This window comes from Globicephala melas, chromosome 9, assembly GCF_963455315.2.
Source record: "Globicephala melas chromosome 9, mGloMel1.2, whole genome shotgun sequence".
Lineage (NCBI taxonomy): Eukaryota > Metazoa > Chordata > Mammalia > Artiodactyla > Delphinidae > Globicephala > Globicephala melas.
This window is the reverse complement of record NC_083322.1, coordinates 104,933,606-105,077,784: the sequence shown is the minus strand read 5'-3', so window position 1 is coordinate 105,077,784 and position 144,179 is coordinate 104,933,606. Positions and strand designations below refer to the sequence as shown.

The following is a 144,179-nucleotide window of genomic DNA, read 5'->3' as shown; positions in this document are numbered from 1 at the left end:
TCTACTACTACTACTAGCCCAATGTATGGTAAATACTACTACTATTACTACCACTGCTGCTGCTGCTGTTACTAGTACTACTAGTAGTGCTACTACTCGTAGTCCAGTGCATTGCAAATACTACTATAATTACTACTTATACTGCTGCTACTACTGCTACTACTAGTGGTCCTATGCATTACAAATACTTCTATAATTATTACTACTGCTGCTGCTGCTACTACTGCTACTACTACTGGAGATACTAGTAGTATGGTGCATGGCAAATACTATGACAATTACTACCACTGCTGCCTCTGCTACTACTAGTATCAATACTACTATCCCAGTACATTGAAATCTACTACTATTCCTCCTATTGCCTCTACTGATACTACTACTACTGGCACACTGCAGGAAAAATGTGCTGCTACCACTACTGCTGATGCTGCCACTTCTACTCCTGCTGCTACCACTACTAGCCCTGTGCATGGCAAATACTACTACTATTACCTCTACTGATGCTACTACTACCGGGGCTAATGCTACTTCTACTGCTGCTGGTGCTGCTACAACTACTACTAGCCCATCACCTGGTAAATACTATTACAATTACTTCTACTCCTTCTGCTGCTACTACTGCTACTACTAGTAGTGCAGTTCATGGCAAATACTACTACTATTTCTACAACTGCTGCTGCTACTACTGCTACTACTATTATCAATACTACTAGCTCAGTGCAGGGCAAATCTACTACTACTACTCCTATTTCTGCTACCGCTATTACTACTACTACTGGCCAACTGCAATGTAAATCTGCTGCTACTATTTCTGTTGCTGCTGCCAGTTGTTTTGCTGTTGCTACCACTACTACTACTGCTACTACTAGTAGTCTAGTGCATGACAAATACTACTACTATTAGTACCACTGCTGCTACTATTGCTACTATTACTGCTACTGATAGTAGTGCAGTGCATTGCAAATATTAATACTATTACTACTACTGCTGATGCTGCTAATACTGCTACTACTAATATGAATACTACTAGCCCAGTGCATGGCAAATCTACTACTACTATTGCTGTTGCTGCTACTGCAACTACTACTACTTACCCAGTGCATGGCAGATACTACTACTATTACCACCACTCTGCTGCTGCTGCTACTACTACTGCTACTTATAGCCATAGTACTACTAGTATAATTGTTATTTCTGCTGCTCTTACTAGTGCTACTTCTAGTGGTCCATTGCATTGAATATACTACTATACTTACTACTACTGCTGCTGCTGCTACTACTGTAACTGCTAATAGTACTGTGCATAGCAAATACTACAACTATTACTACTACTGCTGCTGCTGCTACTACTGCTACTACTACTATCAATACTACTAGCCCAGTGCATGGCAAATCTACTAGTACTACACCTATTAGTGCTAATGCTAATACTACTACTTGCACACTGCAGGGCAAATCTGCTGCTACAACTACCGATGTTGCTGCCAATTCTACTGCTGCTGCTACCAATACAACTACTAGTACTACTACCCAGGTGCATTTCAAACACTACAAATATTACCAGTACATCTGCTACTACTACTACTGCTGCTAATACTACTAATGCTGCTACTACTACTGCTGCTGCTACTAGTACTACTACTAGCCCAGTCCATGCCAAATACTACTACTATTACCCCTACTGCTGCTACTACTATTACTGCTGCTATTACTACTACTGCTGCTACTACTAATGCTACTGCTTCTAATTCTACTGCTGCTGCTACTACTATTACTACTACTACTAGCCCGTGGCATGGCAAATAATGCTGCTGCTGCTACTAGTTCTACTGCTGCTGCTACTACTAGTAGTCCAGTGCATTGCAAATATTAATATTATTACTACTACTGCTGATGCTTCTCCTACTGCTACTACTAATATCAATACTACTAGCCCAGTGCATGGCAAATCTACTACCACTATTGCTATTTCTGCTACTGCTACTACTAATATCAATACTACTAGCCCAGTGCATGGCAAATCTACTATCACTATTGCTATTTCTGCTACTGCTACTACTACTACTAACCCAGTGCATGGCCAATACTACTACTTATTACCACTACTGCTGCTGCTGCTGCTACTACTGCTACTACTACTGTTACTAATAGTAGTCCAGTGCATGGCAAATATTACTAATGTTACTACTACTGCTGCTGATACTACTGCTACTACTATTATCAATACTACTAACCCAGTGCATGCATATCTACTAGTACTAATCCTATTAGTGCTAAGGCTAATAGTACTACTTGCACATTGCAGGGCAAATCTGCTGCTACTAGTACTGATGTTTCTGCCAATTCTACTGCAACTGTTACCAATGCAACTACTACTACTACTACCCCAATGTATTTCAAACACTACAAATATTACCACTACTGCTGCTACTACTACTACTGCTTCTACTAATACTGCTGCTGCTACTAGTACTACTACTAGCCCAGTCCATTCCAAGTGCTACTACTATTATCACTACTGCTGCTACTACTGCTACTGCTGCTATTACTACTATGGGTGCTACCACTACTACTGCTGCTATTACTACTGCTGCTACTACTTTTGCTGCTCTTGCTGCTACTAGTATTACTACTATCACAGTGCATTGCAAATACTACAACTATTCCTATTACTGCTGCTGCTGTTGCTACTATTGCTACTAGTACTGCTAAATCTAGTAGTCAAGTGCATGGCAATTACTACTACTATTACTACTGCTGCTTCTGCTGCTACTACTGCTACTACTAGTATCAATACTACTAACTCAATGAATAGTAAATCTACTACTACTACTCCTATTGCTCCTACTGCTACTATTACTACTGGCCCTCTGCCTGGCAAATCTGCTGCTACTACTCCTGCTTCTGCTGCCACTTTGACTTCTGCTGCTACCTCTACTACTTCTTCAACAACCAGCCCAGTGCATGGCAAATACTACTACAATTACTACTACTGCTGATTCTGTTCCTACTGATACTACTACTGCTTGTACTACTAGCCCAGTGCCTGGTAAATACTTCTACTATTACTACTACTCCTGCTGCTGCTACTACTGCTACTACAACTGCTGCTACTAATAGTGCAGTGCTTAGCAATACTACTAATATTACTACAACTCCTGCTGCTGCTACTACTGCCACTAATACTATCAATACTACTGGCTCAGTGCATGGTAAATCTACTACTACTACTGCTATTGCTGCTCATGCTACTACTACTACTGGCCCACTGCTGGGCAAATCTTCTGCCACTTCTACTGTGGCTGTTACCTCTACTACTACTACTACTACTACTAGCCCATTGCATGGGAAATACTACTTCTGTTATCACTAGTGCTGCTACTCCTTCTACTGCTGCTACTACTACTGTTGCTGCTACTTGTACTATTACTAGTGCAGTGCATGGAATATAGTACTACTATAACTACTCCTATGTCTGCTGTTTCTACTACTGCTACTACTACTGCTACTAATAGTAGTCCAGTGCATGACAAATACTACTACTATCACTACTACAACTGCTGCTGCTACTTCTGATACTACTACTGCTACTACAAGTAGTCCAGAGCATGGAAAATACTATTACTACTACTGCTGCTGCTGCTACCACTCCAACTATTACTTTCTACTCATAGTCCAGTTCATGGCAAATACAAATACTATTACTACTACTGCTGCTGCTTCTAATACTGCTAATACTACTATCAATACTAGTAGACTAGTGCATGGACAATCTACTACTACTACTGCTATTGTTGCTACTCCCACTACTACTACTGGTCCACTGCCAGGGAAATCTGCCACTTCTACTGTTGCTGTTACCACTACTAATACTAGCTCATTGCATGGCAAATACTACTATTACCACTACTGCTGCTACTCCTACTACTGTAGTGAATACTACTACTGCTGCTACTTGTACTATTACTAGCCCAGTGCATGGAATATACAACTACTATAACTACTCCTATGTCTGCTGTTTCTACTACTGTTCTACTACTGCTACTACTAGTAGTCCCGTGCATGGCGAATACTACTACTATTACTACTACTGCTGCTGCTGCTACAATTATAAATACTACAAGCCCAGTGCATGGCAAATCTACTTATAGTACTTCTATTGCTGCTATTTCTACTACTACTACTGGCCCACTACAGGGCAAATCTGGTGCTACTACTACTGCTGCTGCAGCCACTTCTACTGCTGCTACTACCAGTACTATGACTACTAGCACAGTGCATGGTAAATACTACTTCTATTACCACTATTGCTGCTACTTCTACTACTGCTTCTGCTACTACTTCTACTACTACTATCAATACTACTAGCCCAGTGAAAGGCTAATCTACTACTTCTACTGCTATTGCTGCTACTTCTACTACTACTATTGGCCCACTGAGGGGAATATCTGCTGCTACTACTACTGCTGCTCCTGCCACTTCTTTTGCTGCTGCTACCACCACTACTACTACAACTACTAGACCAGTGCATTTGCAATACTACTACTATTACTACTACTGCTGCTGCTTCTGCTACTACTGCTCCTATTACTGCTAATAGTAGTTCTGTATATTGCAAATACAACTACTATTATTACTACTACTGCTGCTGATTCTACTACTGCTAATTCTACTATATATGCTACTAGCCAGTGCATGGCAAATCTACTACTACTACTGCTATTGCTGCTACTTCCACTCCTACTACTGGCCCACTGCCAGGCAAATCTTCTACCACTTCTACTGCTGCTGTGACCACTAGTACTACTACAAATACTAGCCCATTGCATGGCAAATACTACTACTATTAACACTACTGCTGCTACTCCTACTACTGCTGCTACTACTACTACTACTGCTGCTACTTGCTCTCTTAGTAGCCCAGTGCATGGAAAATACTACATATATATAACTACTCCTATGTCTCCTGTTTTTATTACTGCTACTACTACTGCTACTACTAGTAGACCAGTGCATGGCAAATACTACTACTATTACTACTTCTGCTGCTGCTGATACTACTTCTACTACTTCTGCTAGCAATAATATTCCAGTGCATGGCAAATACTACTACTATTACTACTAGTGCTGCTACTGCTACTACTATCAATCCTACTCTCCCAGTGCATGGCAAATCTACTACTAGTTCTTCTATTGCTGCTACTGCTACTACTACTACTGTCCCACTGCAGGGCAACCCTGGTGCTACTACTACTGCTGCTGTGGCCACTTCTACTCCTGTTGCTCCCACTATTACTACTGCTACTAGTAGTCCAGTGCATGGCAAATACTACTACTATTACCACAACTGCTGCTACTACTACTGCTGCTGCTACTTCTACTACTACTGCTATTACTACTACTAGTCCAGTGCATGGCAAGCACTAGTACTATCACTACTACTGCTGCTGCTGCTGCTCCTACTTCTACTACTACTGCTACTACTAGCAGTCCAGTACATTGCAAATACTACTACTATTACTACTACTGCTGCTAGTACTGCTACTACTATTATCTATAGTACCAGCCCAGTGCATGACAAATCTACTACTACTACTTCTATTGCTGCTACTGCTACTACTACTACTAGACCAGTGCATGGCCAATACTACTACTATTACCACTATTGCTTCTACTACTAGTACAGCTGCTTCTACTACTGCTGCTGCTACCTCTACTGCTGCTGCTGCTGCTACTACTCATACTAGCCCTGTTCGTGGAAAATACTACTGCTATTACTACTACTGCTGATGCTGCTACTACTGCAACTACTAATATCAATACTACTAGACCAGTGCAAGGCAAATCTAGTACTACTATTGCTAATGCTGCTACTGCTACTACTACTAGTAGCCCAGTGAGCGGCAAATACTACTACTATTACCACCATTGCTGCTGCTATTACTACTGCAGCAACTAGTAGTGCTGCTGCTACTTCTGCTGTTGCTGCTGCTACTACTACTATCTCCGTGCATGGCAAATACTTCTACTATAACTACTACTGCTGCTGCTGCTGCTACTACTGCTACTGCTACTGATAGTAGTGTAGTGCATGGCATGTACTACTACTGTTACTGCTGCTGCTGCCACATTTATTGCTGCCACTACCACTACAACTACTGCTACTACTAGTACTCCAGTGTATGGCAAATACTTCTGTTACTACTACTGCTGCCATTGCTGCTACTGCTACTACTACTGCTACTACTTGTAGTCCAGTGAATTGCAAATATTACAACTATTACTGCTACTGCTGCTGCTGCTACTACTGATACTACTGCTACTGCTGCTACTTCTGCTGCTGCTACTACTACTACCACTACTAGTCCAGTGCAAGGCAAATAATATGACTATTACTACTACTGCTGCTGCTGCTACTAGTGCTACTAATACTGCTACTACTAGTAGTCCAGTTCATGTCAAATACAACAAATATTACTTCTACTGCTGTTACTTCTACTACTGCTAATAATACTATCAATACTACTAGCCAGTGCATGTTAAATATACTACTACTAATGCTATTGCTGTTACTTCCTCTACTACTACTGGCCCACTGCTGGGCAAATCTTCTGCTACTACTTCTGTTGCTGCTGTCACGTCTATTGCTGTTGCTACCACTACTACTACTGCTACTAGTAGTAGTCTAGTGCATGGCAAATACTAATACTACTAGTACTACTGCTGATGCAGCTGCTAGTATTGCTGCTACTACTGCTACTACTACTAGTCCAGTGTATTGCAAATATTAATACTATTACTACTACTGCTGATGCTGCTACTAGTGCTACTACTAATATCAATACTACTAGCACTGTGCATGGCAAATCTACTAATTCTATTGCTATTGCTGCTACTGCTACTACTACTACTAACCCAGTGCATGGCAGATATTACTAGTATTACTACTACTGCTGCTGCTGTGGCTACTACTGCTAGTAATAGTACTCCAATGCATGGTAAATATTACTAATATTACTGCTACTGCTGCTGCTACTACTGCTACTACTAGTATCAATACTACTAACCCAGTTCATTGCAAATCTAATAGTACTATGCCTATTAATGCGAATGTTATACTACTACTGGCACATTGCAGGGCAAATCTCCTGCTACTACTACTGATGTTTCTGCCACTTCTACTGCTGCAGCCAGCAATACAACTAGTACTACTACTACCCAAGTGCATGGCAAACACTACTAATATTACCACTACTGCTGCTAGTACTACTATTGCTGCTACTACTACTGCTGTTGGTACTAGTACTACTACTAGCCCAGTGCATGCCAAATACAAATGCTTTTACCACTACTGCTGCTGCTACTACTACTACTACTGCTACGTCTACTACTGTTGCTACATCTACTACTGCTGCTACTATTACTACTAGTAGCCCAGTGCATGCACTACTGCTATTACCACTACTGCTGCTTCCACTACTAATGCTGCTACTACTACTGCTGCTGCTACAATTACTGCTGTTGCTGCCACTAGTACTACTACTAGCACAGTGCATTGCAAATATGACTACTATTACTAGTACTGCTGCTGCTGCTACTGCTACTACTACTGCTACGAATAGTAGTCCAGTGCATGGCAAATATTACTATTATTACTACTACTGCTGCTGCTGCTGCTACTGCTACTGCTAGTATCAATACTACTAGCACAGTGTATGACAAATCTACTAGTACTACACCTATTACTGCTAATGGTAATATGACTACTGGCCCACTGCAGGACAAATTTACTGCTACTTCTACTCATGCTGCTGCCACTTCTCCTGCTGCTGCTACCACTACTATGAATAGTACTACTAGCCCAGTGCATGGCAAATAAACTACTAATGCTGCTATTGCTGCTACTCTTACTACTACTACTCGCCCACTGCAGGGCAAATCTGCTGCTACTATAACTGCTGCTGCTGCCACTTCTACTGCTGCTGCTACCATTATTACTACAACTTCTACTACTTGCCCAGTCCATTGCAAATACTACTACTATTACCACTACTGCTGCTGGTGCCACTTCTACTGCTGTTGCTACCACTACAACTACAAGTTCTACTAGTAGCCCAGTGCTTGGCAAATACTACTACTATTACCAGTACTGCTGCTACTACTACTACTGCTGATGCTACTTTTATTGCTGCTGATACTACTACTATTAGTTCAGTGTATGTCAAATACTGGTACTGTCACTATTACCACAGCTGCTGCTACTTCTGCTACTACAAGTACTGCTGTGCACAGCAAATACTATTAATACTACTGCTGATGCTGCTGCTACTACTGCTACTACTATTAGTACTGTTGCTGCTACTTCTACTTCTGCTGCTGCTACATCTACTGCTGCTGCTACTACTACTAATAGTGCATGGCAAATAATACTACTATTAATACTACTGCTTCCGCTGCTACTACTGCTGCTACTACTGCTACTATTAGTAGTCCAGTGTATATCAAATACTACTAGTATCACTACTACTGCTGCTACTACTTCTACTGCAGCTGCTACTCCTGCTGCTGGTATTACTACTGCTACTACTGGCCCAGTGCTTGGTAAATACTACTACTATTACTACCACTGCTGCTGCTGCAGCTACTAGTGCTACCACCACTGCTACTACTAGTAGCCCAGAACATTGCAAACACTACTATAATTACTACTGCTGCTGCTACTACTGCTACTACTAGTAGTGCATTGCATTGCAAATACTACTATAATTACTACTTCTGCTGCTACTACTGCTACTACTAGTAGTATCGTGCATGGGAAATACAACCACAATTACTACTACTGCTGCTGCTGCTACTACTGCTACTACTAGTATAAATACTACTAGCCCAGTGCATGGTAAATCTACTACTATTCCTCTTATTGCTTCTACTGGTACTACTCTTACTGGCCCACTGCAGGACAAATATGCTGCTACTACTATTACTGCTGCTGCCACTTCTACTCCTGCTGCTACCACTACGACTATCCCAGTGCATGGCAAATACTACTACTATTACCTCTACTGATACTACTGCTGCTGCAGGTTCTTCTACTGCTGCTGGTGCTATTACAACTACTTCTAGCTCAGTGCCTGGTAAATACTACTACTATTACTACTACTCCTGCTGCTTCTACTACTGCTACTACTATTGCTACTACTTGTAGTGCAGTTCATGGCAAATACTACTACTATTACTACAACTGCTGCTGCTGTTAATACTGCTACTACTACTATCAATACCACTAGCTCAGTGCATGGCAAATCTACTACTACTACTGCTATTTCTGCTACCACTAATACTACTACTACTGGCCAACTGCAGGGCAAATCTTCTGCTACTACTTCTGTTGCTGCCGTCACTACTATTGCTGTTACTACCACTAGTACTACTGCTACTACTTGTAGTCCAGTGTATGGCAAATACTACTACTATTAGTACTACTGCTGCTGCTGCTGCTACTATTGCTACCACTACTGCTACTGCTAGTAGACCAGTGAATTGCAAATATTAATACTATTACTACTACTGCTGATGCTCCTCCTACTGCTACTACTAATATCAATACTACTAGCCCAGTGCATGTTAAATCTACTACTACTATTGCTATTGCTGCTACTGCTACTAGTACTACTAACCCAGTGCATGGCAGATACTAATACTATTTCCACTACTGCTGCTGCTACTACTACTACTGCTATTACTACTGCTACTAATACTAGTCCATTGCATGGAAAATACTACTACTCTTACTACTACTACTGCTGCTGCTACTACTAGTATCAATACTACTAACCCAGTGCATGGCAAATCTACTAGTACTACACCTATTACTGCTAATTCTAATACTACTACTGGCACACTGCAGGGCAAATCTGCTGCCACTACTACTGATGTTTCTGCCACTTCTACTGCTGCTGCTACCAATATAACTACTACTGCTACTACCCCAGTGCATGGCAAACACTACTAATGTTACCACTACTGCTGTTACTACTACTGCTGCTGCTACTACTACTGCTGCTGCTAATAGTACTACTACTAGCCCAGTGCATGCCAAATGCAACTACTATTACCACTATTGCTGCTACTACTACTATGGCTGCTACTACTACTACTGCTGATACTTGTACTACTACTAACCCCGTACATGGCAAGTTCTACTGCTATTACCACTACTGCTCCTACCACTTCTACTGCTTCTACTACTATTGCTGTTGCTACTTTTACTGCTGTTGCTGCTAATAGTAGTACACTAGCACAGTGCATTGCAAATACTACTAGTATTACTACTACTGCTGCTGCTTCTGCTACTTCTACTACTACAGCTACTACTAGTAATCCAGTGCATGGCAAATACTATTAATACTACTACTACTGCTGCTGCTACTACTACTATCAATAATACTAGCCCAGTGCATGTCAAATATACTACTACTACTGCTATTGCTGCTGCTGCTACTGCTACTGCTACTACTTGCCCACTGCAGGGAAAATCTGCTGCTACTATAACTGCTGCTGCTGCCACTTCTACTGCTGCTGCTACCATTATTACTACAACTTCTACTACTTGCCCAGTCCATTGCAAATACTACTACTATTACCACTACTGCTGCTACTACTACCACCACTGCAGCTACTTCTATTGCTGCTGTTACTACTACTACTATTATTTCAGTGGATGGCAACTACTACTACAATTACTACTACCACTGCTGCTGCTACTTCTGCTGCTACTACTGCTACTACGAGTAGTGCAGTGAATGGCAAATACTATTACTAATACTGCTGCAGCTACTACTGCTACTACTAGTAGTACTGTTGCTGCTACTTCTACTACTGCTGCTGCTACATCTACTGCTGCTGCTACTAGTACTACTAGTCCAGTGCTTGGCAAATACTACTACTATTGCTACTACTGCTTCTGCTGCTACTACTACTGCTACTACTAGTAGTCAAGTGTATATCAAATACTACTAGTATCACTACTCCTGCTGCTACTACTTCTACTGCTGCTGCCACTTCTACTGCTCCTACTACTACTACTAGCCCAGTGCATGGTAAATACTACTAGTATTACTATCACTGCTGCTGCTGCTACTAATGCTACTACTACTGCTACTAGTAGTAGTCCAGTGCATTGCAAATACTACTATAATTACTACTTCTGCTGCTGTTATTACTGCTACTACTAGTAGTACAGTGCATGGCAAACACTACTATGATTACTACTACTGCTGCTGCTGCTGCTACTGCTACTACTAGTAGTATAGTGCATGGCAAATACTACTACTATTACTACAAGTGCTGCTGCTGCTACTACTGCTACTGCAAGTATCAATACTACTAGCCCAGTGCGCAGGAAAACTACTACTACTATTCCTATTGCTTCTACTGATACCAGTAGTACTGGCCCACTGCAGGACAAATCTGCTGCTACTACTATTGCTGCTGCCGCCACTTTTTCTCCTGTTGCTACCACTACTTCTAACCCAGTGCATGGCAAATACCACTACTATTACCTCTACTGATGCTACTACTACTGCTGCTTATGCTAGTTCTACATCTGCTCATGCTACAACAACTAGTACTAGCCATGTGCCTGGTAAATACTACTACTATTAGTACTCTTCCTGCTACTGCTAGTAAAGTTACGATTACTGCTACTACTGGTAGTGAAGTGCATGGCAATTACTACTACTCTTACAACTGCTGCTGCTGCTACTACTGCTACTACTACTGTCAATACTACTAACTCAGGGCATGCCAAATCTACTACTACTACTGCTATTTCTGTACCACTACTACTACTACTACCGGCCAACTGCAGAGCAAATCTGCTACTACTTCTTTTGCTGCTGCCACTTCTATTTCTGTTGCTACCACTACTACTGCTGCTACTACTAGTAGTCCAGTGTACGAAAAATACTACTGCTACTATTATTACTGCTGATGCTGCTACTACTGCTACTACTAATATAAATACTACTAGCCCAGTGCATGGCAAATCTACTACTAATATTGCTATTGCTGCTACTACTACTACTAACCCAGTGCATGGCAGATGCTACTACTATTACCACTACTGCTGCTGCTGCTACTGCTGCTACTACTACTGTTACTAACAGTCCAGTGCATGGCAAATGCTACTAATGTTACTCCTACTGCTGCTGCTGCTACTATTTCTACTACTAGTATCAATACTACTAACCAGTGCATGGCAACTCCACTAGTACTACACCTTTTACTGCTAATGCTAATAATTCTACTGGCACACTGCAGAGCAAATATGCTGCTACTTCTACTGATGTTGCTGCCACTTGTACTGCTGCTGCTACCAATACAACAACTACTACTACTACCCCAGTTCATGGCAAACACTACAAGTATTACCACTACTGCTGCTACTACTACTACTGTTGCTACTACTACTACTGCTGCTGCTAGTACTACTGCTGCTACTATTAATAGCTCAGTGCATGGCAAGTGCTAATGCTATTCCCCCTACTGTTGCTACCACTGGTACTGCTGCTACAACTACTTTTGCTGCTACTTTTACTTCTGTTGCTGCTACTAGTACTACTACTAGCACAGTGCATTGCAAATACTACTACTATTACTACTACTGCTGCTGCTGCTGCAACTAGTGCTACTACTACTGCTACGAGTAGTAGTCCAATGCATGGCAAATACTACTACTATTACTATTACTGCTGCTGTTTCTACTACTAGTATCAACACTATGAGCAGAGTGTATGGCAAATCTACTAGTACTACACCTATTACTGCTAATGCTAATAATACTACTGGCTCATTGCAGGTCAATTTTCTGCTACTACTACTGGGGCTGCTGCCACTTCTACAGCTGTTGGTACCACTACTACTACTACTATTAGCCCAGTGCATGGCAAATACTACTAGTATTACCACTACTGTTGCTACAACTACTACTGCTGCTACTACTGCTGCTGCTACTAGAACTACTACTAACACAGTGCATGGCAAACTCTACTACTATTACCAGTACTGCTGCTACAACTACTACTGCTGTTAATATTACTACTGCTGCTACTATTATTTCCACTCGCTCAGTGCATGGCAAATACTACTACTATAACTAGTACTGCTGCTGAAGCTGCTACTACTGCTACTACTTGTAGTCCTGTGCATGGCAAATACTACTCCTATTACTACTAATGCTGCTATTGCTGCTGCTGCTGCTGCTACTACTAATGCGGCTGATAGAATTACTTCAACTACTACTACTATCCCATTGCATGGCAAACTTCTACTACTATTACCAATACTGTTGCTACTATTACTGCTGCTGCTGCTAATTCTACTGCTGCTGCTACTATTCCTACCACTTCTAGCCCAGGGCATGGCAAATACTACTATTATTACTACTAGTGCTCCTGCTGCTGCTACTACTACTGCTAGTACTTGTAGTCCTATGCATGGCAAATACTACTACTATTACTACTACTGCTACTACTACTACTACTGCTGCTACTACTGCTACTGTTGCTGCTACTACTACTACTACTTCTAGTGCAGTGTATGGCAAATACTACCATTACTACTACTGCTTCTGCTGCTAAAACTGCTATTATTTCTACTAGTGGTAGTCCAGTGGATGACGAATACTACTACAATTACTACTTCTGCTGCTGCTGCTACTACTACTAATTCTACTACTCGTAGTCCAGTGCATGGCAAATACAACTACTATTACTACTACTGCTGCTGCTGCTACTACTTCTACTACTACTATCAATACTACTAGCCTAGTGAAAGGCAAATCTACTACTTCTACTGCTATTGCTGCTACTTCTACTACTACTATTGGCCCACTGCAGGGAAGATCTGCTTCTACTACTACTGCTGCTCCTGCCACTTCTTCTGCTGCTGCTACCACTACTACTACAACTCCTAGATCAGTGCATCAACAATACTACTACTATGACTACTACTGCTGATTCTGCTGCTACTCCTGCTACTACTACTGCTAGTACTAGTAGTCCAGTGACTTGCAAATATTACTACTCTTACTACAACTGCTGATGCTGCTACTACAGCTACTACTACTATCAATATTACTAGCCCGGTGCATGGAAAATCTACTACTGCTGCTATTGCTGCTTCTTGTACTACTACTACTGGCAACTGCAGGGAAAATCTGCTGCTACTACTACTGCTGCTGCTGCCACTTCTACTGATGCTGATACCACTACTACTACTACTACTACTTCTACTAGCCCAGTGCATGGCAAACACTACTACTATTACCACTACTGTTTCTACTACTACTACTGCAGCTGCTAGTTCTACTGCTACTGCTACTACTACCACTACTATTACTAGCTTCGTGCATAGTAAATACTACTACTATTACTATTACTGCTTCTGCAGCTACTACTACTGCTTGTATTGGTAGTCCCGTGCATTGCACATACTACTACTATTACTATTTCTGCTGCTTATGCTACTATTATTGCTCCTTCTACTGCTACTACTAGTAGTCCAGTGCATGGCAAATACTACTAGTATTCCTACTACTGCTGCTGCTACTGTTACTACTTCTACTAATACCGCTACTAGTAATCCAGTGCATTTCAAATACTATTAATACTACTACTGCTGTTGCTGCTACTACTACTATCAATAATACTAGCACAGTGCATGACAAATATACTACTACTACTGCTATTGCTGCTATTGCTACTACTACTACTGGCCCACTGCAGGGCAAATCTGGTGCTACTCTTACTGCTGCTGCTGCCACTTCTTCTCCTGCTGCTCTCACTACTACTACAACTTCTACTACTAGCGCAGTTCATGGCAAATACTACTATTATTACCACTACTGATGCTACTACTACTACTGCTGCTGCTACTTCTATTGCTGCTGCTACTACTACTATTAGTTCAGTGCATGGCAAATCTACTATTACTACTACCGCTGCTGCTGCTACTTCTGCTACTACTACTGGTACTACAAGTAATGCAGTGCATGGCAAATACTATTACTACATCTGTGGCTGCTACTACTGCTACTACTACTAGTACTGTTGCTGCTACTTCTACTGCTGCTGGTGCTACATCTACTGCTGCTGCTACTACTACTAGTCCAGTGCATGGCAAATACTACTACTATTATTAGTACTGCTTCTGCTGCTACTATTGCTACTACAACTACTACTACTAGAAGTCCAGTGTATATCAAATTCTACTAGTATCACTACTACTACTGCTACTACTACTGTTGCTGCTACTTCTACTGCTGCTGCTAATACTAGTACTACTACTAGCCCAGTTCATGGTAAATACAACTACTACTACCACTGCTGCTGCTGGTAGTAGTGGTACTACTACTGCTACTACTAGTAGTCCAGGACATTGCAACTACTACTATAATTACTACTTCTGCTGCTGCTACTACTGCCACTACTGTTAGCATAGTGCATGACAAATAATACTACAATTACTAGTACTGCTGCTGCTGCTGTTACTACTGCTACTACTACTGCTACTACTAGTAGTACAGTGCACGGTAAACACTATAACTATTACTACAACTGCTGTTGCTTCTACTACTGCTACTAATAGTATCAATTCTACTATCCCTGTGCATGGTAAATCTACTACTACTACTCCTTTTGCTTCTACTGATACCACTACTACTGGCCTACTGCTGGAAAAATCTGCTGCTACCACTATTGCTGCTGCTGCCACTTCTACTCCTGCTGCTACCACTACTACTAGCCCCGTGCATGGCAAATACTACTACTATTACCTCTACTGATGCTACTACTACTGCTGCTGCAGCTGTTTCTACTGCTGCTGGTGCTACTACAACTACTACTAGACCAGTGCCTGGTAAATACTGCTACTATTACTACTACTACTGATGCTGCTACTACTACTACTACTGCTACTACTAGTGCACTGCATGGCAAATATTACTACTATTACTACAACTGCTGCTGCTCCTGCTTCTGCTATTACTACTATCAATACTACTAGCTCAGTGCATGGCAAATCTACGACTACTACTGCTATTTCTGCTACCGCTACTACTACTACTACTGGCCAACTGCAGAGCAAATCTTCTGCTACTACTTCTGTTGCTGCTGCCACTTCTCTTGCTGTTGCTACCACTACGACATCTACTAGTTGTTCAGTGCATGGCAAATTCTACTACTATTTGTACTTCTGCTGCAGCTGCTGCTACTATTGCTACTACTACTGCTACTACTACTGCTACTACTAGTAGTCCAGTGCATTGCAAATATTAATGCTGTTACTACTTCTGCTGATGCTGCTATTGCTACTACTAATATCAATACTACTAGCCCAGTGCATGGCAAACCTACTACTACTATTGCTATTTCTGTTCTTCTACTACAACTACTAACCCAGTGCATGGCAGATACTACTACTATTACCACTACTGCTGCTGCTGCTACATCTGCTACTACTACTGATACTACTAGTATTCCAGTGCATGGCAAATACTACTACTATTACTACTGCTGCTGCTGCTGCTACTACTGCGACTACTACCAGTACTACTAGTAATCCAGTGCATGGAAAATGCTACTTTATTACTACTACTTCTGCTGCTGCTGCTACTACTGCTACTATTACTATCAATGTTAATAGCCCTGTGCATGGCAAATCTACTACTCCTACTGCTGTTGTTGCTAGTTTTACTATTACTACTCGTCCATTACAGGGCAAATCTTCTGCTAGTACTAATTCTGCTGCTGCCACTTCTACTACTGCTGCTACAACTACTACTACTACAAGCTCAGTGCATGGTAAATACTACTACTATTAGTACTAGTGCTGCTACTACTACTAGTGCTGCTTCTACTTCTACTGCTGCTGCTAGTACTACTACTACTAGTAGCCCAGTGCATGGCAAATACTACTGGTATTACTACTAATGCTGATGATTTTACTACTGCTACACTACTGCTACTAGTCCAGTGCATTGTGTATGCTACTAATACTACTACTATTTCTGATGCTGCTACTACTGCTACTATTACTATCAATACTACTAGCCCTGTGCATGGCAAATCTGCTAGTACTAGTGCTATGTCTGCTACAACTACTACTATTACTACTGACCCACTGCTGGGCAAATGTGCTGCTACTTCTACTGCTGCTGCTGCCACTTCTATTGCTGCTGCTACCACTACTACTACTACTAGTCCAGTGCATGACAAATACTACTACTATTACTACTGCTGCTGCTGCTGCTACTACTGCTATTACTAGTAGTTCAGTGTATGGCAAATAGTATAACTAATACTGCTGCTGCTGCTATTACTGCTCCTACTACTGGTCCTACTAGTAGTCCAGTGCCTGGCAAATACTATTACTACTACTTCTGCTGCTGCTGCTAATACTGCTACTACTACTGTTACTACTAGTAGTCCAGTTCATGGCAAACACTACTACTATAACTACTACTGCTGCTGCTGCTCTACTACTGCTACTACTACTGCTACTACTCTTAGTCCTCTGCATGGCAAATACTACTATTATTACTACTACTGTTGCTGCTACTACTATCAATACTACTAGCCCAGTGCATGGCAAATCTTCTACTAATTCTTGTATGCTGCTACTGCTACTACTACCACTGGCCCACTGCAGGGCAAATCAGGTGCTACTACTATGGCTGCTGTGGCCACTTCTACTGTTGCTACTACCACTACTACTGCTACTAGCCCAGTACATGGCAAATACTTCTGTTACCACTACTGCTGCTAGTTCTACTGCTGCTGCTAGTACTACAAATACTATTACTACTAGCCCAGTGCATGGAAAATACTACTACTATTACCACAACTGCTGATTCTATACTACTGCTGCAGCAACTTCTACTACTGCTGTTATTACTACTATTACTGCTAGCCCAGTGCATGGCAAATAGTAGTGCTATTACTACTATTGCTGCTGCTGCTGCTACTACTTCTACTACTACTGTTACTACTAATAGTCCAGTGCATGGCAAATACAACTAATATTACTACTACTGCTGCGGCTACTTCTATTGCTACTACTACTATCAATACGACTACCCCAGTGCAGGCAAATCTACTACTTGTACTGCTATTGCTGCTACTTCTACTACTACTACTGGCCAACTGATGGGCAAATCTGCTGCTACTACTACTGCTGCTCCTGCCACTTCTACTGCTTCTGCTACCACTACTACTACTACCACTACTAGACCAGTGCATTGACAATACTACTACTATTAGTAATACTGCTGCTGCTGCTTCTAGTACTGTTACTTCTACTGCTACTACTAGTAGTCCAGTGCATGGCAAATACAACTACTATTCCTCCTACTGCTGCTGCTGCTACAATTGCTAACACTACTGCTGCTGCTAGTAGTCCAGTGCATGGCAAATACTACCACAATTACTACTACTGCTGTGGCTGCTACCACTGCTTCTACTACTGCTGCTACTACTAGTACCACTGCTGCTACTTCTACTACTGCTACTGCTAATTCTACTGCTGCTGCTAGTACTACTACTACTAGTAGTCCAGTGCATGGCAAATACCACTACTGCTGTTGCTGCTGCATCTTCTACTGCTAATACTACTGTTACTTCTACTACTACGACTAGTATTCCAGTGCATAGCAAATACTACTACTATTACCACTGCTGCTGATGTTGCTAATACTGCTACTACTAATGCTACTACTAGTAGTCCAGTGCATGGCAAATACTACTACTATTATTACTACTGCTGCTGCTACTACTGTTACTTCTACTGCTACAACTAACAGTCCAGTGCATGGCAAATATTACTAATATTCCTACTACTGCTACTGCTGCTACTACTGCTACTACTACTGCTACTACTAGTAGTCCAGTGCATGGCAAACACTACCACACTTACTACTACTGCTGCTGCTACTACTACTGCTTCTACTACTATCAAAACTACTAGCCCATTGCATGGCAAATATACTTCTACTCCTGCTATTGCTTCTATTGGTACTACTACGACTGGCCCACTGCAGGGCAAATCTGCTGCTACTACTACTGATTCTGCTCCCACTTCTAATGCTTCTGCTACCACTACTAATACTACTACTAACCCAGTGCATGGGAAATACTACTACTATTATCACTACTGCAGCTACTATTACTACTGCTGCTGCTACTTCTACTGCTGCTGCTACTACTATTACTACTAGCTCATTGTATGGCAAAAACTACTACTATTGCTACTACACCTGCTGCTCTTACTACTGCTACTACTAGTAGTCCAGTGCAATGCAATACTACTACTATTACTACTACTTCGGATGGTGCTACTACTGCTTCTACTATTATCAATTCTACTAGCCCAGTGCCTTGCAAATCTATTACTACTACTCGTGCTGCTATTGCTACTACTACTACTAGCCTAGTGCATGGCCAATACTACTACTATTACTGTTACAGGTTCTACTACTACTACTGCTGCTGCTGCTACTACTGCTACTACTATTGCTACTACTATTAGTCCTGTGCATGGCAAATAATATTTCTACTATTGTTGCTGCTGCTGCTACTACTGCTACTAATGGTAGTCCAGTTCATGGCAAATATTAATATTACTACTCCTGATGCTGCTGCTACTAATGCTAATACTACTATCAGTACTACTAGCCCAGTGCATGGCAAATATACTACTACTACTGCTATTGCTGCTACTGCTACTACTACTACTGGCCCACTGCTGGGCATATCTGCTGCTACTACTACTGCTGCTGCCACTTCTACTGCTGCTGCTACCACTACTACTACTACTACTACTAGCCCAGTTCATGGCAAATACTAGTACTATTACCACTATTACTGCTACTACTGCTGCTGCTGTTGGTACTTCTACTGCTGCTGCTGCTACTACTACTACTACTAGCCCAGTGCATGGAAAATACTACTACTATCACTAATACTGCTGCTGTTGCTGCTACTACTGATACAACTACTTCTACTAGTAGTAGTCCAGTGCATGGTAAATACTACTTCTATTACTACTACTGCTGCTACTGCTACTAATGCTAGTACTACAATCAATACTTCTAGCCCACTCTTGACAAATCTACTAATACTACTGCTATTGCTGCTATTTGTACTACTACTACTGGCCCACTGCTGGGATAATATTTTGCCACTACTACTGCTGCTTCTGCTACTTCTACTGCCTCTGCTGTTACTACTAATACTACTACAAGCCCAGTGCATGGCAAATACTACTTGTAGTACCACTACTGCAGCTACTATTGCTACTGCTGCTGCTACTTCTACTGCTGCTGCTACTACTACTACTAGCCCAGTGCATGGCAAATACTACTATCATTACTACTACACCTGCTACTGCTACTACTAGTAGTCCAGCATATTTCAAATTCTACTATTACTACTACCGCTGCTGCTGTTGCTACTACTGCTACTACTACTATCAATTTTACTAGCCCAGTGCCTGGTAAATCTACTAGTACCACTGCTCTTGCTGCTACTGCTACTACTACTACAAGCCTAGTGCATGGCAAATACTACTACTATTACCAATATTGCTTCTACAACTACTACTGCTGTTATTACTACTGCTTCTGCTTCTTCTACTGCCGCTGGTGCTACTACTACTACTACCCCAGTGCATGGCAAATACTACTACCATTACTACTACACCTGCTTCTGCTACTACTGCTACTACTAGTAGTCCAGTGCATTGCAAATACTACTACTATTACAACTGCTGCTGCTGCTGCTACTACTGCTACTACTACTATGAATTGTAGTAGCCCTGTGCCTGGAAAATCTACTACTACTACTGCTCTTGCTGTTACTGCTACTATTACTACTAGCCTAGTGCATGGCAAATACTACTACTATTACCAATACTGCTTCTACTACTACTACTGCTGTTACTACTACTGCTGCTGCTACTTCTATTGCTCCTGGTGCTACTACTACTACTACTATCCCAGTGTATGGAAAATACGACTACTATTACCACTACTGCTGCTGCTGCTACTTCTGCTACTACTGCTGCTACTTCTGCTACTACTACTGCTATGACTAGTAGTCCAGTGCATGGCAAATATTACTATTATTACTACTACTGCTGATGCTGCTACTACTGCCACTACTAGTATCAATACAACTAGCCCAGTGTATGGCAACTTTACTAGTAGTACACCTATTACTGCTAATGCTTATGCTACTACTGGGCTGCTGCAGGTCAAATCTTCTGCTACTTCTACTGACACTGCTGCCACTTCTACTGCTGCTGCTACCACTACGACTACAACTACTACTAGCCCAGTGTATGGCAAGTACTACTAGTATTACCACAACTGCTGCTACTACTACTACTGCTGCTACTACTGCTGCTGCTTCTACTAGATTTACTACTAGTGCAGTACATGGCAAATACTACTACTTTTACTAGTACTGCTGCTACTACAACTACTGCTGCTAATATTAGTACTGCTGCTAGTAGTACTACTACTAGCCCAGTGCATGGCAAATACTACTACTATAACAAGTACTGCTGTTGAAGCTTCTACTACTGCTACTTCTTGTAGTCCAGTTCATGGCAAATACTACTACTATTACTACTAATGCTGCTACTGCTTCTGCTGCTACTGCCACTACTACTGCTGCTGATACCACTACTACAACTATAACTACTATCCCAGTGCATGGCAAACTGGTACAACTATTACCAATACTTTTGCTACTACTACTGCTTTTGCTGCTAATTCTATTGCTGCTGCTACTACTACTACTACTTCTAGCCCAGGGCATGACTAATACTACTACTGTTACTACTACTGCTTCTGCTGCTGCTACTACTACTACTGCTAGTACTAGTAGTGCTGTGCATGGCAAATATTACTACAATAACTACTACTACTGCTGCTGCTGCTAGTAGTGCTACTACTACTGCTATTACTACTAGTAGTGCTGCTGCTACTTCTACTTCTGCTGCTGCTACTTCTAATGCTGATGCTACTAATACTACTACTATGAGTCCTGTGCATGGCAAATACTACTAGTATTACTACTACTCCTGCTGCTGCTGCTATTGCTGTTACTTCTACTACTACAACTAGTAGTCCTGTGCATACCAAACACTACTACATTTACCATTGCTGCTGCTGCTGCTAATACTGCTACTACTGCTGCTGCTACTAGTAGTCTAGTGCATGGCAAATACTACTACTATTACTACTGCTGCTGCTACTACTGCTACTACTAGTAGCCCAGTGCATGGCAAATACTACCACAATTACTACTACTGCTGCTGTTGCTACTACTGCTTCTACTACTATCAAAACTACTAGCCCAGTGCATGGCAAATATTCTTCTACTACTGCTATTGCTGCTATTTCTACTACTACGAGTGGCCCACTGCAGGGCAAATCTGCTGCTAATACTAGTGATGCTGCTGTCACTTCTACTGCTTCTGCTACCACTACTAATACTACTACTAGCCCAGTGCATGGTAAATTTTATTACTATTACCACTACTGCAGCTACTATTACTACTGCTGATGCTACTTCTACTGCTGCTGCTACTACTACTACTACTAGCCCAGTGCATGGCAAATTCTACTACTATTACTACTACACCTGCTGCTGCTAGTACTGCTACTACTAGTAGTCAAGTGCATTGTAAACACTACGACTATTACTACTACTTCGGAAGCTGCCACTCCTGCTACAACTACTATCTATTGTACTAGCCCAGTGCCTGGCAAATCTACTAGTACTACTGCTCTTGCTGTTACTGCTACTACTACTACTAGCCTAGTGCATGGCAAATACTACTACTATTACCACTACTTCTGCTCCTCCTACTGCTGCTGCTCCTACTACTTCTGCTGCTTCTTCTACTGCTGCTGCGGCTATTACTACTACTACTAGACCAGTGTGTGGCAAATACTACTACTATTACTACTACTGCTGCTACTATTGCTACTACAACTGCTACTAGTACAAATGTTGCTGCTGCTACTTCTACTGCTGTTGCTGCTACTACTGCTACTACTACTATCAATACTAATAGCCCAGTGCATGGCAAATTTACTGATACTACTGATTTTGCTTTTACTGCTACTACTAATGCTACTACTAGTAGTCCAGTGCATGGCAAATACTGCTACTATAACTACTACTGCTGTTGCTGCTACTATTACTGATGCTACTACTGCTACTACTAGTAGTTCTGTGCATGGCAAATACTACTACTATTACTTCCATTGCTCCTGCTGCTGCTAATACTGCTACTACTACTGCTACTACTCATAGTCGTGCTACTACTATTACTACTAGTGCTGCTGCTGCTACTACTGCTACTACTACTGCTACTTCTAGTAGTCCAGTGCATGGCAAATACTACTACTATTACTACTACTACTGTTATTGCTGCTACTGCTACTACTACTTATGGCCCACTGCAGGACAAATCTGCTGCTACTACTTCTGCTGCTGCTGCCACTTCTACTGCTGCTTCTACCACTACTACTACAGCTTCTACTACTACCCCAGTGCATGGCAAAAACTTCTAATATTACCATTACTGCTGCTACTACTACTACTGCTGCTACTACTACTGCTGCCGCTACTAGTACTACTACTGGCCCACTGCATGCCAAATAAAACTACTATTACCACTACTGCTACTACTAATACTGCTGCTAATACTACTACTGATGCCACTACTACTACCCCTGCTACTAGTACTACTATTATCCCAGTGCATGGCAAGTACTACTGCTATTACTGCTACTGCTGCTACCACTACTACTGCTGCTGCTACTACTGCTACTACTACTATAGTTAAGGTGAGTGTCAGTGCCTACCTTGGTAGAAATATCATGGACTTAGTTAGGGACAGTATCATTGCTGAGTTAGGAATAGTGTCCGGGCCTTAGTTAGGCAGAGTGTCAGTGTGTGAGTTAGGCTTAGTGTCACGACTTTAGTTAGCTACAGTGTCCGTTCACAAGTTGGCAGTAGCATCCTGGTCTTATGTAGGGACAGTGTCAATGCCTGAGTTAGGAGTAGTGTCATGGCCGGAGTTGGGACTAGTGTAAGGGCCTTAGATACGGACAGTGTCAGTACCTGAGGTAGGAATAATATTATGGCCTGAGTTGGAGTAGTGTCACAGCCTGAGTTAGTAGTAGTGTCAGGGCCTTATTTAAGTATAGTGTCAGTCCCTGAATTTGGAGTAGTGCCATGGCCTTAAATAGGGACAGTGTCAGTGCCTGAGTTAGGAGTAGTGTTAACACCTGAGTTAGGAGTAGTGTGAGGGCCTTTCTTAGGGACAGTGTCTGTGCCTTATTAAGTAATAGTGTCAGGGCCTTAGTTAGGGCAAGTGTCATTTCCTGAGTTAGTAGTAGTGTTATGGCCTGAGTGAGGAGTAGTGTGAGGGCATTAGGGACAGTGTCAGTTCCTCAGTTAAGAGTATGTCAAGTCCTCAGTTAGGTAGAATGTCAGTGCCTGAGTTACTAGTATCAGGGCCTTTATTACGGAGAAACCAGTTCCTGAGTTAGGAGTAGTGTTCAGGCTTGAGTTAGAAGTAGGGTCATCACCTTATTTAAGGATATTGTCATTGCCTGAGTTAGGTGTGGTGTGAGGGCCTTAGGGACAAGTGTCAGTGCCTCAGTTAAGAGTACTGTCAAGGCCTTAGTGAGGCAGAGGGTGAGTGCCTGAGATAGTATTAGTGTCACGGATTTAGTTAGGGACAGTGTACATTCCCGGATTGTGAGTAGCATCCAGGTCTTAGCTAAGGATATTGTCTGTGCCTTAGTTTGTAGTAGTGTCAGGGCATTAGTTAGGGACAGATTCAGTGCCTGGGTTAGGAGTAGTTATATAGCCTGTGTTAGGAGTAGTGTGAGGGTCTTAAGTACAGTCTCAGTGCCTGAGTTAAAAGTACTGTCAAGACCTTAGTTAGGAAGCATGTGAATGCCTGAGATTGGAGTAATGTCAGGTCCTTAGTTAAGGACAGTGTCAATGCCAGAGTTGCGAGAAGTTTCAGGCCCTTATTTATAGACAGTGTCAATGCCTGAGTTAAATGTAGTGTCACGGCTTTAGTTAAGGAGAGTGTCCATGCCTGGGTTGGTAGTAGTATCACGGAGTTAGTTAGGGACCGTCTCAGTGCTGAGTTCGAAATACTGTCCGGGTCATAGGCAGAGTGTCAGGCCGTGAGTTAGGATTACCGTCATGGCTTTAGTTAGGGAGAGGGTCCATTAACGAGCTGAGAGTAGCATCCTGGACTTAGATAGGGACAGTGTAAGTGCCTGAGTTAGGAGTAGTGCTAAGACCTGAGTTAGGAGTAGTGTGAAGGCCTTTCTTAAGGACAGTGTCTGTGCCGTATTTACTTGTAGTGTCAGGGTCTTACTTAGGGAAAGTGTCAATAAATGAGTTAGAAGTAGTGTTATGGCCTGAGGTAGGTGTAGTGTGAAGGTCTTAGGGACAGTGTCAATGCCTGAGTTAACAGTAATGTCAGGGATTTAGTTACGGAGAGTGTCAGTGCCTAAGTTGGTAGTAGTATCACGGACTTAGTTAGGGACAGTTTCAGTGCTGAGTTAGGAATAGTGTCCGGACCTTAGTTAAGCAGAGTGTCAATGTGTGAGTTAGGATTAGTGTCACAGCTTTAGTTAGGTACAGTGTGCATTCATGAGCTGGGAGTAGCGTCCTGGTCTTATGAGGGACAGTGTCAGTGCCTGAGTTAGGAGTAGTGTCATGGCCTGAGTTAGAGACAGTGTCAGTAGCTGAGTTAGGAATAGTATTATGACCTGAGTTGGGGTAGTGTCACCACCTGAGTTAGTAGAAGTGTCAGGGCCTTATTTAGGGACAGTGTCAGTGCCTGAGTTAGGAGTAACATTAAGACTTGAGTTAGGAGTAGTGTGAGGGCCTTTCTTAAGGACAGTGTCTGTGCCTTATTTATTAATAGTGTCAGGGCCGTACTTAGTGCCAGTGTCAGTGCCTGAGTTAGGAGTAGTGTTGTGGCCTGAGTTAGGAGTAGTGTGAAGGCCTTAGTTAGGGAGAGTGTCAGTGCCTCAGTTAAGAGTATGTCAAGGCCTCAATTTGGTAGAGTGTCAGTGCACCAGTTAGGAGTAGTATCAGGGCCTTTGTTAGGGAGAAAGCATTTTCCTTATTTAGGAGTAGTGTTATAGCCTGAGTTAAGAGTAGTGTAAAGGCCTTAGTTAGAGACAGTGTCAGTGCCTCAATTAAGAGTATTTTCAAGGCCATAGTGACGCAGAGTGTGAGTGCCTGTGTTAGGATTAGTGGCACGGCTTTAGTTAGGCACAATGATATTTCCCGAGTTGTGAGTAGTGTCCTGGTCTTAGCTAGGGAGAGTGTCTGTGCCTCAGTTAGTAGTAGTGTCAGGGCCTTAAGTAGGGACAGTGACAGTGCTTGTGATAGGTGTAGTGTTATGGCCTGAGTTAAGAATAATGTTAGGGACTTAGGGACATTGCCAGTGCCTCAGTTAAGAGTATGTCAAGGCCTTAGTTAGGCAGAGTGTCAGTGCCTGATTTAGGAGTAGTATCAGGGCCTTTTTTAGAGAGAAAGTCAGTTCCTGAGATAGCAGTAGTGTTATGGCCTGAGTTTGGAGTAGTGTGAAGGCCTTAGTTAGGGACAGTGTCAGTGCCTCAGTTAAGAGTACTGTCAAGGCCTTAGTGAGGCAGAGGGTGAGTGCCTGAGATGGGAGTAATGTCAGGTCTTTAGTTAAGGACTGTGTCAGAGCAGAGTTGCAAGGAGTTTCAGGACCTAAGTTAGGGACAGTGTCATGCCTGAGTTAACAGTAGGGTCACAGATTTAGTTAAGGAGAGGTTCAGTGCCTGAGATGGTAGCAGTATCAGAGACTTAGTTAGGGACAGTTTCAGTGTTGAGTTAGGAATACTCTCTGGGCCTTAGTTAGGCAGAATGTCAGTGCGTGAGTTAGGATTAGTGTCATGGCTTTAGTTAGGTACAGTGTCCGTTCACGACTTGGGAGTAGCATCCTGGTCTTATGAGGACAGTGTCAGTGCCTGTGATAGGAGTAGTGTCATGGCCTTAGTTAGGGACAGTGTCAGTACCTGAATTAGGAATTGTGTTATGACATGCGTTGGGGTCGTGTCATGACCTGAGGTAGTACAAGTGTCAGGGCCTTATTTAGGGATAGTGTCAGTGCCTGTGTTAGGAAGAGTGCTATGGCCTTAGTTAGGGACAGTGTCAGTGTCTGAGTTAAGAGTAGTGTTATGGCCTGAGTTAGAAGTAGTTTAAAGGTCTTAGTTAGGAACAGTGTAAGTGCCTCTGTTAAGTGTATTGTCAAGGTCTTAGGCAGAGCATGAGTGCCTGAAGTAGGATTAATTTCACGGGGTTCGTTAGGCACAGTGTTGGTTACCGACTTGTGAATAACATCCTTGTTTTAGTGAGGGACAGACTGTGTGCCGTTGGTAAGAGTAGTGTCAGGGCCTTACTTAGGGACAGTTTCAGTGCCTGAGTTAGTAGTAGTGTAATGGCCTGAGTTAGGAGTAGTGTGAGTGCCTAAGGAACAGTGTCAGTGCCTCAGTTAAGAGTATGTCAGGGACTTAATTAGGTAGAGTGTCTGTGCCTGAGTTAGGAGTATATTTAGGGCCTTAGTCAGGGAAAATGTCAGTGCTTGCAATAGGTGTAGTGTTATGGCCTGTGTTAAGAGTAATGTGAGGGCCTTCGGGACATTCTCAGTGCCTTAGTTAAGAGTATGTCAAGGCCTTAGTTAGGTAGAGTGTCAGTGCCTGAGTTAGGAGTAGTACCAGGGCTTTTTTAGGGAGAAACTCAGTTCCTAAGGTAGGAGTAGTGTTATGGCCTGTGTTCGCAGTAGTGTGAAGGGTGTAGTTAGGGATAGTGTCAGTGCCTCAGTTAAGAGTATTGTCATAGCCTTAGATTGGCAGAGTGTGTGTGCCTGAGATGAGAGTAATTTCAGATCCTTAGTTAAGGACAGTGTCAGTGCCTGAGTTGTGAACAGTTTCAGGCCCTAATTTAGGGACACTGTCAATGCCTGAGTTAAGAGTAGTTTCACGGCTTTAGTTAAGGAGAGTGTCAGTGTTTGAGTTGGTAGTAGTATCACGGATTAGTTAGGGACAGTTTCAGTGCTGTGTTAGGAATAGTGTCCGGGGCTTAGTTAGGCATAATGTCAGTGTGAGAGTTTGGATTAGTGTCATGGCTTTAGTTAGGTTCAGTGTCTGTTCACGAGTTGGGAGTAGCGTACTGGGTCTTATGAGGGACAGTGTCAGTGCCTGAGTTAGGAGTAGTGTTATGGCCTGAGTTGGAGTAGTGTCACGGCCTGAATTATTAGTAGTGTCAAAGCCTTATTTAGGGATAGTGTCAGTCCCTGTGTTAGGAGTAGTGCCACGGCCTTAGTTGGGGACAGTGTCAGTGCCTGAGTTAGTAGTAGTTTTAAGACCTGAGTTAGGAGTAGTGTGAGGGCCTTTCTTAGGGACAGTATCTATGCCTCATTTAGTAATAGTGTCAGGGCCTTAGTTAGGGCCAGTGTCAGTGCCTGAGTTAGGAGTAGTGTTATGGTCTGAGTTAGGAGTAGTGTGAAGGCCTTAGTCAGGGAGAGTATCACTGCCTCACTTAAGAGTATGACAAGGCCTCAATTAGGTACAGTGTCAGTGCCTGAGTTAGGAGTACTATCAGGGCCTTTGTTAGGGAGAAAGTGTATTCCTTATTTAGGAGTTGTGTTATGTCCTGAGTTAAGCGTAGAGTGAAGACCTTAGTTAGGGACAGTGTCTGTGCCTCAGTTAAGAGTATTTTCAAGGCCGTAGTGAGGCAGAGTGTGAGTGCCTATGTTAGGATTAGTGTAACGGGTTTAGTTAGGGACAGTGTCTGTTCTCGAGTTGTGAGTAGTGTCCTGGTCTTAGTTAAGGACAGTGTCAGTGCCTCAGTTTTCAGTAGTCTCAGGGCCTTAGTTAGGGACAGTGTCAGTGCTTGAGTTAGGACGAGTGTTATGGCCTCAGTTAGGAATAGTGTAAAGGTCTTAGTTAGGAACAGTGTCAGTGACTCTTTTAAGAGTTTTGTCAAGGCCTTAGGGAAGCTGAGTTTGACTGCCTGAGTTAGGATAAGTGTCACGGCTTTAGTTAGGGATAGTGTCCATGCCCGAGTTGTAAGTAGCGTCCTGGTCTTAGTTAGGGACACTGTGTGTGCCTCAGTTAGTAGTAGTGTCAGGGCCTTAGTTAGGGACAGTGTCAGTGCCTGAGTGAGGAGTAGTATCAGGACCTTTTTAGGGAGAAAGTCAGTTCTGAGTTAGGAGTAGTGTTATGGCCAGGTTTAGGAGTAGTGTGAAGGCCTTAGTTAGGGACAGTGTCAGTGTCACAGTTCCGAGTATTGTCAAGGCCTTAGTGAGGCAGAGTGTGTGTGCCTCAGTGAGGATTAGTGTCACGGCTTTAGTTAGGGACACTCTCCTTTCCCGGGTTGTGAGTAGTGTCGCGGTCTTAGTTAGTGACACTGTCTGTGCCTTAGTTAGTAGTAGTGCCAGGGCAATAGTTAGGGAATATATCAGTGCTTGTGATAGATGGAGTGTTAAGCCCTGAGTTAGGAGTAATGTGAGGGCTTTAGGGACATTGTCAGTGCCTCAGTTAAGAGTATGTCAAGGCCTTAGTTAGGTAGAGTGTCAGTGCCTGAGTGAGGAGTAGTATCAGGACCTTTGTTAGGGAGAAAGTGTTTTCCTTATTTAGGAGTAGTGTTATGTCCTGAGTTAAGAGTAGTGTGAAGGGCTTAATTAGGGACAGTGTCAGTGCCTCAGTTAAGAGAATTTTCAACACCTTAGTGACGCAGAGTGTGACTGCCCATGTTAGGATTAGTGTAACGTGTTTAGTTAGGGACAGTGTCCGTTCCCGAATTGTGAGTAGCGTCCTGGTCTTATTTAGAGACAGTGTCTGTGCCTCAGTTTTTAGTAGTCTCAGGGCCTTAGTGAGGGACAGTGTCAGTGCCTGAGTTAGGAGTAGTGTTATGGCCTGAGTTAGCAGTAGTGTGAAGGCCTTAGTTAGGGAAAGTGTCAGTGTCTCAGTTAAGAGTATGTCAAGGTCTCAATTAGGTAGAGTGTCAGTGCCTGAGTTAGGAGTAGTATCAGCGCCTTGGTTAGGGAGAAAGTGTGTTCCTTATTTAGGAGTAGTGTTATGTCCTGAGTTAAGAGTAGTGTGAAGGCCTTAGTTAGGGACAGTGTCAGTGCCTCAGTTAAGAGTATTTTCAAGACCTTAGTGAGGCAGAGTGTGAGTGCCAGTGTTCGGATTTGTGTAACAGGTTTAGTTAGAGACAGTGTCTGTAATCGAGTTGTGAGTAGTGTCCTTGTCTTAGTTAGGGACATGGTCAGTTCCTGAGTTAGGAGTAGTGTTATGGCCTGTGTTAGGAGTAGTGTAAAGCTCTTAGTTAGGAGCAGTGTCAGTGCCTCCACTGAGAGTATTTTCAAGGCCCTAATCACGCAGAGGGTGAGTGCCTGTGTTAGGATTATTTCCATGGGTTTCGTTAGGGACAATGTTCATTCCCGAGTTGTGAATAGCGTTCTGGTCTTAGGGACAATCTCTGTGCCTTAGTTAATAGTAGTGTCAGGGCCTTAGCTAGGGAAATTGTCAGTACCTGAGTTAGGAGTAATGTTATGGCCTGAGTTAGGAGTAGTGTGAGTGCCTTACAAACAGTGTCAGTGCTTCAGTTAAGAGTATGTCAGTGTCTTAAGTAGGTAGAGTGTCTGTGCCTGAGTTAGAAGTAGTAACAGGGTCTTTTTAGGGAGAAAGTCAGTTACTGAATTAGGAGTAGTTTTATGGCCTGAGTTAGAAGTAGTGTGAGTGCCTCAGTTAGGGACAGTGTGAGTGCCTCAGTTAAGAGAATTGTCAAGGTCTTAGGGTCGCTGAGTGTGAGTGCCTGAGTTAGGATTAGTGCCACGGCCTCAGTTAGGGACAGTGTCCATTCCCGAGTTATGAGTAGCATCGCGGTCTTAATTAGGGACTCTGCCTGTGCCTTAATTATTAGTAGTGTCAGGGCCTTAGTTAGGGACAATGTCAGTGCTGGCAATAGGTGTAGTGTTATGGCCTGAGTTAAGAGTTTTGTGAGGGCCTTAGGGACATTGTCAGTGCCTTAGTTAAGAGTATGTCAAGGCCTTTGTTAGGTAGAGTGTCTATGCCTGCGTTAGGAGTAGTATATGGGCCTTTTTTAGGGAGAAAGTGAGTTCCTGATGTTGCATTAATTTTATGAACTGAGTTTGGAGTAGTGTCAAGGCCTTAGTTAAGGATAGTGTCAGTGCCTCAGTTAAGAGTATTGTCAAGGCCGTAGACTGGCAGAGTGTGAGTGCCTGAGATGGGAGTAATGTCAGGTCCTTAGATAAGGACTGTGTCAGTGCCTGAGTTGCAAGTAGTTTCAGACCCTAATTTAGGGACATTGTCAATTCCTGTGTTTACAGTAGTGTCATGGATTTAGTTAGGGAGAGTGTCAGTGCCTAAGTTGGTAGTAGTACTACGGACTTAATTAAGGACAGTTTCAGTGCTGAGTTAGGAATAGTGTCCGGACCTTAGTTAGGCAGAGTGTCAGTGCGTCAGTTAGGATTAGTGTCATGGCTTTAGTTAGGGACAGTGTCCGTTCATGAGCTGGGGGTAGCGTCCTGGTCTTATGAGGGACAGTGTCAGTGCCTGAGTTAGGAGTAGTGTCATGGCCTGAGTTAGGGACAGTGTCAGTACCTTAGTTAGGAATTGTGTTATGATGTGAGTTGGGATAGAATCACGACTTGAGTTAGCAGTAGTGTCACGGCCTTATTTAGGGATAGTGTCAGTGCCTGTGTTAGGAGTAGTGCCATGGCCTTAGTTTGGGACAGTGTCAGTGCCTGAGTTAGGCGTATCATTAAGACCTGAATTAGGAGTAGTGTGAGGGTCTTTATTAAGGACAGTCTGTGCCTTCTTTAGTAGTAGGGTCAAGGCCTTACTTAGTGCCAGTGTCAGTGCCTGAGATAGGAGTAGTGTTATGGCCTGAGTTAGGAGTAGTGTGAAGACCTTAGTCAGGGAGAGTGTCAGTGCCTCAGTTAAGAGTATGACAAGGCCTCAATTAGGTAGAGTGTCAGTGCCTGAGTTAGGCGTAGTATCAGGTCCTTTGTTAGGGAGAAAGTATATTCCTTATTTAGGAGTAGTGTTATGGCCTGAGTTAAGATTAGCATGAAGGCCTTAGTTAGGGAAAGTGTCAGTGCCTCAGTTAAGAGTATTTTCAAGGCCTTAGTGAGGCAGAGTGTGAGTGCCTGTGCTAGGATTAGTGTAACGGGTTTAGTTAGGGACAGTGTCTGTTCTCGAGTTGTGAGTAGCGTACTGGTCTTAGTTAGGGACATGGTCAGTGCCTGAGTTAGGAGTAGTGTTAAGGTCTGAGTTAGGAGTACTGTAAAGGTCTTAGTTAGGAGCAGTGTCAGTGCGTCCGTTAAGAATATTGCCAAGGCCTTAATTGTGCAGAAGTTGAGTGCCTGAGTTAGGATTAGTTTCACAGGTTTCGTTAGGGACAATGTTCGTTCCGGAGTTGTGAATAGCATCTTGTTCTTAGTTAGGGACAATCTCTGTGCCTTAGTTAATAGTAGTGTCAGGGCCTTAGCTAGGGACATTGTCAGTACCTGAGTCAGGAGTAGTGTTATGGCCTGAGTTCGGAGAAGTGTGAATGCCTTACGAACAGTGTCAGTGCCTCAGTTAATAGTAGTGTCAGGGCCTTAGTTAGGGACAGTGTTAGTGCCTGAATGAGGGGTAGTATCAGTTCCTTTTTAGGGAGAAAGTCAGTTCCGAGTTAGGTATAGTGTTATGGCCTGATTTAGGAGTAATATGAAGGCCTTAGTTAGGGATAGTTTCAGTGCCTCAGTTAAGAGTATTTTCAATGCTTTAGTGAGGCAGAGTGTGAGTGACTGTGTTAGGATTAGTGTAATGGGTTTAGTTAGGGACTGTGTCTGTTACCGAGTTGTGCATAGCATCCTAGTCTTAGTTAGGGAAAGTGTCTATGCCTCATTTTTTGGTAGTCTCTGGGACTTAGTTAGGGACAGTGTCAATACCTGAGTTAGGAGTAGTGTTATGTCCTGAGTTAGGAGTAGTGTAAAAGTCTTAGTTAGGAACAGTGTCAGTACCTGCTTGAAGAGTATTGTCAAGGCCTTAGGGAGGCTGAGTGTGAGTGCCTTAGTTAGGATTAGTGTCATGGCTTTAGTTTGGGACAGTGTCCCTACCTGAGTTGTTAGTAGCGTCCTGGTCTTAGTTAGGGACATTGTGAGTGCCTCAGTTAAGTGTATGTCAAGGCCTTAGTTGACATACACTTAACAGAGTGTCTGTACCTGAGTTAGGAGTAGTATCAGGGCCTCTTTTGGGAGAATGTTAGTTCCTGAGGTAGCAGTAGTGTTATGGCCTGAGTTTGGAGTAGTGTGAAGACCTTAGTTAGGGACAGTGTCAGTGCCTGAGATAGGAGTATTGTTATGGCCTGAGTTAGGAGTAGTGTAAAGGTCTTAGTTCGGAACAGTATCAGTGCCTCCATTAAGAATATTGTCAAGGCCTTAGTTACGCAGAGGTTGAGTGCCTGAGTTAGAATTATTTTCACTGGTTTTGTTAGGGAAAATGTTCGTTGTCGAGTTGTGAATAGCATCCTGTTCTTAGGGACTGTGTCTGTGCCTCAGTTAATAGTAGTGTCAGGGCTTTAGCTAGGGACATTGTCAGTGCCTGAGTTAAGAGTAGTGTTATGGCCTGAGTTAGGAGTAGTGTGAGTGCCTTAGGAACAGTGTTCTTGCCTCAGTTAGGAGTATGTCAGGGCCTTAATTAGGTAGAGTGTCTGTGCCTGAGTTATTAATACCAGAGCCTTTTTAGGGAGAAAGTCAATTCCTGAATTAGGAGTAGTTTTATGGCCTGAGTTAGTAGTAGTGTAATGGCCTGAGTTAGGAGTAGTGTGAGTGCCTTAGGAACAGTGTCAGTGCCTCAGTTAAGTGTATGTCAGGACCTTAATTAATTAGAGTGTCTGTTCCTAAGTTAGGAGTAGTATCAGGGCCTTCTTAGGGAGAAAGTCAGTTCCTGAGTTAGTAGTAGTGTTAAGACCGGACTTAGGAGTAGTGTTATGGCCTGAGTTAGGAGTAGTGTGAAGGCCTTTGTTAGGGACAGTGTCAGTGTCGCCGTTAAGAGTATTGTCAAGGCATTAGTGAGGCAGAGTGTGAGTGTGTGAGTTAGGATTAATGTCACGGCTGTACTTAGCGATAGTGTCCGTTCCTGAGTTGTGAGTAGCTTCCCGGTCATAGGGACACTGTCTGTGCCTTAGTTAGTAGTAGTGTCAGGCACTTAGTTAGGGACAATGTCAGTGCTTGCGATAGGTGTAGTGTTATGGCCTCCGTTTGGAGTTGTGTGAAGGCCTTAGTTAGGGGCAGTGTCATTGCCTCAGTTAAGATTATTGTCAAGGCCTTAGATTGGCAGAGTATGAGTGCCTGAGTTAGTAGTAGCATTAAGAACTGAGTTAGGAGTATTTTGAGGGTCTTTCTTAGGGACAATGTTTGTGCCTTAGTTAGTAGTAGTGTCAGGCCCTTAGTTAGAAACAGTGTGAGTGCTTGAGATAGATGTAGTGTTATGGCCTGAATTTAGAGTAGTGTGAGGCCTTTAGCGACAGTTTCAGTGCCTCAGTTAAGAGTATGTCAAGGCCTTAGTTAAGTATTGTACCAGTACCTGTGTTAAGAGTAGTATCAGATCCTTTGTTAGGGAGAATGTCAGTTCCTGCGTTAGGAGTAGTGTTATGGCCTGAATTAGGAGTACTGTGAAGGCCTTAGTTAGGGACAGTGTCAGTACCTCAGTTTAGAGTATTATCAAGGCTTTGGTTAGTCAGAGTATGAGGGCCTGAGATGAGATTAATGTCAGGTCCTTAGTTAAGGACAATGTTAGTGCCTGAGTTGTGAGTAGTTTCAGTCCCTTAGTTAGGGACAGTGTCAATACCTGAGTTAGGATTAGTGTCACGGGCTGAGTTCTGAGTATCATTGGTGCCTTCATAAGATATATTATCAGGGCCTGATTTAGGAATAGAAACAGGGCCCAAGTTATAGACCATGTCACTTCCTACATTGGGAATAGTATCAGGTCCTTAGTTAAGGACAGTGTCAGTCCCTGTGTTGGGAGAATTTTCAGGCCCTTACTTAGAGATAGTGTCAATTCTTGAGATAGGAGAGTAGTGTCACGGCTTTAGTTAGGGACAGTGTCAGTGACTGAGTTTTGAGTAGTTTCAGGCCATTAGTTAAGGACAGTGTCAATGCCAGAGATAGGAGTAGTGTCACGGCTTTAGATAAGGAGAGCGTCAGTGCCTGAGTTGCGAGTAGTGTCACAGACTTAGTTAGGGAAAGTGTCACTGCTGATTTAATAATAGTGTCCAGGCCTTAGTTAGGGAGAGTGTCAGTGCCTGATTTAGGAGTAATATCAGGCCCTTTGTTAGGGAGAAAGTCAGTTCCTGAGTTAGGAGTAGTGTTATGGCCTGAGTTAGGAGTAGTTTGAAGGCCTTAGTTAGGGACAGTGTCAGTGCCTCAGTTAAGAGTATTGTCAAGGCCTTAGTTAGGTAGACTGTCAGTGCCTGAGTTAGGAGTAATATCAGGGCCTTTGTTAGGAAGAAAGTCAGTTCCTGAGTTAGGAGTAGTGTTATGGCTTGAGTTAGGAGTAGTGTCATGGCCTTAGCTAAGGACACTGTCATTGCCTGAGTTAGAAGTAGTGTCACATGCTGAGTTAGGAGTAGTGCCAGGGCCTTAGTTAGTTACAGTGTCAGTGCCTCAGTTAAGAGTATGTCAACGCCTTAGGTACTAAGTGTCAGTTCCTGAGTTAGGAACTGAGTTAGTTTCATGGCCTTTGTAAGGGAAACTGTCCTTGCCTAAGTTAGGAGTAGTGTCACTGGCTGAGTTGGGAGCAGCATAAGGGCCTTAGTTAGGGACAGTGCCAGTCCCTGAGAGTGTAGTTTTGCCAGGGTCTCAATTAGGGACGTTGTCACTGCCTGAGTTAGTAGTAGTGTTAGAGCTTTAGTTATGGACATAGTCAGTGCCTAGGGTAAGAGTATAATACTCTATGCCATTTTCAGGGAGAGTGTCAGAGCCTGAATTAGGAGTACTGTCACGGCCTGAGTTAGTAGTAGTGTCAGAGCCTTATTTAGGGATAGTGTCAGTCCCTGAGTTTGGAGTAAGTCCATGGCTTTAGTTAGGGACAATGTTAATGCCTGAGTTAGGAGTAGTGTTATGGCCTGAGTTAGGAGTAATGTGAGGGCCTTAGGGACAGTGTCAGTGCCTCAGTTAAGAGTATGTGAAGGCCTTAGTTAGGTTGAGTGTCAGTGCCTGAATTAGCAGTAGTGTCAGGGCCGTTGTTAGGGAGAAAGTCACTTCCTGAGTTAGGAGTACTGTTATGGCCTGAGTTATGTGTAGTGTGAGGGCCTTAGGGACAGTGTCAGTGCCTCAGTTTAGAGTATTGTCAAGGCCTTAGTTAGGCAGAGTGTGAGTGCCCGAGTTTGGGTTAGTGTCACAGCTTCAGTTAGGGACAGTGTCCGTTCCTGAGTTGGGAGTAGCATCCTGGTCTTAGTTAGGGACAGTGTTGGTGCCTCAGTTAGGAGTAGTGTCAGGACATTTGTTAGGCACAGTGTCAGTACGTGTGTTAGGAGTAGAGATAGGGCCAGAGTTAGGAGTAATATGAGTGCCATTTTTAGGGACAGATTCAGTGCGTGAACTAGGAGTAGTGTCGGGGCCTTAGTTAGGGAAAGTGTCAGTGTCTTATTTAGGAGTAGAGTCAGGGCCTTAGTTAGGGACAGTGTCAGTGCCTGAGTTGGGAGTAAGGTTACAGCCTTAGTTTGGGACAGAGTCAGTGCCTGAGTTACCAGTAGTGTTGGGCCTGTGTTAGGAGTAGTGTGACGGCCTTAGTTAGGGACAGTGTCAAGGCCGGAGTTATGAATAGCATCAGTGCCTTCATTAGGTATTGTGTTAGCCCCTGATTTAGGAGTAGAAACAGGGCCTAAGTTACCGACCATGTCATGGCCTATGTTGGGAGTAGTATCAGGTCCTTACTTAGGGACAGTGTCAATTCTTGAGTTAGGATAAGTGTCATGGCTACAGGTAGGGACAATTTCAGTGCCTGAGTTGCGAGTAGTTTCAGACACTTAGTTAGGGAGAGTGTCAGTGCCTTATTTAGGAGTAGTAACAGCGCCTTAGTTAGGTAGAGTGTCATTCCATGAGTTAAGAGTAGTGTCATGGTCTTAGTTAGGGAAACTGTCATTGCCTGATTTTGGAGTATTGTCACGGGCTGAGTTCGGTGTCGTGTCAGGAACTTAGTTAGGGACAGTGTCACTGCCAGAATTAAGAGTATGTCAAGGCCTCAGTTAGGTATAGTGTCAGTTCCTGAGTTAGGAGTAGTTTCATGGCGTTAGTAAGGGAGAGTGTCCTTGCCTGAGTTAGGAATAGTGTCATGGCCTGAGTTAGGAGTAGAGTAAGGACCTTTTTGAGGGACAGTGCCAGTGCATGAGTTAGGATTATTGTGATGGCCTAAGTTAGGGACAGTGTCAGTGCCTTAGTTAAGAGTATTTCAAGGCCTTAATTAGGTAGAGTGTCAGTGCCTGAGTTAGGAGTAGTATCAGGGCATTTGTTAGAGAGATAATGAGTTCCTGAGTTAGGAGTAGTGTTATGGCCTGAATTAGCAATAGTGTGAAGGTCTTAGGATCAGTGTCAGTGCCTCAGTTAAGAGTATTGTCAAGGCCTTATTTAGGCAGAGTGCCAGTGCCTGATTTAGGATTAGTGTCACAGCTTTAGTTAGGGACAGTGTCCGTTCCCGAGTTGGGAGTAGTGTCCTGGTCTTAGTTAGTGACAGAGTCAGTGCCTGAGATAGGAGTATATTCAGGGCCTTAGTTACACACAGTGTCAGCACATGATTTAAGAGTAGAATTATGGGGTTTCCCTGGTGGCGCAGTGGTTGGGAGTCCACCTGCCAAAGCAGAGCACATGGGTTTGTGCCCTGGTCCAGGAGGATCCCACATGCCGCGGAGCGTTTCGGGCCATGAGCCATGGCCACTGAGCCTGTGTGTCCAGAGCCTGTGCTCCACAATGGCAGAGGCCTCAACACTGAGGGCCCACGAAATGCAAAGAAAAAAAAAGAGTAGTTATGGCCAGAGTTAGGGGTAATGCGTTGATCTTTTTTAGGGACAGTTTCAGTGCCTGAATGAGAGGTAGTGTCAGGGTTGTAGTTAGGGACAGTGTCGGTGCCTCACTTAAGAGTATGTCAAGACCTGATTTAGATAGATTGTCACTTCATGAGTTAGGAGTAGTTTCATGGCCTTAGTAAGGGAGAGTGTCCATACTAGAAGTGTATACTCTTCTATCTTTGGGTGTATACCCTTCTATCTCTAGGAGTATACTCTTCTATCTCTAGGTGTATACTGCTCTATCTCTAGGTTCATACTCTTCTATCTCAAGGTGTATACTATTCTATCTCTAGGTGTATACTCTTCTATCTCTAGGTGTATACTCTTCTATCTCTAGGTGTATACTCTTCTATCTCTAGGAGTATACTCTTCTTTCACTAGGTGTATAGTCTTCTATCTCTAGGTGTATACTCTTCTATCTCTAGGTGTATACTCTTCTATCTCTAGGTGTATACTGCTCTATCTCTAGGTGTATACTCTTCTATCTCAAGGTGTATACTCTTCTATCTCTAGGTGTATACTCTTCTATCTCTAGGTGTATACTCTTCTATCTCTAGGAGTATACTCTTCTTTCACTAGGTGTATAGTCTTCTATCTCTAGGTGTATACTCTTCTATCTCTAGGTGTATACTCTTCTAAGTGTATACTCTTCTATCTCTAGGAGTATACTCTTCTATCTCTAGGTGTATAGTCTTCTATCTCTAGGTGTGCACTCTTCTATCTCTAGGTGTATAGTCTTCTATCTCTAGGAGTATACTCTTCTATCTATTGGTGTATACTGTTCTCTCTCTAGGTGTATACTCTTCTATCTCTAAGTGTATATTCTTCTATCTCTAGTAGTATACTCTTCTATCTCTAGGTGTATACTCTTCTATCTCTAGGAGTATATTCTTCTATCCCTAGATGTATACTCTTCTATCTCTAGGTGTATGCTCTTCTATCTCTAGGTGTATACTCTTCTATCTCTAGGTTGTATACTCTTCTATCTCTAGGTGTATACTTTTCTATCTCTAGGAGTATACTCTTCTATCTCTAGGTGTATACTCTTCTATCTCTAGGAGTATATTCTTCTATCCCTAGATGTATACTCTTCTATCTCTAGGTGTATGCTCTTCTATCTATAAGAGCACACTCTTCTATCGCTGTGTGTATACTCTTTTATCTCTAAGTGTATACTCTTCTATCACTAAGTGTATACTCTTCTATCTCTAGGATTATACTCTTCTATCTCTAGAAGTATACTCTTCTATATCTAGGAGTATACTCTTCTTTCACTAGGTGTATAGTCTTCTATCTCTAGGTATATACTCTTCTCTCTCTAAGAGTATACTCTTCTAACTCTAGGTGTATACTCTTCTATCTCTATGTGTATACTCTTCTAGCTCTAGATGTATATTTTTCTATCTCTAGGTGTATACTCTTCTATCTATAGGTGTATACGCTTCTGTCTATAGGAGTATACTTTTCTATCTCTAAGTGTATACTCTTCTATCTCTAGGTAGAGATATTCCCCTACTCCTATGCCGCTACTTAAAAAAATACATTTTCAGGCCCATTCAAACCAATGAAAATCCAAGTTTTCAGAGCACAAGGTAATGAAAATTTTCTCGATCCACATCTTTTACTACCTTTAATCTGTTAACAGACACTAAGTGTCTCAGATGAAAAGTACTGTAGTGGGAATTGACATCATTAACAGTATTCCATACAGGTAAGTCTTGATTGTTCCAATTTCTCAAAAATTTGGACAATTTACTGCCTCTATGACATGTCTCGGGTGTGTGAAAGAAAAAAAAGAGGCCTGTACAATGTATTTCTCAAAATAGACAGAATTATTTTGCACATAAAAACAGAGAAACCTTATAAATAATGTATGGGGAGCAATGTAATGTCGGTAATGGAACTACTCATTTGGAAAGACAACACTGTCACCTAGTGTCCTCTCAGCAAAACTGAGTGGGAATTTTTAGGGGCTGCCAAAGCAGAGGTGGAGATTTATAGGAACCTGGGATGTTTGAAAAATGGTTTTCGACGATCTCCTCGAGGAACGCACCAAGCGCCATCCCAAATTGCAATAATGGCTCTAGGTTGACTCCTTGTGTCCTCACTCGTTGCAATGTGACATTCCAACTTCTCTCATCAAGAAGCAGAGTTGATTTCCCCTCCCTTGAAGTTAGGTGACTTGCCACGGCCAATAGAAGGCAGCAGAAACGATGGTGTGCCAGCTCAGAGCTAGGCTCCACGATGCTTCTACTCTCCCTCTCAGAGCCCTGCTACCCCCATGAGCACAAGCCCCAGTTACTACCTGGGGCATAAGAGACATGTGGCCCAGTCAGGCCCCCGGCCTGACTACAGCCAGTCCCCAGCTGATCCCACAGGTGTAGCAGCAATTCCAGCCATGATAAGCAGGGTTGTGATGAAAAATTAAGAGCATAAGTGTATGCTATAATTTATAAATCACTCTGTCAACCTACGACATTATTTTTCAAAAACATTTTTGTTATTTTGAATTCCTGTGTGGACATATTGAAAACAGCACTCCAAGGATTGTTGGAGAGGAAAGGATGCAACCTGAAATTGAGAGTAAAATATATTAGTTTATCCAGATTCACATATTTATATAAATTACTAGAAAATCATCTGAAGAAAAACAGACACGAAAGAAAAAAACAGACCAAAGAACACGGGTGAAGAAACATGGCAATTTAACACCAACTAGTACATCAAATATGTAATGGAAAGTGTATGTTTCATTCTCTGTATAATGCTGTATAATTTTCCTCACAAAAGCATTATTTGACTTGTACATACTTCGAAAAACACAAAGCATTAAGATTATCTGCTGGTGTGAAAACTGGCCCCTATACACAGAGGGCAACGAGAGACAGAAGAAAGAGGCAGCCCGCTCCAGACTAGTCAGTGGCAGTTTTAACAAGCAAGGGAACCTGCTTGCAAGGCTTGCTGTTGTCAGCTGAAAGATGAATAGATCTCAGCACCCATACACCAGGATCTTGAGTTTATACAGAGACCTTAACAGGGTTCACTCACGTGTACTCTCTACATGGTCTCAAGAACACATTACTCTCTCAACTCTGAGTTCTTAAAAATGGTTCCCACTGTGGGAATGGCAGGCAGAATGTATATTCCAAAGTCAGGGGAAGGGGTGAGGACTCTATGATTGCCCGGGTCCAGCTCTCGCGTCAACTGGCGGTTATGCCATCTCAATGGTTTCCTCTGACATTTCAGGAAGGAAGGATACCAGAAAAAACAGCCTATGGCAGAAAACACTCAACATGTTATCACGAATGGCAGGGCAACCCAAGCAAGTGGCTATACAAGCCTACATAGGACCTGGAAGTGGGAAGCATTTGGGGACTACACCTGGACATGGTACTGACTTCCTCCCCAAAGAGACAAGGAGAGCAGAAATCTGGATGGAGTCAAGAGAGAGAAAAAAGAAAGGCAAGACAGGATATGGAGCAACGTGTGGATCCAGGAGCATATGTTTCAGAACTGCCTGGGCTCTGCACACCAGCTGCATCACCATTCTCCTTGACCCTCATTGGTATAACAAAACAAGGGTGGGCGAATCGTGGCTGCCAAGTCTCTTCAAACTGTCCATAGAATTGACGGTTACTTGCTCACAGTGAAACAACCTCTCTGGACCTAACAGCTACTGCAGGAGGTGGTAGTGGAGAACAAGGTGACGACAATAACAAGATGCGAAGGAGGAAGAGATGCACAGCAAACCGACTCAGTGGATTGATGGTGTGGGGTTAAGTCTGCAAAGCTAAAGAGGCCAGATGTAGAAAAGAAGGGGAAGACGGAAGATATGGTCAAGCCCCATCGTATGGATAGTTCATCCATATGTTGTATGCAAATTCCATTCAGTTTGCTCTGAGTGAACAAGAGAGAACAAAATTATCCTTTAAACCATGTCAGTGACTTTATTTACCATCTCATTTGATGAGCTCATAGCCCAGGGTCAGAGAGAAATGGGAGCTGTGAGTCGGCCATCTCTCAGGAAGTCTCAGGCCTCAGAGGTCCCTCATAGCTAAATTACCTCACCTTTTGCACATTTCAAGCAACGTTATTCCTAAGTGCGACTCACCCTCTTCATCAGGTTCTCCAAGAAACAGCAATCTCTCCCAATGAGAGAGGAAAAATGGGCTACTTTGGCTTGCTGAGGCACAATAGGTAGTTCTCCAAAATGGTACCTGCCTGGGGGATTTTTCAAGAAAATTAAACATCAGTGGTGATTTGTTTGTCTTCACATAATGTATGACCCAGATGTGCTGAGAAATAAGAAAAGGATGAACGAATCCAGGGCAGATGATCCAAGGAGGCAAGGGGCAACTTCCACAGCCTACATGGAAAGATAGAGGAAGGGAATATCCAGCTGGTGGGAGCTGAAGACAGGGGCCAGTCCTCCTTGGGCTCGGGATGCCACCCCCTCTTCCTACATCTTCACGCTCTCCTTCTCTTTTGGCCCCTCCCAGCCATATTAAAGAGCCACAAGGAAATGCTCTCCTCCATTCCATTCTCCTGTCCTCCTATCCACCCCTCCCTTCTTTCCCTTTGCCATCAATTTCTTGACTTGCCCCCCATTTCTCCCCCCCCATCAACACTGTGATCTGGTTTCTGCCCCACTACTCTCGTGAAACTGATCTCCTTGAAGCCCCCAATGATTTCTCCGTTGACAAGTCCAGGGGACTACTTCTCAATCCTTATCTTTGTGACCGCCAAGCCGAGTTAGATCTTAAACAACGTCTCTGTCTTGAAAATCTCTTCCCTTGGCTTCCGCGCCACCTTTCCTTTTCTTTTCATGAGACTGATCACAACCAGTGCTGCAGATTCCATCGAATTAAGGAATGCTGTTGCCTACATGTGTGAATGCGCTGTGAGTAAAGTACTGAAGTAGAGGACACCTAAAGTGAAACGTCTTCATGAATGTCCACGTGGCTGAGCAGCAAGTTAACCTTTCATACATGTGCTAAAGAAGAAGAGTTGGGTTTTACTTTATTTACTTTTCCCTGGACTGTGTTGAATGACTATCATCTACAAGTTCAGCCTACTTTTTGCTGAGGATTAATGCACTGGGAGAGCTGAGAGAAAACTGAACAATAGAGCTGTCTTTTTCTTGACCAGTTCACCTTAGTTTCCCAAACTCTAAGTCTTTCCCGAATTCTTTCTCCTTTTTATTGTAGTAAAATGAACATAACACAAAATTCACCATTTGGATCATTTTACAAGTCACTGTACCATTCAGTGGAATTTACTACTGTCACAATGTTGTGCAACTATCACCACTGCCGAGCTGCAAAACATCTTCATCAACCAAGAGGAAACCTACACCCATTTTAAGGAGTCATTCCCTATTTCCCTCTCTTCCAAACCCCTGGCAACCACTGATGTAGAATCTTTTCTGTGTGTATGGATTTGCCACTGCTGGACATTTCATATAAATGGAACCATACAGTATGTAGCCTTTCATGCCTGACTCCTTTCACTTAGTTGCATCCATCATGTAGCATGTATCAGAAATCCACTCACTGTTATGGCTGAATCCTTCATACCCTTTGAATACAAAATTAAAAATACGTTGAGAGTGAAGCTCTGTTTCAATGGCACATCTATTAGGCCAATTCATTGAAAGAGGCTGAAGATGGAGATATTGTTGTGAAATGATAATCGTTGAGAAGCCTCAGCCAATTCGATAATGAAAAGTTTGGGAAATGTTGCAAAAAATTATCTGCTTTATATTAAAAGCCTATTAAACAAGGATGCAGGAGATTGTCTTTTTCTTGCAGGTAACTTAAATGAGGCAGAAAGAAATAACTGCCCTTTAAAACACATTTTGAAAGGATTCTCTTTATTCTTAATAGACGAATGGGAGTACAGGAAGTTCACATCCAATATGGACTCCCTGTCCAAACACTGTTTATCGTTCTAGCCACCACTATCGAATTATATTTCTTGAGGGTAAGGCAGCTCAATTCCTGCATATTACTTTCTAAAATTCATCCATCAAATCCATTAATACAGTATAAACAAGAGTTGTTCATGTTTAAGTGCACTTCAAATTTCAGGTATAAAGAACCCCCAGTAAGAAAAAGAATCCTATATCTCTTGCCAGAATGTGGTCAGCTCTGGGGTGCTCTGCTAGCTGAAAGACACATTCATTATTAAGAGGATAGAGGCTGTTTAAGAGGGATGAGAGCCAAAAAGTTTTAACTACATATATGTGTTAAGAACAGTGCTAGGTTATCTCATATTCTGTATCAGTCAAGGCTCACCATTTTACATACGTGAAAAGCAAAGTTAAAAGTGTGTTTGTAGGGCTTCCCTGTTGGCGCAGTGGTTAAGGATCCACCTGCCAGTGCACGGGACACACGTTTGAGCCCTGGTCCGGGAAGATCCCACATGCCGCGGAGCAACTAAGACCATGTGCCACAACTACTGAGCTGCGTGCTAGAGCCCGTGAACCACAACTACTGAAGCCCACGCACCTAGACCCCGTGCTCAGCAACAACGAGAAGCCACCACAATGAGAAGCCCGCGTACTGCAACAAAGAGTAGCCCCCGCTCACCGCAACTAGGGAAAGCCCGTGCACAGCAACGAAGAGCCTAGGCAGCCAAAGATAAATAATTAAATACGTCTATTTTAAAAAAAAGTGTTTCAGTAACTTACTAAAAGACACGCAATCAGTAAACGTGAGCAGGAATTCAATCCCAAATCTGTCACACTGAAGTTTAAGCTAATACTTGAGATTAATAAAAACAGCACTAAATTAAAAGTTCAGAGATATTTTTTATTTCATACTTTCACTAATGCTCTTTGGAGATAAATCATTTCATTTATATGGGCCTTAGTTTTCACAACTATAATAGTTGGAAGCTTGACTAGATGATCTGTATGTCGTCTTCCAATTCTAAAATGTTCCACTAATTTGGATTGCTACAATAATTGCCCTTGCAATACGTGCGTGCTGCCACCAAGTAGCAGTAGAGACTACTAGTTCCTTTTTTATCCCTAGTGGGGGTGCATTTTCACAGCACACTTATCCGTCAATAGTACAACCTGTTAGTAGAACTATAAGATAACAAAATAATCTGGTATTCTTTCCTGTAAAAGAGAAGCTTTACATTGTGTCTGTGAATCGTACCAGAATCACCTGTAGGTTTTTAAATAAGGAGGAAATCCTGAACCCATTGAATGAGAATCTTCAGAGACAGGACTTGGGCATCTGGAATTTTGGGCTCCCATCACTCGTATGTTTTATTTCATTTTATTTTTGCCTATGTACAATATTTGTCACCTCCTTTTGAATCTTTAAAAGTTTCTTTTTGTTTTAAATTTTAGAATATTCCATAATCTTCACCTACTTTTCATAAGGTGTTACCTGTTATGTTTATTCGATCTTGTGCTTCTCCTGGTTAAGACTTCTTTCTTTCCTTTTTTTTTTTCGGGGCCCTGCCTCATGTCTTGCAGGATCTTAGTTCCCTGACCTGGGATTGGACCCCAGGGCCCCAGCAGTGAAAGCGCCATGTTCTAAACACTGGACCACCAGGGAAGTCCCAAGATTTCAGTTTTAAATGACTTTTCTCCCACTCTAATTCATTCCTGGGATCAGTTTCACATCTGGACATTAAAGCAACCTTGCATTGCCAGAATAAAGCTACTTTGATTCTGATATATGATTGTTTTACATACCATGGATGTAGTTTGTGCTTCTCTTTACACATTTTACATGCATGTTCAAAGGAGAAACTGGCTTGTGATTCTATTCTTGTAATATTCTTTATAGATTTTTTTAAGATTCTATACTTTATGTATTATTTATTTATTTTTGGCTGCATTGGGTCTTCATTGCTGCATGCGAGCTTTCTCTAGTTTCGGCGAGCGGGGGTCTATCCTCTGTTGCGGTGAGTGGGCTTCTCATTGCAGCCTTCTGACCCCATGGGCTTCTGACCCCATTCGTCGGTGCTACTTCAGTTCCTTACCCCTTCCCTTCTGACCCTGGGCGGTGAAATCCTCTTTCTGCGGCTGGCCTGCGGCAAAAAGTCAATGAGGCAAGAGTAGGCTTGGAGTATCCAAGGAGCAGAAAGGATGTCAGCGTGTGGAAAACAGAGCAAGCAAATTGGAGAGGAGAAGGAAACAGTCAGAGAGGAAACAGACACCCAGATTTCTAGGTCTGTGGAGGCACTCTGAGGACTTTGTATTTTCTGTGAAGAAGCCATGGAAGAAATTTGCGTGACATGATCTGACTTATGTTTTAACAAGATCTCTCTGGATGCCACGCTGATTAGAGACTGTAGGAGAGCAAGGACAAGCCCCAGAAGACCAACAGTTGATTCAAAGAACTGATTACTCGAACATTGTCCCCCTCCTCAGTGAAGACGCAGAACAGGAATTGGCAAATAATGGCCACGAATCAAATCAGGCTCTCAGCCTGGATCTGGGGGACTGTGAGCTAATAATGGTTCTCACGTTTAGAAAGCTTGTTGAAGAGGAAAGAGGAGGAGAAGCTACAGAAACTGTATATGGCCCACAAAGCCTAAGATATTTAAAATCCAGAAAATGCTTGCCAACACCTGACGTAAAGCATGTGGCTGGTAGGAGGTCCTCAACCAAATTTGGAAGAGGAATACATGAGTCAGTTAGTTCCTGAAAACACTGTAAAGTGATAGGTGTCAAGAAACATTTACCCCTTCACCCTTAACCTTCACAAATGATGCCAGTTCCATTGAGCTGTTGAAAAATACATTCTGGCTTTCAAAAAAATAACCCAGAGGGCATTTTCTCACATAGGCAAGGTCATAAACAACTGTCAAGTGAAGCTGAAGTAGCAACAAATCAAATAATAACAAAAAACATTTTTACAGATTTTTAAATCTTACAAAGCATTTTCATGTTCATTATCTAATTTAATCCTCAAATCAACGTCATGAGATAGTTATAATTTCCCCATTAGAAGTGACCACATAGGAAATCCTTAGTGATTGCTCAAGAAAAGCTGAAATCTTGAGTGTTACATCTATTAATGCCATGGTTGGGTGTTTTCCCATGGGAACATTGGATGCTAAAATCCACAGGGATTTTCAGCTCAAGATGGCAGACTAGGAAATATATTTACTTTCTGTTCCTCCTGAAACCATATCTAAATAAAACTGTAGAAATACCAAAATTAATCAACCAATAAAAGCCAAGATATTTTGGAAGTCATCAACCACAGAAAGATTTCAACACATTTCGAGAAGGCAAACAATGAAATGGAGGAGCCATGAATAAAATAATGAAGAAAAAAAGGCTGAGCCTAAGTAAGGTCTGCACAAAGTCACTCAGCTTTTGCTGAGCTCTGGTTATAGTCAAGGGCAGAGGAAAGAAGAGGGGCTGAAAACAAGGAGACAAACGTCATTTTAGGAAAAACACTTCATTTAATGAGCTCCAGGGAACACTCAGCCTGCTGCCATACTAACTCATGAATTACAATGGATTGTTGGTAAGCAAGACAAGAAAACAGGGAAGAAACAAAAGAAACAAAAATCAAGACACTGTTTCTAACTGAACTCTTCTCAAATGAGATCGAGGAATTATGGTTCAATGCCACAGCTGTAAATCATTTCTGCTCTTGGAGAGGTTACAAAGGGCTTATAATATTTCCCTTTTTTTCACACAGAATTTAGGTCTGAGCAAAAGCTTTTGTGTCCTCCAACCCCAAAATTTATTGGGGATGGAAGCCCAGATTTGCTGGGACATACCATAAAAAGAATCTCATGAGCAGAGGGTCAAACTGATTTTGGAATATATGAATTATGCCCAGTGTGAGTTTCAACAGGTTTTTATATATATATATATACGTTTTTACTGATCTATATGATTTTGGGTTCTGAAACTTCTACATGTCTCATGCATGATACATAACAGACAATGTCAGCCCCAGGAGGGAGAAAACACTCCAATGAAGCAAGCCAAAGAAACAAGTTTTAAGCAAGGTCAAGTGATGTGTGGACCAGGATTGTTCAATTCCTACCTGTCATGCTGAAGCTTCCAGCTCCTGAATAACAACACATGCTTCCCTTGTCCTAGACAGCCAAGAGTACGTCTCCTCCCTTGGGCATAAGAATCCCTAGAGTTACATATGTGTAGTAAAGAGTGGACCCAGCTGTCATACTCACAATGACCAAATTGTGTTGATCGTACTTTATACCAATACATCGCTCCACGCTGAAGTTGCAATAAATGATATATTTGCTTTCTAGACATGAATGAGACGCCTTACTGGATATACTCCAGGAAGGCCAGAGAAGCTGGCTTCTAATCCATACGGAACAATTCACTGGTGAATTTCTTTCAGGATAGCCCATGATTTATCTAGAATATCATCTTTACATATCTGGATCCTTCAAACTAGACAAAGGGAAAATACGGGCTTCAAGCCTCAATTAGAAATATGGAATGGTGCCATGCTGACAACTGGTGGTCCCTGACCTGTATCTTCTGAGATTAGAACACAGTGTGGTGGATGACCAATTCAGGCGTTGAACAAAAGAAGACCTCCTACAGGGCAGTGTAGCTGTTTGTTACAGGTATGGCACTTAGGGCTAAGTACCATAAGGACTACAAGGAAAAAAAAAAAACAAGTAACACATGAAGCATATACGATAAGGAGGCACCACAGTCCAGAGCACAAGCTCTGGAACCACACAGGCTTGGATCGAATCCCGGCTAAGCCACTACCATCTATATACCCTGAAGGACAGGCCAAGGTTTAAATGTTCTTTTACCAAATTGCAAAAAAGAAGTGAAGAAAGAACCTATCTGCCAGGAAGGGACATCGTGGGGTGCAGCATCCAGTCGGATCAGGGCTCTGCATCTCCTGCTCAGAAACCTTGGCCACCTGGCTCATGGTGATGCTGGCAGCTGAGCAGCCCTGGAGAAGGCGATCCTGTCTCCAGATCTCGCAGAGGAGCTGGGGAGGTCTCCGGACGAGGTGGCCCACAGCCTGGTAAGCTCTGGCTGCCTCCTGCCCTCAGGTCTGAGCAGGCTCTGGCCTCTGGGCCCCGTGGTGGGGAAGGCCTGGCCGATACATACGCAGGGCTGAGGGGCCTGCAGAGCCAGTCCCCAGGCAGGGTGAGCTCTGGAGGAGGCTTCCACAGTCTCCAACAGTCTCCGCATGGTGGCCCAGCTGGTGCCAAACACCTGCCACCCACAGCCAGACGTCCCAGCCACTAGAAAGTCCAGAAGGGGCCCCTCCCTTTGCCTTTGGGCTGGGGTTAAGCCACCAGCTGGGCTTGCATGTGACCCCTGCCCCACCCCCTGCCCCGCCCGCTCCTTCTCTGTGACACTTACAATGGATATGTCATAAAGCCAGGCAGAGCCAGTGCTATAAATTCAGAGGACTTAGAATCTAGGAAGAGCCTCTCCCACTTTCACTCTCTGCTCTCAGATCAGGCAGGCAGTACCTCTAATATGGAAGCTATGGACACCACACCTCCTTCACACGCTGTCCTCTTCCATTCTGCTCCTGTTTTCCCCAGCACCCCATTCACTGCTTTGGCGGGCATCGGTGCTTCAGCAGGAAGCACGTCAGACCCCGAACCTATGGACACCACACCTCCTTCACACGCTGTCCTCTTCCATTCTGCTCCTGTTTTCCCCAGCACCCCATTCACTGCTTTGGCGGGCATCGGTGCTTCAGCAGGAAGCACGTCAGACCCCGAACCTATGGACACCACACCTCCTTCACACGCTGTCATCTTCCATTCTGCTCCTGTTTTCCCCAGCACCCCATTCACTGCTTTGGCGGGCATCGGTGCTTCAGCAGGAAGCACGTCAGACCCCGAACCTATGGACACCACACCTCCTTCACACGCTGTCATCTTCCATTCTGCTCCTGTTTTCCCCAGCACCCCATTCACTGCTTTGGCGGGCATCGGTGCTTCAGCAGGAAGCACGTCAGACCCCGAACCTATGGACACCACACCTCCTTCACACGCTGTCATCTTCCATTCTGCTCCTGTTTTCCCCAACTCCAGCCTGAGAATGTGCCGAGGCCTGTAGCCTAGTTACGCCAGCTCAGAGCAATGATGAACACACCTTTTTCCAATCACCTTTCCTCACGCTCCCCATGCCTCATACTGCCCTGCTTCTTTACTCTTTATCCCACAGATACCCAAAGCCCCTTGCCTTTGGGGAGGCGCATTTGAGACCTATTGTCACGTCACGTCCTCGCTTGGCTGCCCTGTGAATAAACCTCCTCTTTGCTGCAAACCTCAGCATTTCAGTGTTTTGGCTTGCTGCGCCTCAGACAGAATGGTTGGGAGCAGTGGTACAGGACCCTTGCATGTGAGGGAAGCTGGTTCCTAGTAGTCACGTTGCGGATGTTTTCTCCTCTCGGGTGGGGGTGCGGCAGACATCCTGCTCTTCCGGAAAGGGAGAAACGCAGGTGCCAAACCCTTGCCCTCAGCGTCACCGTCACCTAGGAGCTTGTTAGAAGCACAGAATCCAGGCCCCACCCAGAACTACTGAATACCAGCCTGCATTTAACAAGATCCACAAAAGAGGCATACCCATATTAAAGTTGGAGAGGCACCAAGCTGTCATCGTCTTCTCCGCAGCTAATGAAAACGAAGCAAAGATTCATCCCGAGCCGACTCTGCCTCAGTCACCTGGATATCACATGAGCTCATTTAATCCTCCCCAGAACCTGCAAATGAGACTGAGGGTCAGAGTGGTCTAGCACCCAAGGTTCCATAAAAGAGCATGACCAAGGCTCACTGGAGCCCAGACTTCCAAAAAAGAAGGCCCCTGAGCACAGCATGGCACCACCGCAGCCCAAACCGTGGGCCTGGAGGGTATGCCAGACTCCCCACGCAGAGTTCACACCATTCGACAGATGCCCACAGCAGACCACATGGCAATATGAGAAGGAAGTTCTGATTGTGGAATCTCTGAATTTTGAGATTTAAAGAAAAAGATCTGTTTTCGCGGGATGGTTAAAACAGTTCTACCAAGGAGTAAAGAGAGGGCATCTCAAGGCCCCTTCTGGACTAAGAATTTAATGCCTACTTATTGAGAGATGCTCCGTGCATTTGCTCAGCCCTACGTCAAGATGAAGTTCTCTGTGCCCTAGAAGCTTAGGTTCTAAAAAGGCCACAGAAATGGGTGAGACCTAAAAAATGCCAGAACAATGCAACGGCCTTAATCAGACTGTCTTTGCTTTGCCTTGCTTACAAGTCACTGACTTGAAACTGAATATGGTGTCATGTCTTTATGTTTCTTGAAGCTTTTTTTTTTTTTTTACAAAAGATCATATAAAGATTTTCTAACATGGTAAGACTTTTATATTGTATTTTTCTTAAACTGGAGTGTGGTACATTTACCCTCCATCAGATGATTGCTTATAACTCACCTTGCTTTATTAAGAATACCGCTAGAGGCTTCTATGTCCCTACTAAAAAAAAATACATTTTCAGGCCCATTCAAACCAACGAAAATCCAAGATTTCAGAGCACAAGATAATGAAAATTCTCTCTATCCGTGTCTTTTACTACTTTTAATCTGTTAACAGTCCCTAAGTGTCTCAGATGAAAGGTACTGTCGCGGGAATTGACATCGTTAACAGCATTCCATACAGGTAAGTCTTGATTGTTCCAATTTCTCAAAAAGTTGGACACATTTATCGCCTCTATGACATCTCTAGGGTGTGTGGAAGAAATAAAAAAGAGGCCTGTACAATGTATTTCTCAAAATATACACACAAATAGTTTGCACATACAAACAGGGAAACCTTATAAATAATGTATGTGGAGCAATGTAATGTCGGTAACGGAACTACTCATTTCGAAAGACAACACTGTCACCAAGTGTCCCCTCACCAAAACTGACTGGGAATTTTTATGGGTCGCCAAACCAGAGGTGGAGATTTACAGGAACCTGAGATGTTTGAAAAATGGTTTTGGACGTCCTCCTCGAGGAAGGCAACAAGCGCCATCCCAAATTGCAGAAATAGCTCCAGGTTGACTCCTTGTGTCCTCACTCTTTGTAATGTAACATTCCAACTTCTCCCATCAAGAGGCAGACTTGATTTCCCCACCCTTAAAGTTAGGTGACTTGCCATGGCCAATAGAAGGCAGCAGAAACGATGGTGTGCCAGCTCAGAACTAGGTCCCACGATGCTTCTACTCTCCCTCTCGGAGCACTGCTACCGCCATGAGCACAAGCCCCAGTTACTAGCTGGGGCATAAGAGGCATGTGGCCCCGTCAGTCCCCCAGCCCGGCTACAGCCAGCCCACAGCTGACCCCACAGGGGTAGCAGCAATTCCAGCCATGATAAGCAGGGTTGTGAGGAAGAATTAAGAGCATAAGCATATGCTATAATTTATAAACCACTCTGTCAACCTACGACATTATTTTTCAAAAGCATTTTTGTTATTTTGAATCCCTGCGTGGACATATTGAAAAGAGCACTCCAATGATTGCTGGAGAGCAAAGGACGCAACCTGAAATTGAGAGTAAAATATATTAGTTTATCCAGAATCACATATTTGTATAAATTACTAGAAAATCATCTGAAGAAAAACAGACCCCAAAGAAAATACAGTCCAGGGTCAGCTGGGGAGTGGCTGTGTTTGGGAAAGTGGTCACACCAGGGACTCTTCAACAGGAATGGTAATGTTTCACTTCACACACTGGCTGGAGGACACAGGAGTGTCTGCGATGTTATAATGTGAGCACGTTGCATGTAAAAGCCACTGCTGACCACATCTAGGGGATCTGATGCGTGGGAGCTGGTAGTGGGTGGAGGCATCCAGAAGGTGGTGGTAGAAGAGGAACGTTGTACACGTAACGCCTAAGGCCTGACAAGAGGACGACCACTGTTCTAGAAACTGGACACAAATCCAACTTCTACGGCCAATCTTAGAAGACAAACTGAGGCATATTTAAAGTTTTAACACTTTATGTGAGCAAAAATAGATTCAATTCAGGCACCACAAAGCGGAAGAGGTGAGGAGCACTCCAGCCACAGGAGCTGCAGAGATGTTTATTTTAAAAGGGCAGAAGCAGAGCAAGGAAATGACTGATTTGCTATGGCTTTAACGCCTAGTTGGTGGTTTGTGACTGGTTGTCCTCAGCGGTTTTCGTCACCCTGAGGCGTTGACAGGCTTAGATTTTGGTTGGTTTACGTAAGCAGCCGCATCACTAGAGCCACTGCGGTCTAACGGCCTCCTTGCAGGGTTAATTTACTGACACCAATCGTCTGAGTCCTTCCTCTCACTCAGTCACTTCACTTCCTACGCCTCAGTTTCTCCTCTGTAAAGTGGATATTCAGTAGTAAATTCTCGGAGTTGTCAGTACAAATAAATAAACAAAGTGATTATTAGTAACCACGATCATGTCCTGAATGCACGGAACACGTCACCGTTTGCCAACCACCGTGTCAAGTCAGCAGAAACTACAGAAATTAAGGACTCTCCGCAGAAATTCACACACCCGCGCACCAGGTAACGGACCACAGGCAAACGTTCACTCAGCCTTTCCTGTGTCCCTCACGAAGTGCACACTCTCTCCTGGGCGGCGCGAGCACAGACACTTAGTGGGAGTTTACTTTTAAAATGCGCTGATACAATCATGTCTCACTTTTGTTTGGATCAGTCAGCAAACGCGTTTTCGAAACCCCAAATTCTCCACACCGCCTACCTTTCGCGCCGTCCTAGTCTCGAAGCTTCCACCACTGCTCCTCAAGCCGGGTCCCCTTGGGAGACGGGGCTGCGTGCTGGCGCACAGGGCGTGCGCTGACGTCCTCGAGCCCCGCCCCCAAGGTCCCGCCCGGAAGTTTAAACCGCCGCGCCGCGTCTCGCGGGGCGTTGAGGCCGGCGCCAACAGCCGGCGATGCGGGGTCACGGGGTCGTGGCATGGAGGGGGCCGGCGTATCTGGGGCCCGTGGCCCTGCGTCTTCCGCCTGCTACGTGGGTCCTGCCCACGCTGCGGCGCCGCAGCCGCCGGGCGGTGGGCGCCCGAGGGACCGGGAGGCGAGCAGGGACCGCCAGGCGGCTGTGGGCATCGTGTCCGCAGCCAGCGTCCCCGAGGCCACGCTCCGGCCATGATCACTCGGTGAAGCTGCGCCGCGACAGCGTGGCCGACTTCTGGCGCTGTGAGGAGCTGTGTGCGCTGCAGGACTCGCTGCCTCTGCCCGCCGTTCGCGCTTCCCTGCGGGAGGGCTGCTGGACTTCAACGCCGACCGCCTCCGTGGGGTTGACTGGACGCCGCTTATGAGCACCCTCTGCCCGTGATCTGTATCCAGAGTTTCTTCCAGCCACGGCTTGGCGAGACAGGTTTGTAGTTCCCGCTTCCAGGGGCCCTCATGTGGGCGCTGAGAAGCGGGGTTTTAGATGGTGCAAGGTGGAGGGTGGGCACTAGAACCGGTGCCCAGTGCCCGGGTGTGCGTGCACTAGACGGGGCGTGCGGCTTAGGACCCCTGCCAGCTCGGTGACCCCGGCCGAGTGCTTTAAGGCTTCTAGGTCTCAGTGTTCTCATCTGTTGCATGGGCTTAACAGGACCCACTCTCTGTGGAGGTTACAAGGTCTCACTCTGTTAATGCTTGTAGACTCTACAATGTAGAACACTTAGCACAGTTTGGAGCGTCGTTAATGGTTGCACAGATGTTACCTGGTGTGTTGAATGACTTTGCCTGGTACAGACCAAAGCGATTAGGAAATTGATATATCCCAGCTTCATTTCCTTTCCATTCAAACAGGGCTCAGGAAAAAGAAATTTTTTTTCAATAGTATCCTATAGTGGAAAGAGCACCAGTGTGAAGGCAGCTTAGAGTTTGAATTCCAGGGCTTATGCTCTCTGTGGCCTGGGCAGGTTTCTTTTGCGCTACAATCCCCACACTTGTAAAATGACATTAAAAACCACTCTTTCTGTGGGTTCTTAGAATTAATTAAGCAGGTTATGTGTGTAAAGTATCCTGGTACTTGAATGAGTTGTCAGAACCAAGGGCTGCTGGAGACGACGCTTCTGCCCTAGGTAAGCTCCCCTTCTACTGGGTGGCAAGTAAACACAAGCACAGTAGTCAGTGTTCTGGAAGAAGTGAGTTCTGGTGCTACAAAGCATAGAATCTCTTTTTTCTTTAATTTAATTTTTATTTTATATTGGAGTATCGTTGATTTACAATATTGTGTTAGTTTCAGGTGTACAGCAAAGTGATTCAGTTATACATATATCCATTCCTTTTCAGATTCTTTTCCCGTACAGTTTGTTACAGGATACGGAGTAGAGTTCCCTGTGCTATGCAGTAGGTCCTTGTTGATTATCTATTTTATATATAGTCGTGTGTATATGTTATTCCCAAACTCCTAATGTATCCCTCCCCGCCATCTTTCCCCTTTGCAGAGCATAGAATCTTGGAAGGGAAAGTTCAGGGTAGGCTCTTGGAGGAGGTGCCATCCTTTCTAAGGATATGTAGAAGCTCCTGGGGTGGCAGGAGGGAGCAGTGTGTGTCAAAGTTTGAGAAATATAAAAAAATATGGCAAAACTCAGGTACAGGACTGGAACTCAGGGTTTGGGAAAGCAATGAGAGTTGATACTGGAAACCTAGTGGGGCCCCACAGAAAGGGGCCTTGTTTGTCATGTCAGAAGTTTGGATGTTTATCCTGAAGGCTGTGGGAAACACCAAAGAACAGTGAAATGGAATTCTGGTTTAGAGGCTCACTGGGACCTCCATGTGGAAGGCAGTTGATTGGGTGCAGCGTGAATTGTAATCAAAGGGTCCCACTTAAGTTATAAAAGGTGGAACTGGATTTTGCAGATCTGAGAGAGAATGGGTGAGGCCTGGTGACCAGTTAGAAAAGGGAGGGCAGCAAGCGTGGGTGACAGTTTACAGCTGCATCTTTTTGTGAGATACAGAGCACAGTAGGAAGGGATTGGGGGTGGCGAGAGGATCTTACTTTATCTTCAGTGCTTTAGAGGGGCCTGGTAGAGGGGCCAGGTCTGGGCCCAAGATACAGATCTGGGCTTTCTGGAAGGACAGGTGTTTGAAGGCATGGGAGAGACTTAGGTTATCCACAAGAATATCCAAAGAGTCATAGGTCTGAGAGTTTTTTAAGTGGGTATATTTGAGGATGTTTATAAGCTGAGAGAAAGTAGCCAGCAGAGGAAGGGTGTGAAGATCTAGGAAAGGAAATGATTGTTCGTTTGTTTTCGAAAAGCTGAATACTTATCGTGTGCCTGGCCCTTTACTAGGATCTGGGGTTCACACCATCTGTTCTCTCTCCTGCAAGGACAGTTCAGTTCATCCCCTGGTGAACAGAAGTCAGATTATTCTTTGCATCCCATTCAGGTGTAAGAACTGTTCTGTACCTCTGAAGGGACTTTACTTAAGCAGAGTAATAAGTTAGAAATCAAAAAAAGTTAGAGCTGGAAAGGACCTTAAAGGCCACTGTACTTAATTTTGCCACATATTTTACATTGAATGTAACAAAAATTTATTGTTGAGCCCTTTCTCTTCAGAGTTCCTTCACTGAACTTCCTTTATGTCTTGAATCCAGTGGGGCTAGCTTGTAGATTTTGGCCTCCTCTTAAATTTGCTTCTTCATCCATATTACATTTTGCCCAGACTATGGCAGAAACTCCTGGGTGCTTTCACAGCTCCTGGGCTCAGCTCCTCTAAGTTCATCTGCCTACTCGGGTTGAGTGATCTTGTAACATAAAAAGCTATGCTTAAAATAATGCTGCTAATGGCTTGCCCACACAGAGTTAGTTCATACTAGCCACCCAGCGTGTGCTCTACACGGAGGCGTGTAGTCTGCACTGTGCTGGGCCAAGCCTCATGGGGCTCTTTTTTTTTTTTTTTTGCGGTACACGGGCCTCTCACAGTTGTGGCCTCTCCCGTTGTGGAGCATAGGCTCCGCACGCGCAGGCTCAGCGGCCATGGCTCACGGACCTAGCCGCTCCGTGGCATGTGGAATCTTCCCGGACTGGGGCACGAACCCGTGTCCCCTGCATCGGCAGGCGGACTCTCAACCACTGCGCCACCAGGGAAGCCCCGTCATGGCGTTCTTTGGCCCTGAGGAAGGGGAACTTTCTGGGATCACTCCCTTTGTCTAATTGGTCCTTCAGCAGCGGGGCGCCTTTTTCTAATCAGCGGAGGCACCCTTACTCAGCTAGTGGTAGTCCCAGGCCTCGTCACCTGTGGGATAAAAGCCATGCTCTCTCCCAGGCTTGCTTCTGCCAGCATCTCTATTTTCCTTTGTGTCTCTTCTCACACTTGGACCCCTGGCCTTTAGTCGTCCCCACCTGAAGTATTTACAGTGCCCAGCAGGAGTCAGGCTTGAGTGTCTTTTCACAGATGTTCCCTCTGCAGTTAATGCACCTCCTACTCCAACTCTGCATAGCCTCATCTTTCTAGATTCTACTTCAGGGTTCTCATGAAGCTGTCACTTAGATATAACTTTTTGCCTCCATAGGCACCTCTATGCATAAAGGTTATGTTTATTTATCTCATGTGATTGAAATTTTGAGTTTATACATCTTCCTCCTTAATGAAGACTTTAAGGGCAGGAGTCGTTTCTAATCTTTAGCACAGAGCAGATGCTTTTTTTCTTTTTATTTAGGTGCTTTTTAATGATGATAAAATTTATGGTTTAAACCACTCATTTTACAATATTTTTGCTTTAGGTTGTGACAGAAATGAAGTTTACAGAAGTTGTGTTCCTGCGGTAAGAAATAAAGATGTGACCTTCCAGTTGTGTAAAGCTCATGAAGGCTGTGTAAGTGCATCGGGTGCGCTAAGGAACCTGGAGCTAAGTGGGCTAGTTCTGAGAGAGAGAGACTTAACTATGTTAACAAAAATAAGCCTTCATTGTGTCCTGCCAACCTTTGATAGTTGCTTTTGGGGCAAACTGAAGCAATAAAATTTTAAACTGTTCCTCCCCATTAAAGGGATTGAATATTTGGCCACTTTGGTGAACCTGTGTCTTGCGAATTGTCCAGTTGGAGACGGAGGTTTCGAAAGTGAGTTTCAGTCTTGTTTAAGTCTCTTCCCATCGGACTGGTCTCGTGATTTCCTACACACCATGTCTGTCTACCTTTTCCTGTCTACCTTTTCTTGGTGTTGTGCATGCGTGGATTGTCTCCTGTACCTGCTCAAACCTTGGTCCATTCTCATTTGTACCATGGAAGTTTGTCATGCTGGATACTGTCAGAATTAATCTTACTTAAGTTTGTGTTAAGCCACAAACCACACGTTTTGTATATTTCCTGTTTTTTGTGTTTCTTTATATTTTTATGGTTTCTCTTCAAGAAATATTATGGGAAGGGAAATAGCAAGATGTAAAGAGCAAAAAAGTCATCATTCTCTTTAAATTGTTAGAACATCTATCTGCAATCATAATTATAATGCACTGTGGTATGTATTCAGATAGGAAATATATGTAACATCCCGTAGGAGCAGCAAACTCAGTGGTGTTGGTGAGGGTGTATGATGGACCTAATCACAAAGCAGGTGATTCTTGATTGGGGTCCTGAAACATTAGTGTACGTTCCCTGTGTCCATTAGTGGTCTGAAGGGGTAAGGAAGCCTGCCTTTCAATTTGAGGAAACAGAGGGTTTGAGGTCCTCCCTCTTCTATTGCTCTAGTATACTGCTTAGCAGCTAATAAAATACTGGGTTTATAGTTGACATTTAAATCGCTGATTGATCATCAAGGTTGGCATGTATCATTGGAACTGAAAATCGGAAGAGTCTTATGCTCTTTAGGTTTTTCTTTTTTTTCCTTTGTCTCAAAAGTATGTAGTACTTTACTGAGTGGTTGGGAAGAAAGTTTGCAGTATCCAGTGTATTCAGTTTTAGTATCTAAATAGAATTAAACTGTTGCTGTAAACTGGAATAACTTTGGTACTGACAAGCTTTAGAATGCATCAGTTCATCAATTACCTGTTTGGGAAGATTGTAGTTAATGATTTTAAGAATGTGGCTGTAAACCTCCAATTGACTCAAGAAAAGCAAATAAGTCAAGATTGACAAATGTATAGGCTCTTCATCTTACTGTGTGTATGGGTTTTTTTTTTTTCCTTTTAGTTATTTGGCAAGGTGTAAAGAACTCTATCACTCTTAAGACAGTAAACTTCACGGGGTATAATCTGACATGGCAGGGAGCAGATTACATGGCCAAGATCTTAAAGGTGATTTTATGTTTAAACTTTCATGAAAACATATGTGATTGAAGCACATTAATACATTGACACAGATGGCAGTTAATTTTTGTCTTTTGATACCTGTGAGTGCATCTTTCGTTTTGTTGAAAGAATAAGACCAGTTTTCAGTTTGGGATTCTACCATTTAGTAAAGATAGTCCACTTAATTTTAGAAATAGGAGATTTAATATATAATACATAATAATACTTCTATGTATTTTTAGTTACTGAAAACATTGATTGTGATGCTGTGAAGAAACTATGCCTTTATAGTCTTCAAGATTTAAATGAATCAAGTGTCTATTAGCTGCTGTAGTTTATAAACTAATAAACATCACTACATCGGCAACTTGTAAATACAGTTTTTAATGCCTTAACTTTACAGTGGTTATAATTACTGTATTTAGGCCTAAATTATTTAATAATTTGACATGAAGTCTTTTTAATAGTTTGATGGTGCAGATCAGGGATAGGTAAACTATGGCTGGTGGGCCAGATCCAGCCCGTCGCCTGATTTTTTAAAGAAAGTTTTTTGGAACATAGTGGAACCCATTGTTTACATGGTAGCTATGGCTACTTTCAGCCTACGCCAGTGGGGTTGAGTAGTTGCAACAGAAACTGTATAGCCCACAAAGCTGGAAATGTTTAAATTTAGATTTTAGAAATTGAAAAATTCTTTGAGCCTATACAGGGCAAGTCCATTGACCCCTCGGGTAGAGAACAGTCAAGAACTTGGGTGCCGAAGCCAAATGGCCTAGGTTCAAATTCCCTTTCTCCCTTTTCATAGCTAGTGACCATGGACAAATCACTTAACGTCTATGCCTCGTTGTGAGGTTTAAATGAACTCATTTGTATAAATAGTGCTTGGCACATACTAAGCACTGTGTAAGTGATTGCTGTTATTTCTGCTTGGAGCTTTTATAAGCCATTGTTAATAGGAAAATGACACTAATGATTTTGCTTTTAGAGTGTCAAAGGCACTTTGAGTCTTTTATGTTTTCAAGAATGTAACAAGACTTTTTTGATTTAAAGTCAGTGTTCCCTGTTACCAAAATTGATTTTATGAATATAAAGAATTGAATGTCTTTAAGACAAGACTTGTGGTTAAATGTCAAACCATTATCTTCCCAAGGCACATCAAACTGGCTGTGCATGGTCCAGGCCTCTGAAGTTTGTGTCCACACCCTAGGTAGCATGTAAGATCCATTTTGTAAATATAGTTTTAAAAATAATGCCTGGGACTTCCCTGGCGGTCCAGCAGTTAACACTGCGCTCCCAATGCAGGGGGCGTGTGTTCGATCCCTGCTCAAGGAACTAGATCCCACATGCAATAAGTAAAAGATCCGGCAGGCCGCAACTAAAGACCTGGCACAGCCAAACACAGCCAAACAAAGAAACAAATAAATAAATAAATAAATACTTTTTAAAAATAAATAAAATTCAGTAATGCCTTAGGAGTTAGGAAAAGAAAATATTAGAACCTATTTAGCTTTGTATCATTTAAAAAATATCTGTGTAGTTTATAATGTACCTAAATTATATGTATAGAACTTTGTGTATATAATTTGTTAAAAAATAAGATGCATATTAAAAAGTTTTCTTATGGGTTGCCCAGTCAGGTGTTTGGAGACCATTGGAGGACAGAATGATGAAATTTAGAGCCTCAGCAATGATAGAATTTAGAATCAATTCCCTGACTTAGAAGATAAGGAAAATAATTCTTAGACTGTAATTGAGTTATCCAACTTTACATAACTGTTCAAAAACAGGTCATCCAGTGGCTGGAATCTAATCACTGACCGACTAGAATGTGGGTCACTGGACTCGTAAAGCAGAACTGACTGTTTAATTTCTCAGCTTGATTCTCCTGGCACATATGCGTGATATGTGTGTGTGTAAATCTCTGACATAATAAGCCATGCTCAGTAGGCATGTCCTGTTTCCTTATTGAAGCATCTTAATTTTGTCCCATTAGATCTTTGAAGTATCAGACTATCAGAAGGCATGAAGAAACCTGGGCTGAGAGTCTTCGTTCCAGGAGACCTGATCTTGACTGTATGCCTGGTTTGAGGCGCATCGCTCTGAACTGCAACAAGCTCATTGGTGACCTGGGTGCTCGTGCTTTTGCAGAATCTCTTAGTGAGGATTTATGGCTTGGAGGTAAATTCTTAAATTGAAAATACTGAATTTTTAATGTAATATATGCTTAGCTTTTGGCATGATACTGTTGTGATAGGACTTTTTTTAAGGCCTCATTTTTCTGATAGCTTTTATGTTGCTTTTAAACTTTCTCTAAGAGTTACATATATTCTTTACAGAAAATACAGAGTAACAAGAGAACAATTACCTATAAATTTAACACCCAGACATAATCACTGTTCATTTTGGTGTATATATTCTCAGTCTTTTTATTGTTTTCTATAAATATATTTGTACACTTAGAGATTACAAAAATAGAATTGTAGTATACTTGCTATTTCATATTCCTGCTTTTTTCACTTAATGAGGTATCATGTAGTGTTCCATCATATTGATGTCCCATAGTTTAATCAATTCTTTGCAATTAGATTGAGACAGTTTGCTTTTCCCTGTCAGAAACAGTGTGAATACATTATATATACATCTCTGTGTCCATCGGGCTTACTTCTGTAGAATAAGGTACTACAAGTGGAATGACTAAGTGTGACATATTTTTAAGACTTTTCATACACATTGCCAAATTACCACCCAGAAAGGCTATGCCAATTTGTAGTCCACCCCAAGAGTGGATGTGAATGAAGCCTGCCTCTCACAAACACTGGCTGGTAGCACTTTTTAAAAACTGTAAGACTACAAAAATGAGTACCTCTCCCTTTTTTATGCAAGTGGGATTACTCCAAATTTTGTAACTTTTTTCAGTTAATTCAGTATGACCATCTTAGCATGTCAGTAAATTTGCATCTTTTTTTTTTTTTTTTTTTTTGCGGTACGCGGGCCTCTCACTGTTGTGGCCTCTCCCGTTGCGGAGCACAGGCTCCGGATGCGCAGGCTCAGCGGGAATGGCTCACGGGCCCAGCCGCTCCGCGGCATGTGGTATCTTCCCGGACCAGGGCATGAACCCGTGTCCCCTGCATCAGCAGGCGGACTCTCAACCAGTGCGCCACCAGGGAAGCCTTACTGCATCATTTTTTTTGTGACCCTTCAGTGTTCCATTATATGAATATGCCACAGTGCACATAGCTTATCCGATCTTGTATAAAAGGTATGTCCAGTTTTTCAGTTACAAAAAGTACTCTGATATATATCCTTACCTATATCTCTGACTATTTTGGATCAAAAGGGTATAGACATTTTAAAGACTTCTCTTACAGAATCTTGGCTTAATCTGATAGGAGAATAACCACATTTTGTTTTATTTTGTATTCATTTGATTTACTGGTGAGGTTTACTGGCTGTTTGTATTCATTTGGCTAGTTGGTTAATTACACCGGGTGTCCCTTCTTCTGTAGTGACAGTTTGTAAGGGTTGTATCATATGCTGTTAGATCCATATGTCTGACTTGCTATTTCTGTATGTCATGGGGCGTTGAAAGACTCTAGTTATTTTAATGTGATGGTCCACTCAACACTTAAATGACTCATGATAGTTTCCTTTCATGTAATATTTTTTAATACCTGTGCTTTTGCGATGATCCCTTTTGACTAAATGAGTAGGTTGTTCAGCCCCAGAACTACTAGAATTCATGATCATTTGTTCTGGTTTTTGTCTGACCTTTTACCGCAAGAGTTCTTGACCATCATACTTTCATGATAGGTTTTTAGTGTGTATTCTCTATACACACATTGTTTGAATTTGTTAATTGTTTGTATCCTAGAAAACAGTACTTTTCTAATGTTGTACTTCCCTTATGGTTTGAGCAGATAATTTACTGATTAAAGTGATTTATACTTGTAAATTGTTCTTATCTCTACTCTGAATAGAGGTGAACCTAGATACTAAGCCTGCTTCCACCAAGAGCATTATTTGCTTCTTGTGCAACCTCTGAATTCTTGCAAGGAGTACTTTATTCATTTTTCAGTTTCACAAGTAATTTTTTTAATACCTTCTGTGTGCCAGATACAGGTTTAGGCACTACTGATAAAGCAGTGAACCAGACAGACAAAAGTCTTGCACTCATGGAGCTTACATTCTAGTGAAGGAGTTGAGATAGAAATTAGTAAAGAGATAAGTAATATAATTTTAGAGAGTAGGAAGTGCAAAAATATCTTAATGTAAGAAGAGTGAGGGGGGCAGGTAGGACTCCATTGGACAGGTTAGTTAGGGGCCAGCTTCACTGGAGAAGTGGCATTTGAATGGAGACCTGAATGAAGAGAGGAGCAAGCCATGGAAGATCTGGGGTAAGCACATTCCAGGACAAGGGGGCAATGAGTATGCAGGCATGTAGGTGGGTGGAGTATTTAAGGAAAAGCAAGAAGGCCAGTCTGGGCAGAGTACTGAGTGAAGAAGAATGTGGTGTGACATGAGGTCAAGGAGCTAGCCAGGGGTCTGCTCTTGTAAAGTCTTGAAGGCCAGAGTAAAGATATGGATTATTCTAAATGAGTAGAGGGTTTTGAACTGGAAAAAGGCATGATCCAAATAGTATCTGAATAAGGTGACCTGGTATAGAGAATGGACTTGGGAGGATAAAGAAGAGAAACAGGGAGACCAGTTAGGAGACTATCACAGGGGTCCAAATAAGAGATGTTTATGGCCTAGGTTAGGTTGGAAGTTTGCAGCAAGTGAAAAGTGGTTGAATTCAGGTTGTGTTTTCAGGGTGTAGCTAACAAGACCTGCAGATAGATTAGTTGTGAGGTATGAAGGGAATAGTAACAAGGAAACAAGTCGTTGATGATTATGTGTGCAACTGGGTGGTATCACTTAGAAAAAGGGGGCTGATGGGAGGAGCAGCTTTTGAGGGAATATCAGGACTTTGATTTGTTATCTTAGATGCCCTTTAGGTATCTAAGTGTCTGGACAGTGCTCAGACTGTACTTTCTATCCAAAGGTATCCAAAGCCACTTTAGATGCAAAATGTTTAAAGTTGACCTTTGTTGCTGCCAAAATAGTAGCCATTGTGGGCAGTCTGCAAGATGGCATCTTAGGTTTCTGAGGAAGAAATTAGAATACACAAAGGGGTATTAAGTGTATAATTACATAATGTAGATTTCATATTTAAATTTATGGGAAAAGCAATAATTAGTTGGCTTTTGGTTTTAAATGGAAATAGCCACTCACTGGGAAATAATTACTCTAACTTCAATTCATTTTACTTTAGATCATTCTGTGATGAAAGCAATTATCAAAAAAGTTCTCCAGATGGAAGGAGTGCCAAGTCAGACATACATAACATGTTTCAGTTCGCTCGGAAGAATTTCTCTTTAATGGCTTGATTTTCTTTCTTTCTTAAAAGAAAATTATCAAGGTACTTTCTGCCATCTTAAAACTAAGTTTTTAGTCAAATCAAATGGCTTTTCTGTTTTTGAAAATGTTGTGTGATGCTTTAATTTAGGTTCCCAGAAATGCAGATTGAAAACCTTTTAACTTTTTATTTTCTGGAACTTATTATCGTTAGTCACAAATAGTCTTTTTTTTTTTTTTTGGTGATAAGAATGAATAGCAGGAGCAGCATTTGTGAAACCAAATCTAATATGAAACTGACTCTTTCTTGTGAGTAAATTTGAATTTTGAAACAGCAAAACAATAAGGTTTGATATAAAGCAAAATAAATATTTTATGTTTATGATCTGCCAATTTCCCAGAAAGAGTTTTCTGGTGACTTTAGTTATATACCAGATACATTAAAATCACCAATGGAAAACACATCTTTTATTCAGGTTCCCTCTGAAAGTTTTAAAAATTTGTTGACTTAATATCACTGAACGGTTCACTTTAAAATGGTTAAAATGATAACTTTTCTGTTTTGTGTAGTTTACCACAATTTTTTAAAAATGTGTTGTTTGAAGATTTTTGGGTTTTATAAAGGTATTGTATTAGCATAAAAATGAAAAATTTAAAAGACCACCTCTAATTGCATTATCCTATCTAGCAATATTTACATTTTTATTTTCTCTTCCTGCTGTCTATAAACATAATTCCACATAACTTCAATATAATTTGCCATTCTTTTCATACTAAATTTAAATTCTGTGATTCATAGTTATACTTTTTAACATTGTATTCACAAGGTTTCATTGAGTTGGTCAATTTTTTAAATTGGTGAACAAGGGCTTCCCTGGTGGCACAGTGGTTGAGAGTCCGCCTGCCGATGCAGGGGACACGGGTTCGTGCCCTGGTCCGGGAAGATCCCACATGCCGCGGAGCGGCTGGGCCGTGAGCCATGGCCGCTGAGCCTGCGCGTCCGGAGCCTGTGCTCTGCGACGGGAGAGGCCACAGCAGTGAGAGGCCCGCGTATCGCAAAAAAAAAAAAAAAAAATTGGTGAACAATTGGAAATAACCTAAAATAAACTATTGTAAACATCTTCATATACAGCTTTTTTTTTCTACTTAAAGATGTATGTTTTTGATTCTCTGTTAATCAACTTGCTTGGACAATAGTGTATTAAATAAGTTGTTAAGAGTGTTTATGAAGTCAAAAGAGCTTATGATTGTCTGCCAATTGTTATTTCAAGAGAGTGATATTTGAATAATCAAATAGTACATACAAAGAAGTTAAGATTTGTGGTATCACACTAATTAGATATTATTATTAAAAATTTATATCATGTGTACAGTATTCTTAAAATAGCTAAGTTGACTTTTGCTATGATATTAGAAATGGAAATATATATATTAATAAAGCATGTATATTAGGAATTCTGTAAAATTAGTACCTGGTGGTATATAATAGGGCATCATGGAATGAGAAGAAAACAGTTAAACGTTTTTTTTTTATTTAGCATGATGAAACAAAGTGGAAATATAACTGAAATATACAAACTCATTGAGCTATTTTAAGAGTAATTTTATTTCTTGGGCTTTTTTTTTCTATTTGCCTCAGTTATTTGGAGACATAGAGGTAAGCCAATCAGTATCTGGGTATATACCTAGATCCTGGTGAGTACAGGGTGAAATAATGGTGTGAATTGTGTCACATTTATATTGTCATGATGTATGCCTAAAAACAGATGGGAACTTTTATTAGAAATTTTTTTTATCTCCTAACAAGAAAAGTGTAATTTAAAAAACTTTTAATACAAATGTATTTGCATTCGTTTCTGAAAGTAAAGGAAGCTAACACATACAAACCACATGCATACAAACATTTTTTTGACCGTAATTAAGTTAAAAAACACAATAAAATAGCACAAAATGAACTGAGCTCCTATATATTTTTAAGAGGCATGTAAATCACACAGGATCGTGTGGTGATTATCAATAAGCTACACTCTATGAAATATTTGTCCTATATTACCACATACACTCCATTTTACCCTGCATCCTAATGTTGCTAAACTATAGTAGAAAGCAACAGCATAGCACAGGGAGGATAGGGATAGGGAGGGTGGGAGGGAGGCTCAAGAGGGAGGGGATATGGGGACATGTGTATGCATATGGCTGATTTGCTTTGTTGTGTAACAGAAACTAACACAGAATTGTGAAGCAATTATACTCCAATAAAGATCTATTAAAATAAATAAATAAAATAACACAAAATATAGTAGCTTTGAAGGATAAATATAACCATTTTAACCTATGATGTTTGTCTTCAGTAAATTCAAATTAAATATTTAAATGTGAATTTTAATATGTGGCTTGTTCTAAATAAAATATTAACACGTAGGTCTAGTTTTTGCAACCAAATATTTCATATAAAGATACTTGCCTCTTTACTACTGAAATATAGGATAAGTCTCCACATTTCACTCTTTTATCCAGTGGGTTTCATTTGTTTTTTTGTGTGATTTCTGTATGAAATCAAAGGAACAGTGAAGGTTGACAGGCTTATAGGAGAGCAACATTGACTCACCTACCACCCAGCAACTTGCAGCCTTATAACTTTTATTGTTTTTACATAGAAAAATTCATCTTAAATTGAAATTTTGGTCTAATTCTGAAGATTCTGTTTGGCAGAAGTCATGGGTGTATCTGTGTTTCTGTGTCCTTGAGATTCAGAAATGCCAAAGGTGTTCTAAGATTCAGTAAACTTGAGTGTTTCTGCATAATACATAAAATGTATCATACTTCGGGATTATTTTAAAAATTTATTTTTGCATTTCTGCACATCTCAATACTTTTGTTTTAGTTAAAATAACTTGTTACTGTAGAGAACTTACATTTTTTAAAAATGCCGGCTTATGTAAAACCTTTGTACAAAACGATCCTCTTTTTAATGGCCTTGGCATCATTGTCAAGTGCCTGTTTGATTCCTTTCAAAGTGTACACATGTGACAGTTGCTCTGTAGACCTTTGGTGCATCTTGATTCCTTCTTTTCATGCTTTGTCAAACATAGGCTTGGCCACAAAGCAACCTGTAAGTAATGGAAGGAAACACTCTGCTGGTAAAGAATGTTATGGTCCTGAACCTCTACCACCTGGTGTGTCTGGTTTCCGGCCGTGGCGTACTGCAGAACGTACAAAAAGCAACAGGTAACGTGTTTGCATTCCCTGTCTTTTTCAATCATTCAGAGTCCTTTATTTTGGAACTTCTGTTATGTGAGCGGTCTCTGGTGCTTTCTATAGAGGAAAAAAGATAACTCACACATGGCTTCTGCCCAATGAGCCCTCTAAGGAAGAAAAACAAAAAGTAATTGGGAGTTTCAAGTTGTTTCTCAAGTGTCACAACAGAGCTAACCCCGTGGGAGTCTTGAGGAGACTAAAATTATCACCAATTGTGCATGTGAGAAAAGTTTCATTAAAGGCAGGTGTAGTTGCGTGAAGCCCTACAGCACAGAAGTAGGAATTTGGATATGTACGAATGGGCAAAAAGACATTTTAGACATGGGAAATAGTTTAATACAGAATGGATGAAAATTATGCATTAGACCTATTCTAAAACAACTGGCTTATTAACTCAGTAAATCAGATTTAGTGAGTCAAACTAGCTTTCCCTGATTTCTTATCCAGGGGATAGCTGTTCATAGTAATTTTTGTCACAGAACAGTAAATAAAATGGTTGAACTATAGCTTTAGGCTTGCTAAGTGAAATAGATTGCTCTAGATGATTTTCAAGTGACTGACTTGGTAGTATTCACGAAATTGGGGATTAACAATTGCTTAAGAAAACAAAGAGAATTGATTTTAAATAGTACTTGAAGTAGTTACTGTGTAAAGTATCTGTTCAGTTGCTCATGTTAAATGGATGTTTGTAATCCCCATTGGACAACCGACTACTTTTTCGCAAATGGTAATGTGAATTGCTGTTGCATAAACTATAGTGTTGAATCCCCAGTCTTTGCACTTGAGTTTAGCAACTTTGTGGTTTCCTATCTTCTTCCTCAGACACTTAATCTCAGGTCCATCCTCCTCACACAGGGTGGTAAATTAGAGAATGATTAATATCACCATTTACAGAAGTGAGACTGAAATCCCAAGCATCCTGAACGTAGGAACTGAAGGGGCCTCTCAGCAGTTCAGAGAGTTATTACCGAGCCAGTCACCTGAATTCTGTTCAGTTTTCTCCATAGCAGAGCCCTCCAGGTCCTTGTTTTGAGCTTATTTATTTTTATACACAATTCTGTGTGGATACTGTACATAATACTAAATAGTTGTATTAACTGGGTTTAACTGGTGATGTATTTACATGAAGATCTAACTTCGTTTTGTTGATATCTTTTTAGGGGCTTTCCATTCATCAAAGCTCGTGATGTATGTAATCAGTTGCTGGTGTTTAGCTATCATATTTATGATATATAGGACTTGAATTGGGAAAGGTGGATGGTCATTCTCCTTGCTTTTTAAACTGACAGAGGCTTACAAGAAGCATTTCCCTCTCTGAAATAAATCCATGTAAAACATGTTTGGTTGCTCTCCCAATGCAACTGTGTAGTTTTGTGGATTTGGCACACAACTGGCAGCCTTGTGGTTATGCCTGTAAACAAGGAAGCCTGTTTTCCAGTCCGCAAATCAGCTGTTACCCAGTGAAACGAACTTGAGTGCCATTTCTGACCCCTCACATGGAGCTCTCATACTGAAGAATGTTCACATGTTTTCAAGAAACGTTGTTTGCGGGCTATATGTACAAATTCCTGATCTGAAAACCAATATAAAGCAACATCTCCCAAACCTCTGCTCTCTCACCAAGGCCACACACATTCCCTCGCTTATGGCCTCATGGCAAGCTAATACTGTCAGTATCAGATTCTCCTTCCCAGTGGTTCTGGGAGACTGCATAGTTGCTCTGTGAAAGGCACCACTGCTGAGGTTGAGAGAAGAGCATCTTGGGTGTCAGTCCTGCCCTTGCATGCCCAGAGAGAGAGGTGTGCACCTCGTTCTCCTGTTACGGTTTTCCTGTGCTGCAGGGTTTGCTGCTTGTTGTCAAAATGATGTCCTAGTGACTTGTCCTCTGCGTGGTTATATAATCCCAGCACACTTCTTTATGATCTGTAGACTTTTATGGGGTTGTGGCCAGGTCAGGTTTTAAATGTTTGGAACTGTCCTATTGAACAACATTGCAGTGGCAGTGAATCTTGATGGGAGAATTGTATTACTGTTACCCTAGTTTTGGCTTAAGTGTGGTGAGAAGATGAAATTTTTGATGGGTTAGTTTTAGTTGTGTATGTGTATGTGATTTCTTTTTTAAAATTCTAATATCTGTTATTCCCAGCTTAGATATGTTGACTTTCTGATTATTCATCAGTCCCTTTACTGATGTATTTTCCTCTGAAAAACTACATTTTCTTCCAGACTGTTTGTGTCTGATGGTGAAGAATAAATTTTTCATTTGCAGTATAAAGTTGATCTGAGAAAAAATGTTTACCTTGGCTCTTCACTTGGCTTCTGTGAAAGAAACTTAATAAAATAATATGGGCAATTCCCATTACTAATCCTAACCATGTACAACAGAGGTCTGTACAGTAACAGCAAAAATAAGTTCCTGTAATTTTACTTAGTCACTGCCTGTTTTAGACTAAGGAGCAGTGAGAGACATTTATAAATAATGATACCTCAGATCACTTTTGTTAAATGTCCTCTAATATTTGGATATTTGGATCTGGCTTGTGTTATCTTTTTTTACAATCTTGTCTTCTTTCTTTGCACTTTAGTGTAACAACTCTGTGATTTCCTATCTTCTTCTTCAGATACTCAGGTCCATCAGAATTTCCTGTGACTGTGACAGTAGAGAGTCCTTCCTCCTCAGAAATCGAAGAGGTCAATGATTCCTCAGAAAGTGTTCAGGAAGAGCCAGAGAAAATCCGTTTGAAACAAGAAGCACTGCAGGTACAAAGTTATCACTTTAAAGCTATAGACAAGGTTATTTTTCAAATGGAAGCCTGATTGCAACACGGCACAGCTTGTGTGAGGGTTCTGTTTTCCCCTCCCATCTGCATTGTATCCCCTTGAATGGTTCCTTAAGCTTAGACCAAGGTGAATGGTGGACATTTGAACTCTAAGAAATAAAAATCAAAACATGTCGTTAGTAATATATTTTCCTTTCCTTAGAACCTTAGTATATTAGATTTAGGGAGAACCTTAGTGATCATACGATAAAGAAATTGAGTTCTGAATGAATATAGTCAGCTGATTCAGTGTTCTTGTTTTACAGATGAGAAAATTGACAGGTCTAGCTGAACTCTGTTTTTATAAGAGGAAAATATGGCCTCATTTTAAATAAAAGTAAAAAAAAAGTTTTGATGTTGATATTCTCCTTTCCTAAAATAAAAAATATCAAGAAGCTACATTCTATTACCAACTAAACCTGACCTCTAATGTCATTCCATACTTTTGTTTGTATGGACAGAAAAGAAAAATTGATTTTCGTAAGAAATTTTTGTACCTCAAAAATAATATATTTCTTTTTTTTCAACTTTAATGCAGAGCTGAACATTTCTAGTAAATAAAGGAACACCATTTGGGGGGAGCCTTGTCTTTGTGCTACAAAGTTCATGTTTAATTTTTAAAAATTATTTAATGTGATTTTCTTTTCATATGAAACATGAAACTTGACAGGTTTCAGAACTAATTATTCCATTATTGTAGGACTATGGGAATTACTCTTTGATTTTCAAAAGAGAAAGCTAGATTTTTATTTTTTTAATTAAAATTAATGATAATACAGAGAAATTTTAAGAAAAGAACTTAGAAAATTATGAAATGTTAGAGTAGGAGAAATCTATAGTTCGTGTAGGGTTACCCCCTTTCGTTTTATAAATGAGCACCTACAATTTGTAGCACATAGTGGTTTATTAGTAAATGGCAGAGTACGACAAGGCCCTAGAGCATCTAACCCGCCTTCCTTGTCATTTTAGATGTGATGTATTCATTTCCTTCACGAATAGACCAGGAGATTGTATTTCTAAAAGCAATGATAGACACTGGGGAAGACCAAGAAGTTTAAACACTGGACCACAGAATAGCAGATTCAGAAGGCACTGAGAACCCTTTTAGCTCTTCTCCATTTTCACAAGACACTACAATGATGGTATCAAAGGGTTTAAGTATATAAGCCCACAAGAATCAAGAGGTTTCAACATAGTTTTGAAAGACGGAAGACAAGTGGAAGAGTGTGAAACTGAAGCAGTAGAACAGAGGGAAAGCATCACCTAGAATATGCACAGCGACCACCTGCAACTGAGGAGGATTCTGACCCCACCTGCAGAAGTAGGCCCATGCTCAGATGCGCATGTAGGAGAGAGGGTGGAGTTAGTTAAAAGTGTGACTGAATAGGGGAGCTCATTGAAGGGTTGTGTTTGGAGGAGTGGACTCCCAGCCCCGCCCTCACACTCCTGAAATGAGATGATTTCATTTTGAAACCAGTGAAACTGGCAAGAACTAGGGCAGCTAGTGTGAGTTTTTACACCCTAGAAAATTGTGTTTGGGGGAGATCCTATTACAGTTACTCCCCGCTTTTTCCTGCATAAGAAACCAGTCAATCGTTGACTTCAGGGAGCTTTCTGCACTCATTCTTAAATAGAAAATAACTGTCATTTGCATGATAGTTGAGTAAAGCTTCCAACGTGAGAGGGAGAAAAAGAGTGAAAACGTATCCTAGTAGGACCAGGGACAATTTAGGGAACAAAATAATTTAAGAAAAAACCCTAATTAGTATCCTGAGAGAGGTTTAAAAAGAGCTATAAAAAAGCTATAAAATAAGATTAGGGTGTTAATTAAAAAGAGAATGGTCAGAAAGCAAGAGAGGTCTCTTGGAAATGAAAATATGGTTGCTGAAATAAATTCAGTAGGAATTTAAAAAATTTCTCAGTATATAAAAAAGAAAGACACAATGGAAAATGTGATAGAAATATGTTAGAGAGGCTGCATCTGGGAGATCCAACATGTTACTATTAGAAACTCCAGACCCAGAACAAAAATGGAAGGAAGCTGTCAAAGGGCAACAAAATTCCCCACAGCTGAAAGTAGACATCAGGCCTCAGATTGAAAACAGTTACGCAAGATGAGCAAGAATAGACTCATACCTAGGCACCCTTCATTGTGAAACTTTAAAATACTGAAAAAATAAATTAAAATAGAATAAAATACTGAGAGGATACATCCATTCCAGAGAGAAAAATACTGGCCACCTAAAAAAAAGAGTTAAAATCTGACCTTATCATACTTGTCATCAGCACCATGGATCCTGGAAGGCATTAGAAAGATACCTCCAAAGTTTTTCAGGCACATAGTTTTCACCCTAGGGGTTTGTATCCAGCCAAACTATCAGTCATAAGTGGAGGCTGAAGAAGATATTTTGTACACAAAAGAAATTTGAAAAATTGGCCTCCTGTGCTACACCTTAAGCTATTTATAGAAATAATCCAGCAAAATGAGGCAATAAACCAAGAAGGAAGGTAATAGGGGATTCGGTGCAGATTGCAGCTAGTCTAGGGTGGAGAGGCTTCTATTGATTGTGTGATTGAGAGCTGAGAAACACCTTGAGGCATATTGTACTTACTTGGTATTAGGCACTGTTGGAAGGGAGGAGGGAGAGGAAGAGGAGAAGGAACTTGAACTCCAGAGGACAAAAGGCTATATGGACATAAACATGAAGCAAACTAAACTAAACTATCATTGATTTTTAACGTACTATTGGTGAGGAAGAGAAGAATCCACTTAAACTTGACACTATAGATGTCCCCCTTTTCAGTGACACACAGGGGTAATGACCACCTGTCTAATTTGTTGTCCAAACCAGAACTTGTCCAAACTCCTTACACTTGAATAGTGTAAGGAGGCGCTCTAATGCTGTAACATCAGGACAACAGGTATAAACTGGAACAGCCCAAGGCGGCTTTGGGTATGTGGTCACCCTGCACAAGGGCAGTGACACTGGCACAGTATGGAACAAGGTGTAGTCTGTACACAGAGACACAGTACATCTGCAGTGGGCAATATTAATGTAATTGTAATAATGGCAATACTGTCTTGGTTTGCCGCTTTTATCGTCAACTTGCATGTAATCACTAATAACTAAAGTAAACTATACTTAGTATGTATTAGTATTAAGTTGGTATGTACTGAAATGTATTGTGTACTAGTATGTACTTAGTATATATTAGGCTCTAAGTGTTTTTGCATATATTAACTCATTTAATCCTCTGAATAGCCTTATGAGGTTGGTGCTAATATCATTCCCACTTTTTTTTTTTTTTTTTGCGGTACACGGGCCTCTCACTGTTATGTCTTCTCCCGTTGCGGAGCACAGGCTCTGGATGCGCAGGCCCAGCGGCCATGGCTCACGGGCTCAGCTGCTCCGCGGCATGTGGGATCCTCCCAGACCGGGGCACGAACCCGTGTCCCCTGCATCGGCAGGTGGACTCCGAACCACTGTGCCACCAGGGGTGCCCCATTCCCACTTTTGAGAACAGGTAACTAAGACAGGGAAGGAACTTGCCCAGGCTGTACCTATTTTAAGGTTGGATTGAGGCTTTGAGTTGAGGCTCTCTGCCTGTTCTCTTAAACCTTACTCCTTACTGACTCTCGAATAACAGAAGACTTAACTGCACATAGAACAGAATATAAATTTCAACTTTGACAACGTAAAAGCTAGGTTTGGAAGGTAGACAGGAGGTAGAAAAAAGGGAAGATGGTATGAATGTCCTCATTTTACAAAGCGTGACGTTGAGAGAGTTTATAGTTGATCAACAATGTAGGTTTTTAAGTATATCACTACAAGTCAAAGAGATCATGAGCAGTGGAATAACTCATGATGTCTATGTCCACAGAGCAGTGTGGACATAGGAAAGAGTGTAAAGGAACTAAACCCTTACTTATTAGTAAGTTAGAAAGTGAACAGATAATGCCTCCAAATTAGTGAGAAAATAGTCATGTAAGAGTATTACTTGGAAATGGAGAAGAATTCAAATAACAATAGTTGGACCTCCCTGGTGGCGCAGTGGTTAAGAATCTGCCTGCCAAGGCAGGGGACACGGGTTCGAGCGCTGGTCCGGGAAGATCCCACATGCTGCGGAGCAGCGAAGCCCGTGTGCCACAACTACGGAGCCTACACTCTAGAGCCTGCGAACCACAACTACTGAGCCCACATGTCACAACTACTGAAGCCCGCGTGCCTAGATCCTGTGCTCCATAACAAGAGAAGCCACCGCAATGAAGAGTAGCCCCCACTCGCCGCAACTAGAGAAAGACTGCACGCAGCAACGAAGACCCAACACAGCCAAAAATAAATAAATAGTAATAAAAAAATAAATAAAAAATAACAATATTGATGTAAACCTCATGAAAAAGGAAATCCAAACAGCCAGTAAACACAGAAAAGTGTATGACTTCATTAATAAGAGAAAAGTGAGTCAAAACCAAGGAAACTACATGCCAATCAGATTGACAAATACATAAATAAAGTCTGGTGGTATCAGGTATTGTAGACCTGGAGTACTATGGGAATCTTCTACCCTGTTCATACTGGAGTATAAATCGACACAACCACTTTGGAAAGCATTTAGCACTCTCCATCAACTGAAGGTATATAAATAGCCTGTGAGCCAGCAGCCCTCACCCCCGCCCTGTGTAAATGCACCAGAATAACCGGTACAGCAGGATTCCTGTCCATGATTTGCATTAGCACAAACTGAAAACAAACCAAATGTCCATTAAGAGTCAAAAATTAAATAAATTTTGTGTATTCGTACAGTGGGAAAACTATCCAGCAATAAAATTGAATGAACTAGAGCTACAGGCAGCAATGTGGATGAATTTTTTAAACCAACGTTGAGAGAAAGAAATAAGATAGAAAAGACTTCATATACTATGATCCTCTACATAAAGTTAGGTGTTGACAAAACTAAACTCTTTTGTTAGGGATGCATGCAGGTTAAAGGAAATGATTGTCAAGAAGTGAGGATGGTGTTTAACCTGGAAGAGGGAAGGAGCTTGTGATGAGAAAAGGATATGGGGGGGGCGGTTTGAGATGCTGACAAGTATCAATACTTTCAGATTCGAGTAGTGTTTATGTGAGTATTCTCTTTTTATTTGTCACATTGACAGTTTTGTTCTGTGCACTTCTCAGTACACATATCGTATTTTACAATTAAAAACCTGCGTAAAGAATCGGTCGCTTCTTGAGTGCTGGATGTGGGAGTGGGATGAGACCATTTCATTTTAAGCCCTTCACTACTGTTTGCATTCGCATGTTCATTCATTCAGCATTAATTGAACATATTCTATGTACCAAGCACTCTTCTAATTTTATGTGTTTTAACTCATGTAATCCTCACAAGAGCTCTGTGATATGGGAGCTTATCTCCATTTTATAGATGAGGAAGTTGAGGCCTAGAGTTATAGAACTTGTCCAAGGTTATATAGCTAATGGGTAGTGCCAGGCCCATTTGCCTCAGAGAATCTGAATTTTTACAATATAATCTAAAAGGGAAATTTAATTACTAATTATAAGCAAAAAAATTGCACATTAAAGAAGATGACACGTTTTCATCTATCCAGTTAGAGAAAAACACACAGTCTGTCTTTCACACACATACATCTTGTATTGGCAGGGATTTTCCTTATTAAGCAATTATTTATTGACCGTCTACGCTGTGCTAGGCACAGGTGCTGGGGTAAACACTTAATAAAATACACCCCCTATCTTCAAATAACTTGCACTCTAAGTGAGGAAGTAAGCCAACAGTTATAGTAGAGGTTATATACCAAGTGATACATCGCTGATGGCAGTGTAAAATCTCAGAAATCTTTTGGAAAGAAGTTTGGAGACAGGTACCTCAGAGCCTTAAAAATGTTCATTTGCTTTGATCTCAAACTCATTTTTATGGATTTATTGTAAGAACGTTATTCTCAATATGGAAAAAAGCTTTCATGCATAAAAACGGTTATTGTCTGATAATATTGAAAAGTTGGAAAGAATTTAAATGTGTAAAATGGTTAACCAGTAAACCCACTCAGTGGAATATTTTGTAGCCCACAAAAAAAAAATCACGGTTATGAATCCCCTGATTATATGAGAAATGATTGATTTCAATGTTAAATGGAGAAAAGTTGAACATAAAATTTGATATCCAATATGATGGAAGCTTTGTCCCAGAAAAATCACCCTAGCCAGTGTACAGAAGGGAGGAAGGAGAGCAGATGACAGGAAGGAAAATTATTCCAAAGCCTTATCATTAGTCTTACTTAAGTAATAGAATATCAAGCAATTTTACTTTCTAACTTTTTTGGTTCCATATTTCCATGTAAGGGACATGAATTATGAATACTTTGTAGGAGGAGGATACACTTTCTCACAAAAATTTAACACTTCTAACACAATTAGAAGATTGATTAAACCATCATATTAAAAGTAGAGGAATTTTGCTTTTTTTTTCCTTTTTCCCCATTGAAAACTTGACTGGCTTTAGTAATGGAACATTAAAGAATTTGAAGTTCTTAGACTCTCAATTTTTTAAACATGTTCTGAATATAAAAATATATGTTCATTGAGCAAATGTTTGTAAACAATGAACAGCTTCTTGAAGGAAATAGAAGCCACCTCTGCATGTCCACACACCTAATCTGCTCTTTTGTCTTAAAAAAGTATCAAAAATATTTTGCCATGTCACTAAATACTCTTCTACATCAGAGAATTTGATTGATTAAGCTTTTGCATCATCTCCCAGGAAAAACGCACAGATATATTATGAATGTAGAACTCCTGAAGCCCATTCATTAACTCTGGTCGAGACCTCTTGTCATTCTTTTCTTAGTGGCTTCATAGCGCATTCCTTCAGACGGTGAGCTGTTTTTCTTTAAACCAGTCCCAATTTGGAGGCTCTTAGCTTTCTTCTAGGGTTTGGTTATAAACAATCTTATGACATCATGTTGGTAGATAAATCTTTGCCCACATCTTTGATTTCCTTAGGGTAAACCCCTGATGTAGGATTATTGTTAGGTACCAAGAGTTACTCTTCAGAAAGTGATACCATTTCCTCTCCCAATGATGGCATATAATAGAGTTCCTCATTCTTTAAGTGATTGTTCAAAGCAGTTAAAAGGTATAAATATACCGTACTGTTTTCATAAGTATAGGAATTCTGATTGTTTATCGCTGCATAAGAAACCAGCCCGAAACAGTGGCCTAAAACAATGACAGTCATTTATTTTGTTCACGAACCTGGAGGTTGAGTAGGATATTGATTCTTTTACTACACTCTTACTGACTGAAAACAATACCTATTTGACTAGCTCACAGCTCTGCAGGTCAGAAGTCCAGGCACAGCATGCCTGGGTTTCCTGCTCAGATACACACGGGAACATGTGAGTTCCCTCCTGAGAGTGTTAAAGCGCGTGAAATTTAAGTGTAAGACATTGAGCCCCAAACGTTGGATGTTCACCATAGTTTGTGTGGGTCACAGAGCTGAAATCAAGATGTCAGTCTGGCTGTGTTAGCATCCAGAGGCTCTGGGAAAGAATGGCTCCAAGATTCTTTGGCTTGTTGGCATAATTCAGATTCTGCAGTTGCAGGACAGAGGTCCCCATTTCCTTGCTGGCTGTCATTCGGGGGACAGTCTCAGCTCCTAGAGGCCTCTCACTTGCCTTCCCTGCCACACCATTGGACTTCTTCAGAGCCAGCAATGGAGAGTCTCCCTCTTGTCCCTTTTGTACTTCAATTCAGGAAGAGTTCAGGTCCTTTTCATGGGGTGCCTGAGTAGGTCACATCCACCTAGAATAATCATCTCCCCATCTTAAAAAAACAACTGATTTTGAACCTTAATTCCGTCTGCAAAATCCCTTCACTGCAGCACCTAGATTTAGAGTTTGATTGGATAAGTGGAAGGTTTGTGTACTTCAGTAAGTAGGAGTCTTAGGGGCTCTGTTAGAATTCTGCCTATTGCAAGCAATGTCCCCACTTCACGGACTGAAGTGTCTTATTTCCTGAAACTCCTAAGGGAGTTTATCAGTGTTCATTTTATTTCAGTGACCTTGGTGAATGGGAAGACTACCACCTCCGTGAGCAGGAACGGCACCCAGCTTCCTGAGTCCACAGTGTGGCTCTGCTACTTAGTGGTGTGACCTTGGCTGTGCTGCTCTACTTACTCTACTTCTCTGCCTCTGTTTCCCTCATCTGTAAAATTACATGGAGTTAGTGATTGTTCTTTCCTCGTACGGTTTGTTTTTTAAATAAATTTATTTTATTTATCTGTTTTGGCTGCGCTGGGTGTTTGATACTGCTCTCGGACTTTCTCTACTTGCGTCGAGCGGGGGTTACTCTTCGTAGTGGTGTGTGGGCTTCTCATTGCGGTGGTTTCTCTTGTTGCGGAGCACGGGCTCTAGGCGCACAGGCTTCAGTAGTTGTGGCACGCAGGCTCAGTAGTTTTTACTCGGGGGCTCTAGAGCGTAGGTTCAGTAGTCGTGGCGCACGGGCTTAGTTGCTCCGAGGCACGTGGGATGTCTCCAGACCAGGGCTCGAACCCATGTCCCCTGCACTGGCAGGCAGATTCTTAACCACTGCGCCATCAGGGAAGCCCTCTCTTAGGGTTTTGATGATTAGATTTAATGCCCAGGGAACTCCAGGAACAGTGCTTGACTGTAAATTGCTTTAAAAGTGATTACTTTTGGAGCTTCCCTGGTGGTGCAGTGGTTGAGAGTCCACCTGCCTGCCGATGCAGGGGACACGGGTTCATGCCCGATCCGGGGAAGATCCCACTTGCCGCGGAGTGGCTGGGCCCGTGAGCCATGGCCGCTGAGCCTGCGCGTCCGGAGCCTGTGCTCCGCAACGGGAGAGGCCACAACAGTGAGAGGCCCGTGTACCGCAATAAAAAAAATAAAATAAAGTGATTACTTTAAAAAAAATGCTTTTGAATCTGCAATTATGCAATTCAGGTGTGTTAAGCATGTTCATTAATAGGAGTTCCTACTATAAAGAGACCCACAAATAAAAATAGAACTTTTCTTTCTTGTTCTTAACTATTTATTTCTGACTTGCTATGTTATACGCATATGCCTTTTATGGTGGGCTGCCACAAATTTATGTTGGAAAAAGTGGAATTTAAATAAATCTTTACTATGCTAATTTGATAGATTTTGATAATTCATTTCACTAGCACGGTATGATATTACCAGTAGCAGACTAAAATCTGAGTTCACTTCTGGCTCTGCCCCTAAATCCTGATGAGTCCTATAGCTGGAAAGGCTTTTGGATATTATACTACGAATTAGTTATAACATTTACTCTGTTTGTTTAGGAAAAACTGGAGGAGTGCCTAAAGCAGTTAAAGGAGGAAAGAGTAATAAGACTTAAGGCTGATAAATGAGTCAATGAAGTAAACAATTTCTTATACTTTTGGGAGTGTTTTGGTTTTATTTCGATTTGATTTTAATCCATATACACATAGTTTGTAAACTTTAAAACGGTAATATGTTGCAAATTGGCTGTATCATATGGACTTTTGCATTTACTGGTATTTAGTGATCATATGGTCTATATTCCAGAAAGCATGTTTTTAAAAATATGAAAATCTCTTTGTGTGTGTGTGTGTATGTGTGCGCGCGCACACGCGCTTTATGACATTAGCTTATGATCTGTTCATGATTCTTTGATTCAAGAAAGCACTTTTTGTGCATATACTATATATACAGTAGCATAAAAGACATGATGAGACTCTCCTGGCAATGAATTAGGAAAGTGAATCATTTAAATAAATTTAAGATATTGGAAAACTTCTAAGAATGCAATGAAAGATAAAAATATATACTATAAGAATTACATTAGGTAATGTGCATGAAAGCAGGGCATAATCTAAAAAGTTCGAAATATACTTTATCAGAGGTTGAGCGTAGGGAGGAAGTTTTCAAAGTGCATATCCACTGGATTGGCGGACACTCATTCAATAAATGGTGAGCACCTGCTTATATAAGGCAAAAGGGGCATCATGAACATAACAGCCTTTCTGAGAAATACTGGAGTTGAGCTTATAGGGGTTTTAAGTGCATAGGTGATGAGCGGAAGGGGAAGAGTGCACGGGAGTGAATATTTTGAAGGAGCCAAAGAAAACATTGGTGATCGTACATTTAATAAATTGGGTTGGGTATGATTTAGGACTTTTAAACGTAAGCATTAGATATTTTGTTCACTAAAGTTAATTCTTAACATTCAGCAGAGTTGTAATATGTTTTGTTCAGATCAGATTCTATAATTCACTTTCTAATTTAAGGGAAACTTAAAGCAGGTAATTTTCTGATGTGGAATGAGGCTCCTTTATGAATTGAACCAGTTAGAAATGTGATCTTTCGTGAAAGATCATTAATAAAACGATAACTTTGGTGTACTTATATACCACCTAAGCGTTATATAGGAAACTTTGTTGGGTGCCTGGGGGTTTTGGTTATTATGAGATAATGGTCTCTGTCTTTACTGGTGGAGAGTTAGGTTAAATACAGATTAATTACATTTTGAGTGTTTTAGTTTTGTTCCTTGAAACTAGGCAAGACTACTTTTGATGACAATGAGAAAAAAATCATGTCAGACATTTTCCGTCTTCTTTTATAGTTAGAACATGAAAATGCCCAGTTAAGAAATGTAACTTTCTCTTTGTCTGAATCCCTTCAAGTCCACAAGCATGATCCTGGATGATGAAGGTGTTTTGGGCAGCATTGAGAATTCTTTTCAGAAGTTCCATGCTTTCTTGGATCTCCTTAAAGATGCTGGGTTAGTTCATTTCTCTTCATGGCGTTCTTCTCTTTGCGACTATAATGGTAGTTTGCTGAGGAACTGGAGCAATTTTCATCACTTACGTGGCCATATTTAGCCAAATTTAGTGTAATTATAGGTAATATAGTTGACGTTTTAAAAGGAGGAATTAAATTTTTTAAGAAATGCAAATAGGGGAGCCTGCTTTGGTAGAGTGGGGAGCCCATTATAAAAGAGTAACCTGTAGACAGAGTAATTAGTAGGTACAGTTTTTTATAAAGACTAAATTGAAAGCAGTTTTCATTGAAAATATTCGGGAATGGATAAGAATTTTCCTATCTTTCATTGACTTTGCTTGTTTGATGTTTGAATTAAAGTTATTTTTGTCTTAGACATAAAAATTATTATTAATCTGCAGGGAAGATATAGGTCAGTGGTTCTCAACCGTGAGCAATTTTGCTGAAAGAGGGAAGTGGAGATTGATAGTTGATGGAGTGGTGTTTTGTCAGTGAATGAGTTGGTGTTGGGAAGGAAGGAACAAACACATTCTTGGAAACTGGAGGAAAGGTGGTAAAGAAGTGTGGGAATGGAGGTGTGACTGGCAGTGGACGGGGTGCATGGTACATGTTGAAGCTGCTAGTGAGACAGTGGGATGTCTCCTAGAGGATGAATCTGGAAAGGGCTGAGAATTTGGGGGAGAGAGAGGCTTGTAGTATGGAGTAGGATGTTGGCTTTTAAGATTTTAGAAGTATTTCATGATTGTAGGTCTGGGGAAATCTAAACTGCTCTTCTGTGATTATAATAACCTTTGTCTTTTCTCCTTTCCTCCTCTGGTCCAGGCTTGGGCGCCGGCCACAATGGCTGGTATAGATCAGTCAGATTTTCATTTACTAGGTCGTCCCCAGATGAACTCTACTGTTAGTAGTCCACCTAAAGAAGAAAAGAAGGCACTTGAAGAAGAAAAATCAGAATCAAAGCAGAGTGCCCCAGGACCAACGCAAAATCTCCAAGTAAGTGGAGAGGACAGCACTTAAGGATTCTAAGAGTGATTAGCAAAAAGGAAATGACCAAGTCAGAGAGAAAATAATAATGGTCAGTCTCTAATAGTTCACGTGCTCGGGAGCTAGAAGACTCTGGAGTCCTCTCCAAATCTGAGATTATTAAATGTGGGCCCGTTTCATGATACTGTATTGTTGTACATAAGAAAACTAGAAGTTCTTTAGAAAGTGTATGAGTTAAAGCAAACTCTCCTTAATGAAGAAAGAAAACATTACAGAAAATATTCCAAATTTTAAGTTGTATAAATGTCTGTTCTATTCATATTTTATCTAGGTTTCTATTTGTATGCAGTCAGCTTAACAATGAAGGAACACTAATGGAGGTACACGTACTGATACAATTCTTAAAATAAGTAATCTTGACATAGCTGATACGTAAGATATTACAGTGACTCACCTGGTCATGGGAATGGGAGGGGAAACCTGTCAGCTTTTCCTCCAGCCTCACTTGGAGCCCCCTTCGCCCAGCTCAGCCAATCTCAGACTGGTCTTGGGAACTGACTGGTCTTGGGAACTGACAGTCTGGTCACAAACTATATTATATACTGTTCACATGTGCCTGGAGGATAGCAAAGAAATTAATTTTCTTACAGAGTAGGGTTTTATTTTTAGTGAGGGGAAGGAAATGGGTAATAACTACCCCAGTCACCAAAGTCTGAAAATGTAGCGGACATAGCCTTGGATATAGCTAGGTTAAGCTGAGAATCACTTGGCAGGATATAATTAGAGAAAAACTGGCTCTGAAATCTTCTGAATAATCAATTGACTGTGTTAATAATAAGATCACAGAGTAACACTGAAGTTTTGAACTCTACTTTTTAATGGTTGGCTTTATTCATCACTGAATTTTTGTCTTGTCTTTTGTCTTTCCCTCCAGTTTCAGAAAATTACAGGTGATGCTGGGATTCCTTTGCCTGTCGACTCCTTCCATGTCCCAGTCTCTACTCAGGAGGCCTTAGAAACTTCCAAAGACAACCTGGGGGTCGCAGTCACAGAGCAGCAGCAGGAGTCTTTTGAAGATTTCATTGCTAGACCATGTTCTCCTTCAGCAAACGTCATTTCTGGAACTGGAAGTCAAAGAAAAGAAGAGGAATTACCTAGAAATAGCAGGTCTTCTTCAGAGAAAATGACCAGAGCATAATATACCAAAAACTACTCTGCTAAGAAACAACCTGGGAAGGACCTGCATTCCTGCTCTGACTCACCTGTAAAGCAGAAAAGCAAAGGAATTGGGCAAAATAATTCTTTGCTTAATGAACCAATTAGAAGTGAGTCTTCGAAAAAACACATTTCTGTTAAGAAAGAGAGTACAATAGTGACTGTTTCTTCAAAGACAACTAAAAGTAAACTCAGTCTACTAGAACATTCTGAAAGTGATACTCTTGGATCTGATTGTGAATTTCCAGAAAGCATCCATATTCCATCAGGCCTAACATAAGTCTAAATCTTTTAAAATTATGTTTTTGCCTTCAAATTTTAATAAATTACTTATGTTTTTATTATAGCATATGGTGTTCTAAAATACTTGACTGGAAGCCATTAGAGAAAGATTTATCTATACTTTTTTATTATAATGAAAGTTTTGGTGTATTTTTCCCTTGTGACAGTTTGCACCATTCATTCAGCTAGTGTTTACTGAGGGCTTCATATGTACAGTACTTTTCTGGGTGCTATTGCTTTCAGCAGTGAACAAAATAAAGCTTTTGCTCTCCTGGAACTAACACTCTGTGGTGGGAGAAAACATAAACAACAAAACAGGGTAAGGGGTAAAAAGAGATGGGAATAATAAATGGAATAGTTTTACCATTTGGTTAACTGTCAAACTATTATAAATCGTATGGCCAGAAGCCATTGACATATTTTAATTCACAATAACCAGAGAGCATCAAACAATTTACCAAGGCACTTAACCGTGTTTATGGATTACAGCAACACTATGAAGTAGGGAACTATTACCATCCCCATTTATAGATGAGGAGTCTGAGGAGACATTATGTGAGTTGCCCAGAATTACACAGCTGTAAGTAAGTGGGAAGCTGGGATGTGACCAGAACCCATGCTCTTTTTTTTTAATGTATGGACTTTATTATGTTTCATTTGTTTCTGATTTATGTGATTTTTTTAAAGATTTTTTTTGATGTCGACTATTTTTAAAGTCTTTATGGAATTTGTTACAGTATTGCTTCTGTTTTATGTTTTGGTTTTTTGGTCACAAGGCACGTGGGATCTTAGCTCCCCAACCAGGGATCGAACCCTCACCCCCTCCATTGGAAGGCGAAGTCTTAACCACCGGACCACTAGGGAAGTCCCCCTTCTGTTGTGATTTTTTATGGCAGTTTTTTTAAATTTTATTTTTTATTGACGTATAGAATTACAGTGTTCTGTTAATTACTGCTGCACAGAAAAGTGACTCATTTATACATTTACATACATTCTTTTTCATATTCTTTTCCATTACGGTTTATCACAGGATATTGAATATAGTTCCCTGTGCTATACAGTAGGACCTTTTGGGGTTTTTTTAAATACATCCACTTTTTTAAAAATAAATGTATTTATTTTATTTTTGGCTGTGTTGGGTCTTCATTGCTACACGCGGGCTTTCTGTAGTTGCGGTGAGCGGGGGCTACTCTTCTATGCGGTGTGCAGGCTTCTCATTTTGGTGGCTTCTCTTGTTGCAGAGCACGGGCTCTAGGTGCATGGAGTTCAGTAGTTGTGGCACACAGGCTTCAGTAGCTGTGACTCGCAGGCTCTAGAGCGCAGACTCAGTAGTTGTGGCAAAATAGTCAATAATTTAATACTGAATGGAGAATTAAGGACTCTAGAGCTAACCTTTGGAGAAAAGTAAGAACAGAAAAGATAAGATTTGGAACACTCATTATCCCTGTTTTCATATAACAGGGTTTCTTGTCATCCAACTATTCGTTATCTACATCCTAATTTTAAGGTGTCTATAGATTCCAGCCCTTCTAAGTCAGCAAACTGCTCATCCTGTTTCAGCAAATTACTCACTGATGGATTCATAACATAAACATAATACCGTATAATAGAAATAAAATTCAAATCAACTTTAAAGTGAAATTCTGAATTTTAAAGATATAATATCATGAAGCCATTGTAAATAATACCAGAGATCTGCTGGGTTAAACATACAAAGCCATTGATAAATGAGGATGTGTAGTTAACAATTTTAAAAAGAGATACAATAGAAGTAAAAGAAAAAACAATTGAGTACCAAATAATTAAGAGAAGGCCTTGGAAAACTGTTGAATTTTTACCAGAATTAGCCTGTTTGAGCTGCTAACATTGAACATGCAGTGAAGGACAGTTTACTGTCCCATAAACCAGTTTTGCTGAAATAATCACTCAAAACAAAATGTAATTCTTTTTTTTTAATTGTGGCACTTGTGCTTAATTAAAATTTAACCTAAATTTTACTGGCTATAAGAGAAAATATACTGGATTCGTTTATATAATAACATATTTTGACATAAATTTCAAATGAAAATTATTTTCAAATGTATTTTCAATTACTCTTCAGTCACTACAGATGATTTTAAGTATATGGATTTTTTTTTTCATGTACAAATCATCCTTGAAAAATAAGGATTCTTTTACTTGAGTAGGACTTATCTTAATCCAGAGATCAGATCTAGGTCCAATAGACAAAATTTTAAAACTTAAAATTTTCTAATAGTAAAAGGCACTTAAAAGGTTAAAACCTCCTAACAGACCAGCATTCCGACTATAGAATCAGCTGATTTATGGGTAGTGAGCATTTTGTTATCAAAATACTCATCCACAGCTGAGTGAGCCTATAGCATGGATACATGGTAGATTTCTGTACCAGAAATTGGATGAGCTTGTGTGTGGATCTCCTTCCAAATGCTAAGATTTCAAGGGCTTAACTGAGACCAGAACAGCATTTTCCAAAGTTGCTAGAAACAAAGAGGCCTTTAAAATGTTCCACTGACAAAGGGTTGTAGAGCCAAATAAAGTTTAAAAACACTTCAGACCAAACTCTACTTAACAGTGAAATTCACAGAGCACATTATAGCTCATTCCACATCTCAAAAGTCCTGCAGTCACGAAACATGTTTAAATTTACTGAACCCAGGATTTCTCAAGTTTATTTTACTACAAAATCCTTTTTCTTACATTTTTTTTCTTTTTTGTTGACTTCACATTCACTAATGTCCCATGGGAGCATAGGTGATATTCAAAATATTTAACAAACTTCAAGTGAAGGCGCTAAACAATTAGGAAGCTGTCTGACTAATTAGACTGACCCTAAAACTAGTGTTCTTTGGATCACTATTTAGAGGAAAAATCTGGTTTAAAACTGAGATCTTAATTGATAATCTAACGCCATCAATCTGCAAAGTTGCCTTAATTAGTAGGGTTTTTTTTTCTTTTTTTTGGTTACAGTTGCTGGACTTTGTGTAGCTGATATAATGTAAATCATTTCAAAAAGGTCAAATGTATGATGTCACATGTTTTCTAGCATCAAATCCATTTCACTAAGTCTAAAATAATCTCTTTCAAGAGACGTAATATTTTTTTAACCCTGGAAGGTTCGGTTCTAACCTTAAAATAACTTAAAGACACTTTTCAAAACTAAACTAAAAATTGAAAAAATAAATAATAAGTAGAAAAGGGCAAGAGCTGAAGTAAGAGACATTTTCACTGGCCATTAAAAAAATTCTCTTCTTAAATCTGATTTTTAAAAATTAATAGAAAAGACTGGCAATTAACGTATTTTCCCTGGTGACTACTGCCTGTTTGGGGTGATACAAACATTTACCTAGATAACTGTGCTTTAGGAGTAATAAGAATTATATTTTTGGTCTCTGTCCCAGTTTCTGCCACAGAGTTTCTAAAACCCTTGGTATTTCCTAAGTGATGAGATGATAATGGTGTCTTTTGTTATGTTAACAAGGTGATCTTTAGAAAGCACCTAAGGATGGGAGCCGGCAGCCTGTGGAGCCAACCTTGTGATTAGAGGTTGGACCTTTCAGTCCTACCCCCTTGCCCTCAGGGCAGGGAAGAGCCACTCAAGACTGAGCTCAATTGCCCATGGCCAATGAGTTATTCAGTCACGCCTGTGTACTGAAGCCTCCATAAACCCCCAAGGACAGGGTTCAGGGAGCTTCCCAGTTGGTGAGCACATGGAGATGTGGGGAGAGTGGGCTCCATGATTTCTCCCCATACCTCGTCCTATACATGTTTCCTATCTGGCTGTTGCTGAGTTTTATCATTTTATAATACACCGGTTAATCTAGTTAATAGAATATTTCTGTGAGTTCTATGAGTCACTTGGGCAAATTAATTAAAGCTAAGAAGGGGGTCGTTGGAACCTCTGATCTGTGGTACAAGGGTCAGAAGCACAGGTGACAACATATACTTGGTGACTGGCACCTGAAGTGTGTGTGTGCATTCCTGCTGGACTGAGCCCTTAACATGTGAGATCTGATGCTATCTACAGGTAGATAGTGCCAGAATTCAGTTGAATTATAGGACACCCAGCCGTTTGAGCACTGCTACGCTCTCTCATTGGAAATGGGGTGCTCAGGACCACTTAATGCTTTCCAGGCTCTGGCTTCTGTGAATTCATGACAACAGTAACCTCTGAAACATACACATGTACCTTTGCCACAAAAAACTTCTGATAGACACATAAGAAATTAATAAAAGTTGCTAAGAAAGGGGGTAAGGGACCTAACATTGGTTGGATGAGGGGGAAAAATATTCCAGAAGGAATTACTACTACTATCTATCTTTTGATAGTATGTGATTTTTAAATATGTGATCTCATTAGATTTTCCAAATACAAATAAACAAGATAATTATCATCTTTTTAAAAAAAGGCTGAAGAAAATGTAGTTTTATATACTTCAGGAAAAAGAAAATTGAGGGAGGATTTGATTATAGTGTTCAGTAGGCCAAGAAATGTGAATAAAGAAAGAATTACTATAAAGGGGCCAGAAAAATGATTTAGGAGACAAGACTCTAGGAGACACTTTCTGATAAGCAGAGCAGTAACTCTTGCCCATTTCCTTTGTTTTTGGCCACGAATGGTTAAAGGCTCCTGTGAGAGGGCTACAAGGGGACTAGTGTCCACATCAAGTGGATAGCTTAGATCCTGATACCAACTACTGGAAATTATCCAGGGCCCAGGAAAGAAGTACTGGTAAGCTGCAGTTGCCAGCACGGTGCTTGGTAGATGTAAATATTTGTGGGTCTGCTAAATTAACGGTAAGACTATAATTCATAATATCTTGCACACAAACTAGATTGGTAAGTTTTCAGTGGATGACTTTATTACCATTCCAAACTCAGTTAGATGGAACAGTACTCCTCAATGACTGAGAAATCAATCTTCCTCAATCTTCATGTATCACCATCTGCAAACATTGCTCTCTCTCACAGATTACCTGCCTTCAGCTATGGATGAGACAGTGAGATGCATTTCATTCTCCTCTTCCTGGACACACAGAACAATAACCTTTTCTAACCTCCCTTGGAGCCAGGCAGAGGTCAAGTTTTTTCATTCTTGTTGAAAGGGTATGGGCCTACCACTTTCAGGCCTGGCCAGGAGATATTATGCATGATTGCCCATGTTCCCTTCTGCTGTAGTTTAGGTAGTCATGCATTTAAGACAACACCTCAAGGTGGAGGGGGCATGGGTTCCTGATTCACTACTTGAAAGCAATCTGCTAAGAATGAACCACCTAATTCACACGGGTCTCTGACAAGAGAAATAAACATTTATTAAGTTAAGACACTTGGCTTTCAGGAGTGTTTGTTATACTACCTAGCATCAATTACCTTGAGTAATTCATTGCTAAACTGGTACGCTGGTAATAACCACGGACTAGTGATGAGTCTACTTAATTCCAATCCTCTCCATTTCTCATTGCTGATTTACTCTATACTCACCAGAAATTATTTTTCATAGGACTTCTTGATGACCATGTCAGTCTAGAATTATCCATAGTACCTCTATGTCTATCTCTTCCTCCAATTCACCTTCCCAGTAGGGGACTGGCATTACCCCTCTTTGTAGATACAACCATGGAGGATCAGGTCCTAACGAGATCGTATCTAGAAGGGCCCTGTTCTGCAAGGTTAATGGTTTATTTTGCTATACCTTGGATTCATATGTTGATTTAAAATAAAAAGTGACATGATTTTTGAAGGTTGAAGCTGAGTGGCTGAACCAAATTTCTATAATCAAGTTAACATATATTTTCCCCCTGAGTCTGTACTAGGTCATTTCTTAAAAATTATTTTTTCTATCCTATGAATCTATATGTTTACATGAGCATTAGTTATTATTCCCAACGTCTATGTTATGGACGGAAAATAGGATTCTTCTTGTGTCCCAACTCAAATCAAACAGTAAAGCATTGTTTACATTATACAAGGTTTACATTGCACAGGACTGTTTATATTCTACAAGGATCCTGAGGTCATGTCTAGACCCAATGGGGAAAAATGTCATAGTAGATTAGTAAGGACTGTAATGAAGATGGAAGGGGAAAGTGGTGGCATATGTGCTAGGCATTTATTTCCCCAACTGAGGTCATTTCCTTGTCATGTATCACAATGCTACTGTAGTTGCTCATGTGCTGCAATCCACTGCCCACCCATCCACCCATCTAACATTTTTGAGGACTTAATCTGTGCCAAGGACTCTACTCTCTGCCTGAAAGGCAAGTGAAAAGTACAACCCAGGTCTTTCCTGAAGGAGCACATAAAGGAAGACTGATCTCTGAATAGTAAGTGACACAAGGTAATGGCTGAATGGGTGGTTGCTTTTTATCGTGTACTTGCAGGATAGAAAGCAGAGAGAAAAATAGCTCCAAAGAGTTGGACAGTTATATTATCATTGATTTTCGAGTGACCACCAATTAAAGGGCATGCTTAGCAGCTGGAAATGAGGACCTCATTAGATGACTACAAGAGCCAGACACTTTCAAAACGTTCCCCTAAACTCTCAGTTCCATTTTCATTTCATGAAGAGACAGCTTGGGAAGTCAGAGGTCATGCTCTTGTATGTCCACAACAGGGATGACTTAAGGCACCGGTAAGCTCCTGCTGAGCTGCCACCTAAGGTCATACGACTGTGAATCATGGCGGGATATAATGACTTGGGCAACATTCTTTCCTGCAAATACGTACAAGATGGATGATGAACAGTATTGAAGTATAATATATGGTGCCGATCATGGATTTAAATTCCCTCAGAAATGGAGGAGAAACAATTAGCAAAGGGCATTCTTGACTTCGTTGAGCAGCAATGCCTCTCTGACTCCCGAGACACTCATTTTCAGCAGTCAGGCCACAAGATGTGTCTTCAATTTCTGCAAAATCTAGTTCTAGCTAGATTTGGGGAACTAATGGGAACATGATCTTAATGGATGTCTCATGTTTCTCATGCAGTGTGGCTGTGGAATTTTATGGGATGGAGTCAACAAAAAAGACAGGTCCTTTTTTACAGCATTCTTTGTATCTGTTCAATCTTGTCACTACCATAGTGTCCTACTAAAAGGACGTTTCAGGGACTGTGTGAGGCCTGGTACAGTGCGTTTTTATAGTCAGAGTGGGTCAGCGGATGGAGAATCACATGAGAGAAAACAAGAGGATGAGGTGCTATTCCTGGCTCCAGCTTCACCTCAGAGAATGACCTTGGCAGAAGCACTTAACCTCACTTTGAATCTTTGAACCTCAGTTTTCTCATCTGTGAAATGAGGAAAGAACATCTGCCCCTTTGCTCCCTCTCAGGATTGTTGGAGGATTAAACAGATCAGGGCTATAACCTGAAGTACGGTGAACTCATGAGGAAAAAAATAGACATCACTTAACTGTATAATATTCTTTTTAATCATTACTAATTTCCAAAGGTGAAGAAAACCTTGTTTAAAAAAAATATGTAAGCTGATTGTTTTTCTGGAAACAAAATAAAGGCTCAACTAGCAACCCTGCATTATAAAAGAGAGCCTGAAATGCACATTCCAAATCTACTTCGAGACAGAAAGACCCCCAAATTCCTTCCAGTTTCCTAAGATTTTTCCACTATAATTTTTTTCGTTATTGTCTTCTTCATAAAATGTTAGTTATATTTTGGGGTTTTGCTATTGCATAGTTTAGCATATATAAGGAAATCGTCTTTCCAATTCACTAATAAAAAAGGGAGTACAGGAGAGAAGAAGGAAGAGAGGGAAGAAGGAAGGAATAAATAGAGAACAAACCCACGTGGCTAGAAGAAACTGACCTGAGAAGACAAAACAACTCATAATTTAAAATACTATATAATACAAATGAAGTTAAAGATGTGTTTGCCCAGAAGAGGACTGACTTGAAGTAAACTGATATGATTTTCTGGATAACCCCCTGTATTTCCCTGCTTTAGTGAAACAGTCAGTCATAGAAGAGCTCTATCTACAGGGAAATTGTGAAAGAAATAATCTTCATTTCTCCATGATTCTTTAAAACCAAATTGGACTTTATTCCTTCTTATTTCTCTCTCAAACTCCACTCTTTGACATAGAAAATAGCATTCTGGAATGACTTAGAATTAGAGATCAGTCAATATTTCATGATTTTTAAGGTTCTTCATTATGAACAATGTGAATTTGGACCCAATAATCCTAATCCTAGCTTTTTCTTTAGTTCTATAGTTCTATTAGGCCATGTTGTTAGAGCACTGTTTACACTTATTGCCAATAGTCTCTGGATTGGAGGTCAAACTGTTACTTACCTTCTTCAGCATACCCTTCAATGATTAAATGCCCCCAAGGACTTTTAAGAATCATTTTCATCTTGTAAATATTTTTAAATTGACATCTTAACTTTATAGTTGCTTCCCCTGTGAGGGAAAGAGACTAGGGTGATGGAGGGTTTTTGCTTCTTACTTTTTATTTTTTCAAGTACTTATTACATTTTAAATTAAAATCAAGGAACCAGCACAAGAATGCTAGTAAGGTGTAAGTGAGATGTAATGCTTGGTGTGCATAAGGGTTCAATAGTCCACTGTGAGAGTGCAGCCTTTGAACAACCTCAGTGATAAGTGGGAACCACTTGTCCACGACTATTTTATTTAAGATGCAATACTCATTTCTATCCCCTTCAATACATTTTAAGTACCCCAAGCTAGAATAATGGGGCTAGAGGTGCAAGAAGAATATTATACCAAACAGGGGCAATATAAAAAAACATTACAATCAAATTTTCCTTATTAAAAATATAAGTCAAAAACCTAAATACACTATTATTCCACGGAGTTTTAAGGTATATTAAAAACATTGTGATAGGATGTTTCAAAAATTATGGTACAATCCCCTTCTGACACCCTCATTCCTGAGTCACCACTTCAGCAGGACTGGGCTTTGGCATACTCAACCCACATGATGAGACAATAGCAAAAGAGCTTGATGGCTCAGTTGCCGAGGACTAGCCCACTAGGTTCTGAAGACAAGTGGACCAGGTGCTCCCACTGTCCATGCCAACCACCAAACCTGTGAGTGAGGCTGTCTCAGACCAGCTCTCACTCAGCTGATCCATCAGTTGACTAAAACTGCACGAAGGAGCCCAGATAAAACCAAAAGTAAACACTACCCAGAGGAATCCAGTCCCAAATTGCCAAGTAATTGCTATTTTAAGCCACTAAGTTTTTTGTTGTTTTTCATATCTTTATTGGAGTATAATTTCTTTACAATGGTGTGTTAGTTTCTGCTTTATAACAAAGTGAATCAGTTATACATATACATATGTTCCCATATCTCTTCCCTCTTGTGTCTCCCTCCCTCCCACCCTCCCTATCCCACCCCTCTAGGTGGTCACAAAGCACCAAGCTGATCTCCCTAAGCCACTAAGTTGTGAGGTGGTTTGTAATACAGCAAAAGCTAATCTATACTCTAATACGATTTGGTCAAGTGGGTTTATCCTTGAGAATGCAAGGTTGGTTCAGTATCAGCCAATCAATTCATGTGATTCACTGTATTAGTTAAAAAAAAGGAGAAAATCATATCATCATTCTTTTTAGATAGAGGAGATAAAAAGCATCCCATGAGGTTCAAAATCTATTGGGTAGGGTAAATTTTATAAAACTAGATCCAAATAATAACTACCTTTCCTTGATAAAGGCTATATACCAAAAATACATGGCACATGTATACACTAACAAAAATTATTATACTACTAATTTTTTTAAAAAATTAGCATTTCCTTTAAGGAGAGAATTGAGATAAAGATTTCTAACATTACTGGTCTATTGGAACTGACCTTTTTGGAGCTGTGTATTGAGAGAAATAGAAAGAGAGAGAAGGTTTAGAAGAATATAGATAAAAATGTCATATTTATAGATTGTTTTGATTATGTATTTCATTGGAAACACAGGAAAATCAATAAGCTATTAAATCTAAGAAAAGAGCTCAACATAGGGGCTGGAAAAAAATTAATACACCAAAATCAATTGTGTTCCTCCATAGCATCAATATCTAGATACAATACAAGATGAATTTACCATAGTAACAAAACCTATAGAAAGTATGGGGTTTCACCTAATAAATTATGCAGAAAACCTTCATAATGAAAACTTTATTAGAGGGCACATGAGTAAAAGAAATATATATCACAGGTATGGATGAGATGACTTGCTATAAAAATATAAATGTCCTTATATTAATCCATAAAATTAAATGCAACTGTAATAAAAGGCCAAGATTTTTTTTTTTTTTTTTTTTTGAGGGACAGCATAAAAAAGTGATTCTAAAATGTATCTGGGGGACTTCCCTGGTGGTGTAGTGGTTGAGAATCCGCCTGCCAATGGAGGGAACATGGGTTCAATCCCTGGTCCAGGAAGATCCCACATGCCACGGAGCAACTAAGCTGGTGCACCACAACTGCTGAGCCTGCACTCTAGAGCCCACGAACCACAACTACTGAAGCCCACGAGCCTGGAGCCTGTGCTCCGCAATAAGGGAAGCCACTGCAGTGAGAAGCCTGTGCACCACAACAAAGAGTAGCCTCCTGCCCCACCCCTTGCTGCAACTAGACAAAGCTCGCACGCAGCAATGAAGACCTAATGCAGCCCCAAAAAAGAAAAAAAAGAGCAGATTGCTCTATCTCCTATAAAAAAATTAAAATAAAATAAAATAAAAAGTATCTGGAAGAATAAAGTTCTCCATACAGCTAAGGTAGTTTTGAAAAATAAGCTCAAAATGGAGAATGTGCCCTATACATTAAGATATATGAGAAGTCATGATAGATAAGAACTGTGTGATGCCCTTGGAAGAAACGGCAAACAAGAAAACAAATCAAACAGGTGGCCTAGAAATAGAGCTATATACAGATAGGAAGTTGGCACATGAAAGAGATGGAATCATAGTCCAATGGAGGAAGCTGAATTACAGCTTTTGGGGAAACAGTCTCATTTTAAAAAGAGATATGAGACTGGATCTTAACCTAGTGATATCACTTATGTTGTACCCAGTCCTATATAGCTCACCTAATCTTCACAAAAAAATCCACAAGGCATAAACTATTATCCTCATTTTACAGGTGGAAAAACTGAGGTATGAGAGATAAAATGACTAGCCTAAGAAGTACATGGTGGAGCTGGAACTTAAACCCCACAGAAATCATTCTATTAACCATTATGTTATATAATTCCACCTAATGTACAAAAATAAAATACAACAGTTTTAATATCTAAATGTGAAAAATAAAATCTAGAGAGAATAAAAGAAATTGCAAGGTGATATATTTGTGATTTCAGGGTAAGAGATGAAATAGATCTTTGAAAAATAAAGAAGCATACATTGTATGAAGCAAAAGTGATGAATTTAACTATATTAAAATTATAAATTTATTAATATAAAAAATCTGATTAAAAAAGATGGGCAGAAGAGCTGAATAGACATTTTTCCAAAGAAAACATACAGATGGCCAACAGGCACATGAAAAGATGCTCAACATCACTAGCCATCAGGGAAATGCAAATCAAAACCACAATGAGAGATCACCTCACACATGTCAGAATGGCTATCATAAAAAAGAACAGAACGAACAAGCCTTGGCGAGGATGTGGAGAAAAGGGAACCCTGGTACGCTGTTGGTGGGAATGTTAACTGATGTAGCCACTAGAGGGGTGGGATAGGGAGGGTGGGAGGGAGACACAAGAGGAAGAAGATATGGGGACATATGTATATGTATAGCTCACTCACTTTGTTATAAAGCAGAAACTAACACACCATTGTAAAGCAACTATACTCCAATAAAGATGTTAATAAAAACAAAAACAAAACAGAACAACCATATAATCCAGTAATTCCACTCCTGGGTATAGATCTGAAGAAAACAGAAACACTGATTTGAAAAGATGCATGCACCCACATCCAGTGTTTATAACAGCATTGTTTACAATAGCCAAGATATGGAAGCAACCTAAGTGTCCATCAACAGATGAATGAATAAAGAATACGTGCCATATATACACAATGGAACACTGCTCAGCCATAAAAAATGATTAAATTGTGCCATTTGCAACAACATAGATGGACCTGGAGGGTATTATGCTTAGTGAAATAAGTCAGACAAATACTGTAATGATATCACTTATACGTAGAATCTAAAAAATAAGACAAATGAATGAATACAACAAAACAGAAACAGATTCACAGATATAGAAAACAATCTAGTGGTTACCAGTGGGGAGAGGGAAGCGAGAGGGGCAAGATACAGACTGGGAATTAGGAAGTGCAGACAACTATATATAAAATAAATGAGATACAAGGATATATTGTAGGGCATGGGGAATACAGCCAATATTTTATAACAACTTTCAATGGAGCATAATCTATAAAAATGTTGAAACACCATTGTTGTACACCTGAAATTAACATAATATTGTAAATCAATTGTACTTTAATAAAAAATTAGAACTTTATGTACAATAAAGGATACCAAAGTCAGACTGAAAAACAGTTGATGGGTAGAAGACATATACATTATCTAAAACCCAATAAAGGACTCAAAATCTGAATACAAAAACTTCTACATCTCTAAAGACACTGAATACTCAATAGAAAAATGAGCAAAGGTCATGATAGGCAATTCATAGAATGGAAAACATGAATAGCAAGAAAGTATATGAAGACCTAACTTTTCTAGAATCAGAGCAATGCAGAATTAAAACACCTTACTTCATATGAATCCACACATGCCAAATTTCCAGAAGTTAAAATGCAAATTATGCCGTGGAGCAACTACGCCTGCGCACCACAACTACTGAGCCTGCGCTCTAGAGCCTGGGAGCCACAACTACTGAGTCCGCGCGCCTAGAGCCTGTGCTCCGCAACAAGAGAAGCCACTGCAATGAGAAGCCTGCGCACCGCAACGAAGAGTAGACCCCTCTCGCTGCAACTAGAGAGAGCCTGAGTGTAGCAACGAAGACCCAATGCAGCCAAAAATAAATAAATTGATTACTTTTTAAAAATGCAGATTAACAGCATGTGGTGACAAAGGATATGGCAAGAGAAAAATTCCAAGTATTGCTGGTGAGGGGAAAATGGTACAGCTATTCTGGGGAGGAATCTGTGAAATAAGGCATATATATGACTTCTACCTCAGCCATTCCACGGCTGCACTGTTACTCTGCACTGTTACTCAAGGGGACATGTGGAAAGAGTGTATTAATGCTTTATGGTGGACATAAAGTGTTGAAAATAGCCTAAGTATGTATCACCAGGGTAATGGATAAGCAAAACATGGTATTAACATATGGTGGAATATTAGACAGTGGCCAGAAGCAATAATTTCTATGAAGCAACATAGACAAATTTTAAAACAATAATTTTGTGTAGAAAAAAATAAAAGAATAGGATATGATTTTTAGTCGATACTACTTTTGCAAAAGTTAGAAAATACAAAACAATTCAGTATTTCAAATATATACATATGTTTAAAATAACTATGAAAGGTGAGTTGGGAAATTACATATTAAATGGCCCAAATGGTGCTATATAGGGGAAAATAAAGGAAATAAATCTGGCAGAGGAACATCGGGGCCAAAACCAATCTTAAAAGTATTAGAAAATAGAGTGACCATACACACTGATGATAGAGTGACATGAACTGAGGCATATGGTCCCTTTTGAGTAAATGCCTTAAATACAAACTAAAAAAATAATGTCATAAGATTTACAAGCACTATAAAAATATTTAGCATTATTGCAGTAGATAGTAGAAATATATAACCTTTCAACTTAAATAAAAACAAGACTGATGAAATATCATCTTTGTTCCCATGTCATCCATGCAAAGGAAGAAATAATAAATCAGCTTTTAAGATAGAATTTTTTACAATGAGAGATTAAAAAACAAAGAAAAAGAAACCCTAACTGTTTATCCCATGAAGGGAGAAAAAAACAATTTGAAAAGTCAGAGTAGAACTCTCTGAGGACAATATTTAACATCAATTTTTGTAAAACAGAATTTTAAGAAGCTGGTTTTGAATTGTTTACAGAGTTTCTAATTAGCATGCTGAGGAAATACAGGGTCCATCTTAATCCAGAAGCAAATAAAAAGTTCTGACTCTTAAAATGCTAGGCTCTAGAGTAGGTGCGTGCTGGTGTGCTGGTGTGTATGTATGTGTGTGTGCACGTTTGCTGTGTGTTTTCAATAAACTCAAGAGTACATAAGGGTGTATGTTATTACATTGTAACAATTCTTGAGCAAGTCTAACTGAAGGTCAGTAGCAGACAAGTAGATGCCGCTTGGGTGGCCCCCCAAACTCTCAGGTAATGCGCAGATCTGGCTTGGCAATCACGTTCTGCTTTTAGACATAATGCATTTTTATGTTCTTGTTAGCATTGAAAGACTAACTTGAATATTCTGCAACTGATGAAATGGACAACAGAGCAGTAACCTAGAGTTTACAAGTATTTGGGGCAGTAAAACTTTAGTTCTAGATTTAACTTGGATTTTAGTCCTAATTTAACTTGGATTTTCTACAACACATTTTTTTTCTATAAACTGGAGGTATATACCACCATAATCCTAAACAACCTGTGACTTTGGGCTTCAGGGGTCTAAGCCTTCTCTCTAAGTGACTGAAAGGTACAAGTGGATATTAGACCCGTCTAAAAATTGTCCTTTTCTGCCCTCACATAAAAGGGTTCAGCTTGATTTTTGGATAGCTGTCATTAAAAAAAAAAAAAAAAATGTGCAAAGAGCTAATGCCTTTTGCTACAAGACAAAACCATTTCTCCTGGACATGCAGTAATAGGAGGCAATGCCATGTGTTGGAAGCATGCACATATTTTATGACAGATATTAATCTGGAGGTTAACAGCTAGGTGCTCTGGTTGAAGTAGTTTATTTCAAACATACATATAATGTTAACCCACTTTGTAACAAAGCCTTCAACATTTCATATGCAAATTCTTTTTTCTTTCTAGTTTAAGTCCAAGGAAATCCCTATAAATCTTGTCTCCAAAGAGAAAATATAAAGAATTCATAAGATTAAAGAGTTCTTATCAATGGTATAAAAAACTAGAAATGTACTAACTAGACAAAAATGTAGATGTCTAAGAGAACGTCCAACAAATAGAAAAGTAGAGGACTGCACTGAGATTGCAATCCTGAGAAAAATACATTATTTCTAAATGAAGAAGTAAAAGGAGATAGTATAAATTGAAGCCAGAAGAAAAATTTAAAACCTACAAAAATACGTGTCAATACAAAGTTAAAAACCCATTAATTTTACTATATACCCAAAGGCTTCACAAAAGATCTCATGAATATCACAAATTAAAATAAAACAAACAAAAGCCAGAAATATTGTTTTCCCCAAATTGTACTACTACCTGCTTATTGCTTCAGTGGTAAGAAGAAAAATTATCTTCAAATAGTTAAATTGTATACCTACTTATATTGTAACTCTTAGGTGGATCTTGTTATATAATATATATGATCTTTAAAGAAAACTTGTTGATAGTTTATTTTGGCATCTGTTAGGAAATTCCTATTTAATTAGATAAATCTCCTTAGATAACTCTTAAATAAAAATAGATGCAAATATAGTATGTTTCATATCATTCATTTTAGACCTCTAAGAGTTGGAAAAGCTCAACCTGGAGAAGAAACTAGTTTTATTGAGGGAAGAAACTACTTTCCAGTTTAGAAGAGGAGGGATTATCCCATTTCTGTAGAGGAAGCAATCAGGAAGATACAAAAAGAATGATCCTTGCCTAGTGCTAAGGCCAGAACTACTGTGAATATTGTACCAGATCTTGTAAAAACAGCCACTGTGCTGGCACTCACAGGCCTGGGTCATGGTGTGTTTAACAATAAAACTTTGTTCCAAAGGATGGAACTCCTTTGGGCCAAAAAGCTTTCACCTGCATTACTCCATTAACCTCACTGTTTTGTTATGGGAAATGTGTTTATTTTTTGAAATGACATTGAAATATATCCTTAAAAGAACACTTTAGGTCTCAACAAGATTCTCTTCTCTTTCAGCCAACACATTACCTTTTAGAAATCAACAGTCTACTTTCTTTAAGTCATCACATTTCAAAGCTGTAGCAGCTAATAAATGTTAATATGATTTTTCCAAAACTGCAATCTCCCTAAATTTCTATGCTGCCTTCTTTATCCTGTCTTTTCAAGGTAAAGGTATCTTTCCAGTTTTCTTAGCATTATCAGGATTATGGATTTTGTTCATTGTTAAAGTTTGTTATTTATGGACATAAGTTAATGTAAATGCAAAAATATCTCGTATTATTCACAAGCTGGCTGACTTAAATCACTCGCTCTTGAAACAGCTTTACTGCTCTCCAATCTGTTCAAATGCACGGAAATATAAATTCAGGATGATGTGGCTTCTCTGCAATGCTTTCTTTTCAGGCTGCAGTCTACATGACAGCGTTATATCTTATCCTTGCTGCTGTTGTTGTTCAACCTATAAAATCTCTCTTGAAGACCCCCAAAACAGCTTGTAATTTAAACTTTTACTTTTGGTGACTCACTGTTTTCAAATTGCCATCTCTGACCATATCCCCCTTCCAGGGGAATTTATGCAGACTCTTAACCCATAATTGCTTTACTCTTTACCTCTATTTCTGGGTTCTTAAATTAACTGTTACATCAGTGTGCTTCATTACTCAAATTATTTTTTCTTAGGAACTTTTCCTGGAAGTAAGTTCATGCTATTTTTGACAAGCAAACATTTGACTTCTGAAAGAATTCTTATGGAAATGGGTTTATATCCCAAATGCACCACCAAAAATCTTTGTGACCTTGCATAAACGTCCCTTACCATTTCAGGTGCTATCTTTACTTGACTCCAAAGTGAACTGATTAAAACTATGAGCATCTAGCTGTTATGCACTTTTGTCTCAGTTTGGTCAGTGAAACTCTCAAAAATCCATCAGATTTTCATTATTTTTATCATTAGCCTGTTTGTATAAAATAAGTTACCATTTATGGAGCCAGTGTTCTCCTTTATTCCGGCATCCAATCATTGTAAATATTTCTCATGGACACATTCTTAGAAGGCCTATGAATAGCCTGGCCTCTTACTGATTCTCCCTTTTGGAGTCTTACTAGCCAGACTTCCCCAATAACTTTCAGAGAGAGTTCTCCCCCTTTCCGGGTCTTCTTTTTGACTTCTATACGCCATAGAACTTTCAAAAGTCATCACACCAATACTAATATTACCACCTACCCTCCAAAAAGCTCCAAGCTGTTTATGCCTATTCATTAATACTTTATCAAAACTTGTCCAATTAAGTAGTTTTAGCACAGATATTTTACACATTTTAGCACAGACATGCTCTGTTTAAGGCTGACAGATCCATTAGGAATTAACTTTCTGGTACATTTTCCCTCTGACATTTTCCTCACAACTGGGTTTCCTCATAACTAAGCCATCAGTTATCTCTTGCCTACAGAAAGGCAGATAAGAGAAAAGAAAGCTAAGTGAGAAAAGATATGTAAATAGACTAGCACAATATTGGACACTTAAGTATTCAATAAATGATAGCAAGTATTCTTACCCTTATCCTCACATTAGTTTATATGTATTAAAAACTGATTACTGGACTCAACTCTTACTTCCATTGCTCATTAGATCCTCACAGAAACCTTGGAGGAAGCGAGGTTTTATCCCCATTTTACAGGTTGGGAGACTGCAGCCTAGAGGGCTTAAGTACCTTAACTGAAGTCATATAGTCAAGAAATAAGCCTGTATTTGTCACAATCACTTGCCCATGCTTTGACGTGACACCACCACCCATCATTTACCCAGCTTCACCAAGGTACTACTAAATTTTTTACTCTTATTCTCTTCTCTTTGCTTCATACTGCCATTGTCACCAGCCCACTCAAATTCACTTTTAATTTTCCAATGTTAATGAAGCGAGTAGAAGGTGGAAATTGAGGTTAAAGGAGGAAACTTTAATGTTATTCAAGGATGACTTCATCTTAACTTCCAGCCTTCGTCTACCCATTCTCTGCTCCTGTCACACGCAGAGTATTTGCTATCTCTTCCATAAGTCTTGACTTTCCTTGTCTTTATGCCACTTTTCTTTTCTCCATTTGCAATGAATCTCCCTTTCCCTTGGTTCTTCACCATTTCTTACTCCATACTCTCCATTAAAATTCAAATCTACCTTTAAAGCCCAACTCATATACCAGTTCTGTCCTGCAGTCTCCTGGATCTGCCAAGTCAGAACTAAGTACTTGCTCCTCCGTGCTCCTGCAATGGCAATGATGTTAGAAGGGCGAGTGATTTTACAGCTCGCTCACCACCTGCGGGAAATATGTCCTATTTGCCCTTCCACATCCTTTCTCCACCCAACTCTATATGGATGGCTTGCATGGCCTATCTTAGTAAGTGTCCTTGCTCTGGCTTCTGTTTGGCTCACCAATGAAGAGTACCAATAGAAGATTGTAGGGAATGAAGGAGGGAAGTGAAGTTAGGGTATTAATTCTTGCCAAATTGCTGGGAGTTGGCCGCATCCCCCAACTAACGTATAGTGTTTCTCTGTGGGGCGTCACAGCATCTTTGGGGAGGACTCTCTCTCCAGCAAGTCTTCCTTTCTCTTTCATCTCCTATAAAGTAGCCACACTTTTACTGAACCCAGGGCACTACACTATCTCTTGATTCTCTACATTGGGCTCAATTTATCCTTATTGATGTACCCCTGATTTCCTGCTGAGACCCTGTCTGATGAACTTCATAATATGCTCTTCTAAGCTGTTAATTTTACAAACCACATTATTACACTTATTAGAAGAATGTCTTCAGGACGTGTCAGTAAGCTCTGATTGATGATAATGGTAAACAGCTAGAACTTATGGAACATAAAGTATGCTTTGGTTACTCTCTTGAGTACACCGTGTGCATTATTCTAATTAATTAAAATCACTATTAGCTAAGCAAGGCACACAGATGCTAAGAGGTTCCCAGAAGTAACTTGCTCGTGGTCACTCCAGTGTCTCAGTAGTGTTTAGGACTCAGATCTGTCCAAAGCCTAAACCTTAAGTTCTAGGTCTAAGCAGTGGGTCTCCAACTTGAGTATGCATCAGCATCACCAAGAGAGCTTGCTGAAACAGGTAGTGGGCCCCACCCCCAGAGTGTCCGAGTCTGTAGGTCTGGAGAAGGGCCCAAGACTTTCATTTCTAAAAATTCCTACGTGCAGCTGATGTGCTGGTCTGGGTACCAGACTTTGAGAACCACTAGTCCAGGCATTTTAGGTCCAGAATTTCAGGTGTTAGAATAATTTTCTGGTGATAAATGTCCAAAAAAAAAAAAAGCACTGCATTTTTCTGTTTGTAAGGAGGTAATACATTCAATCTTAAAGAGTCAATAATGGGGCTAAGTATTTAAGAAAGAAGAGGAGATGGACATTCTAAGGACAGGAATGCCCTTTCAGGAAACTTGAAAAGGGAGCAGGAAAATAACATAGTAAGATCCTGCTATCCAGTGTTCACACAACATGAGTGGGGTACTCTTGACGGTAAAATGGGAAGCCAACTTTTGCTCACCATATACATACCTTATTCAGTACAAATGTTTATTAAGAATCTCCAAAAGCTAGACACTAGGCATCAGGGCTACACTGATAGAGCAGATCAAGTGCCTGGCCTCAGGGAGCTTGTGCTTCAGATGATGTACATCAGCTAGATAGACTGAATGATGGATCCTATATTGGGTTCACACTTCGTCTCAAGAAAAAAATATATCCATAGACGTGATCCAGGAGTCAAATGGCAAAAGACCTAGCCTCAAAGTGAGTGTTAATTTCATTAAATGGTAGGTAAAAATTATTTTATATGCCGAGATAGGCTCTGCTTAAAAGACACACTATTCTTCCAAACGTATTATACAAGCCAGCTTATGAACCTGTGACTTTTTCTAGGAGAAATGTTGCCTTCTTTCCCAAGAAGGGAGCGGTAGGAGTCGGGGTGGAAATAGTTTCATCATCAGAGGCACAGTCTCACTACTACTGCTCAGTCCCAATTCGCAACCTTCTGAATGGTTTCCAGACTAAGTAATTTAGCAAAGTGATGAAGAAAAAATGGCCCATTAATCTTATGATGCGTGTTATAACTTAACTCTGGGTTTAGCATAGGAAAAATATTATTTGCATTGATTAGAAATATGCTTTATGGCTGCATATATTATTCACTCTGAACATTCTAAAATTATTAGCTGGGTTGACATGATGAACTGCACAGGAGTACTTCTAGATGGCATCTCAATGTCATCTGTTACTCACATCATATAGGTCTAGGAATCAATATGTATTTTACTCAATATGAGATCTTATTCCAAACACCAAAAATATGCCTGTTTTTATTCGATGGTTATCATCATGAAACTACCAGCTAAACATCATTTAGAAAATTCAAAGCAAGTAAATTACTGTATTAACTGTCCAACTATGATTATGACTTTCCTCCACTTACAGCTGAACCTAATATAATGATCTGGTCAGTCTGACTAGGAGGATTTATTCATTAATTTACTCAAATGTTCTGAGGTATATTTTGAAGGACTTAAATTATGGTCTGGTTTGTAGGATCCAACAGTAAGGGTGCAGGTTTATCTCCTACAAGCTCTGTGACCTTGCCCAAGTGACTTAGCATCTCGGAGCCTCACTTTCCTAATCTGTAAAATGGAAACAATAATAGAACCCAAGTTGTAAAGCTGAAGGAAAAAAAGTAATATGGTAATGTATTTTGGCACGAAAGAGCAGTTACGCTGATGGTCATTATTTGTCAATACTGTTGCTAAGATTATTGAAAACCTGTTGTGTGTTAGGTGCTGTTCAAGGACTAGAATTTTAAGACTGTTCTTCACCTTTATCCCAGTTTTACCTGCAAAGTTCTGCCATGCACTGGAAAAACATACTGGTATTTCTAGGGAAGGGGACCACTCAGGTGACATTTTTGTTTCACCAGGTATATAAAGTATACAAAGGTTATAGTGTACCTTTTAAGTCCTTTGGACGTCTAGTTACCTTTCACTAGAATGATTCTAGTAGATCCTGATAGATACCTGAGACAAGGTCAGGTCAGTGATGTTGGTACATTTTCTGGCTTAAGAGCATAGGGCAGAAACACAGGAAGAGAGGTCTTCCTTTTCCACTCCTGTTACTAAGAACGCTCTCCAATAACGACAATCTGAAACAGATCACTACATTGTTGCATGTTGTAGAATCAAAGCAGTGTGCAAAGCAAAGAGCACTGGCCTCCATTATACTTGCATTTCACTTGAGATTCACTTTTCTAGACCGTGGAGAAAGCAGATGTTTCAACACTTTCCAGGTACTGGAATATTACAATCTGATGGCAATCTCCACCACTGCATGTTTGATCACACTATTCCCTGCAAATGGAATGCTGTTCCATCAAGGTTAGATTGACCAGTGCAAATACCTGATTTTATCGTACGGTCAGAACCAAATTAACTTACTGAAATTCTGCCCAGCTCAGGGTCTACCTTCTCTGTGAAACCTCCTGTGAGATCCCAAGTTACAAACAACTCTTACCTTCTTCAGAAGACATTGTATACTATATAAATAGTAATTTACATATAAATATATGTATATGTGTGTGTATTTCTTTGTTACATTAAGTTATAACTCCTGTGGTTTCTCTTCTTAACTAAACTGGACTCCCTTATCATCACAGTGGCCATGTACATCATTGTATCCTCCAAAACATCCAGATAATAATATCATGGATTCAGTATATAGTTGTTTAATAGAAAACAACTAACCACTGCAGAATACTAGTGTCTCTCAAGGTGTGTTCAGTGGATCATAAATCCTATGAGACAGTCCATGAAGGAAAAGATTTCAAGTAAATTTGGGATCTGTTGTCCACTACATCTCCTTATCAGAGACTCATAATTCACAAGACTCGTGAAAAGCTCTGTAGCCAAAGAAACTGTTGACTGAGTTTGACCCAGTATTTCTCTTACAAGCGTATCAGTTCTGGAGGTCAAGGACATTTTCCACCTCTACTACAACATCTCTACTGCCTAGTAGAGTGCCTGGCACTTAGTAGACACCTAATAAATATTTGAATAAGTTTCCACATACATTCCCCTTTTAAGCTATAGAAGAAAAACATAGTATATAGTAGATTTTGATTGGGGAGAATAATCATATGAATAGATAAATTTACACAAATCATTTTGAAGTATATCTATTTGACAATACTTTTTTCCACAAATCTACACAATTGCACATTTAGTGGTGATAGTAAACAAACTACACTTGCTTCTGAAAACTTGCTAAGAAGCATGGCTACTAAAAACTACAACTTGAACCCAAAACAATTGATTTAGTTCATCGGTCCCCACTCCTTAGCAGTTTTAATATAGAAGAAAATAGACGCATATATTTCTTTTCTGCCATAATATGACATCATATAAGGAATGCTATTTCATTAGCTAGAAATAAGATTTGCTTTTGTTATTTTAGTACATTTGATCACATAAGGATAATTCTAGATTTTTTTCCCCTCCTATGACTCTCATAGCATCCCCATCTAAAATAGACTTTGGAGATTTAGATCAAATGTCATATCAATTGTCCTAGACTGCTTACTATGTGCTTTCACTATAGATTTTAATGTCAATAGAGAAAGGAGAAGGAAAAGTCAGAGGGAAATGAAACAGGTGTATGCAACACCCCTCTCTACTACCGACATTTCTCAGAATTCTGGGGGAAGTTGCATCTATAAGTGGAAAGTTTTTCACCATGGAACTCACGGTGGTTGAACTTCTCATGAAGAATTTTTTTTTCACTACTGAAGAAAAATATGTTTGATTTTACCATAATTGAAAAGTTCTCCTGTTTCTACTTCTGAGGTTTGCCCTCAAGACTACTGTTTACCTAATGGAAGTGACTCCTATGCATGGAGGAAAAAGTACACCATTTGAAGGAAAAGCTAAAGGAGTGATATTCAGGTAGCTGCTCATTCCACCAATGAAAACATACACATAGATTTTCCACTTTACACCTCATTTTCCACCTTATTTTCATGATTTTGAAATGAATATGTAGGGTCTGATGAGTTTGTCGATAGTCTATAATTATTAGTGTTATTAAAATAGAATACAAATGATAAGCCATATGTAAAAATGCTGTGTGAATCAACTGCTATACCCCAAATAATACAAATGAGTGAATGGCAGTAAATGCTAAGAGGGATTAACAACATAAAGGATATTAAAAAAATGATGACCGTATTTCATATTTATGTGTCTTTTTCTCTCTCACTCTATTTTTTTTTTTTTCTTTTTTTGCGGTACGCGGGCCTCTCACTGTTGTGGCCTCTCCCGTTGCGGAGCACAGGCTCCGGACGCGCAAGCTCAGCGGCCATGGCTCACAGGCCCAGCCGCTCCGCGGCATGTGGGATCTTCCCGGACCGGGGCACGAACCCGCGTCCCCTGCATCGGCAGGCAGAACACTCAACCACTGCGCCACCAGGGAAGCCCTTCTCTCTCACTCTTACTCAACTCCTAAATAACTAAGAGAATATGCTCACAAATGGTAAGCATGTTTTGGATGTTCGATGTGTGTTTGTGGGAAAGAACAAAAAAAAACTGCCTCAATTAGGTCAAATATCATACAAGAGATGAATGAGATTAGAGATGGGATTGGGATTTGTGTTAGTTACTCAATAGCTAACCAATCACAGATATGACAGTGTAGTGCAATATGCAAATATACTTTTAAACAACTTCTCTTAAGTTATCTACTGTCTGTAAAGACAATCACACTCAACTGCTCTGCACTTAACCCCAGAGCTTGAGTTAGAATCTGTTAGAAATAGGTACACGTTTCATTGCTTTGGCAACATTTACATGGCTCTGCATCAGGCAATACAACTGCTAAGATCACACTCTGAGAATTCAGGAAAGGCTAGTGTCCAGTTCTGGTCGTTCTACCACCCAACTGTGATCTAGGATAAATTCCTGATTAAAAAAAAAAAAAAAAAGAAAGAAAAACCCTGAAGATGCTGAAACAGTATTTCCTACTTCACAGGGTCGTCATGGGGATAAAAGGTCATTAGGACAAAGTGCCTCTCACCCAGGAAACACTGATAAATGCTACTGATGCTACCATCATCATCATCATGACCGATCAAGAACATATTGCCACATGGAAATTCAACATTCCCTGGGCCATTCACAACTTTCCTTTAAAGGACTCATATTCTATGTGGGGTCTTAACACCTTCAAATAACAGAAAATACAAGTCTTTAGCCTTTTTTTCTGTAGCTAATTTTGGCATCTTTCACCTCTGTCCACTTAAGTGTTGGTTTAGCATATTCTTGTCACACAAAGAAGCTACTTCCCAAAGAGAGGAACAACGTGTCAAGTGACAAAGACATTGAGTGAAGTCTTTCACATCCTAGATTGTCTACGGTACAGCTCAGCTGGTCTCTGGGTTGGAAGGCCTGGGTCTACTTTGCTCGTCTGTTACAGGGGAAGGGACATGGTCCTTAGCATGTGGTCTGTGAAGCAGAGGCAGCTGCGGGTAGAATTATAACACAAGCAGAACTGGCTTCAATTCTTCCTTCTTAGGTCTTTTCCTTCTTGTTCAGCTGTTCAAGGAACTTGCCTGCCCTCTGTCCCTGCCAGGACGATGTTACATCTGCCTGGATAAGTAGGTCACCATTGTATATCAGGAAAGGTCTTATTTGTAATCATCAGGAACCAGATACGGCTAATTTGAGCAGAAAAGGAAACTTTTGGTAGTTTATGGTTAGGTCTCAGTAACTAGAAGCAGACTAAACAACCGAAAGCCAAGGCTATGCTATTGCAATTATAGGATCAGGCCAAAGTGATGTTATAAGTCCTAGCTGGCCTTGCTACCAAGCAGGAACAGGAAACAGGAGGTTGACCCAGCACTGCTGGCCTTGCTTCTTTACATCATTTATTTGTAATTCAAAATCCAAGAGAGGAGTGCAGTTGGCCAACCCGAGGTCACCCGACTGTTTTCCATCTGTAAGGGAGACTGAGCATGTGAGTAAACAGTGTATCTGACATGTTCAGCTTGTATAACGAGAGGAAGGCTCTGTTTCTCATCAAGACCCACAAAGTGGAAAATTCCCCAAAGAGAAAGGAATTTCAGATCAGATGCTTGAAAAGTTAAAAACAACAACAACAAACAAATGCAGATGTGGAATTAAAGACATGGAGTAATTAAGAACCTATATGTGGAGTGATTCAGACCTGAGTTCATACCTGGAGCAAGCTACTCAATCTTGCTGAGCTTCAATTTTCTTTAAAGGAAACAACGTGGAAGATGATATCCACATGTAACTTGTGGTACACATGAAGGAGGGTAGTACAGTATATGATGCCTGGCACATCCTATGCATTTTCTAAAACTACTAGTAGTACTATTATTATTGTTACTTATTATACAATTTATTGTAGAAATTAACAGGGAGAGTATTAATAAATGTTAATATAGTGCTAAGTGTCACATTTATGATCTCAACTAATTATTTGTTGATTCAACAAACATTCCACATATCAGAAAATAACCTGTTAGTATATATATATATATATATATATTTTTTTTTTTTTACAGAAGAAAAGAAACCCTGAGGCTTAGAAAGTGTAAACAATGTACCAAAAGTCACTCATTTAAGAGGTAATGGAATATTATTCAGCCTTAAAAAATGAAGGAGATCCTTTCATTTGTGACAATATAGATGAAACAGGAGTGCATTATGCTGATGAAATAAGCCAGACAAGATAAATACGAATGATATCATTTATATGGAATCTAAAAAGAAAAAAAGCCACACTCATAGAAAGAGAGAGTAGAAAACTGGTTGCCAGGGGCTGGGGTGTGGGTGGGGAAAAGAGGGGAAGATTGGTAAAAGGGTACAAACTTTCAGCTGCAGGATGAATAAGGTCTGAGGATCTACTGTATAACATAGTCACTACAGTCAATAATACTGTATTGTATAACTAACATTTTCTGAGAGAACAGAACTTAAGTGTTCTCACCACAAAAAGAAAAAAAGGAAAAAGGTGTCATGAGCTGTTAGATGTATTAATTAACGTGATGGGAAGGATCCTTTTGCCACGCATATGTATATCAAATCATCATGATATACTCTTTGACTATCTTACAATTTTGTCAATTATACCTCAATAAAACAAAAAAAAGAGGTAATAAAGACGAGATTCCAATCCAGGATTATCTAGCTCAAAAAACTACACTCTTAACCATTACAATATAGTATCCATCCATATGTTGTAACTGTAAAGTGCTTAACACAAAGGAAACGTTAAATAAATGGTATTTATTCTAACTCTAATGCTTACTAGATATTAGTTATGTGGTATGCTTTACTTCTAACTACAAGGGTATAAGGTGCAAATTCTTGCTACAGAACACAAAAGCCCCTGTGGTACCCTGTAGGATAAACACAGTACCTATAAATCTCTCATCTCTCAACCCAGAGTCTCCTCAAGTTGGAGGTCTTTACCCCCTTTATAATGTGGGAATAATGCCTTTCCCACATTTGCACTGGGCATGAAAATCCATACTTCCAGGTGTATACTGAACCTCCACTTAGCTCCTCGTCACCTTGGAATCACCAGACCAAAGATCATTTATTCCATTAATATAAATGATGTAGGGATAGAAGTACAGAATATACAGAGAGTGTTGGAGGAATCCAAACAACAAGTCCTCCACTCTCAAAACAAATTTTAGAGTTCCAAAAGTAAAGAGCAATGTTTGGAAATAAAACTAAAAATGAAACTAACATCTACAATTAGCCAAGTATTTATTATGGGCCAGGCTACTTACTAGGCACTTGATAAACATTACAGCTCACCTTCCTGCAGTCCTTCAAAGCATATAATATTGTTTCTATTTCATAGAGAAGAAAATTGTATCTAAGCAGGTCAGTGATTAGCCCAAGACCACAGGGCTAGGCTGTAAGAAAAGAAGGCCAAGTTTCAGTGGTCAAGATGGTGATGGATGTTATAACTAGAAGATTATGGCTAATCAAATAAAAATATTCAAAACGGTCCTAATGTATTATTAGGATTTCTTTAGAATAACTTGGGTGCCTTAGTGAATACAGTAGCGGTAGGCACTACAGTCTCTTTAATTTGCTAATCATACAAATCTACTTTAATATTCTTGGTGACAAGGAGCTAACTACTGATAAGACAGCTTCTTCAGTTTGGGGGCTACTCCAGGGTGAAATGCCGGAACGTCTTACTGCCTGCCTGCAATGTTACCTAGTTCTACCAGGGGGAATAAAGCAGAACAAGTAGCCACTGTTCTTGACAAATGGATACAGTTTCCGTTTTTCAAAATATGAGTGTCACATTCATTCATTGTATCAGATAGATCTGTCAAATGGCTTTGCCCATTTACTAATGGATGGCACACTGCAGACACACGTTGGGTCAAAGGACTCAATGTCACCTCATTGATACTGTCATCAATATAATTTGTATTGGCATTTTGTCTCACCCTGACTTTAAGGACTATGTGAGGAGATCCAAGTCTCCAGACCATGGACTGATCACCTCTGCTTGACACAGTATTCTCTGCTCATTTCCAGAGGGGACCAAGGATGAGCTCTTGTACCTCTGAGTCTATTCACCCTACCTGGCAACACATACTAGCTGGGCTGATTGGATCAAGCAGGAGCCCCAGAGTTTAAATTTCCAGCTGCATTGGAGGAAACAGAGGCTATGCCCCAATCCCATAACCCCTCACTTCTTACTGCTAGCCTATCCTAGGCTGTTCTTGCTGATAGGAGTATTTCATGCTAAAAATTAATTTTGCTTACCTGATGGCAGTCACACAACCTCAAATGCCATTTTTATAAATAAGGCAACCACCAATGGAGTGTGATTTAGGGTTTTTTCTTCTGTAGACCCTGCCTACCCTATAAAATCTCCCATTACTGCATCATGGAGACTATACTCCCTTTCCGAGGGAATAGATTCTTTCCAACCATAAGATGAAATAAGAACTTACATTTCCATACTGCCCAAAAGGAAATAAATTGATTACAAAATGCAGGAGAATGACTGATTTTCCACATTTGTTGTGTTCATTAAAGGGTTTTTGAATAGACTTGACAGTATTAAAGAAGTTCAACACACACAAAATAAAAATTAATAAATGAAGAGAAAAAAATTGCATTTACAACAGACAAAATAAACACATTGATATATAAAAGGCTGTTATACATCGATGAAAAATGGATGCCATAAAGTCACAAACATAAAGTATTAACAGCCAATAAAGATATGAAAATATGTTCAACCTTGCTATTATTAATCAAAGAAATACAAATAAAATAATTCAGGTGTCATATTTTACTGAGCTAGAATGACAAAGTTTTAAAAAACTTGATAATACTGGTATTGATATTGATAATACTGGTACTGATGAGTGTGTGTAAGAAACCACACTGGATGTTAAATTCTTGGTAGAAATAAAAAGCACGGTAACCTTTCTGGAAGACAATATGTCAGTATGTACCAGAACTGACAACCAGCCATTCAAGTTCTAGAAGTCCACTCTAAGGAAATAAACAAATGCTCAAAGACATATGAACAAGGATGCTTGTCTCATTGTTTAGCAAAGCAAAACAGGAATAATCTAAATGTTGAACAGTAGGGACTGGTTAAATAAATAATAGAATGCTGTTCAACCATTAAAAATGATGCTGCAGATTTTTATTAGGTGATGAGTAATCATACTTATATTACTAAATAAAAATGTTATAGAACTGTTTTGTAGTTTGATATAATAATTAAAGGTATTTTACACTTGCATTGTATTTACATGCACCCCGTCACAAAAAAGTTTCAAAAGATATCCTCAAAAATGTTACAGAGATGATTTATCAGAAATGGGATTTTGAGTTATTTTTCCTTTTTTCTTTAAATCCTTTCAATTTTGGAGTTTCTGCAATGAGCCTGTATTATTTTTACAATTAAAAATATTTAAATTTACAACAAAAGGATCTAAATTCCTCCAATTTTCCATTTATTTTCCACCCTGGCTCAGGGTGTTTGTGTAAAAAAAAAAAAAATCAGCTTATTTTCTCTTTTGTATCAATCTAAATTTACTTTTCATAAGTTAACTATTTTAGTCTGGCAAAAGTTTCACACAGGAAAATTGTTAAGGTCTGAGTATTCTATTACCTTTAAAAGCACTGGAAACTTTGAAATTATTTCTTTCAGAATTTTCATATAGTACTGAAAGGCGGGGGGGAGGTAGCAAAATGAAGGGAAATAGATAGTAGTAGTCAACTTCAATTAAGAAAAAGCAACAAGAGGCATTTTGTACTCTTTTGATACGGCAGAAGCCCCATGTGTCAACTCTTGCTAAAAAATGTATATATACACACACATATATATGTTTGTGTGTATTATATGTATATGTGACACACACACATAATTAATCCACAGTCTTAGGCTAATCACTCATTGTGGCAGAAACAACGAGCTGTTGACTACACTTTAATTAGCTCCTCCAGCCTGTAGAGGCATCACTAGGACCAAGATAGGAACAACATTCTCCATCTCCGCTTGCATCTGGGTATGGTTCTATTCCAAAGAATGTGACCAGAGGTGACCTGAAGAGTTTATGTCTGAAGGATAACAAGTTGATAATTGTAGCTTGCAGCTTCTTCTCTCCTTTCCTTTTTAGGACAAACGTAGAGCCACTTGATGAAGGTGGCGGGTCCCTGAATAACTGAGCAGAAAACTGACCCTCAGACCACCAAAGTCCATACTACACTCCTGAGTGAGTGAGAAATGAACCGTCCATGTGTTGCTCCACTGAGGTTTAAGGTTTATTATTTAGTGTTTAACTAATGCATTTTTTCTTTAAACCTCAGTTGCCTTCTCTGTAAAATAAAGTATTTGAAAAGGATCAACTGTAAGTTTTTTCCATTGCTTATGTTTTTATCTTAGTTTTTAATTCTCAGAAACATTGTGCGCATTTTAAGTTAGTAAGTCTACTTTTTTCCCCACAAAGACGGGTTCTTCAAGTTATGGAGAAGTCATAGCAGACTGTTGCTCCAGTTTAAGATACACATTCACATATGAGATGAGAAGGGTGAGGACCCAGAGAAACGCCTTTGACAGAGGGGAGTGAGAGCATACTGAAGAATGTTTAGTAATAAAGAATTCAGATGGGAGAAATGGATGGGTTACATCTAACAGATTTGCTCAAAGGAATTCTGGAAAGGCAAATATGTGAAAATGTATAGCAAAGACATGAAATGCCTTTTGGTCCCTAAATGGATTTCATTTCAAAGACGTGCATATTGCAAATACATGTACCATAACACTTCTCTGTCCACTTCTAGAATTTTCTAAAGCCTGACAGAACATCTGCAGAGACAGATGTCATTCCAAGATAATCCACTGCAAGTTACTAAATTAAGATAAAAATGTCCTTAACCTGGAACAGTTTTTAAAGAGATTTTAGAAGAAAGGAGCCCTCCAGGGGATTGTATAACTATATAATTGTACCCTTTCTAAAAGGCTATTTACAGATACATAATGTTTCCCCTTCATTCTTTAAAGTAAAATATAGGATAAAAAAATAGTTTGGGGATAATATTTGTTTGGGACAGCAGGCACTGCTAATCAGTACCACTCTCTCCTTATTCCTTACTATCAGAGCCCTGGTTTAGGAGACCCCATTATCCTTAAGGCTAAGGTGGCCAGTTTAAAATCCGAGCTGATGAGATATAAGTGCAAGTCTGCTGACCATCTGTGGTAAAAAATTTGCTCTCTGATTTACACACTGCCTTTTTTTTCTTACTTAATTTCTTTTTTTTTTCCCTTTTCTTTCTTCCTGCCCAAATTGCTGGAACACTATTGGAGATTCTGGGGTCACTTTGAAGCTATGTGTACGTGCTAGAGATGTGGAAGCTGGAAGAGCTAAGCAACGCAGTCCCCTGGTGATGCCCTTCAGCTGCTGGACTAACGCTAGAGGGACTAACTCCAAACTTCCTGCTACCCGTGGAAAGTAAGGTAAATCACTCATTCACTTTCTGTTACCTACTAACTGATCCAGAACTCTAACCTCAGGGTTCTAGAACCCTTCTCAGTATCCCATAGTCATACTCATGTTCCGGACTCCTGATCATCAGACTTGCTTATGGCAGATGTATGGGGAGGGTGGGCTCTTCTGGAAGCCCTGATACTTCCTCCCCTACCCCCACCACACACAAATAATGATCTTTATGTCCACTCATCCTTTTATCTACACTCAGAGGCCAGGGGCCCCAGGAAGGCTTCACTGACAACCCTTTACACCTCTCTACATGCAGAAAGGGTAGAGGTGTGGGCTCTGGAATCAGACTTCCTAGACTTGAATTCTTAATCTGTTACTTACCAGTTTAGGACGTGGGCAAAGTAGTTACCTTCTCTGGACACCCCTGTAAAAGAGGAACACTAAGTAGCACCTATGTACCTTACTGAAAGGATTAAATGAGCAAATGCAGGTAAAGTTCTTATAATTTTTTCTTGGGTCAATCAATTCTAGCTGCTATTGTTACCTCTGGCTAATTTAGGGCAGAGTCCCTTTGCCCTCCTTTGGTTCTCTGGGCCCGTCTCATTCACAACACACACAATCGCACACTGCAGAGTTTTGAAAGGTGGTTCTCAAAATGTGGTCCCTGGGCCAGCAATATCAGCCACACCTGGGAACTGGTTAGAACTCTGGCACTGGAGCCCAGCAATCTGTGTTTTAACAATATTCTCAGGCAAATCTGATGCACACTAAAGGTCGACGACAACTGAGAACATCTGTCTCAGATTCTCCTGGAGGCATTCACCAAAAATAGAGTTACAGGACCTTACACCTGACCAGCTGGAGAAGGGGTCTAGTAATTGCCCTGGTTATCATGCTTGTCATGATTTTTCAGCACATAAATGTTTGAGAATCACTGCCATTTTGAATGTGTGTGTCACTTGTCTGCTTTTCCAGTGGACTTTACTTCCTTGCAAGGAAGGTTTGTGAAGATCTGTTGTTGTTGTTTGCATTATTAGTTTTACTATGCTAATTCTAGAATCTCTGGTGCATAGTGCAATCTCAGGCAGGAAGTAGTGGCTCATTAAAACAGGTATCCCAAACGTCTTAGTAGAACTTCAAGATTAATTCCTTCAGGAAGAGGTAAAATTGTCATTATATGCAGATGATATGATACTACATATAGAAAACCCTAAAGACTCTACATGAAAACTACTACAACTGATAAACGAATTCAGCAAGGTAGCAGAATACAAGATTAACATACAGAAATTGGCTGCATTTCTTTATACCAACAATGAAATATCGGAAAGGGAATGTAAAAAAACAATGCCTTTTAAAATCACAACCCCAAAAATAAAATACTTAGGAATAAACCTCACCAAGAAGGCAAAAGACTTATATGCTGAGAACTGTAAAACATTAATAAAGGAAAGTGAAGATGATTCAAAGAAATGGAAAGACATCTCATGTTCTTGGGTTGGAGGAATTAACATTGTTAAAATGCTCACACTACCCAAAGCAATCTACAGATTTAATGCGATCCCTATCAAATTACCCAGGACATTTTTCACACAATTAGAACAAATAATCCTAAAATTCATACAGAACCATAAAAGACCCAGAATTGCCAAAGCAATCCTGAAGAAAAAGAACAACGTTGGAGGCATGGCCACCCCAGACTCAGACAGTACTCCAAAGTCACAGTAATCAAAACAGCGTGGTATTGGCACAAAAACAGACATATGGATCAATGGAACAGAATACAGAGCCCAGAAATAAACCCACACACCTCAGTTAATCTTTGACAATTAATCTTTGACAAAGGAGGCAATAATATATAATGGGAACGAGACAGTCTCTTCCACAAGTGGTGTTGGTAACGTTGGACAGCCTTATATAAACCACTGAAGTTAGAACACATCCTTTCACCATACACAAAAATAAACTCAAAATGTCTTAAAGACTTAAACATAAGACATGACACCATAAAACTTCTAGAAGAGAACACAGGCAAAATATTCTCTGACATAAATCATACCAATGTTTTCTTAGGTCAGTCTCCCAAGACAATAGAAATAAAAATGAAAATAAACAAAGGGGACCGAATGAAACTTACAAGCTTTTACACAGCAAAGGAAACAAATGAAAATGAAAAGACAACCTACAGAATGGGAGAAAATATTTGCAAATGATGCGACCAGCAAGGGCTTAATTTCCAAAATATACAAACAGCTCATACGACTTGAAGACAATAAAAGCAAACAACCCAATCAAAAAATAGGCAGAAGACTTAAAGAAACATTTCTCCAAAGAAGAAATACAGATGGCCAATAGGCACATGAAAAGATGCTCAACACTGCCAATTATTAAAGAAATGCAAATCAAAACTACCATGGGGTACCACCTCACACCAGTCAGAATGGCCATCATTAAAAAGTCTACAAATAACATATGCTGGAGAGGGTGTGGAGAAAAGGGAAACCTCCTACAACACTGTTGGTGGGAATGTAAGTTGGTGCAGCCACTGTGGAAAACAGTATGGAGGTTCCTCAGAAAACTAAAAATAGACCTACCATATGATCCAGCAATCCCACTCCTGGGCGTATATCCAGACCAAACTATAATTCAAAAAGACACATTCACCCTGATCTTCACAGCAGCAATATTCACAACAGCCAAGACATGGAAATAACCTAAATGTCCATCAACAGATGAATGGATAAAGACGATGTGGTACATATATACAATGAAATACTACTCAGCCATAAAAAAAAAGAATGAAATAATGCCATTTGCAGCAGCAACATGGATGCAGCTAGAGATTATCATACTAAGCAAAGTAAGTCAGAAAGAGAAAGACAAATACCATGATACCACTTATATGTGGAATCTAAAATATGACACAAATGAACCTATCTATGAAACAGAAACAGAATCAGAGACATAGAGAATAGACTGGTGGCTGCCAAGGGGAAAGCAGGTGGGAGAGGGATGAACTGGGAGTTTGCGATTAGCAGATGCAAACTGGTATATATAGATTGGCTAAACAACAAGGTCCTACTATATAGCACAGGGAACTATATTCAATATCCTGTGATAAACCATAATGGAAAAGAATATGAAGAAGAATGTATATACCTGTGTATAACAGAGTCACTGTGCTGTACAGCAGTAATTAACACAACGCTGTAAACCAAGTATACGTCAATAAAAAATAAGTTAATTAAATTTTAAAAAAGATTAATTCCTTCAGAAGAACAAGTACTACACATTCACCAAAAAAGCACCCTTTGAAAGTTTAAATTTTTGAATTTCTTTGCCACTTCCTTAGTTTTGATCATCTTGGACAATATATTTTTAATATTGACTTTTAAAAAGAATTGTGTTTCAGTGTTTGCTATCCTTAGAGAGACAGAAACAGATAAGTACAACTAAATACTTATTTTTCAAAAGTCTCAAAAGTATAAGGGAAATGAAAGTAATTATATCTTCAAATGATTTTGGGGTATGTTTCTAATTTCATACTTCTGATGCAATTCAAGATTAAAACTGTATTAAGACATTTGAGACATGCTGCATTGGTATTAAATGAATTTAATTTTGTGAAAAGTGGTAGAAATATTTTCTTCAGCAAACATACCTGCAGATATAAAATCACAACCATAAATCTACAAAAAAGCAAGCTATTGAATGAAATCTGATTGGTTATTTCCCTGCAGTATGGATCTGCTAATAATTTAATTTACTACTTGCTAACAGAAGCCAAAATTTAAATATACATATATATGTGTGTGTGTATATTTATATATATTTATATACATATATGTGTGTATATTTATATATATTTATATACAAATATATGTACATATATATATATCTTCAATTTTAAATCATTCATATGTATGAACAAATATACATACACATATATAACAATTGTTCATATATATATATATATATATATATATATAAACAATTTAAATTAAAGAAAGTACATCTGGTGGCCTATTTTTTCCCCCCGATTTCTAAAGAACACCATATTCTATTCTAGGCAGTGGAATGTCAATCCACCTTAAGGGTTGTTCAATGAGTACATCTGAGAAACCACTGGTTTAGCCAATGATGTACTTATTGAGGGAGGCCCTAGTGCCACTGTCAAGAGCTTATCCACAGGAGAGGTAAGAAGGTACTTGTTTGGTTTGTGAAAAGGAGTAGTGAGGAATGGCAGGTAGCTGCAGGCTGATGACACATGATGTCCATATATATGTAGAACCAACACGCCCATAATTGCACCCATTTTCCATACCCAAATCCAAAGCCTTTGTATCATTAATCCCAGGCAAAAATGGTAAGATTCATGTGTGTTACTATCCCACGGCTTCAAGATGCCTATAAACTCATATGAGTATGTCTTAGTTTTATCAGTGGAGGACAAACCAGGCTTCTATCACCAAGCCCCATTCCATAACAGGCAAACCAGTCCAAGACTTCTTTGAGTGCTGCAGGAGAGTCTATGGAAGGGGCGCTCACTCCACTGTGATGCCTAAAATGCCTTTGCACAGAGCAAACATTCAATACATGCTGAGTGAATGAATGAGTGAACTGGTGTCATAAAACAGGCTTATTTCAGGGAAATTCCATTCAACAGGCTGGCATTCCTTCCTACCCATCTTAATTGTTAAGCTTGCAATCAGACAAAAATTTAATTATAAAACGTTAGAGCTGAGGAAATTTTAGAAACTATCTACTCTCCAGAGGTATACAACTTTAATTTAGTGGTAAAAATCACTAGGAGTGATTTAGGAGTCTATCAGACCTGAGTCCAAATTCCACAGCTACCATATTTTCATGAGCAAATAACTACTTCTGAGGCTCTGTTCCATGTATGCATTATGGGATATCATAATAATACATACATTAATTGTATGACTATCAGGGGATGAAATGACACAATCCATTTGCCATGGTCGGCTAAGTAATTTGCACCAAGTAAGCACTCAAGACATTAGTCAATATTAATAGCGGAGAGATGAAAACAAAACTCTGGGACTGATGCCTACCCTAGTGGCCCCAGTGGTCGTAATGACTTTCTTCCATTCAGCCTGCTCTCTTCTCACTAAGACTAAGGAAGAGAAGATGAACAAATTAGGAATAACAATTTGAAAATGGTTTTATACTCCCTGAATGAATGGAATTATAATAAAATGATTCATGAGTTCTGCAGAAATATGATGAGACTTTAGAGCTTTATGTTAGTTCTCTACAAAACCAATTTATGGCCCTAAGATGTACCTTCCCACCCAGCCCCATCCTTACCAGGATCAAATATCATTGTAAATGGAAAAGTCAACAACACATTATCAACAAGCTAAGTTACAAGCCAGTGAAGTCTCGGAGCTTTGATAGAGAAAATTCAGATTTATCATTATATGTAAAAATAAGACGATATGAAGAACTCAATCTAAAAAATATTACCTGGAGATCTATAATCTCTATAATAGTGCTATAAAAAGTAAACAGCTAGAAATCTATTTAGATGGTTTTCCTTATAAGAAAGCCCTTTCTGTATAACTTTTAATGTACTATTGATGAGAACAATTCAACGAAATTCAAATAAATATCTGCAGATGTCCTACAAGAAGAAAAGAACAGAGTTAGATGCGACAGGGGATAACTGGACTTCAGGATGAGTAAGACCCTATACTTGACCTCAATAAATTAACATGAAATACAGTGGATGAGTCATGTACAGAATGTCAGAATTCTAAAACGCCAAGCTAAGTACCAAAAGGAACATGTGGGGACTCTTAAGAAGGAAGTAAAATATTGGTTAGTTGATTACGAAAAGGCAGAAGGGAGTAGGCTCCCTTTGGCTGCTCTTTGAAGAGATCACTTCCTTTCCCCCCTGGTCCTAAGGCTAGGATGGCATGGGCAATAGAGGAATGTGGGGACTGAGAATCATTTCTACTCTCACCAGAGTGGCTGGAAGCAGATTTTCTCACCAGGATGTAGTAGTAGGCTAATATTTAAGGGTTCTTGAGGTCAGAGAGAAGGGTTTGAATAATCCGGCTCCATCTCTTGCTGTGGGTCAAGTTTCTTACCTTTCCAACACCTCAGCGTCTTTATCTGAAAATTGGGGATGATGATAATGTCTCCCACCTGAGTGTGAGAACTACATGATATAGTGCATACGCAGGGATAAATTTGGTGCCTGGCACACAGAAAGTGCTCAGTACGGCAGGCGAGTGTAATGACAATAAAGGCAAAGATGACGGGGGTAGTGCCGGTGTTGCTTCTGCCCCCAGAACAGGCTCTGACTGCGAGAGAGTTAAAGCACCTTTGGGTTCATGGGGGTTTATATATAAGCAACGGTTGATCAATGTGAGCTGGTTGTCCAAACGATTATGTGCAATCTAAGAAAAAAATGGGCCTCGGATTTGCTCAGCTACTTAATAATATTAGCAGCGGTAGTAGTCAAAGAAGCTATATTTTATTAAGTGTTTATATGCCAAACAACGTGCTGAACGCTTTAAAAGGATTTACTCACTTATTACAACGAGGCTATACGCTAGGTCCTGATAATGTTATTCGTCTCTTTCAGATGTTGACTGAGCCTCAGAGGGGTTACAAAAGCACCTAAGATCCCGTTGTCAGTACATGACGGAAATGAGTTCAAATCCAGCCTGTCTGACTTGTTCTTAATCACTAAGGTATGAAATTAAGCATGTTGCCCTTTGCCTGATTCTCCTTCTGAGGCCTGAATATTTCACTTAGCGCTCTGAGTGCAGAAGAGAGAAAATTCTCTCTCCTTGACCCAACTTGGCATCAATATCCAACTCCCCTTCTCAAAATGGGTTGCTTCAACGAGTAGCAATGAATGCCGGGTTGTGGACCAGTCACCTTGATGACTAAGAGTCAGACACTAGGGAAAGAAAATGCTCTGTGACAAACCTACCCTTGTACAGAAACAAGACAGAAATGGGGGGACAGGGCAGAAGATAATGGAATAAGGAATAGGAAAAATAGCACCTGGCATCGTGATAGTAATAATAATAATAGTAGTAGTAGTAGTAGTAATAATAATAGAATTTACTATGCTCTAGGCATTGTATTAAGTGCTTGGTGTAAGTGACTTCATTTTAACATTGAAAACAAGTCTATGAGGATGAAATATTATTAACATCATTTTATAGGCAGGAGTATTGAGGTTCAGGTAATCAGGTAAATTGCCCAAGCTCATATGGTTAGCAAGTGGAAAGCAGAGATTTGAACCAGCACCTACACTCCTAACCATTATGCTATAACCATTATGCTGAAGACATAAGAATTCCAATGGTCTTTCCCCATAACCCACTCCTACACTCCAGACTTAAATAGTCCAAGATCAAGAGAGAGCAAGCTTGGAGTTGCCACTCTTCAGTGAGTGTCAATCATTTCAAAACAGTGTATTTGCTAACAAGATGCAGTTCCTGTGATAATCTTCTCAACCAGGTATCAAGAAACAGGAAGCAAAGATTCAAGTAACAGTATGTTCCTACTTACGAGGAAGGTGGGACAGCATAGTTGACACTGGGCTTAACTCTTCTGGAAAACGTGGTCCCAGTAGGCATACACACTGGTACATTTTCCCCACCTACCAAATACAAAAGAAGTATTTCATTTCCATGTTGCTCTTCAAGTTCCACCTCATTCGTGCCTGTCATTCATCCTCTGGCCTCTTCCTGTCTCCATTTCTGTACAGAAAGGTGCCGAGTCTCTGCTCTCGGATACGAAAAGGGTGTGTTAGGAGAGGAAGCCATGGTACCTCAATGTCTTTTTTTTTTTTTTCATCTTAATTCTATTATGCCAACTCCACTGAACTTAATTAGAGTGAATACAGAATTACACAATTACCCTCTGTTCTATTCTTCAGATGTTATATTTTGATAAAATTTACGATATGCTGCTCTCCCCTTGAACATCAGATGAACACTAGAAATGGATGTGTGTTGACATAAAATCTGTTATAATTACAATTAATGTATAGCTTACATAATGATAGTGTTAACATAAAATTATAGATGTGTAGAGACAACGTGGTCATGCATTTTTTAGTATAAGTACATGCTTAGACCAATATCTGTTAGTGGAATGAAGATGGAAGAGAATTTTGGTTAAGCCACAAAGGCTGTTTAAGGACTTGCAGATAGCTAAGGGGAACTCAAAGACCAGTAAGATAATATTTCCCCTGCCATGTTTTCAATTGCAAAGTGAAGGGAAGATGTGAAAGTAAGTACCCCTATGGAAATTACAAGACAAGTACATTTTTTTCCTTGAATACCTGGGTAAATGCTTAAATTCTAATGTATATCAGTGATGCAAATTTTCAACTGAGTTTGATAAATCATAAAATAATGATTATACATATATGTATATAAAACTGCATGGAACTAGACAGTTCAGAATTACTTCTAATTAAAGAGGTACCCTATAACAACTAACTTAAACCTTACAAAATATGGTTCCAAGTACCCTATCAGAGTGAAAAGTAGGAGATCGAAAGGTTTATTGTAAATGTTTGTAGTCATGGTGTCTTAACTAAAACTACTGTGTCACAAATACTATTAAAATAATTGTGACGTTTTATTCACTTTTACTGCAAACAACAAAAGAAACTATAGGTATTTTTTTGTTTCAGGTAATTATTTTAGCTAACAGTTATTAAATGTTTTGAGAAGACAGAGTGCTAATTGCATTACTTCATTTTATCTTTAAAATAGCGCTTCCATGTAATTATTCTTAATATCTCCATTGTATTAAAGTGTATCTCTAGTTTAGATCTTTCTTCAGAACTGCAGACTTGTGTATCCAACTGTGTACTCAGCATCTCTACTTGGACGTCACGAAAACATCTCAAATCTTATACCTCCAAAACTGGTCTTTAATCCCCCAAACATGCTCTACCCCAAACTTTTTCCATCTTAGGTGACAGTAACCACACCTTTCCAGTTCCCCAGGCCCTAAATCTCGAATTCACCCTTGACCCCCTCTTCCTTTCCATTCTTGCATTCAATCTACCATGAAATGCTGTCACAACCTTCCCAATGTGCCACTTCTGAGAATTACCAGCCGCTAGCAGCCTGGTGCAGGCCACCAACATAGACCTCGAGGATCCTGTAGTCACCTCCCGAGATTCTCCCTGACTCCGCTCTCTCCCCACATCCTCAAGACCACAGATAGAGTTATGCTTTTCAAACAAGAGACAGTTCATGCCACACCTCGGCTGAAATCCTGCCCCTGGCTGCCTACATTTAGAGTAAAAGACACAATGCATGTGATGGCCTCCCAGGACTTACCCAATCCATCCCATCACATATCCGACCTACAGCCCTCCTGCTGTCTCTTCCTCCCCACTGACTAAGTCAGCCAGGGTGGCCTCCTTGATATTCCTCCAAGTTGCCCGGCATATTTCTGCCTTAGAGTTTTGGGACTGGTTATTCTTGCTCCCAGGGAGTGGCCTCCCCCTCATACATTCTGACAACTCCCTCACTTCAAGTCTTTACTCAAATGTCAACTTATAAAATCCACCCTGACTACCCTATTTAAAATCAGAACCTACCTGTACACTCCTCCAGCACTCCCAACCCAAGCCTCTTCAGTGAGCTTCACATCCTTTTCCTTATCCCGTAGCGCCCATCAACCTGTGACAAAGCATAGAATTTATTTATAACATCCGTTTCCACACGAGAGTGTAAGGAGGGAGAAAGCATGCAAGAAGGAGCACGCAGGCAAAGGCTCTTGTCTAATTTATTCATTGATACGTCCAAGCATAGAGAACGGGAAGATGCTTGATAAATAGTCCTGAAAAAGATACAGATGAGGAAACTACTAGTGAAGCTCAGAAGGTTTAAGCAACTTCCTCAAGGTTCTAGAGCTAGAAGAGGGTCACAGTAGAATTCACACTTGGGGATGTCTAACTTCAAACCTCTTAGCCTCTCTGCTATCTTTTTTTTTTTTTTTCTTTGCAGTACGCGGGCCTCTCACTGTTGCGGCCTCTCCCGTTGCGGAGCAGAGGCTCCGGACGCGCAGGCTCAGCAGCCATGGCCCACAGGCCCAGCCACTCCGCAGCATGTGGGATCTTCCCGCACCGGGGCACGAACCCGTGTCCCCTGCATCGGCAGGCGGACTCTCAACCACTGCACCACCAGGGAAGCCCCTCTCTGCTATCTTAAGTCCATGAAATTCAGGATTTGTTTTAATCAGTGCCATGGAAATTCTCACTCCTATTCTCACTGAATAGGATCAGCAGTAAGCTGACCCAGGAAGTCATTTTTCCCACAACAGTCTTTATATATATGACTAAGGAACACACTGGTAAAAGAATATGGGAGAAAGTCTGAGTATGACAAGTCAGCTAGACTGATATTAACTAAAAAAGCTGTGTGAAAATATCCTTAAAAAGTTGCCCCCAACTCACTCAAAGTCCAAAGTTGGAGCTGGAAATACAATGTCATGGAGTTTGGATAAGAACAGGTTTTCTCCAAGCTGAACTATGACACAGAGATTAGAGACTTCTAGAAACTATACTTTTTCAAAGAAAAAACATCACATGAGAAAAATGAGGCCTAGAAAAATTAAATGACTTAAGCTAACTAATGGCAGGACTGAGACTAGAGTATACTTTGTGTAATTGGCTATGGTCTTTTTTTTTTTTTTTTTTTTTGTTACCACTTCAGAACGAGACAAACTTAAAGAAAGGAAACACAACCAAAACTCAGTGACTGGAAAAGAGATGGATGTGAACGCCCACTTGTTTCTTACGTATAAAGTTACCCCTCGCAGTGTTTTGGAGGAGAAAACGCTGGCTCTTCCCAACGTTGGTTACATACACAAAGATTCCAAAGACAAGACAAGTGCTTTGCAAACAAAGTAACTAGAACCAGCTCAGGCTTCCCCGCGCCGGGTCCTACGTTCCACGGTCAGAACCACCAACTGTATCCCCCCGGGTAACAAGGTGATTCAGAAAACCTGGCTCCTTCAGAGAAGCGAGAAAACTTAGCCGGGAAGAGAATCAGGAGGAAACTTGCTCAGCTTCTTGCTGGGGTCTGAAACGATCCCAATAGAGTCCTTAAACCCCTCAGGTTTCCACAATCAAGCACCCTCGCCTCCAACCTGGGCCACCCCAGATCTGACTATCAGACGACAGAAGTCTGCGGACGCACGGGGAGCTGACCACCCCACGAGAGGGACCTACGCGCGGCCGCGCCCACTCACCCGCCGCTCCCCGGGAGACGGGAGACCAGCCCGGGGTCCTCTTGACCACAAAGGGGGCCTCGCGCCGGAGGCCCCTGAGCGGGCGCCCTGAGCGGAGCCGGAGCGCCGGGGAGCCTCAGGTCGGCGCCCTACGTCCCCCGCACGCTCGCTCCCTGTCCACGCGCGACGAGAGTCCCGTACGCAGCGCCCGACCCAGGCTTCCGCGGAACCGGCGCCCCGCGCAGCCCGCACCGCGGCTCAGGCGGCGCCGAGGGCGGCCCGGGCGGAAGAGCGGGCGCGGGGCACGCGCTCGGTAACCTGGCAACGCGGAGCAACCCGGCGTCTCCGCCGAACCCCAGCCCTCCACCGCGAGGAAGCACGAACCCCCGCGCCCGCCGCCCAGCCCGCGCCGCCCCTCGGTCGCTCCGCCCGCCGCTGCCCGCTGGCTATGGTCTTTTAAATCCATGATACAACGTCTATATGTAAAAAATCTGTTAAACCCTAAATGTTTATGATAATTCAAGTAATCCATTATCTGAATTATTCTTGAAGATAAAACATCCAAAGACTTCTTAATTGTATGGGTATACATACATAAAATACACGTGGAGGTAACTTCAAATGTAGAATGTGCCTGTCTCTATTCCTTCCCTCTCCGCTCTTTTAAAAAATGCCCCTTTAAAAATTGCCCACTCACCATCTGTTAGGTAAATTTGCTGAAACACAGTAAATGTGGAGACAGAAATTGTTATAGAGACTATTCCAAATGGCACTGACACCTGTATTTATGAAATTTTTAAAAGGGTAAGTTAGAGTTGTTTTTTTTTAAAAAAAAAAATCCCACTATAGTAACACCACATCATCCTAGGTGCCCAGTTCTATCCAATTACATAAGATGGAGAAAGAGAGAGAGATAGAAACAAGGAGAGAGAGAGAGAGGAGAAAGAGAAAGAAAAAAGGAAGAAAACCAAGTACTTATGTATAAAATGTTGCTCCCAAAGTTTGAGATTATACTCAAGCATCAATGAACAGAAGGAAAACACTTACAAATTTACAAATGTATTTCATTTATGGTATGAGGGACACAGGTTTAGATTTGCAACACGCTCCCACAAGGGTCAAATTGACCACTTTTTTCTATCTAGTTGCTCTTGAGAGAACGAAACAATTGAAACAGATGCCATTCAATTCCAAGTCTATAGCTTAGACCATGTCACTGCACATGAAATATTGTTCATTCAGAGTCAGCACATAGCAAGAGTAATTATACTCTCAGAGTGTTTGCTCTCAAGTGAATAGCAGAGAAGCCTTGAATAAAAACGTTCCTATTACTTTCCATTGTAATAGATCTTACTTATAGCCCATGAAACAGTGGTCAGAGGAGATTTATTCTTTGGACACCATATAATATAATCTCTCCACTTTAAGCCATCCCCCACTCGGCGATTATTTTTTAAATATGTTACTCGTAGTCAATATTAATTTACATTTAATCTTTCTTAGCATTAGGAGAGTATTATTTTGTACAGGCTCAGAAAAAAATCTCCCGAAATTCCTCCCTGATGCTCCCTTCAGGCTGAAAATGCATTGCAGGGTGGCTGCAGTGACTTAATTCTAGTTGGCAGAGCCCTGGCCACACACTAATTTCATTAGCCTCAAACTCCTGGATTTGAAAGATCCACTGAATATGATTCATGTCCTGTGACATGTCACTTACTAACCAACTCAGTGTGCATACAGAGGAGAGAAAGGACTTGCTCAGCTCTGGCCCACCGGCAGGCAGATGAGAATTCCCAGTCAGAGACACTGTTTACATCTGAGTGGTCATTCTTGCCCGGGTCCTCATTTTCAGGAAGGAACTTCAATCCAGGCTTTGCTGGCAGCTGCAGCATTTGTTACATCCATTACTAGCTCCTTGTTCCTTCCTGCCCCCCAGTGCTTAGCATCCCCCATTTCAGTCACTAAGTCTTCCTTCCCCCAGCCTAGAAGCTTACCTCACCATAAATTTTTATCTCAAATGATAGGTTTGGCACATTCCCCACAGCAACCCACAGGGACTGGGGAAAAGAAAACTCAAATCTCTGGAGAGCTAAGAATTCAACCATTTAGAGGAGTTTCTTTTATACAGGACAGTCTTCATTGAGCTGAACCCTGCAATCCCAGAGAAGATTCACCTACCCGTTCTTTTCCTCTTTCCCTAAAGTGACTGTGTCTTTGAACAATAGGTCTGTGTTCCACTATTCTCTCTATTCATTTTGCAGGTTTACAGAGGCTGGGAAACTGGGGACTGGACTTACATGCCAGGAGCTTCTAAGATCACATGCAAAAATAAGGATACTGGAAGAGATTGTTGGAATCTATCTCTGTATATTTGAACATGGGCAGTGGTTAACCAGGATGCTCACACCAAGCTTATATCCAGCTTGCAGCACAAGCTACAAGTTGGTGCATCCCTCCTACTACCAGCCTCTTCTCAATAAATGCAGGTGAAAACTGGGGGCTCTTTTCCCTCAGCTGTTCAATCCAACATGAATAGCTGCAATTTGCAAATTAGAGGAAAATGACAGTGTTTTTTCTGAATGGTTTTGGTCCCAATGCACACTGCTAATGCTGGCATTCAGTTCCTTTCCTTCCCAGCCCAGGGAACGGGGGAACTAAGCATAAGGCAAGCATTCTCTTTTCTTGCAAGTGCCTCAGATCCACACACCAGAGAAGGAATCAGCTCCCCCTGGAATCTTTTTCAGCAAACACAATCCTTCAGCCTAGTCTGCAAGCTCTCTCTTGACTTTAAGATTTCACTCTTTTTTCAACAGGCAGGCCCATCTGCAGTACTGCCCAAGCTCCAAGTGAAGGCACCAAAATAATTTTTAAAATGTCAAACAGCAAATGTGCCTTCAACCCCCAGAGCTCCAGTAAAAATACTGTGAGTTGCCCCTGTGGTTCTCAGGTGACCTCTGGCCTCATCCTCCCTGCAGCGCTGCCTCCTCAGGTTCTCTAGTTTAAGCTCAGAGGTAAAGGAAGTGCTTCTGGGTTTTGCTTACAACAACCCAGGCTCTTCCTGAAAGCATTACCTCAAAGTGAAGGCTGCCCAGAAGCACTTTTGGCCTTGCAAACATCTAGAGGTGGCATACTCGACAGGTGCTAGGGATGCTCAGAGGCTCAGAGGGGCCATACCAGGCTGCAGCCTTAGACAGGCACCCCTCCTTCTGGCACAAACACAAACTTCATACCCCTGGGTGCTGATGTAGTGACAGCTTGAATCTCACAAGGAGTCCCCTCCAGAAACCCAACATGCTTCAGGAAAGGCACTTGAGAGGGAGCCAACTTTTTAGCTACAGGGAGCATAAGGGTCAGCCAGAACATCTGGAGAAGGGACTAACTGAGCTTGGGTCCTACCAGGCAGGGAGAGAGCTGTGCATTAGGAAAGGATCACTTCAAGACAGAGATGAACAAAAAACTTGGAGATAGGGGTAGAGAAGGAAAAGAGAGGCAGAAATTGAAAGGGAGAACATAAAAACAGAGAGACAAAAAAAAAAGCAGGGAGAAAGAGACACGAGAGAGACACACAGGAAGAAAGACAGAGAAACAAGAGAACCCATAGTCACGCAGCCCCTGAAACTCAATTTCTTCATCCAGAAGCCATCCATCTATACCCAGGGCGGCACAGGAGCCGTGGGGCCGAGGCTGCGGGAGCAGGCGGTGAGAGAGCACTGCAGCACCGCCCACCGCTCAGCGGGCCCGATCCGCCGCCCTCGCATCTTCCGCCGTTGCCCGCCTGCACCCGGAGCTAGAGGACCGTCCGGCCTTGCTCAGCGCACCCTATTGCCTCCCTCCAGGCGCCTTCTTGTCTGGCTCTGAGAATCGTCCTCAAAACCCAGGACTGGGGCTGGGTGCTGCGTTAGGGAGGTCGTGGGAAAGGATGGGCACCGGGTGGGTGCAGAAAAAGCGACTGTGTTTCGCAGTTAGCAGGAGCTCACCTCCGGGCTCTGAGCTGGCAGGAGTAGAAAGCGGATCGCCCGGCTCCTGCCAGTGGCCGGATCGCAAAGGCAGTTTAGACGGTGTAAACAACTGCCCAGAGCAAATCACCTGGGGGCATGTCTGCGGGTGGCTTCTCCCCGCTTGAGGACAGTCCCCACGCCTTCCGCCCCATACCCTCGCAGAGACAGGTTACAGGTCGGGAAATCCAACCCAAGCGAAATGGGCAATTCACGTCCAAATGTAGGTGAAGACCTAGCCTTCGGTTTAAGAACTGCCTCCCTAAGCTCTTCTCGAAATTTTCCAAGGGAGCTGCAGCTTGTCGGGCGGCTTGGGGCAGGGAAGCTGGAGAGTTGAGAAATGCCTAGTTTCTAGGCGTCTTCTCATCTTTCATATTCCTTGCGCCTAAGTGGCTCTCACAGGAGCCCGGCACTTTTACAAGCCTGTTTTGGAACCATATTTCACTCTAATGCAAACCCATTTAAATCATCGTCTTGTTTTTCGGAGACTGTTTCTTGTCAATGGGGCCATAAATCCAGAATGTCAAGCCGGATGGAGTGGAGCGCGGACAGGGGAGAGATGGAAGGGAAATGAATCAAGCAGGGAAAGTACCTCCTCGGGTGAGGTGGGAGGGATTCGGCAGGATCTCCAGGGTGGAAATGAGCGAAGGCTGACCAGACTCCGCACCCCTGGAGTCCAAGCCAGCCTTCAGGATAAAGAGCGCGGGGAGCTACGGCGCGCTCTGCTCCGGAGGGAGCGCCCCCCTACCTGGAAAAGCCTCAGGATGTTGGCTACCATGATGGAGACCGAACTCCCCGAAGCCCCAATCACTCCAACTACTTTCTCGGGCTTGACGAAAACCAGAGGCTCGCCGTTGGTGCAGCGCACTTCGGAGGTGTCCTTCTGGATGAGCGCCTGGACGAAAGTGAGCGACTGTTCGAGCGCATAAGTGTCCCTGGAATAAGTGTCCAGGATCCGCGCTCCCAGCGTCACGTTGGGCAGCAGGTTGGGATCGCTGTTGATCTGGTCCAGGGCGTAGAGTATCGCTTCCAGCCTGTGGATCCCGTTCTCCCTCTTGATGTCGCCGCAGGGCACTCCGCTGGGACCCTTCGCTTGCACCGGGAACAGCTCCCCGAGGGTGACGTCCCCCTCGATCCGAATGGAGTACGGGGCGTACATCTCCTGGCCGCGCGCCGCCACCGCCAGCGCGCACAGAAGCCCCTCCAGCACGCAGCAGGGAAACTTCATCAAAGTCAGGGCGCGGAGCAGCTTCCCCAGCTGGACCATGCTGCTCCCGCGGCTGCGGTGGTGGCGGCGGCACTCGAGGGGACGGTGGCGGGCTCGCCGGAGTCCTGACCCCTTGGGGTGAGCTCCTCCGGGGAAGCCCAGGGTCTCCTGCGGGCGAGGAGGGTAGGGGCGCCCGGGGAAGGGCAGCCGGCGAGGGTGGGGGCTCCCGCGGCGCCTGCCAGCTTGGGGCGCCGTGCGCTCTCGGGTTCCCCGGCCAGCGCGCCGCGCTCGAGCTCGCGCTCGGTGGCTAGCAGCTCGAGCTCTCCAACAGCCCAGCACTGGGGAGAGAGTGAGGATGGCTATCGCATTAAATGCGCGTTCGGCTCCCTCTCCTCCTCCGCCCACTCCCTCCCACCCTCGCTCGCTCTCAGGCTCTCCCCACCCTTCCCAGCGCCCACCCTCCCCACGGTTTTGTATCATCACGCAGGGAGGGGCTGCGTGCTGAGGTAAGGGGGGAGGGAATGGGTGGGCGGCTGCGGGGGGGGGGAGTACCTCCGATTGGGAGTTTCGAGGTCCCCAGGGAATCGGGATTGCAGGTCGCAGGCGAAGGCTGAGCTCCTGCTTCGGTCTCACTGTAGAAGCCGCTCGCTCGCCCGCCTGCACCCACACGCACATTCTAGGCACAGGGTGGCATCAGCCCCGGACAGGGCGGTTCTAGCTGGGGCTGACTGCTTCCAACCCTGAGGTCCGGAGCCGGGGCTGTCAGCGCCCGGAGAATGCGAGGTAGTCGAAGGTGATGCCGCCAAGCGTGAAGGGTAGTAGGGAGACCCCAGTCTCTACTGCTAATTCGTCTGTGCCAGTTTTTCCTAAGAAAAACACACATACACACAGGAGCCTGATTTATGACCTAAAGAACCTTTACGCAGAGACTTCTCCGGGGCCAGGCACTGGGCTAGCCTGTAGGGAAAGACGCCAACAAGAAATGCTGGGAATGGAAATGCATCTTTGGTCTTCAGGGGTTACTGTGGCCGGAGCCGGATGAAGTAACCCTGGTCTCCAGTAAATCTGTGGCGGATTCGCTCCTTTTCTTCCTTTCATCGCGAGAGATGGAACAACTGAGAACTCTGCAGAGCGCACTTTCTTCTCTGGCGCTGACAGGCTCCCTCCTACCCATTTCCAGAGATGCTTTTGGGCTGATGTCAGGTTTCCTCGGGCAGGAAATAGCAAGAAAGAGGTGACAGTAGGAGGAGCAGACAGAAATCTCCTCATCGATCCAGTGATCCATTCTTTTTTTTTTTTTTTTTTTTTCTGGCTGAAGATTTGGGGGGTTTGGGGAGTGGAATCAGGATGCCAGAGCAGGTTGTAGTGCAGTTAGGAAGCTGTTTATCAAAGGTGTCCCCTCCTGCAGGTCCAGCCCAAACTTGGCCCATTAAAGCAACAAGTGGCCCTAGTTCCTACACAAGGAAGGGCAATGTATCTGCCCTTGGTGCCCACGTGTACTGCTTATGGTGGTCTCTACTCTTGCTGAGCCTTTCTGTTGGAGTGCAGCGAAACTGTCTTATACAGAATTGAGGGCGCAGAGAAAACCAAAACAAGACTATACTTTCTGTTGTAATGTTAGTGTACTAAAGAAAAATGTCCTTGCACATAAACAAAACAACACACACACACACACCTAAAAAGTCAGAAGTTGGGAAGTTGGTTGTCTCTTCCACCAACCACCTGTCTGACCTTGGCACTTCTGTTCCTGTGCCTGAGTTTTACTTTGCCCATCTGTAAAATGATGACATTGAATTGAATGTTTTACAGGTTAACTTTTAACTTTCAAATCCTCTGTTGAAATAGGCCATGCACCTTTGGCCATGGTGTTCTTTTTAGACCAATATCCTTTGTTGCTTTATGTGTAGGGCACCCGTTTTTTGATACCCAAACAACACTTCAAACATTTCCTGGTACAGAGGATTTTTTTTTTTCTTGTTGACCACTCATTTATCTTCCTTCTAGGGAGAGTCCAGTCCATCATTTTCTTTTCAGACATGCCCCTCCTCCAGGTTTCAATACTTAAGGTTTGAGGAGGAAAAAAACCTTCTGGCTACAGTGTTCAAGGAAGGGAATAGAGGCTAACAAGAGTTATGCAGGGCTAATCCCTGGACTTCTGCTGGAGTAACGAGGTTGATGACATAGGGTTACCACTGTCCAATAGACAATCCGTGCCGGAGTTAAAAGAAAAAGGAGCCTCCTTCCTCTAAATGCTTTATGTATATCTTTTGGACAATGTTACACTATTTGATTTTGTAAAAACATACCATTTTACTGCCACCTTCAAGAAAAATGATGTAAAAACTACGCGAAGCTACCCCTGTATACAATGTGATCATCAATCACTCATAGATGTGATGCCCTGCTATATAAGTGCACACCTTGTGCAACCTTATGCTGTGATGCGCCCGCCCCTTCCAGCCAGCCCTGGAGCTGCAAGCGCATAAGCCCGCAGCTGTGCCAGAAGCTCCCACATAAACAGGGAAATATTTGAATCCCATAATGAGAGATACCAGAGAGGAGAAAAGGCAGAGAGAAGAAGGGGTGGGGAAGAGAGAAAGGGACCTGGTTAAAACATGTGAACTCCTGGATCCACATGTGCCTGAAAGATTGCCTCTTTTTTTTCAATTATAAAGTATTTTATTTCTGTTGTTTGAAGTCAAAATATCCTCTTGTAACTCACCTATTCTACTATTCAATACATTGGATCAAAAAGGCTGGAACAAGTGAAATAGATATCCTGTTAAGGCAGCATTAGCTAATTTGGAAAGGGGGAAAGAAGCAAAGCAATAGAAAGGCATCCTTGGGAACACAAATACTGTGATCCTAGTATTTAGGCATCAGTACCTCAGGCTATATTTGATAGAGACTGTATCCTTATTTAGTTTTTAATTTAAGGCTATTTAGTAGGCACTTGGTGCCAAAAAATATATTTGAAGAGCTGTGTTACAAGTAATAACACTTGAGTTTTCACCTGCCCATGTGAAGATCTATGTTCTCCTCTTCCATTTCCAGGTCACAGCTTGCAATTGCTCAACAAATAGTTCTTGGCTGACTGTTGAATGTTGCCTTATTCTGTGTTCTCTCTTTGCTCTACTCATTCTCCCCAAACATCTGGCAGCAATCATTATCTTCTTTTTGTTGCAGTCATCTGTGTGCATGTTTTATTTCCCTTGCTAAGCTGGAAGATCCTTGAGGGTAAGGGGCTAGGTATTATAAGGGGCTAGGTATTATTTATCTTTTTACCTCGGACAATGTTCAGAATGGTGTTTTGTACCTAAGAAGCACTCATGTGTTGAATGAATCAGAATTGGTTTGCCATTCCCCACTGCCTTTATCTCACAATAACAGAAACATAAAGTGGGCAGAGCAGAAAAGACAGCAAATAAATTGTCCTCTTAGTCACAGAATGCAGTTTCTAGAACTTAAAGAATAATTAGTAGATTTTGAAATAATTTTGTTTTACAAAAATTTCATAAGATTGAAATACTCTAACCTTAAAGCTCTTGATCAACTCTAAAGGAGGGCTTTAATTGGCTCTTCCTGAGTCAAGTGTTTATTCCTGGGCCGATAACTGGGGCCATTGTCATAATAGAAAGTGTGATTTGTTACCAGAGAAAGAGGAAAGTGACGCTGGGCTTGCAAGATATTTATATCTTCAGCCAGAGTGCATAGGATCTGGAACTTAATTGATGATGCAGTATTTGTTTGAGATTATATGAATGAAAAATCTTTGTGTAAGAGTGATTAATCTAAAACTTGGCCAGTCATTGTCCTAGTGTCATATTAAATTGCAGGAGAATCTAGTTTTAGGCACAAAGATCATAAATATAAAATGTGTTCCCAGGCTTGGTTCTGTGTAGTCAGTAATCTATACTCACCCAGTCATTAATAAAAATGAAAGTTAAGGAATCAGTCCTAACTTATATGCTTAGCATTGTATTTTGTTAACAATCTCAGTTTTATTTTCTTTGTTCTCTCCTGTCCATCATCTTCTGCAGAATATAATGTCCCCACTTTCAATTCCCTGTCTATTTAAATCCAATTTGTAATTTATAAAGTTGTCCTCCTTAAGGGCTGTTGCTTCTGCCAGAATAATGTACTCTGGCCATTATTATACTCTTCCATCTTTCATGTAGGTCTCCATCCATAGGTTTTGCTTTCATAGCTTTTTTTTTTTTGGCAGTACGCGGGCTTCTCACTGTTGTGGCCTCTCCCGACACGGAGCACAGGCTCCGGACACGCAGGCTCAGCGGCCATGGCTCACAGGCCCAGCTGCTCTGCGGCATGTGGCATCTTCCCGGACTGGGGCACGAACCCGTGTCCCCTGCATCGGCAGGCGGACTCTCAACCACTGTGCCACCAGGGAAGCCCGAAGAAATCAAAATCTTTACAGACAAGCAAAAGCTACAAGAATTCAGCACCAGCAAACCAGCTTTATAACAAATGCTAAAGGAACTTCTCTAAGTGGGAGACACAAGAGAAGAAAAACACCCACAAAAACAAACCCAAATTATTTAAGAAAATCGTAATAGTAACATACATATCAATAACCACCTTGAATGTAAATGGATTAAATGCCACAAACAAAAGACACACACTGGCTGAATGGATACAAAAACAAGATCCTTATATATGCTGTCTACAAGAAACCCATATTGGACGTAGGGACACATACAGACTGAAAGTGAGGGGATGGAAAAGGATATTCCATGCAAATGAAAATCACAAGAAAGATGGAATAGCAATACTCATATTAGAAAAAATAGACTTTGAAATAAAGACTGTTACAAGACATAAGGAAGGACACTATATAATGATGATGGGATCAATCCAAGAAGAAAACATAACAATTATAAATACTTATGTACCCAACATAGGAGCACCTCAATACATAAGGCAAATGCTGACAGCCAAAAAACAGGGAAAATACAGTAACACAATAATAGTGGGGGACTTTAACACCCCACTTACACCAACAGACAGATCATACAGACAGAAAATAAATAAGGAAACACAAGCTTTTAAATAACACAATGGACCAGAGAGACTTAACTGATATTTTTAGGACATTCCACCCGAAAGTAGAAGAATATACTTTCTTCTTGATTGCACATGGACTGTTCTCCAGAATAGATCACACCTCGGGTCACAACTCAAGTCTTGGAAAATTCAGGAAAACTGAAATCATATCAAGCATATTTTCCAATCACAACGCTATGAGATTAGAAATCAATTACAGGAAAAAAAAACAACAGTAAAAAACACAAATATATGGAAGCTAAACAGTGCGCTGCTAAATAACCAACAGATCACTAAAGAAATCAAAGAGCAATTTTAAAAAATACCTTAAAACAAATGACAATGAAAACACCTATAGGACAGAAAACCTATAGGACAGAACCTATAGGACAGAACCAAAACCTATAGGACAGAAAAAGCAGCTCTAAGAGGGATATTCATAGCAATTCAAGCTCACCTCAAGAAACAAGAAAAATCTCAAATAAACAATCTAACCTTAAACCTAAAGCAATTAGAAAAAGAAGAACAAAGAAAACCCAAAGTTAGTAGAAGGAAAGAAATCATAAAGTTGAGAGCAGAGATAAATGAAATACGAATGACAAAAACAATAGCAAAGATCAATAAAATTAAAAGTTGGTTCTTTGAGGAGATAAAAAAAATTGATAATCCTTTAGCCAGACTCATCAAGAAAAAAAGGGAGAGGACTCAAATCAATAAAACTAGAAAGGAAAAAGGAGAGATAACAACCAACACCGCAGAAATACAAAAGATCAAAAGAGATCGAAAGAGACTACTACAAGCAACTATATGCCTATAAAATGGACAACCTGGAAGAAATGGACAAATTCTTGAAAAATTACAACCTTCCAAGATTGAACCAGGAAAAATTAGAAAATATAAACAGACCAATCATAGGTAATGAAATTGAAACTATAATTAAAAACCTTCCAACAAACAAAAGTCCAGGACCAGACGGCTTCACAGGCAAATTCTAACAAACATTTAGGGAAGAGTTAAAACCTATCCTTTAAAACTCTTCCAAAAAATTGTGGATGGAGAAATAATACCAAACTCATTCCACAAGGCCAGCATTACCCTGATACCAAAACCAGATAAAGATATCACACAAAAAAGAAAATTATAGATCAATATGACCAATGAAAATAGATGCAAAAATCCTCAACAAAATACTAGCAAACAGAATCCAAAAACACATTAAAAGGATCATACACCATGATCAAGTGGGACTTATTCCAGGGATGCAAGGATTCTTCAATATATGCAAAAGAATCAATGTGATACACCATATCAACAAATTAAAGAATAAAAACCATATGATCATCTCAAAAGATGCAGAAAAATCTTCTGACAAAATTCAACACCTATTCATGATAAAAGCTCTCCAGAAAGTGAGCATAGAAGGAACCTACCTCAACATAACAAAAGCCATATATGACAAACCCACAGCAAACATCTTTCTCAGTGGTGAAAAACTGAAAGCATTTCCTCTAAGATCAGGAACAAGACAAGGATGTCCTCTCTCACCACTATTATTCAACATAGTATTGGAAGTCCTAGGCACAGCAATCAGAGAAGAGAAAGAAATAAAAGTAATACAAGTTGGAAAGAGGAAGTAAAACTGTCACTGTTTGCTGATGACATGATACTATACATAGTATCATGCAGATGATGGAGCAAGGTAAAAACACAGCAGATGATGCAGCAAGGTAAAAACCCACCAGACCTAACAAATGAAGAAACAAATGAAGTCTACCTGAAAAAGAATTCAGAGTAATGATAGTAAAGATGAGCCAAAATCTTGGAAATAGAATGGAGAAAATACAAGAAACATTTAACAAGGACCTAGAAGAACTAAAGAGCAAACAAACAATGATGAACAACACAGTAAATGAAAACAAAATACTCTAGAAGGAATCAGTAGCACAATAACTGAGGAAGAAGAACAGATAATTGACCTGGAAGATAAAATGGTGGAAATAACTACTGGAGAGAAAAATAAGGAAAAAACGAATGAAAAGAACTGAGCACAGTCTCAGAGACCTCTGGGTCAACATGGAAACACCAACATTCGAATTATAGCAGTCCCAGAAGAAGAAGAGAAAAAGAAAGGGACAGAGAAAATATTTGAAGATATTATAGTTGAAAACTTCCCTAATATGGGAAAGGAAATAATTAATCAAGTCCAGGAAGCACAGAAAGCTCCATACAGGATAAATCCAAGGAGAAACATGCCAAGACACATATTAAACAAACTATCAAAAATTAAATACAAGGAAAAAATATTAAAAGCTGCAAGGGAAAAACAACAAATAACACAGAAGGGAATCCCCATAAGATTAACAGATGATCTTTCAGAAGAAACTCTGTAAGCCAGAAGGGAGTGGCAGGACATATTTAAAGTGATGAAGGAGAAAAACCTACAACCAAGATTACTCTACCCAGCAAGGATCTCATTCAGATTTAACAGAGAAATTAAAACCTTTACAGACAAGCAAAAGCTAAGAGAATTTAGCACCACCAAACCAGCTTTACAACAAATGATAAAGGAACTTCTCTAGGCAGGAAACACAAGAGAAGGAAAAGACCTACAATAATAAACCCAAAACAATTAAGAAAATGGGAATAGGAACACACATATCAATAATTACCATAAAGGTAAATGGATTAAATGCTCCAACCAAAAGACACAGACTGGCTGAATGAATACAAAAACAAGACCCATATTTATGCTGTCTACAAGAGACCCACTTCAGACCTAGGGACACATACAGACTGAAAGTGAGGGAATGGAAAAAGATATTCCATGCAAATGGAAATCAAAAGAAAGCTGGAGTAGCAATTCTCATATCAGACAAAAGAGACTTTAAAACAAAGACAAGAGACAAAGAAGGACACTACATAATGATCAAGGAATCAACCCAAGTAAAATATATAACAATTGTAAATATTTATACACCCAACAAAGGAGCACCTCAATACATAAAGCAAATACTAACAGCCATAAAAGGGGAAATCGACAGTAACACAATCATAGTAGGGGACTTTAACACTCCACTTTCACCAATGGACAGATCATCCAAAATGAAAATAAATACAGAAACACAAGCTTTAAATGATACATTAAACAAGATGGACTTAATTGATATTTATAGGACATTCCATTCAAAAACGAGAATAAACATTCTTCTCAAGTGCTCATGGAACATTCTCCAGGATAGATCACATCTTGGGTCACAAATCGAGCCTTGGTAAATTTAAGAACATTCAAATTGTATCAAGTATCTTTTCCAACCACAACGCTATGAGACTAAATATCAATTGCAGGAAAAAATGTGCAAAAAATACAGACACATGGACGCTAAACAGTACACTACTAAATAACCAAGATATCACTGAAGAAATCAAAGAGGAAATTAAAAAATACGTAGAAACAAATGACAATGAAAACATGATGACACAAAAACCTATGGGATGCAGCAAAATCAGTTCTAAGAGGGAAGTTTCTATCAATACAATCCTACCTTAAGAAAGAAGAAACATCTCAAATAAACAACCTACATGTAAATGAATGAAATTAGAACACTCCCTAAAACCATATACAAAAATAAACTCAAAATGGATTAAAGACCTAAATGTAAGGCCAGACACCATCAAACTCTTAGAGGAAAACATAGGCAAAACACTCTATGACATAAATCACAGCAAGATCCCTTTTGACCCACCTCCTAGAGAAATGGAAATAAAAACAAAAATAAACCAATGGGACCTAATGAAACTTCAAAGCTTTTGCACAGCAAAGGAAAACATAAATAAGACGAAAAGACAACCCTCAGAATGGGAGAAAATATTTGCAAATGAAGCAACTGACAAAGGATTAATCTCCAAAACATACAAACAACTCAAGCAGCTCAATATCAAAAAAACAAGCAACCCAATCCAAAAATAGGCAGAAGACATAAATAGACATTTCTCCAAAGAAGATATACAGATTGCCAACAAACACATGAAAGGATGCTCAACATCACTAATCATTAGAGAAATGCAAATCACTAATCATTAGAGAAATGCAAATCAAAACCACAAGGAGGTATCACATCACACTGGTCAGAATGGCCATCATCAAAAAATCTACAAACAATAAATGCTGGAGAGGGTGTGCAGAAAAGGGAATCTTCTTGTACTGTTGGTGGGAATGTAAATTGATACAGCCACTACGGAGAACAGTATGGAGGTTCCTTAAAAACCTAAAAATAGAACTACCATATGACCCAGCAATCCCACTACTGGGTATATACCCTGAGAAAACCATAATTCAAAAAGAGTCATGTACCAAAATGTTCATTGCAACTCTATTTACAATAGTGAGGATATGGAAGCAGCCTAAGTGTCCATCAACAGATGAATGGATAAAGAAGATGTGGCGCATATATATATACATGGCATATTACTCCACCATAAAAAGGAACGAAATTGAGTTATTTGTAGTGAGGTGGATGGACCTAGAATCCGTCATGCAGAGTGAAGCAAGTCAGAAAGAGAAAAACAAATACCGTACGCTAACACATATATATGGAATTTTAAAAAGCCATACTGATGAACCTAGTGGCAGGGCAGGAATAAAGATGTAGACATAGAAAACGGATTTGAGGGCACAGGGGAGGGGGCAGGCGATGCTGGGATGAAGTGAAAGAGTAGCACTGACATATATACACTACCAAACGTAAAATGGATGGCTAGTAGGAAGCTGCTGCATAGCACAAGGAGGTCAGCTTGGTGCTTTGTGACGACCTAGAGGGGTGGGATAGGGAGGGTGGGAGGGAGGCTCAAGAGGGAGGGGATATGGGGATATATGTATACATATAGCTGATTCACTTTGTTGTACAGCAGAAACTAATACAACATTGTAAAGCATTTATACTCCAATAAACATGTAAAAAAAAAGAAAATATGGGGCAATCTAAATAAATTATGTAAATTACAGGTTGCGCAGGGATCTGGAGAAAACAATGGCAGTGGTACACAATCCCTGTCATTCAGACAATTCTGCTCTTGGTATCGGTAGGCAGGAGTGTTAGGTATGTGAAAACATGATGCAAGAACACATGCTAACATGTAAAGGAGGCCAGGATTCATCCCTGTGAATGAAGGTGTTCAGAGACATTCACATGAGGCATATTCGGGAAAAGGGAGATCGCTTTGGCCAAAACAGAGTTAGTAAACCAGAAGCAAACTGCAACTGATCCTAACAAAGTGAACAGTAATGGTGGAAATATCAGCAGAGGCTAAATTATGAGGAGTTTTGAATATTAACTTTAGACTTGCTTATATAGTTACAAACACTCATGGTATATGTCATTTTTTTCTTTCAAATTTGCATATAAAAGTGATACAAGCTCCTAATGAAAATTGCAATCAGTAATTAAATGTATAAATTTTTAAAAATCTATTTACATTTATTTCTAAGAGGTAGCTGTTTTAATAAAATAGGGTATAGCCTTCCAAACTTTGTACATACAGATGTACATATGTAAACACATACTTATTTTCTCAACTAAATTGTGTATCTACTCTAAAATCCCTCATAGCTTGCTTTCTTATTTGACAATCCATCTTGGGGATTTTTCTATGTTAAGCCAGGTAGATTTATCTCTTTTAATAGTTACATAGTATTCTACTTTGCAGATACAGCATTATTGATTCAACCAAGCCCCTGTTGATTGGCATTTGAGTTCACTGATGATTTTGAATAGACAACAAAAACTTTAAAGAAAAGAAACTGTTTAAATATAACCATTAAAATATCTCACATACTAAGAGTGGTAATTGTTCTTTGATCTAGAATAAAACATCCTATTGCACAGATGAGCTGTCCACTCTGAACATCCATACAGACTTGTATAGAATAATGTTAAAAATGTAAAGCAATGTGCCAGAAGATGATTTACAGAAGGAATCTTTAACTTTTTTCTAATCATAGATTTCTTCTAAAAATCAGATCAAAATCTGATTGTAGTATTTTACATTCAACTTCAGTTGAAATTTATAAGTGGAGAACATCATGTATTATAGAGAGCCAGGACTCCAGATAGTGAAAATAGCTGATTATTGCAAGTGCTTAATTATGGTAGCAACAATTAGAATAAGGGGGAAAAGACTGATGAGATATCAAGGAAAACTATCAATACAGCTTGATAACTAATTGCACAAGAAGAGTAAAGGGGAGTGTATACTCAAAAGTGGTTTCAAGATTCTGATTTGGGGTGAAATAATGATGGTTTTAATTGTCACTTGACAACTTTTTCACATTAGAAAGAAGATAGAAAGAAAGACAGAAAGACAGGAAAAGGAAGGAAGGGTGGGAGGAAGGGAGGGAGGGAAGGAGGAAGGAAGGGAGGGAGGAAGAAAGAGAAAGAAAGAAAGAAAGAAAGAAAGAAAGAAAAAGAAAGAAAGAAAGAAAGAAAGAAAGAAAAAGAAAGAAAGAAAGGAGGGAGGGAGGGAGGGAGGGAGAGAGTGAGGGAGGGAGGGAGGGAGGAAGGAAGGAAGAAAAGAAAAGAATACCTCTAATGTCACTTGGTCAAGAAAAGTGGGAAAGGTAGTTACATGATTAAGGCAAATTCATATTAAAAGAACCAGGACCCTACAAGAATCTGACACAAAGGGGTAATACTACTACACTGAACGGAAAGACTTCCCTTCCAAGGAGACATTTTATTTACCTAAAATATCAAGATGAAATAGAATCCTCTTCTAACAAGTACTGTGAACCATTAGGTTTCAGGGAAGTCAAACAAAGACAGTCCTACAAACAAAACCTGCATTCTTTGAAGGAAGTGTAAACTGAGACAAGCTGAAAAGAAACCATTTCACTGATCTCAGGGTACCAATAATTCACAGGTAATGATCAATAACTGGTCACCCTAGTTGATCTGTAAATCAAAGCTGTACCACACAGCACTCCATTGCTCTTCATCAACATTTTTATACATTATAATGCAACTTTACTCTGTGCTTTCAATAATCAAATCTGCCGATATGAGATCTGGTTGTAGTTTCTAAGAACAGAAACCCATGGTGGTTCTAAATTATTAAATGCAATTTTAAAATGCAAAAGGTTCATTTTTCTTCATCCAAAAAAACCCTTACCTACCGTGTTGATAGCAAAATGGATGGTATTAAAGTTACAAACTAATGATTAAAATCACAAAAGCAGATAGAATGGACCTGATTCTGGTTGTTATGAGGAGAATGTTAAGGAGATGGGGCATGGAGGGCTTTAGAGTTTATGGCTCATCACCATTTGTTTGAAACAAGCAATCAATAGGATATATGACTCTGACAAAGATGGGAAACATTTTGAGC

At 40.7% G+C, this 144,179-nt stretch overlaps 1 protein-coding gene and 1 long non-coding RNA gene across 2 annotated transcripts; one reads left to right on the top strand and one right to left on the bottom strand.

Moving 5' to 3' along the window:
* Positions 1–39,834: 39,834 nt before the first annotated feature.
* Positions 39,835–54,007, bottom strand: LOC132597807 (uncharacterized). The gene is made up of 3 exons (XR_009565179.1): positions 53,923–54,007; positions 50,793–50,929; positions 39,835–40,790 (listed from the first exon to the last, which is right to left on the bottom strand). It is a non-coding gene; the product is annotated as an uncharacterized lncRNA (long non-coding RNA).
* Positions 54,008–54,205: 198 nt separating this feature from the next.
* LOC132597818 (centrosomal protein of 78 kDa-like) lies at positions 54,206–124,307 on the top strand. Its single transcript, XM_070046277.1, has 10 exons — positions 54,206–54,557; positions 57,904–57,944; positions 61,396–61,580; positions 66,436–66,453; positions 67,889–68,024; positions 70,676–70,814; positions 82,503–82,673; positions 83,599–83,788; positions 122,847–123,049; positions 124,269–124,307. The coding sequence occupies exons 2-10, from the start codon at positions 57,916–57,918 to the stop codon at positions 124,305–124,307; spliced, it is 1,110 nt and encodes a 369-aa protein (XP_069902378.1). The 5' UTR covers positions 54,206–54,557; positions 57,904–57,915.
* The last annotated feature ends 19,872 nt before the right edge of the window (positions 124,308–144,179 follow it).

Bases quoted from the DNA above. Each gene is read 5' to 3' on its own strand.
- LOC132597818 (XM_070046277.1), top strand. From the start codon at position 57,916: ATGAAGTTTACAGAAGTTGTGTTCCTGCG. The intron at 57,945-61,395 runs GTAAGAAATAAA...TTGTCCCATTAG, and splicing joins ACAGAAGTTGTGTTCCTGCG to ATCTTTGAAGTATCAGACTA. The intron at 123,050-124,268 runs GTGCCGAGTCTC...TTTCCATCTTAG, and splicing joins CTCCATTTCTGTACAGAAAG to GTGACAGTAACCACACCTTT.